Genomic DNA, 121,896 nt, shown 5'->3' on the forward strand with positions numbered 1-121,896 from the left:
GGCAGAGCTTCCAACCGTTCACTGGCGTCTGACATGTCTTGACCATGTGCTGTATCTTCACACTATCTTTCTCAGGCGGCCACGCACAAAGTCCGTTTACGACCCAGGCGACAGGAACTACAGCAACGGCATCATTTTCTTCGGGAAACTTCACAATGAGGTAGCGGTCCTGTGCTGCAGGAAAAATGTCCAATGGGGATATTTACAATGTGGATGTTGACCATATGAGCCCTTCGTTAACGCGTATGGTCAAGCGGAAAAACTGCAAATTTCTCCTGCAGTGGGAATCTTACACATTTGTGTGCAAGCGTATCGAGTGGCCATGCCATAAGTGCAGACGGCTGCGAAGCAACATAGATTTTTAGAAGTGAAGAACTGCATGGATACTTGTACAAGTCCTCTAGTTCCAGAAACTTGCGTCCGATGAGGACTGGTGTCCGAGAGCTCCTCGAGTATGCAATGTTCTCACCATGACTATGCTTCCATCTTTCAAAGTGCAGGTTCCATCCCTGTAGTCAGCCACAAGAGAACATATGTATGGTATAATCACTTTCCTGTACTGCGGCCCTACACAGTCATTCGGAAGTGGGCCATTATGATGGCTCATGACGAATTTCACAGAGTCTTCCGGAGATGAAGCAGCAGCCTTCCAAAGGACAGAACGATTCTCTCCAAACCTTTTGCACATTTGTTCAAGGATCCTTTCAGGTTTTCGCTGGAGTTTTTTAAAGTACCGCATGTAGCCCTCAAAAGGGAACGCACTCCACTTCTGAACATGACCATGACGTCGAACATCATCTGCTAAGTGCAAAATACCATGAACGTTGTGGGACACCAAATGTTCTCCGAACAGCGACTTGAATACGCTTACAAAGTGCCGTAATAGCGAGCCCGCGTAGTCAACAGACTGAACTGACTGTGTTGGGGAGTCCAAGATTGTTATGGCACAATGAAGGGTGACAAAGTTGGCGTATAACTCAGGACGGACCTCTGATTGAAATATGACTGGGCCGGAGTACAGCAGCAGGAAGCGAAATTCGGTGGCCTTCCAGCGTTCCATCTCCCAGAAACTCCGTGGTCGACGATTAAAATCCAAAGGAACGAAGGGGGCCAGTGCTTCGTTTTGGGCTGATAAGTTGTTCTTGACACGTGAGGACATTCGACACTTTTTGGGTCCCTGAAACCATAACTTGATTACTTTATGGACAACACCAATGCACACGAGATGCATATATTCCAGTGGAACATCTTTGACGATATCTATGGGAAGTTCAGTCAGGATGGTAGTACCAGTATGGTGCTCGTCGTCGGAGTAGCTGCGGAAACTCTCATCGGTTCTTGGTGCTGCATTCATGCCTGGGTAACACATCCTTCCCTCCTTGTACTCCCCTTCCGCGCAACACTTACTGCAACCTGCCCTGGCATTATGACCTTTAATGTGAAGTATGTAGGCTCGAGCTGGAGCATCACATATAAATGCAGCTAACTTAACAGGGACTTGCACACCGTGAATTTGAACTCCTGAAGCGAGCACAGAGTTCATGTCGTCAACGAAGGGTCTTAAGTATTCATTTGAATCGTGCGACTTCGAGTGTCCGAAGAACAAACCAACAGGAAATGGTGCACTTTTGCAGTTGATTATGTGACACAAAATTGGCCACAGCTGTGCTTTCGTACTTTTTGTTAAAGGTAACCCATCGATATTAATGGCTACACTGATGATGTCAGGTGTTTCACTGTTCTTCAACACATGCTGAAGGCCAGAAGCAACCCCAAAATGGCAGTATTTCCCGCTGCCGATTTCTGCAATACCAGTGCAGCGTCGTGGGGTCTTGAGAATTGTTTTTGCACAGCGTGGGAGATACGACAAGCTAGGTTGGTTACGCAGTTTATGTAGCAGGCCAGTCAAGCATTTATAGGTAACAAAGAATTCCTGAGCCCACTCAGCGAGGTCACTTGTTAAGTTTTGTTCGTCATTGTGCGCACTTTGTTGTTCAAGAGAAGAGTACTGTTCCGGTATACCACTGTCACCAACACTCGATGTACCAGGACAAACAGCGAACGTTTCCTCGCCTTCAAAAGAGTTATCTGTGTCACTCCAGCACGAACTGTCATTGTCTTCTCCCGCGTTCGCCGTGTCACTACAACACGAACTCTCACCGACTTCTCACGCGCTCACCCTGTCACTCCAGCACGAACTGTTATTGCCTGTCCCCGTGCCCTCCGTGGCCGACGGTACAAAACTGGTACTACTGTTCTCGCTCACTTCATCATGTGAGTTTCTATCCCCCGGGTCATCACTACATCCCACAAGCTCATTGTTCTGACTTTCACTTTCGATCACAACGTGCTGCGATACTTCTCGAATTTGCTGCCAGCTAGCTAACATACGTTGCCTCACGTGTCGTCGAAAGCTTCTGTCAGATATCTTCGGCATCGTTATAGTTCTCAAATTAAAACTCACCGACATTTACGTCTCCCATTTCACAAAACTGTAGTGGCGACGGAGCCACGCCGAAGCACACGCCAAACACAGCCGCTTGCAGCCGCTCACAAACAAAGAGGAATTTAATGAAGTGAGTTGACTGTTGTGATGTGAACTTTATGTTGCTATGCGCGGTGTTCAGTAGATCTACGAACTTTTGAAATTCATGTTCACCGTGTTCCCATATTATCAGTATATCATCGATGTATCGAAGGTACACAGTGGGTTTTAATGAGAGGGCGCTGAGAACTTTGTTTTCTAAGAACCCCATGAAGATATTTGCGTATGTGGGTGCAACAGGTGTGTCCATACTTGTACCGTGTACTTGTAGGTAGTATTCGCCATTGAACTCGAAGTAGTTCAGTTTAAGGACTAAGTCCATTAGAACGAGTATGGTTTCCGTGTCTTTTCTGGTGTTTGATGTAGAAAGGGTATTGCAGAGGGCTGTGATTCCGTCGTTGTGTGGGATGTTAGTATATAGTGATGTCACATCCAGCGTGGCTAGTATTGTGTCCCTACCAAATGTACGAGTGTTGTTTATATCTTTGATTATTCTGAGGAGGTGGGGTGTGTCTTGTACATGCGATGGCAGTGTTGTCGGAATATGGTTTAAATAGTGGTCCAGGAATTTCGAGAGTCTTTCTGTTGGTGTGTTGTTGTTGGATACAATTGGCCTGCCGGGGATGTCAGCCGTATAGAGCTCGTTGGCGTGTACCTTGTGGATTTTGGGCAGTAAATAGAAACGACCTGCGCCTGTGTTTGATGGGGTGAGATATCTGAGGTCAGCACGTGTGATGAGCTTTCGTTCGTGGAGGTTCTGTATGGTATGGGTTATTAGCGCCGTGTACTCCTTTGTAGGGTCATGGTCCAGTTTGAGGTAGTGTTGCGTATTCTTGAGCTGCCTATGAGCTTCAGAAATATATTTATCTGTGGGCCAGATGACGATACTCCCACCCTTATCTGCGGGTTTGATAATCATATCATCTCTGTCAGCTAGCGCTTTGATGATGTCACGCTGTGTTTTAGAGAGGTTGTGACCATGCGAGCTTTGGGAAATACGGCGAAGGATGTCATTGCTTACTTGTTTAATGTACAGGTCTAATGCGGGTTCTCGGCCGTGATTTGGTGTCCAGGTTGATGGTAGTCGGAGGTCGTTGTTGTTTTCTTGTGTTGTATCAGCGAATAATTCTCTAAGGCGTAGCCGTCTCGCAAAGTCTGATATGTCTTTGTGGATTTCGTGTTCGTTAACAGAATTGAGTGTATGGCAGAATGTTAACCCCCTAGAGAGGACTTGTAGTTCGTCGCTGGTTAGTGAGCGTGATATCTCTATTACGGTGCTTGCGTCAGCGTTTTCTCGGGGTGGCTCAGCGATGTTGCGGGGAGTGGTTATGCTGCTGGAAATGATTTGTTCGGCTGCTGCGTGTGTTGTGTTAGTGGGTCCGGTATCCGTGCCGTTATTGGAATTAGGTTTTTCGAGTTTTGAGTGTTCCTTGTTAGCTAGCTCGCGGTTGAGTTGTTGAATGTGTAGTTCGAGAGTGTTTGCCTCCGCGTCGGTGAGACTGATATTGTTTACATGGGCCTGGATCGTAGCGAGTTGCGCGTGGCACTGTTTCTTTAATATTTCTAGAAACGTACGGGCTGTGTTGCTAAGGGCTGGTTCCCAATCTAGCTCTAGTTCAGGTGTCAGTTTTCCTAATGCAGGAACTGTTTTAGGGGTGAGGCCTATAGGTACTGTGTTGTGAGCCAGGTGGTGGGTGTAAGTCCGTAGATGATGTAGGTATCAGCTGCGTTTCTCCATGAGTTTTCGCATTCGTAGAAAGTTCGTTGACTGCATGGTAGGCTGGTGATTAGATAGTTAACGGTGTTTTCTGCGTGATGTGCGCGTGCGTCGTGTCTGTGGGGTCGGTGTCTGTGGGGTCAGTGGCTGTGGAGACTCGCTGTGTTCCTCGATGTCATCTGTCTGTGTTTGCGTGCTTGTGGTCTTCCGTGTCACAGTTTGCGTGAACTTTGTGTGTGTGCGGGTTGTGTTTGGAGTGTTGTCGTTTGCCGTGTGTGTATGCGTGGGTGCAGTGGTCGTTGTGGTCCCCTTTGATGCCATCGTGTGTTCTGGCGTGTTTGCGGTGCTGGCACTTAAAGTGTAAGCTGCTTGAGGATGTTGTGTTTGAGCGTTTGTCAGTGCAGGATGGCATCTATGGACCATTAGGTGTTTGATGTTGTGTGCCATAGCTCCTACGCCTGCGTGGTTTGGGTGGATGCCGTCCCGAGCGAGATGTGCTTCAGCGTGGTATTCGAAAGCTGCGTGTGTGATAACCATAACGTTGGTGTGTGCCTGACGCATGTGGATGAGGTGGTTGTCGACAGCGTGCGCGTTCCTGTTGAACTGGTGTAGCCATGTGTCCTGGTGTATGTATGATCGCTGTTTGTTCTGTCTTCGGGGAAGTATCGTTGTCAGTACTATTTCAGCGTCTGGTCTGTTGTTTGTGATGAAGGAAACTAGTGCTTCGAATTCCTGGATGACCTGTTGTGCTGTCGGCCGTGCGATGTCGTTGGTCCCTACGTGCAGTATGAAGTGCGTGATGTTCGGTGGGACGGCGGTTACATGTGGCATGATGTCTCGTATTCTTGCGCCGCTTGAGAAGTGTATGTGAGGTCCGTGCTCCCCGTGCGGGATGTGTTCGTGTATGTACTTGTAACAGCTATCCCCTAGGAGTGCGACATGTGAGAAAGGGAGGACGGGTTGCTTACCTCCTGAGGCCATCGGATCGTCAGTAGCGAACGTAGATGGGTAGAAATCCAGCGAACCGGTAGAGATGTAGGAAGGGAGTTGCCTCAGGACAGAAGCCGCCGATATTTCCAACAGAGACTGTTCTTCTTCTGGGCACCATCCTCATCATTGGCATGGTATTTAAAGGGTTAGGTGTGACGTGTTTAAAGGTTCATGCGAATTTTGTGTCAACAGCCCGGAGGGAAGAAAGGGTCCGTACGGGTTTTTACGGCCGGAATGAATGGCCGCTTTGTTAGAGTGTGCAGGGGAATATGTGAACGAAGTCATCTAGGCTCCTGATCGGTTACAGAAAAATGGGGGTTCACGAACACGAGGACGAAATGGGACAATAGGCAAGAATTGGCAAGCATAGCGAAAGATAAGGAGGTTAGTGGTTACGTGGGGAAAATTCCAGACTAACACAACTAACACAACACACTAACTCAACACAACACACACTAACACAACACACGCAGCAGCCGAACAAATCATTTCCAGCAGCACAACCACTCCCCGCAACATCGCTGAGCCACCCCGAGAAAACGCTGACGCAAGCACCGTAATAGATATATCACGCTCACTAACCAGCGACGAACTACAAGTCCTCTCTAGGGGGTTAACATTCCGCCCTACACTCAATTCTGTTAACGAATACGAAATCCACAAAGACATATCAGACTTTGCGAGACGGCTACGCCTTAGAGAATTCTTCGCTGATACAACACAAGAAAACAACAACGACCTCCGACTACCATCAACCTGGACACCAAATCACGGCCGAGAACCCGCATTAGACCTGTACATTAAACAAGTAAGCAACGACATCCTTCGCGGTATTTCCCAAAGCTCGCGTGGTTACAACCTCACTAAAACACAGCGTGACATCATCAAAGCGCTAGCTCACAGAGATGATATCATTATCAAACCCGCAGATAAGGGTGGGAGTATCCTCATCTGGCCCACAGATAAATATATTTCTGAAGCTCATAGGCAGCTCAAGAATACGCAACACTACCTCAAACTGGACCATGACCCTACAAAGGAGTACACGGCGCTAATAACCCATACCATACAGACCCTCCACGAACGAAAGCTCATCACACGTGATGACCTCAGATATCTCACCCCATCAAACACAGGCGCAGGTCATTTCTATTTACTGCCCAAAATCCACAAGGTACACGCCAACGAGCTCTATACGGCTGACATCCCCGGCAGGCCAATTGTATCTAACAACAACACACCAACAGAAAGACTCTCGAAATTCCTGGACCACTATTTAAACCATATTCCGACAACACTGCCATCGCATGTACAAGACACACCCCACCTCCTCAGAATAATCAAAGATATAAACAACACTCGTACATTTGGTAGGGACACAATACTAGCCACGCTGGATGTGACATCACTATATACTAACATCCCACACAACGACGGAATCACAGCCCTCTGCAATACCCTTTCTACAACAAACACCAGAAAAGACACGGAAACCATACTCGTTCTAATGGACTTAGTCCTTAAACTGAACTACTTCGAGTTCAATGGCGAATACTACCTACAAGTACACGGTACAAGTATGGGCACACCTGTTGCACCCACATACGCAAATATCTTCATGGGGTTCTTAGAAAACAAAGTTCTCAGCGCCCTCTCATTAAAACCCACTGTGTACCTTCGATACATCGATGATATACTGATAATATGGGAACACGGTGAACATGAATTTCAAAAGTTCGTAGATCTACTGAACACCGCGCATAGCAACATAAAGTTCACATCACAACAGTCAACTCACTTCATTAACTTCCTCGACACCACAATATCACTGGACAACGGCAACCTCACCACAACACTATACAAAAAGCGAACTGACAAACAACAATACCTTCACTTCAAGAGTCACCACCCGCGTCACTGTAAGGTTGGAATTCCTAATGGGCAGAGTGTAAGACTACGCAGAATTTGTTCAAACGACACAGATTACGCTGAGAAGCTTGACGAACTCTGCAGTACACTTTCCCAAAGGGACTATCCAGACTCCCTCCTAACCGAATTCCGTCGCAAGGCACTCACACTCGATCGAAACGAGGTTCTGGAAAACCGAAAAAATCCTGACGCGTGCCAAATAAGCTTCATCACAAGATATTCCAACGCACTTCCAAACATCAAAGCCATTCTACAGAAGCACCAGCCCCTCCTCCAAAGCAGTGACCGACTTAGCAATATATTCACCCATCCCATACAGGTGACATGCGCAAAAAACCTAGCAGACTCCTTGGTGAATGCCAAAATCAGCGAAACGAGCGCCCCGTACACGGGAACACGACCCTGCAACCTCCCGCGCTGCAAAACATGCAAGCACGTTCAACACGCTAACTCCATCAAAAGCACTGCGAGCAATTACTCCCACGCCGTTAACCACGCATTCACATGCACAAGCTCCAATGTCATATACTGCATTGAATGCGGCGACTGCTCTATGCAATACATTGGTGAAACCGGCCAACAAATGAACAACCGCCTTACCGGACACAGAACCGACACGTCCAACAAACTCCCCAAAGCAGTCGCCGAACATTTTAACGTTCCTGGTCACAATTTTGACAACATTAAACTATATATTTTAGAAACCGGGTTTAGATCCACACGTGACAGACGTGATAGGGAGTCGTATCTCATATACAGGTTCAACGCTCTTCACCCGTCCGGTATCAACAAATCACAAGGCACCCTGGAAACACTTCACAAATAAAATATGCTTTTCCCTTCTATCTCCATCATCATCAGTTATGTTCTGCGTGCCCACTGCCTTCTGCTTTCTTTATTGCATGCCACAACTTTGTATGACAAATATATAAAAAAAAGCCTTTGCTTGTTCTGGAATTTTCCCAACGTAACCACTAACCTCCTTATCTTTCGCTATGCTTGCCAATTCTTGCCTATTGTCCCATTTCGTCCACGTGTTCGTGAACCCCCATTTTTCTGTAACCGATCAGGAGCCTAGATGACTTCGTTCACATAATCCCCTGCACACTCTAACAAAGCGGCCATTCACTGCGGCCGTAAAAACCCGTACGGACCCTTTCTTCCCTCCGGGCTGTTGACACACAATTCACATGAACCTTTAAACACGTCACGCCATTGCAGGGAGACACTTCAAAGACTACACAAAACTAAGACCACTTTATTTTCCAACTTTAGTCACTCCTCCAACTCTCCAATCATCATCATTAAAATAAAGTTGTTGCTCAATAGGATGTTTGTTTTGTACCGGGGTTGTTGTGAAGGTACACCGCTAATTTTTCACCCTTGCTGTCTACTGGTCACAGAAAATAATGCTACCTGATCAATACTTCGCCATGAAGAAAGTAATACCATCGTTCCCTGTAGTCCTTGAAACCCTTGAATACACTGAAAATAACTTTTTGAACGCTTTGAAAACTGGAATTTCCCATCGATCTACAATTTACACGTCAAAGACAACTCGTCACCAGTTACGCTACCGTGTGAAAAGCGTAACCAAGTAACGAAGTTCTTCAGCACGAAATGTAACTGACAGTTACGGAGTTACTTAAAAAAGAACGAGTTACTTCCAAGTAACTTCGGAAACAAAATAGCACTACACAGGTGCAGCGCGCGTGATCAGTTGAGTTAGACCTTGAGTTGCCTGCGGAGGAGTGCAACACGCTTAGATCGTTTTCGTTTATGTCCAACAATTGGAACGCTTTGCATCTTACTCACTGTGGGCGCACAATCGTTCAGGTTCATTGCAATGGCAGCGGTTCTCAGTTCCTGAATAGATTACTGATGCCATTGATTGAATATCACGTTTTCTGGCATAAAATACCATGGAAGAACCAAAGAGAAACCAAGCAAATATGTGGACATGAGCGAAAAGCAAATTAAAAGTAACTTGGAACTTAGGCTACCTGAAGAAGAAACGAGTTCCTCTGAAAGTTGCCACGGTGCAAAAGTACAGAGTTAAGTTAGAAGTTACAAAAAAAAAAAGAACTTAGTTACAGTAACGAATTACCTCGAAGTCTGCAATTTTCCCACAGTCCTTGAAAACCCTTGAATTTGCATCTTTTCCTGATTCTCACGGATCCGCAGTGCAAACTCTGCGCCTCCGATGTCGGAACGATAGCTCGAAACCACAAGAATTAGCGCTCATTGTAATAACAACAATTTTATTTTGAGATGATGACTGGGGAGTTTCATCGCCAGCGGCGATACTCTACCCCATTTCTGGTGGTGATGCGGGGAATGAAATAATGAGGCCCTTCACAATAAGGATCCATGTCCTATGGTATACAACAGGTCAAGAGAGCTTTGAGGGCGGAGCCTTGGTGGGCTGCATGTGCACCAAGCAATTTTGTGAGAAAGAGGGGGCGAGAGTCTAGCTCGTTAAGGGATCTGGAGAGAACGGTTCGGAAAGGTTGGTAGTTTGGGCAATGGGGAAGAATGTGCTCTAGATCTTCTGCAGTACCGCAGTGACTGCATTGGGGAGAGTTAACTTGTCTCAAGCGGTAACGCCACTGCGCTGTAAAACCCACATCGAGGCGCATTCGATGCGGCATCTTGACGAGAAGTATGTCGAGGCATGCGGAAAGCGAACGCTGGATCGACTCTCGTCAGCATGGCCGAGGTGAGGATGTGAGCGGTACATTGGCGGGAAACCACAGGAGTCACGAGGCGTCGAAGTACGGACCTACGATCTCCTCTCAGCAGCGCAATACGCCTCCGTCTCCGAGACGAGAGAGCTGCTCCTGCGGCGCTGTCGGCCTGTTCATTCCCTTCGACACTGCTCCTGGAACCCATTGGAGAACCAGCCGGTGCCCTACTTCGTAGACAAGGTGTAAGCCATTAACAGATCCATCACCAACGGTGCTGATGAGCCTAGGATGCCAAAATTTTCAACTGATTGCAGCACAGATGCACAGTCGGTGAACACGACCCATTCCCGCGGGGTAAAATCAACGATGTGCTGCAGAAAGAAATGGATGGCATAGAGTTCGCCAGCTGTGGACGACCTCATTCTAATAGGAATGAGTAGTCGAAACAAGAAGTGTAATGGCACCTTCCTTCTATTAGTTTGCTTCCTTTCTTTCCTATGATCTTTAACATTAAGCGGTCCTCAATGATGTTTGTGATCACTATTTATGCTAAGGACCCTTGCCAAGGGGTACTAAATAACAAAGAGGACTGAAAAGGTGCGGTACCAGCTTTTTAATTGAATGCAACACTCCTCATGCACCCATTCTGTCGTGTGATGACTCTAGCTTATAAATACTTTAGTGAAATACGGATGGCCATAACACTGGACCCCTGGCAGAAGGACGGTTGAGCCCTGAAGGGTGCTTGAAACACCCTTGAATTGCTTATCAAAAATTGGGAACTGCATTTTCCTCTGAGTAATACATATCTCACTTGCGGAAAAACATGTGGAAAATAGGTCTGTACTTTTGTGCACTGTGCACAGCCCTTGTATGTTACAAAAGCTTCGTCTGCAAAATAGAAAGCCTCAGTATTCAGCTATAAAACTCCTCAACTAAATGTAGATGGGTAGAAATCCAGCGAACCGGTAGAGATGTAGGAAGGGAGTTGCCTCAGGACAGAAGCCGCCGGCTTCTGTCCTGAGGCAACTCCCTTCCTCAACTAAATGGTTTCTTCAGGGGCGTAAACAGTACAACGTGACATGTAGATGGCTGATTCTTAAATCACTAAATTAGGTCAAATCCTCCACCCTCTACAGTGTACATGCACGAGTTTTTTAAAGCAGTGTTTGTCAAGGTATATGAAATTTGAGACGATTTGTGAGGTGTTTGGAGAGTCCCTTTGTAATTGTTCTCAACTCTATTTTATAATCAAACTTTTCTGCACTAGTTATTACTGCCGTACCCTTCACAGTGTATTGGTCTGTTGTTGCTATCAACAACAGGTCTGGAACTCTTGTAGGACCTTGTGCCATATAGAAGTAATGCATAAGTAGAATACATGATCTGAATGAATTTGTAGGAGTGTGTATGAGTTTGTGGGATGCCATCTCGACTATATTCCACATACCTAGAATTCAGACATATGATATACATAGTTTTCTACTCACATAACTTCAATAAATAAATTACCCGCAGTGGTAACCTCGGCTGTCATCCCGGCGACAGACATTGCTCTTACACGGATTACAAGTCATATGAAATCAACGTAATTTCCTGGAGATGCGAAGATATGCAGTAACGGTAAAAAATGTTGCGACGCGACGTAAACCAAGCTGTACACCACTGCTAGAATGAACTCCCGGCACTGCTTTGACAGCGACAAAGCAATACCCCAATATATATTATATATATAAATTGTGCGCAATATACGTCGTGCAATATATTTTAACTCAAGAGCAGCAAAATAAAATACGTGCAGTACTAATCAACACAAGCAGTCAAGCGCAGTACATCGAAATATCATAGCCGTCGAAAAGGCTATGCAACAACAGGTTTTATCTTGTCTGGTTAATCCTGTCCATTCCCCTTCCACCAAGCACAGCAGAACAGCTCACTCACACAGATCCATTGATCGATATTTTCATCAAAGAACAAGAGACGGCAGAAGGGCATGAGCGAGCCGGTACCTGGTACTTCCGGCAGATATTCTCGTTCCCAGGCGAACACACACATCCTTAGACAGGACACTATATGAGATGCTGATGCAGGGAGCCTTGGCTGCTCATCTTGTTGAACAATCACAGAGGATTTATTTCGAGGGTTTCATTTCGCTGGATTTCTTGTACAATGTTGATGTTTACGACTTTATTTTTCCGTCGTGGATATGTACACGATTGATTTTCACGTGTTTATTTCGAGGGTTTTATTGTTAAAGGATTGATTTTTCAGGGCTAGATGGCGTACCATTGCGATAGAAGACATCGCGTTTTTCTCCGCTACAGAGAAGAATATGTCCTTGGTCTTCGCAGCATTCAAAATCTGTTTGGTCAGAGAACAGTGAAGTAGTCATCCCTGGTCACTAGATGCTGTGTCAACGAAATACGTAAAGCTTCCGTTTGAAGAGAAGTGGGCAGTCTTCCCACTTCTCCACTTGCAGAAAGACCTACAGAACATTTTATGTAATGATGAACTTCATTGTGTCGCTAAGTGTGACGTCATAGGCGGTACCATCATTACCAAGACCACATTCTTCAAGTCCGATTTACGTACCTTCAGCTGCTGCACTTCTCTCTTGTTTCCCTTTTGCACTCTTACTCTTCCAGAGGTGTGGTTTGTCTAACACTCTGAAGCAGTACACTTTCTCATACATTAACGTCAGGTGGAAGTAAAGGAGACTTCGTAACCGTGAAGTTCCCCAGCGAGAACAATGACGTAGCAGTTGTGCACGCCAGCTGGTGGCCTACGCAAGAAAAAGAAAGAAAGAAAAACTCTAAGAAGCCACGCAGTATGGTAACTAAAGGTCAAGCCCCAACTCCGAACTGGACGAGAGTGGAGTGTGGAGTGATACAGGGATTCCGTAAGTGTTTGCCAGCTATTTGTCCCCACTTCAAAACAATGTTCTCTTGTTGTTATTATTTTTTGCTTGTAGACATGAAAAAAAAAGGGGTGGGAACTGATCAGAGGGGTGCCGCAGCTCTCATTCGCCTCGCACTAACCACATCAATATCATTCTTCATTTTTCTCTGCTGCAGTGTCCTTCCTCAAGGGGTTGTGACACTTTGGTATATGTGGTTCATTACATCACATATTCATTGAGCTCCACTCTGGAATGCTTCGCAAGATATAGGCCCTTGAATACATGCACGAGAAAAGCACTGACGTCGGAGGGATCGTTCAGAACGCAGGCTACTCCCATTGGTACACGTAAGTATGTGACCTCTCTCGCGCTGCCTCATTGGCGGCGATGGGTGCTGGGATGTCGGAACTGGGTGAGTTTTGGTATTCGAGGTGCAAAATTTTCTACATTTCTATTACCCTCCTTGCTGCGCAAATTGGAATGAAGGTTCATAATATAGTTAAACTATTCTCTTTTACGTTTATTTGGGATAACATAGAATGACCTGTCGCAGCCCCCTTAAGTGTGCATGCTACTCCAGACAATATTTTTTTTTAATTACTCCATGACTAGGATCTTACGAGGATGCACGAAAAAAAAAATACCTGCAGACGAAGAGACGTCCGATTTACAATCTGATGCTGATTCACGACGTATACGAAGAAAACGATGCAGGTTGATTAGCAATGATTCCGACAGCGACACTGCCGCAGAATCATTGCCACCACCTCCAGGTACTTACTGGAGTAGTCACCAAGTTACTCCTATTCTCTGTGTTGAAGATACACTAAAATGAAAAACAATTTGCTCTCGAATGAAGGTCAGTGTTTCAATCAGTGTGATGCAAGCGAAATTAGTTCACACGGCCCTACCGTTTAGAGGGAACAACGCAATGAAAACAGAGTCGTCTTTGCCGGCAACGAATGGGATCCCCAAGAGGCAAAAGTTGGCGGCACCTAATCAGACAACAGGAGAAGCACGCGCATACCAACCGTTGCCGTGTGGATTCGGAACGGGTTCGATCGTAGTGTTCCGTATATACGCGGCATGATGCGCACTGTTGCATTTTTCAATACCAATTCATTGAATTGTAGCCCACAACAGTTCTCGCGAATCTTCCACTGACAACATTTATCTTCACGTCCTTCGAACAGCCACGCCAGCTCGCTTCGCAACGCGCACTATGGAATTCACTTGGACCGCTCCATGACGTGGCACACGCGTGCATGCGCAGCATGGAGTAAAAACACCAACGCACGAGCTGAAACGACGTTCACTGCTTAGCGCTGAAGCAACAAAGATTCCGATATAATTGCGATTGTAGCTCCGTAACGGGATCAATGTTTTGAATTACGATATCAAGTATGTAATTAACGTAGCGCGTAACGTAATTTGAAGTTAACTTGTTTTTGCATTTTAGTGGCCCTTTAAGTTTCCAGCTTTGCTATTGAACATGAAGTACATTCACTGGGAGGCATTCTTGTGCACCTCATTCTTCAGTGCATATTTTACTATACATAACTATATCCAATGTGTGTATGTTCTATGCAGGTGTACCTGCAAGTGTTTGGCACCGTATTCCTTCATAACCTTTTCTCCATTTTCTTACTTTCTGTTTCGTTCTTTACATTGCTTGTCAACAAAAAAGTATCATGCATAGTGACCCTATACTTTGTCCTCTTTTGGTAGTCATTGGGGACACTGCCAGGCGCACGCAGCACAGAAGCCTTACCAGCCTTACCAGGCAATATTACTCGGGCCTTGCAACTTCTACTCATGGTAAGTGTTCATATGTTACGTAAATACATACATATCTTAAAGGGGCCGTAAACAGGCCACCAAACATTTCTGAAATAATGATACCCCATGAAAGAACGCAGATCATAATACCCGAATGTACATTTCGTTCGGCTCGTGCCAGCTCATTGACCCATATAACTGCTTTCAAAGATGAGTAACCAGCGAGCCTCTCTCCACCACGCATACGTCACATGGCTACGTAGCGTTTTGCCGTCCAATCGGGGGGCCGAGCTGCGCACATGACGTTTCAAATTACCAGCCAATAAACATACTTCGTTATCAGCTGTGAGTCAGAGCGCTCAGTTTGTTTGTGTGAAACGACGTTTTGCGCTCCGTGGTTCCGAAATTCAACGTCATGACATCTTCAACATCTCCGGCTGGCGCAAACGTCAACAGTTGGGCTGCTATCACATGACGCGATTCGAACCCGGGTTCCTCCCAGTCACGACGTGACATGGCCAGCACGCTAACCACTGTACCACGCGAGCTGGTGACGCGATGCCGCGTGGCTCAAACCAAAGTACGGCAGCCTAGTCGTCGGAACCATTCAAAGATGACGAAGATGTTCCATCGCGCACCAGCGCACCTACCTAAGATTCCGGAACTGTATTCCCGGATATTCATTCGCGCTCGTGGTGTGCTGCGTGCTACTGCCCAGAAAACGTAGTGCGCGTATGATACCTGGATTAAACGCATTTTTTTTTTTTTAGTTTGAGGCTGTAACTGTTTAGATTTTGAACAGAAGAGAATTCACGTTCATCTAGTCCAATTCCGCATTTGAAATAAAATTATACGTGGAACACTCGATCGTAATTGGTGAGGAAAGCGCTACGTCAAAATGACGTAAAGTTAGAGCGCGGGGCGGAGCTAAAATGCAAAAGAGTGCAGTGAATATTTCATCCGTATGCAAACGCCTGTTGTTTTTGAGCGTTAGTAATTGCAAGGAGTTTTCACTGCCTAAGTTTCAATAATATGACACAAAGAAATGTGCACCTTTTGTGCCTGTTTACGGCCCCTTTAAGTAAAAGCTAAATCAAGATCAAATGTTCTCTATGTGAACTATTTCAGAGCTGCTACCCGCTGCCAACACTAACGATACTGCCTCATATGCAGAGCAGAGATCAGTCTCTGTACATCCAACTTCACGTGCAGTTCCTTCGATACACAGTTCTTCCTTTAACCCTATTCATCATGCGCCATACACAGGTAGGTAAGCGTTACGATTATAGCGGGATATTTCTGTGTGACAGCATGGAAACCCAAGCAGCACAAAGCACCGGGGCGAAGCCGGTCCAGCATCGGGAAAGAATCCTACAAAGTCGGGGGCATGCCACCAGCCGATACCGGTCCTTCCTCCAGTTTGCAACACCGGGATGATTAAGGACCGACATCGGCAGCAAGTATTCGGTCCCAGCAGGTCCCCGACGGATCCCCGATAATGCTGGCAAGGGCTCCCCCCATGCATATTTACCCCCCCCATGCATATTTTAGCATTAATATGCTTATTTTTAATAATGACAATAATTTCGAGTGTAAACAGTGTGTGTAGAGCCCAACATTTTATTTTCGGAGAGGAAATAGACTGACACAACACTTGTAGCACCTCAATAGACTAAACGACGAGTGGTGCATACTAAGCAGTCTGCCTGCATCACCCAATGCATGCCAATTGTGTCTGAAATGAAAAACAAAAAAAGAGGGGTATACAGAAATATGCAGCCTGTCCGCATAGCTACTGTCATTGGCAATGTAGCCTGAAAAGAAAAGGGTGGAAATGGTCTACCGTAATATCCAGCCTGCCTGCGTAACCACTGGCCCTTCAATGGTGGCTCAAAAGGGGGGGGGACGTACACAGTAAGAGGTGGTCTCTGAAAGGAAACAAAAAAGGTATACAGTAGTAGGCAGTCTGCCTAACCACTTGCACTTCGGTAGTGGCCCAGGAAGAAATGAACGGCTTGTAGCATTAATATTAGACGTAACGGTAAAATTGCTGCATGGGGGGAAATGGTATACAGTAATATGCAGCCTGCCTGCGTAACCACTGGCACGTCAACGGTGTCTCAAAAGAAAGAAAAAGTATACAGCAAGAGGCGGTGTGCCTGCACAAGTGGTGGTGTCTCAAAGAAAACGAAGTTATGCAGTAATAGGCAGTCTGCCTATCTGCTCACGCTTCAGTACATCCCAGACACAAAAATGAATGGCATGTAACATTAGACGTAACGGAACAATTGCTGCACGTCAGCACAAAATAGTCTGTGCACGGTATGTGGAATGAGCTTTATCAAAAATGGTAAAATGCACAGCGTAGGGATTACGAAACTCAAGAGTTACCAAGAGAAAATTTAAATTATGAAAAAATGACAAAGCCAACGACTGGGAGAAATGCAAGTCCAGGAAAGAGAAAATAGTTCACATCCAGCCCCTTTGGTGCAAATGACTAGCAATTACTACAACGAAAACTGTAAAAAATGATAGCTGACCGGGACTAGAGCTGACAGTCAATGGTGTGCACATATCCAGCGTTCCTTCACAAAAACGTCCATAAGTAAAAAAAAAAAAAAAAGAAATGGTCAAGGAGAAGCATCCCTATTGAAAAAAAAAGCGACATCAGGTCTGATGTGATTTGGGACACTGTCTTGATGCTAACATCAGAGCTGCTCTGATGCTCATGTTAACACCAGCTGATGTTAGCATCAAGTGTCCCAAATCACATCACAGCTGCTCTGATGATGATGTTAAGATCAGAGCTGCCCTGGCTGAGATCAGAGCTGTCTTGATGCTGATGTTGACATGAGAGCTGCATTGATGCTGGTTATGGCAATCTTGAAAATGCTGCAGTCTTGGTTTACTGAAATGTTCTGCAAAGAAAGCCCCTCATGCCTGCGGTATATGAGTACCGACAAGAACCCTCACGAAACAGGAGATAGCAGCAACAAATCACTTCACCACAACAATTCACCACTTCGGAGTACGTACCTTTTAACGCATATCCATTTATCATCGACATACCTGAGCGTTGAACTCACGGGGGCACAAAAATTGGTAATGATCGAACGGTGACCAACAATGCAAAACAGCACACCTAGGTCCTCATTTCCGGTCCAACTTGTCCTTCTTCCGAAAAAGCACTTCTAAGCGTTGTCATGTCGAGCAAGAGTCTCCACCGCATTTGAACACTTGAGTTTCTCTTGCTGGAGGCCGCTGCGTCATACACGCTGAACCTGCAAGAAATATCGTTCCAGAAAATACGATGGCAGGACACCTATATGTAGAGCAGTGTAGAGACATATGACATACCGTCTGCACAAAGCATACAGTCGACTTCACTTGGCGTTCTATCTCTCTGTCGTTGTGCAGATCCCTGCAAATAGAGTAAACGGACAATGAGAATGCATGGCGCAGTCGAACATATTACTTCACAGTTATATTAATTACACACCTGAAACGGCAAGAATCCTGAAGGCGAAGAATGATTTGGCTTCACATGCAAGGTAGCGTCTTCACTCTTTGACATGTCAAACGAGACCGACTGGTCTGCTCGCGGTTAGAAGAAACGCTTCCACTTACAGACAGTTGCAATATCAGACGGGTTGCAAGAACGACAGCATCAGGTGAGAACAACAATACAAAGCTTCTAAAACGCTTTAGACTTGCTGGAACGCTCGCAATTACGCGAACTACACGCGGCGACGAGAAACGACCGTTACAGCAGCCAAAGCGAACCCAACAAGAACAGCGCATGCGCGACAGGCAGCGCCGGCTGGTGGCATGGAAGATCAGCCAGCCCCCCACAGCTCTCGCAAAATCTGTATCAAAATGCGTGTTACTGCGCACGGAGCAATCCGTGCCTCTCTATTGGTCGGACGCCACAAGCGTGTTCGGATTGGTTGCCAGAATTTGAAAACGGCACTTCGCGCTTCCTCGCCTGATTGCTGCGTTCTCCTTCGGCGGTTTCATTTGAAATCTGAACGGTGGGCGCCGCGTTGGCGGTGTCTTTCGTTGGGAGGCAAGTGCGTTCGCCGATCGCGGTTTTATCCGTGTATTATGGTGTCTTTGATCGTGTTGTACTGTTTCTCGCCACAAGCATCGGTCTACGAACAGCCAATCGGATTTCAAACTGAAGTGTTGTCGTGAATTCTGGCTCGATGAACATGCTCGAGCGCCGTCAGATCTGCACAGCGGTAACAAGAAAATACGATTCATGAAGCAGCATTTTATGTTTGACGTGTAGCAGGCAAGGACATGATGATCAAGCAATTGTGCGCAAGTATGTGACAGTTGTTCGTTGCTGGGAATAAGCTGTGTCGATATGCGTGTTTTGCAAGTTTGAACTTTGTTCCAGTGTGCTAGGAAGCGCTACGCAATGGACTCAGTAGGCTCAGTGCATGTATATGTGTCAACCTGCCGATTGTGTCAGTATAAATAAATTTCTGTTCATTACGACACTTTTCACAGTTGTTTGGGAATCACGGAATAACTTTACGACGTGCATGAAAGCTAGTAGACTTAGAGGTGAGGGTAGCCGGTACAGGCCAGTATGGAGCCACAGCCAGAACCGGTCGGGCTGCGAGCCAGACGGAAAGACTTCTGATTGAAGGATTGAGGGAGCAATCGCTGCACTCTTATTGGTCGTGTGCCCAATGTTGTGTGAATTTTGCTATAGGCTCTATGGGGAGTTGGTGAGAGCTGGATCAGCGACGACGCGCGGGCGAGTGCGGGTGAGCCTGTGTTGAAATGGGCATGGAGCCAACATCTCCGCGCAATGGCTTGGCGGACGAAATATGACGACGGGTAGAATCGTATTACCTCTTGAGATTGTGGCCGTTCCAGGATCTTTCGAGAAATGCTGCTGTTTTCATAAGAATCACTGGATGTTGTGTTTGAAGCAAAATTGCAACATGAGATTGGCCAAAGCTAAGGTATTAGTTAGTTATGATTGTGAACAGATCGGCAGTGCAATCTGACAGTGAGAGATCGATACAATAAAAAAACAACAACAACAAAACACTCACTGTTTTGCCGACCCTTTCTCTAGTGTTCTTTCTTTCTTTCTTTTTCTTTTTTGTTATAATGAAGGAAAGAAAGGTTAAATGCTACATTGGGTGTAGTTCCGTATTGGGACCACTCGTTTTTAAAAATTACTGAAACGGTTAGGAAAGTAAATATTGCATAGAAGTGGAAGAAGATCATATACTGAATCTAAAAATGTAAGAATTATAAAATTCTGTGGACTAGAAGTTTTTTTATATGCATTTAAACAACCCCATCTGATTCACTTTTAGCGCAGGAGAAACACGGGAACGCTAAGCCTAACGGATTCGAAACTTGCCGTCTTGCTAAAGGTAGGGTCGTCGAAATGGGCTCAATCACCTCACTTTAGTGAGGTTGGGTTAAGTTAGGTTCTACAGATTGGGGGCGGGGGGTCTGGGGGGGGGGGGCGCCGCCCCCCCCCCCCCCCCCCAGGCACGCACTAGGCGGTGCGGGCGTCGAGACTGTGCCTCGGGTTAGGTCAGTAAGGTCCTCAGCCAAGATGGCGGATCGCCATCAAGAAACTGGCGATAAAATTTAATTGTTATACGTTTTACGCAATATACGAGGGACATTCCTGTTGAATTTCGTTACTAATTACTTCCTCTTTCATGTAAAAGCGTTAGATTTTTGTTCTGATTCGTTTTTCTTTAAAAAAAAGCCAGTGGTCCCGATACGGAACTACATCCGCTACATTTTTCTTGACTGTGTGCGATGGTGTACATCACAGGTTCCTCATGTGCCGTGAATCTACTTAAAAGCTGCTGATGGTGTCAGGGCATCACACTTATAACAGTGACCAGAATGCGGCAGGAGTACTTTTGAGGCACTCTGGCCACGTTGACCACAAAACGGCGTTCCGTACTCCCTCCGAACCAAACTTTGCAAAACTTGTAGCACAGAAACATTAACAACACACACGTCGGCCATTTGCCCCCAGCAATGACAACCAAAACAAAGATGATGGCGATGGCAGTCGCGGTAGCCCAAATGCAGGGAGCTCCAGCGTAGTCTTTGCGGGTTTCGGTGCAGCGGTTTTCGTCAGATCAGTTCGACTTGCTAAAGCTCTCTTCGTTTAGTTTCACGTGAGTTTTTCGTTTCGGGGGATTCGGTCGTTTCGTTCGGGCGTGGCCGACTCTTCCCGAGTATCTTGTACTTGCCTGCTTTGCAGTGAGGCTCCATTAATACTTCTGTTCAGGGTGCTGCGTGTGCATGTTTTCTGTCATACAACACATACAACACAACACAATACATGAAGTGAACTGCAGCCCAATGTTTGAAAGAGTTACCTCATACCAGACAGCCAAATTCCTTCCTGAAGGGATGCTTCACTGTCTCGTACAGCTCGGGACAAAACTTTCTGAAACACGGGTGTTTTGTATTTCACTTCTCCACACCTCCCCTGCGGCCTAGGGGGAACACTTGTTGAACAGAATCCTTGAGCAGATTTTTCCCAAGGATTCTGTTCAACAAGCATTCCCCAAAGGTGGCTGGGAGAAGTCCAATACAGAATACCCGTGTTCCAGAAACTTTGTCTCAGGCTGTACCATCCGATCACGTGTTACCGAATCTGCATAAACATCGGGAGACGAGCGGGAAGAAATACTTAGCCAGTACACCACAGCAGATCGGGACGTTAACAGGGATCCATCGGGAAAGAATCCTGGCCGGGACGCAAACGGGAATCTATCGAGAAATAATTTTATGTAGTTTCCTTCTCCCTCAATTCTTCCCCCTCACATAGTCGGGAAGCAGTCGGGCTCGTGACGGCGATATCGGCCACCTCGAACCCATCATCCCCGTTACGTTCCCAGGCGAATCCCAGTCCTTTGTGCTGCTTGGATAGCCATGGAGGCATCGAATAGCGATTAAACTCTATACATACAAAGCACTAGCGTCTTCAGCATATACCAATGTACTTGCAAATAAATCACAGATAGCTGATAGTTGCCCAAATATTTTTGTAGGATCACGCAGCGAATGCTTCGAAGAAATTGACCCCATGTCACAGGCAATGTCGTACTGACCGAAGCAGTTTAAGTGGAGCAGCAGGCCACATCATTGTTGGCTAAGCGACCACAGTGAATGCAGATGAGACCAGCAAGGGCTAATGTGTCGTGTGTCATCTTGCAGATGCCCCAAACACTGTTAGGTCTACTGCGTATTCAGCGTACGTTCCTGCATTAGACTCTTTCGTCGATTCATGCCACGCAGGATATGCTGCATACTTGTCTGATTGTAATATTCAACAGCTGAGCTCAGGTATGAAAACTGCTACGAGCACAAGGGCCTGCATGACTACACATTGATTGGCTTTCATGTGCAGGAGGGTGCAAGCAGTTTTCCTTGGAGCATGTATGTACCACAGCATTGGTGTGTTCTTTCAGAAAGCGCTGGGCAGCCAACTGTAACAGTGCAGCAGCGACATTCCACTCAGGGAAAGGACAGAGGGAGCACTTCAAACTTTCACAGTGAGGAAGCATCAGGTGTGCAAAATGTTTCTATTGTGGTAGTGGGTCACGCCAGAAATTGTGCTATACCTTATGCACCATACCCACCCTAGCCAGCGGTAGCAATGTGGGGTGTACAAAGCGCTTCCCACGGTCCGAGTCGTCTGGCAACTGTAGTATGAGACCCCGGTTTGGTACTCCAGGACCTCACGTTAAGCCTACAGCATCAAGAGGTTTGACACTGATGTTCCTTTGATGTCAAATCAAAACGCTTTGTAATGTTCCACAAATCAGCGCAAGTCCGATGCCAAGCTCACAACACAGGAGTGTTCGCACGCAAGGCTCTATATTTTCTGCTCCCACATGCAGCGTACTAGTAATTGTCAGTTGTCAGGTATCCATGGTCGTATTAGAGCCCTGAATGAGCACACATTGGTTGAAAAAGGCCGCACACAAAATTAAAGGCAGTATTTCTTGATGTTTAGTAAAATTTAATAGTCGGCCAGTTAATCTGATGATAACGAAACGATGCCGAAGAAGAAAATGGGCTGGCGAAGCTGATGTATAATGTAAAACCCCGAGACTAGGGGACACGAAGGGACAGACGCAACACGACCTGAGACAAGAGACTTCGTGTTGTGTCTGTCCCTTCGTGTTCCCTAGTCTCGGGTGTTTTGCATTATGAATGTGCTTGAGTTTTGGTGTACGCGACATGTCCTCATTACAGTTGGCCAGTCGACCAACCACCACCTAGTTGAACAAGGCTGTGTTACCTCATCTCAACAGTTTTAGGTGCCGGGTGTACTTGTGTACCTTCTTACAACATATGTTGGTGCTTGTGTTCACATGTCTGACGTTGGAAGGTGCTAATGTAAGACTGCAGCCGCTAAAACAGTGGTGCTTTTGATTGTACTGTCATGTTACCAACCATCTGTGCAACTTTCTCGTGGTTTAGTTTTTTCACTTTCATATCTTTCCCTAAACGTTTACATGAATTAAGATGTGGCAGATTTGGCCTAATTATGTACCCTGTTATCGTGCAGCATTTCAAAATGAGGTCTTGAGGATTCTTCACACCATGAAAATCGCACTGGACGATCACTCGTCGCAGCTAAATTGTCTCTTCTCTATCCCTGAGCAACACTTCAGTGACATGAACGCAGTGATTTCGAGCCATTCGCTGATCTGGAGCAGTTCTTGGAATTTGACCAATCGCTAAGTGATGAAAATGAGATGATAAAGCTGGTGAGTATTTGCTCTGCGTGTAGGCTTGCTGTGCCTTACGATATCTAACATTTACATAAAGCATTTCTAATTTTATCGTGTACACATACAAGTCTCACAATATACCCACATACAACCCCACAATCACACTTTCTGATTTACAATAAAGTACTTGGTATTGGAGTCGATGCTGCCGGATGGATGCGTGGAGGGTACTCGCAGGAGCGCATTATGATATTCATCTACCACTTTGACTGATTACATTAAGTATTGTAGTTTCTTTCTTAGGTCCAGTTGCGTCAACGCTAGTTGACACATCAAGTCAAATTACGTTTACCTCTCAACCTTGTTCCTCCAGTGATGTACTCGTATATCACGACCTCCTGTCAAACAGTGTCTTATGGAGATCTAATATTAATTCAGATGTTGGCTGGTATTGATAAAACTGGCTATTAGAATCTGGCCTGCTTTACGCAACACAAAATAGTCATGAAGGTATTGGAAAACGTGCAATGTATAGCTGCGATGTTCTTTTTTTTTTAGATCTTTCAATTATTGAGCAAATTGCAGCCCAAACTCCTGCTGACATTTTCTTCCATTCGCCGGCATACTCCTTTTCATTGCGCACTGTATGGCATAGTGACATGGACACCGGCAGTTCGAACCAACACTTCACATGTGTCGTGTGTGTTTCCAACTGAACATGATTGATCTTGCAACCCTATCTGAGGATCTGGTCTGCATTGCCTTTTCCTAGCTCGTGGTTCCTAAACTGGTGCATATTCATTCCAGATGACAACATTGCAGAAGCATGATGGAACAAACACAAGAGATGCTACACAAAGGGTTTCGCGTGCAACAATGACTGACAGAGTAGCCACTTCGTTCAGCTGCCAAAGTGGCAAGAGGAAAATGAAGTTTTGTGACATCTTATGCTGCGATGCCATATTTCGTGAGTTTGTTTTTGGGGAAATCCTGTTATGTCAGTTAAAACTACTCCCTAATGGTCACCCTGCCATATCAAACGTTGAAACCGCATAGAAAACTGAAATGTGATGTGCTCACTTTGGTTAATGAGCTGCTTATTGGCGCTTGAACAGATGAACACTGCTTTTCAACAAGGCACGCTTTTCTGTATAAGAATCGATAGCATGTCATTAAATGCTGTCTATCCCTGCAGTGTTGGGTTAATTGTTTTCTTTGTAATGAGCCTGTTTTAATAGACATCTTTTTCCTTTAGCATGGTGCAGTAAATATATAAGTATATGCTTGCTTGTTCAGTGTGTGATCTTGGAGCCTGTGTAGCTCACACTGTTGTGAAAACCCTGTTTCTATTGGCACAATCCTGTCAAACCGGCTGCTCAAGCATCTTACTCACAGTGCGTTAGAACATCACATCAAATTGTGGCTCAGACATGGTAAGGAATGCCATGAGAGGACGTCCGCACGAGCACTAGGAGCAACAGTGGCAGCCCTCTCTTTTTTGCTCATGAGTGTGAACTATCAGTTACCTGACAACACATAACGAGTTGTTTGACAGCTTCTACAATTTTTGTGATGTTTAGAGGTTTACGTTCCATCATAAGAGTGTTTGGTGCTCATTTCATTCTATTGTGCTACCTTTTTTCACAAGGATGTGTAGAGTTGAAACGTCGTGCCTGCTACACGCTACCAGTAATATCACATAATTTGTTGTGGCTATTTTAAGTTTCAAATCAAAGTGCTGTGCTGTGGTTTCTTGTGTCGTGCTAAGCTTCTGTTTAATATGCCTTTTGAAGCTGATTATGATGATTAGTATTTTAATGGCGCAGCAGCAACACTTCTTGAAGCTGTCCACCAACTTTTTTTTCCAAGGAATCTGTGTAGTGTTCCTTCTCAAGTGGCCCAGTGAGTTTCAAGAGCTCTCTTAAAAGCCAATGCACAACTCGCCACGAGAGGACGTTCACATCAAATACGTACGACGAGCAACAGTGGCAGCTGTCTCCTTTTCGCTCATGAGTGTGAACTATGACTTCCAGTACATAGTGAGTTCCTTGACTGCTTCCACAATTTTTGTGATGTTCAGAGGTTTATGTCCGTCACAAATGTGTTTGGTGCTCATTTCATTCTATTGTGTAACCTTTTTTCGCAAGATTGTTTGCAGTTGAAACATCGTACCTGTTATATATTACAGGTAGTATCACATAATTTTGTCGCAGCTATTTTAAGTTGCAAATGAAACCGCTGTGCAGTGGTTTCCTGTGTTGTGTTAAACTTCTGTTTAATATGTTACTTGAAGCTGTCCACCAACTTTTCTTCTTTCAAGGATTCCGTGTTGCGTTCCTCCTCAAGTGACTCAGTGAGTTATGAGGGTTCTCTTGAAAACGGATGCACAACTTAAAATCTCAGCATGTATGGTAGGGTTGGGAACGCTGGCTGGCAGTCAATGGTCAGGGCAGTTAAAGTGCTGTATCCTTGATTATTAAAGTGCATTCTTGTGCGATGGCTTCACTGAATGTGGCACCTCAAGTATGGTTTGAAGTACTAGCATACAATACCACCTGGGATTGGGAGGTGTCGGGTGTTGTTTATCCTAATTTGTGCATTATTTATGTATATTATTTTAGGTGCACACCACTTTTAAGCATCAAGGGGGGGGGGTGCTATTTTAGATTCTCGTGTTACTCGGGGGTTACTGGGTAGGGTGTTACTGTGTGGTACTGCAAGTGAGCACATGTCATTGACTTCATCTATACACTTTCATAATATTTCCATAGCGGTTGCTAAATAGGAACTCATCGAAAATATGGCAAAACATTTATATATGACTCTGTGGGTGAGGAAGACCAATGCTTATTTCACCAGTCCAAAGCGTTTAGTTGTCAAAAAACACAAAAGACACTCTGCTCATGTATGACTCAGCTATTTGTGGTAGCACAAGGACATCTTAAACAGCCAGAGGCAAGAAATCTTGCCGCCATTGCTTGAGATGATCCTGTCACCCAATGTTTCAAGAAAGCATATACGTACACTGTTCAAAGAAACACTAGAAGCATACACTACATGCTACAACAAAGAGCTGAGTCATACTTGAGCGCAACGTCTATAGCCTTACCGAAGCAGGAAGCTAAATTCCTTGGACTGGTAGGTTATAAAACTGATAAACGGATAAAAACTCATCATTAATTAATAGGCTCCTCACCCACCTAGACATGTATAAATGTTTTGCCATAGTTTGGTAGGTAAACTGTTGAAGTGCAGCGCTCCTGTTGCATTTTCCTTGCACTGTTGTTGCTTTTGTCTTACGTTTTCAGCGCAATTCCACTTTCCTCACGCATTAACAGGAAGCCCAAATCAGAGCCTTGCAGCGCTGTTCGCAAGGTTCAGTCAACAATACATTCTGATGCAGCTACTGTGTGCCCACTAATTGAGAACCACTTTCTTGCTCATTGCTCGGTAGTGTAGTCTAAACAGTGTGTGAGCATAAAATAAGGTGCAAAACTATATTTTGTTACGTTTTTAAAATCTGGTTCCGGGTTGAATCGGTGCGAAGATTGATGGCATGCTAAGCGAGCATTATATAGTTTGACAGATTGTCGAAATTAACATATGGCGGGCCCCTTTCTGCGTTTCTCGCTGTTGCCCGTTGCTATATCCTGTAGGACATTCACCAGTCTCCGAACCCTCGAAAGACCCCGAGTGTGCAATATGTACGGCCTCCGAACACATAATTTTCTGCCGTACGTAAATTCTGAAGTGTTCAGTTTTTACCAAGGTCCATATTGTCGTTTGTTGCTTGTCATTTGTAATAGTTTGAGATTTTTCGAAGCTGTTTGAAATAAACTAGTCATAGGATTGTGACCCAGGATACTGTTTTGCACTCAGCCGCCCCAGAGCAGTACCAGGAAGAATTTAGATCATGCAACACAAGTTAAACATGCTGCAGATAATATCCCACTAGTTCCCTGTCATATCCCTATCTTGTCCCATTGGGATATCACCCGCATCTTGAGAAAGGGTAACAGGATATCACTTGGATGGACAGCGGGATATCCCATAGACATCCGCGGGATATGTCTGGACATCCTCGGGAAATCCCACATCTCCTGATGACATATCAATGGGACGTCCTATGGACGTTAGTGTGCTGTCTGGGTTGTACCATATGCGCGAGAGTATTTTCGTTGTTATCACCGAGAGTGTTCGACGACACCGCCTGAAATAAACAGGGGTATCATGTTACGGCACTGCACTGATGGCACACCGACAAGGAGAGCCCGCTTTGGATAGGAAGAATAACGATGGCGCGTCTCTGAGTTTGTCGAAGCAGTCAAAGTTTTCCCAAGTTTTGCACGAACGTCTACGGCTCTCTCAACTGACACCACGCAGTTATTTTAAGAAACATTTCACGAACAGTACGCGATAATGTCGTGACATGTTTCTTAGCTGAGCAAACCATGCTTCCAATTCTCAAACCATAACAATGTTTTTAATACTTCTGTGGCCTTATCTCTTTCTTTATTTCATTACCAAACAGAGTCTGGGCATGTGCGGACGAGAAGCAAGCAGCAAACAAGTATGCATTCTGCTGTGAATCCAAAGTTCCTCAAATAAACCTTTACGACTATCAAAGGCACTTCCACATACATTCATCTCTATATAACATGTCTTTGCCATGTACCGAAGGAGACCGGAATGGAACCCGCAGACAAGAAAGTTGCTGCAGCCAATACAGGCCACCCGTGATGAAAATGCCACCAGCAAAAGAAGACATATTTGGCTTAAAGCGTGTATGCGCATATATTAATGAAGATTATGAGGTCCGCATCTCGTTCCACCGTGTAAGTTCTCATCCACCATCTTGATTCTGAAAGCTCTTCTGTGATAATGTGGTCTTTGACATACCACACATATAAAAAAATTGCCGCACTATGATTGACATGTGAATGTTGTGTTAATGCAGAGTGTGCCAGACAAGGAATGAAAGAACTGATGTTCTGAGGCTGGAACAACATAGAAGGGACAAATACATACAAAGCCTCAACATACAAAGCGCTTTGTATGTATTTGTCCCTTCTATGTTGTTCCAGCCTCAGAACATCAGTTCTTTCATTGTTCAACAGTTGCCGCCTGCGTCGATCCCGTCCAATGAATGTGTGTATGAGTGAGCGAAAATGTAAGAGTGAAAGGAGAATGAGTGAGGGAGAGTGACTGGTTTGTCCCTTCAGATGACGCACCCTGGAAGTCGCTGAGAAGGCGTGTTAGCTTAGGTCAATTGGTAGAGCCCTGGACCGGCAATCCAGAAGATGTGGGTTCGATCCCTACAGCTGGCTAACCTTTTCAGTGACTTTCATCTTTCATCGTGCCAGACAAGCAATTCTAAAGGCAGCCACTTGGTAATCACAAGCTATGTTCACCATTGTCTCCGTTTCCTGTCTGTCAGTACTATAGCAAAGTGCAGACAAAACTTTTACAAGAAGTAACGAGTGCACAACACCCGTTTATGTTTATGCTTTGGATGATATCTTCAGTTTCTGTTCAGTGTTGCATATTTTCTTGTGTCTGATGACTATTATATGACTGTTCAGTTGTTTGCATTACGGACTGAGGTATACAACATTTCTTTAGCACAGAGCAAGGCCAACAGCTGTGTATTGTATGCCATCAACAGCACACCTCTGCTATTGGTATGAGTGCTTCCTTCTTGTGTAAGTCTGCTTTGCCGGCTATTAGTGCCTCACAGTAGCCAATTCTTCAGTTGTTTAAGTGGTTTATGTAAAACATAATTTTGTTTTGTGAATATAAAAGAAAGTATGCTTCCACAAAACACAAGTCAGTGCTGCAGCTGCAACATGGGTTGACAAAACATTTGCAACCACTGCAAAACATTTATAATATATACCGCTCTCAGAGGGTCATCACTGCTAGACTTCTAAGGCATTGCTCTTCCCTTGAACAACGACAAAATCCTAAGTGCGAGGAGCGTGGGGAAGCGTTGGTGCATCTGTTCGGAGTGTATTTCATCTACAATGTGCAGTACCTGCCACCGACGTGTCTTCCGCTATAATTATGCAACGGTATGCGTCCTCATATATTACACTCATCGTAACATAAATCATTATCACGTAGTCGTACTACACTGTGTTCATGCTTATATTGTTCATAGTTACCGAGGGACGGCATTCAATTTGACGGCCGTGTGTTTAAAACTTCTCTTTTTTTTCTCTCTCTCTTTATATTCCTTGGTTTTACAAATACTGAGATAACCTGCTGCTGTTCTGGGCATCGCAGCGATATTATTTTACTAAACACTGGACTAGTGAAGCCATACCTATCTGTGTGCTACATTGTACATGCCCTCATGCAAAAGGACAGGCACTGCGCTGCAGTGGAAATAGAGGAAGGCTGTTGTATTTTTATGTTAGTGTCTTTTGCTGAAAACACACAGACCTTGTGTGTTTGTGTTCCTGTATCCATGGCCACACATACTGTAACACATTAGACTGCGGCGTGATATACGAGGGTGGTTCCATAACCATCTTTCCATAACCAACTTTTAATAGTCATAGAGACGAAACAAGTGTATCACTTTTCGACATAGTCACCCTTAACATCGATGCACTTTTGACGCCTTTCAACCAGCATTCTTATACCCTTGAAAAAATAGCCCGTAGTTTTGTCCGCAAAATGCTGGAAAACTGCCTCTTGCACCTCACTATCGTTTTGAAATCTCCGTCCTCTGAGATCCCTCTTCAAGTTAGAAAAGAGGAAGTAGTCACTCGGTGCCAAGTCTGGACTGTAGGGTGGGTGGTGGATTTCTTCGAAGCCGCACTACTTCAGTGCAGCCTTGGCAACAGAAGCCGTGTGGACAGGGGCATTGTCCTGGAGCAACCGGACACCTCGACTCAACCTGCCGCGCCGCTTTTCCTTGATGGCGTCTCGCAGTCGGTGCAGGAGTGAAGCATAATAAGTCGCATTCACTGTGGTGTTCACTGTGTGGTGTTCCTCTCTTTGAAGTCGATGAGGAGGATCCCGGGACAATAACAAAATATTGTTGCCATGATCTTCTTTGTGGATTGTTTGACCTTGGCTTTTCTTGGGGGTGTTTCTCCTGGTCTGCGCCATTCCATCGACACCTTTTTCGAAAGGGGATCATAGTAGAGCACGATAGTCTCATCCCCTGTGACAATTGACTTCAATATTTCTTCTTCGTTCTCTTGACAGAGCTCCAAAAACTGTTTGGCACAGACGACGCGCTGTTGCTTTTGAACTGACGAGAGAAGTCGTGGCACCCATCTCGCACTGACCCTTTCTATGTGAAGGCCCTCGCCGATTATGCGAAAAACGGTTGTTTTGAAAAGCCCCAGCCTTTCTGAGATTTCTTTCACCTTCAGACGCCTGTCGCTCAGCACTTCCTCCTCGAGAAGAGACAAATTTTCTTGTGTCGCCACATCCACTGGACGACCATCGCGTGGATCATCTTCAATGGACTCTCGCCCCAGTCGAAACTGCTTAGCAAAGTCTTTTACCGTTGTGTACGACGGAGAGGCTTCCCTGTACACGTTGTTCAGTCGCGTTTTAATTTCTTTAGGCGAAAGTCCCTCTTTTGTCAAGAATTTGATCACAGCGCGGTACTCGATTTTTTCCATTTTAACTGAAGAGTGCACCCTGGCTGTTTGAAATGCCGCTCTCCAACCGACAAAAGCATGGAGAGGGTTGAGGGTGGTGCTCCGGCCCTCCAACAGATGGCGCCACGCGTCTTTAATCGCATTTTCAAATTCGCGCGCATTTTCTACCTCGGGCCGGAAACTTATGGAACCACCCTCGTATGTGTACAGGAAAATATGCACTGTCCTTGCTCCATCGATTAGCATACATTCACTTGTGGACAGCTGGATTTGTAAATTTGATTGTGCCACTTCGCGTAGAAGGATAAGGTTAGCAACCTTACCTAGTTCATGAACGGATGTCCGACCTTCCATGAAGCAGGGAAGGCAGTCCAACACCTGGCATAGTACAGCGCGAAAAACTAGGATTGTTGAAAAATACCCCCTTTTTATTTCTCAGCTATTTTGTACACATCAACCCTGAAAGAGGAACAAAGCACCCCCAACGGCAAACAAAACTAAGTGGCGTGCCTGTTTGAGCTCTGTCACTCCTCTGCAGTGTGTCAGTGTCTAGCAATGTCAGTGTAGGCAAACTGGGGTAAAGTTGAGAGGTAGGTAAATTGCCTTTTCTGCAGTTTGGTACTGATTATTTCAATTCGGTCCACATTTCCGGAAATTTTATACTCTTATCCACTTACCATTGTGCTTTGGGGTCCCTATTTCCTAGTATTGATACTGTATTTTGTAAGTTCTCTCACAAGCGTTAGTTAGGTTAAGGTGAATACTTCAGGATGGGTACAACAGGCATACTTCTCTGCTTTCACAAAAGTACACTGATTCAAACTGTGTGTTGAGCACTTCAGTTTATACATACTGTCGTCTCTTCTTACGCCTTTTACTCAATGTTCCTGATTTCATGTTTTGTTTCGATTTCAGGAGCCTTTGCGAGCTGCCGTTCTGCAGAAAAGCACTGCACTGTACGCTTATATGAATATATTGTTTTATAAACACAAAACACGTGGTGTATTCATGCAGGTCGAGCACGATTCCACAAAATAATAGACAGTAACTTTTACAGGCTCGCGCGTTTCTTAATAATATAGTATTCCGTCATAATGACAGTGACCATTAAACAGTAAGAACATGGTCTCATCCTTTAGATGGGGTGAACACATAATGTGGGAATACGGCGACACGTGAATTTCACGAGCTTGTGTTGTATGCCTCGAAAATACTTTCCCGTCTATTTTACGTCGTTGACAATTGATACAGCTGGCAAGACGTTTACCGTTTTTTCACGGAATATTTTTTTGCAGGCTGGGGCTGCTCAACTGCATAGTTTGCTGACGAAGATCTTTGACTCTGTGGGTGTCGCTGTCATGCAGGTGTTTGTACTTTGTGGTCACGAGAGTTATTTGCACGACACCCACGTTCGATGTGTCCCATTTTGTGACAGTAACGGCAAATTGCGTCTCGGAACGGGCACTGGCCACAGCATGTGACGCTCCACATCCTTGGCATGAAGTCTTAGGGATGTCCTTGGAAAGTTGGGACTCCGATGAGGATCATTTGCGGTTACGATCCCGGCGATCATTACTGATATGGTGAGCTGCGGACGCTGAACCCTGAGTGTATATTTCCTTTACTTCACCGGCAGCTGCTTCGGCAGCAAGGGCTTTTGCTTTAGCACTCTCGAAGGTTAGGTGCGTTTCGGCGAACTGACGCCGTTATAACCTGTCATCACGAATGCCGCACACAGATTGATCACGTAGCCTTTCACTCAGTGTGAATCCGTAGTTGCAGTCTCCTGCTAGCCGGCGTAACTTTGTCAGTTATGCAGTTATCCCTCCGTCGGAACGTTGACGCGTTTGTATAACTGGAAGTGGCTGTATATTTGTGGTATCTAACCCTTTATTCCAGAGCCTATACAAAATAATCCTTCTTCGTCGTTGCCCGAACTAGAATGTTCTTGCCACGTCGCGCTCGAGCCGAGCCAGCAAATCGTCTTCTTTCACTTCACTCATACAACACAACACAACATGTGTCCCCCCCTTTGAAAATATTTACAATGGGTAACGCTCGGGTGGACGACGATTTCGTTGAGAGCGCCGAGGTGGAGGACTGGCAGCGTGACTGTCTTCGTTCCTGGGATACACCGCGGGTGTGAGCTGACCTGATGAATCGGCTGGATCCGTTGAACCAGACGGAGTCGGCCGGGAGGCGGACAACCGTGCAGCATTCCACGTTCGTCCATCGCTCGTCCTGTACGTCGCCGGGCCCACTTTCTCCTGAATGCGCAGTGGAGAACTAAATGACGATGAACCTTTGGGCTGGCTTCCCGGGAGTCTAACCCTGACGAAATCGCCACCTTCGAACGCCGGTTGCTTAACCCTGTTTCGTGAGTCGAAGTTCTGCTTCATACGCTTTTGATAGTCTTTGACCCTCGTCCGCAGCTTGGTCATTTCTGGTCATGATGTTACCCTCAAGGCAAGGAAATCCCACGACGTCCAGCCGCGTCCTCATACGCCTCCCATGTAACAATTCTGCAGGCGAAAGCTGTGTAGCAGCATGCGGTGTGCTCCTATAAATGCCGAGAAACTCCGGCAAGTCACGAAGTATGGTGCCTTGTTCTGAAGCGCTAAGAAGTATGAAGTCCTTCAGCACCCTGTTGAATCGTTCTATTTGTCCATTGGAGTGAGGGTAGTAAACCGAAGACTGGCGATGCTGGATGCCTCTGTCTTGTAGAAAAGACTTAAATGCATGTGATTGGAATTGACTGCCGTGATCAGAGACGATGATGTTTGGATACCCTTCCCTTGCGAAAAGTTGGCGGAGAAATGCGATTACTGTATCCGTCGTGACTTTTGGCGTCATTTTGACCTCAGGCCATTTGCTGTAATAGTCTACGGCAGTGATGGCGAGACGGCATCCTGACGGTAAGTTGCTGAAGGGTCCAACCAGGTCGATTCCAACTTGTTTCCAGGGTCCGGAAGGAAACGGTACGGGTTGCAGCGGCGCATGTCTTGTAACGGCTGTTTTATCCGCCGCGCTGTAAATATGGCAAGCTCGAACGTATTCTTCTATCTCCAAGTCCATCTTTGGCCACCAGTAGCGCATGCGAATCCGTTGCTTCGTACGTACTATTCCTGGGTGTGATTCATGACCCAGACTGATGATTCGCTTCCGGAGTGCTGCAGGAGGTACTACTTTTTCTCCTCTGGTGACGATACCCTGGATAGTAGAAAGCTCTTCCCGGACGCAATAGTAAGGTGCAAGGTTTTTGTCCTCCCTTGCCGCCGACGGCCAAGAAGTAGTGCAGAGTTTCAGGAGGTTAGTCATTACGGGGTCGTTACCCGTGCTATCCTGTAGCTCAGATAGTGTCAGTGGAGACAGTTGGAGTTGCTGAACGTAACAAACCAACTCTGATTCGTCAGGTGAGGCGCAGGGTGCTTTCTCGGTGTTGCTCAGTAGCATGCGCGATAGTGCGTCGGCCACCGTGTTGTCCTGCCCCTTCTTGTACTGAATTTCGTAATTGTATTGCAACAACCGTGCAGCCCATCTGGCAATCCTCATTGTTTGACGTCCGTAGCCCTGAGTCGACAGCAATGTAACAAGCGCTTGATGTTCGGTCCGCAGAAGGAACCGCCTTCCAAATAAGTAGATGTGCCATTTCTCGCAGGCCCAGAGGCATGCGAGAGCTTCTTTTTCGCCTGTAGAGTAGGCCTCTTCCGTAGAAGACAAGGATCTTGATGCGAAGCATACTGTTCTGAGCCCTTCAGGATGTTGCTGTTGAAGAACGGCGCCAAGCCCGCAATTGGAGGCGTCAGTCGTAACGACCGTGGGCAAGGACGAATCAAAAAGCGCTAACGGGATGCAGTCCCTCATAAGTAACTTGACACTTTTGAAAGCATCTTGCTGCTCAGAAGTCCAAGTGAACGGGACACCGTTCCGAAGGAGTCGTCGTAGTGGCTCTGTCACAGAAGAAAAATGCGGAATAAACTTCAAGTAATAACTTGCAAGACCCAGAAACGAACGAAGTGCTGATATGGTCTGTGGACTTGGTGCCTCAATAATGGCTTCCAACGTATCCTGCGATGGCTTCAACGTGCCGTTAACTATCCTGTGGCCCAAGAACTGTACTTCCTGAACGCCAAATATGCATTTCTTCTTGTTGAGACGTAACAGTGAGCTTTCTAGCCGTTGGAGAACCATGCGGAGATTGTTGTCGTGATCCCTGCGGTTTTTCCCAAAGACAAGAATGTCGTCCAGGTAGTGAATTGTTCCTTCACAACCTTGACAGTAGATAACATTTTCTGGAAAGCTGCTGCCGCCGAGGCCAGGCCAAAGCAAACCCTATTGTAGCGGAAAAGACCCTCGTGAGTGATGAAAGCGGTAAGGTTCCTGCTTTCTTCGGCCAACTGCAGTTGATGATACGCAGACGAAAGGTCCAATTTCGAGCAGAAATGAGCACCAGCTAACTTGTGAAACAGATCGTCTACGTGCGGAAGTGGATGGCTGTCCACAATGATTGCTTCGTTTGGTTTCCGTAGATCGACGCATAAGCGCAGTTCTCCGGTCCTTTTCCAGAGGACGACGATGGGAGACACCCATTCGGACGCGTCAACCCGCTCGATGATGTCCGCTTGCTCTAACTTTTGCAGTTCCTCGGATACTTTCTGTCGGACTTCTAATGGCAGCCGTCGCAGTTTCTGCTGCACAGGAATCACTGAAGTCTTGACAGTAACTTTATGAGAGAACCCTCTTGCAAGTCCTAACTCGTCGGAAATTGACGTGGAAACTGATCCGGGACAGTACATTCCATGCTGTCGTCTGACTCAGCTTGTACGCGAGAGCATCTCAGCTGTGCGACATCCAACTTGATATCCAGTGCATGAAGGGCGTCAATACCCAAGATTGGAGTTCCAGACTTTACGACGTAGAAAGTGCAGGCTTTCGAACGTTTGGCGAAGCTCACCAAAGCTGTGAACGTTCCGTGGACAGGAATAACTTCATGCGAATAGGACTTGAGCTTAACTGCAGAATGTTCGAGCGGCAGGTGCTTGAAATACTGCTTGTATAAAGTAATGGGCAGCAAGGAGACTGACGATCCTGTGTCGACTAACATCCTCAGCAGAATATGGTCGACCTCAACTTGACAGAAGATTGCTGAAGGTGTTGCAGATGTGACGGCAAATACTGAGGCGTCGAGCTCGCGCACCATCTTCCGTTGCTTTGTACTTGACCGGCAGACGGATTCGAAGTGGCCCTTCTTGCGGCACTTGCGGCATATTTTGTCCTTGGCAGGGCAAGAGGGATTGTTTGCCTTGTGTTTCGCCGATCCACATCTGAAGCACTTGGTCTTCACTGGAGTGGAATCATTCTTTCGTATTGCTGCTACTTGCGAAGAATGAACTCGACTCGACAGCAATGCCGATTCTCGTATGGCCTCTTCGACTTGCCTTCCAATTACCAAGGCAGAGTCCAAGGTCAGGGAAGGCTCCAAGAGGAGACGATCCCGTATCTCCCTTCGATCAGTTTTCTCAACAAATTGATCGCAGATCATTTCTTCGGTGAGGCTTCCAAAGCTACAGGTGGAAGCGAGTTCCGTGAGAGCAGAGACATATTCGTCCACAGTTTCTTCAGCAAACTGAGCCCGCGAACGAAATTTGTAGCGTTCGGCAGTTCTGTTGACGCTCGTCGTGAAACGAGTCCTTAGCTTTATGACCGCAACGACGTAAGGATCGTGAGGAGGAGCAGTATCTCCAGCAGACGCGGCACCAGGCTGAGGCGAAGTTGTAGCCGATCCCGTGCTCCTCTGAGTAGAAATATCCGGCAAGTGACGATACTGCTTTTGGCCTTCCGCGCCAAGACAGTTTAGCAGGATAGAAACTTTGCGTTCACTGGGGAACGAGTCACCGCCGCAAGCCGTAAGGTAAGTTTCGAAGAGTAAGTACCATTCCTCCCATGGTACTGACGGCTTACCAGGAACTGGTAGAAACTGTGGTGGAGGATGCAAATTCATCGCAGCGGTTCAGCGTTGAGCTTCGACTGCGCCAATATGTGGTATCGTAACCCTTTATTCCAGAGCCTATACAAAATAATCCTTCTTCGTCGTTGCCCGAACTAGAATGTTCTTGCCACGTCGCGCTCGAGCCGAGCCAGCAAATCGTCTTCTTTCACTTCACTCATACAACACAACACAACAATATTACCGATGGCTTCTGAGTGAAGTGATTTTTGAACAGTGATATCAGTTCATCGTACGGCGTGTCGAATCAATTGGCTGTCGAAACAAGGGACCGAACTATTCCGAATGTCTTAACACCACAAACGGCCAGCACCATCAGCTGCGCTGGTGCTGGTAGCACCATTCCGTAGAAAGTTGTATGCCGCAAAGGCTCCCTTTGCCTCAAAGGTGTTAATCACACTGTTGGGAGGATAGATAATTCGTTATAGCCACCTATGGCAGTCATTTTGGTATAATTACGCACTTATTTTAAACTTGGCGACTTTTAGCGACTTTCCCCCCAAGTTTGGTGAGACTTGCGACTTTTTTCAACCAAATTTAGCGACAAGCGGAGAAAAATTGCAATTGGAATTGGAAGAGGGGGATTGTAGGTTAAATATTGTGAGAGAAAAAGAAAGGGAGATTATGAATTCAACAAATGTTAAATAGAGGATTGTAAACGAGAAAGAGTCGTATGACAGCAAGGACTGGAAGCTCATTCCCACAGGTTCCTCCACTATGGATACGTAACTCAAATGAATTTGAAACTTGAAAAGGACTGCAATCTTGTAGCACGTGGAATTTGATGCAGAACCGGGTATTAAAGGAGAACGGAGGAGGCATGGATTTCAAGCTCTCTAAAAACTGCTCGTATTCCGTGAAATGGCCGACCAAAAGCATACACGACAAATATTGTGGCTCAAAAAGGTTCCACTGCAACACAATTTAAGTGTAAAAAGCGCAGCCGCGGCGGTAGGTTTCCGGAATCCATCTCCAGGCCACCAGTGTTGCCACACCTACAGATTTACCATGAGATCTACACAGTAAATCTTTTTGCACCCTTTAGGGTGTAAAAGGGGTGTAATTTGCGGATAACACCCCACTTTTTTCAGTTACACCCTTCGCTACACCCTTGTCAAGCTACAAGGGTGTTTCATGGGTGTAAAATGGGTGTACATTAGAAACACACCCTTGTAACACCCTAAAAACACCTTATGACTGTGTTACTGTCTGCGGATGTCCGAATTCCCATGTTTGTTGCAACCCGCATTTCGATACCGGGAATGGGATTGAGGGGGGAAATATAAGTTTATTCTCAACAAAAGGAAAAACAAAAGAGGAGGGAAAGGATTGAAGCTTTTGAACATATTCATAGCTAAGGCTGCCGTCATGTAGTATATGTGGACTCTGAGGGTTCTGTGACGTGATGCGTACCTCCAAAATCAGGGTTCCGTTATCGATGCCAGTTTATCTGCGCTGACTGTCTTATATGCTTGTTCCATGAAAATTTCGTACTAATTCACCCGTAGAATGAGTATCCTATAATCAGGACCGCCCGCACGAGCGTCGGTAGCTCAGTCGGTAACGTGTTGGCTTGCCGTTCTCAGGGTCGCTGGTTCGATCCGGGTATATGACACGAGGTGAAATTTCTTCCAGCATCGGTGTCGGATATGGGCTATGCATGTCGGTGCATCAGGTGGTCGAAATGCAGCATAATGCACTAGGCTGTCATCTATTATTATTATTCCATACTGAAAGGGTGTTTTTCCGAAATAACACCCTTTCGAAGGGTGTTCAGGAACACCCTTAAAGGTGTTCGCCATGGGAAAGCTCAAAAAACACCCTTAAGGGTGTAAAAAGTTTTACTGTGTACCTACGTTTTGAAAAATCTACAGAGGTTTCTGCAAATTTCGTGATCTTTTGCTCCAACGAATGCGGCACTCGAGCCAGTGTTTTGCATCAGTGCACAACGATGACAAAACATCAGCAGAGCGCGGGAAAGAGTGTTTCGCCGATTATTCTTGCGAATATTTTCAGCAGGTAATTTGGAATTTGGTGAAAACGAAGCAAAGAAACAGCCTCTCAACGACCACGATAACTGGCCTCCTGCACACAATAAAGGAGTCAGCGGTTCCAAAACTGTTGCGTCAAGCTGCTTGACTTTCGCCGCTGAAGAGGATTTGATCTGTCGATCACGAAATTTGTGGGGCCCGCCGCAGGAGAAGGACGTCTACAGCGACTGTACCATTGGCGAGCCTCAACGCTAAAACAGTTTTCTTTAGTGTTTGTGTGCGCGTTACCAGTTTGCCTCAGACACTTGAAATGAAACCACAGCGTTTATAATTTGCGTCACGCATGTACGCTTTCATTATATCTGTGGAAATAATATATCAAGCTTTATTGTTTTTGTTTTGTTATTGTATTTGGTTTGTTGCCATAGCGATTCTCGCTCAGCACTGTGATGATGGAACCAGCGAGAGAAATGTTCAAACTACACGCGATGCGTTATTCTTGCATTGAAGCGCGACAGCTGATGTGAATACACATGTCTATCTATTAAAATCTTCGTGCAGTGACACTTTTTTTGTGATTGTAGCAGACTTCAGTATGCGACATCGCAAACCGAAAGCGAAAGGTCCAGAGCGTTCGATTCACTAAAAAGAGTCACTTTGCCCATCACTAAACTACGCAACAGACGACGCTCAGACCTCCGCCGTGTCGATGACCAACCCCGCCTGACTCAAATGAGTGCTCCGCGATCCCTCCTCTGAGTGGATACAGGCGATCCGTCATATCGTGACGCGCGTTCTATAGGCTTGTCAGGTGGCCTCCGCAGAAGGGCGGAGAGCTTCACGCGAGCAGGGGAATTAAACAATTAAACGTCAGCTGCTGGCGCAATATCTTCGCTAGAACAGCATTTATTGTCTAAACACATAATACATTAGTGACACATTTGAACGCGGTCAATGAGTTAACTTATTTCTCTCCATATTCCGTGTTTCTTTAAGGAGCAGTAAAGTGATATCCAACATCGCGAAAAACAGTTGTCATCTTGTAAAGCAGTATGTGAAAATCGTTCCCACAAAATATTTCTGCCTAAAGTTTTTTAACCGCGGCGCGGTTCATTTCCCAAATCGCTGCCGCGGCGACATGTCGGAGCGTTCCAACTAAAACCACACCCACTCTAGTATGACGTTTGTGGTACAGAGCCCCCTCATTTGTTGGTAGAAAAAAACGTTGGCTAGGCACATCGCGAGCTGTTTCTTCTTGACTACTATTCGCTATATGATTCATACCACAATTTTGTGAAAAACAAAGCATATATGTAGCCCGGCAAAATAAGATTACGATCACAAGATTGACTTCTGTGCAATCTTTCGTTGCACGTATACAACTGGGGAGCTACGTACGTGCATGTGCGCCATTCACAGCGAGATTACTTCCGAGGCGTTTGCTGTAGGGCGTCTCGCCGACGGATTCGCTAATTCCCAGCCATGGTAAAGTCTGTTTAATCTGTGGTGTACCTGCCTACACCAGCGAACTGTGTGGCCGTATAGCTCACCAGCGCGGAGTCCAGGGTTGTGTGACTAAGAAAGACAACGCCTGACTATCGCTTGCACAAGGTTCCACCGAATGAGCCAGGAAGCAAGATGCTCGTTTTAATTCAACGTCACCATAAAAAGCCGAATACAAACCTTCGAATATGCAGTCTATACTTCAGCGAGAGCGATTATCAATCACCGCCGAGCGTTTCTTTTCTTCTCTTTTTTTTTTTTTTTTTTTTTTGTCGTACGTCAACGATGGAACCAGCAGATATTTCGCCGCTCGGTCGGCATAGTGGTGCATCTGCCGCACGTACAGACATGTCCACGTACACGCACGCCCACACCAGTTATCACGTCACGGTGGCGTCGCTGAAGATCCTTCTGGAGCGACAGCACGGTACACAGTACCAGTACTGCACCGGGAAAAGGCCCAAGACACACTCGCTGTTCATAAAACTTACAGTAGCAGAAAGCAAGCAATTGCGGCGTTAGTGTGGCGCACCTGTTAGACATTGAACCAACTGTGCGGTGTAAACGGTCAGCCAGGCTGCACACTGTCGGGAAGCACTGGGGTACTGCTGTATGACGCACAGTCAGATACCACTCGTTCTTCCCGTGGAGTCAGCGGTTCCAAAACGTCGAGGTCGTGTCGTTGACAGCCTTTGAATCATCCGTTTCTGACATCACGCAGCCGGAGAACGCCTAGCGTCTCCCAAGCGGTAGAAGACGCTCCGGCGTAAGCGGTGTTGCTCACCTCGATCATGTGATCCCAGGTCCAATGAGGAGCGTCCCTACCATACATGAAACATGATGGCGCGTGTGGCAGCGCTGATCACGCGTCTCTCGTGAAGGCGAAGGAGGGTGTCTCCCTCACGGGAGATTCAGGGGCTATTGCAGGCGTCCCAATTTCACTACGGTTGTACTAATTATGGGCAAACTGTTTTCGGACGCCAACACACCATACCGGCCGAAGACATAAACGAAGTTGTGTTATATAGACTGGTCCTCTAACGTAAAATTCCAAGTACATCCGATCATTCGTACTTGAAGTAAAGTACAAAGTATTAGCGAAGTCGAGTACATGTAGTTTGTATCTTTCAGTTCAGTGGTGAAAGAGATAGAAATCAATTCTATTTTGAATAGCATCCTTGGCTAGAGCTTCTTAACGAAGCATGGTCAGTTCCCTTCTTACTGATGAATATGAAACGAAACAGAATAATCTGCATTAGCACTCGCACAGCAATCAGCTGTGCTTGTACAAAATGTTATCATTTCCTGAAATATGTATCTGCGTATATACAGACCAAGAGGGCATAATTTCAGACAAAAGGGAGACGAGCCAGTAGGTCGGGACTGTGCATCCTCCAGCCTTTCGCATAGTCTCCTGACAAATCACAGGAGTTCTAAGAAAAATAAGAAACGAGCAGGAAGATGCAACCAAAACGTCCTGCTTAAGTTTCTGTTTTTCAGGATAAAGTTATCTATGTTACAACATAAAGAGCGTAGAAGGTGAAAGGAAAGCACGTGTGCTTTCCGGTCTATCCTCTTTTGCATTCGTAAAAAACAATCACCAATTGCAAAATAGTATGATAATTACACTGACAACCGATTGGAACGGTCGGAAGAGACCAATAAAATCATGGATTGTGAACAAAAAAAATAATCAAGGGTAAGCCCGTGAACATTGTGTTTTCATCCTCTAAATTCGCCCTACCTGACATAAAACACCAGGTTCCGCTGTGCTCCTTTTGTGTGTGTGTGTGTGCATTAGCAGTTGATTTGAATACTTTGTGGGAATGCACCAGAAAGATTACTTAAAGAAGCTGTAAAGTGAAATTTGACCCCCCTGTTTCTGTGTGCGGCCTGGTAGTGTTTGCCTGTGTGATGCCTCACGTAGAGCCTAAGCACTCAAAGCGCGTTAATTATTACACAGCATAAATTAGAAAAATTAAATCGGACGGTAGGTTGCGCCCCGCAACAGGTAGAAAAGTCATAATGGGAGTACTCCCGTCACGTGATACCTAAGTAATACACAATGAACTTATGACCGGCTACTAATCCCCAATAAACACTACTTTTAGAATCACAAGAATTACTGCGACAATTCTTCGAAGTATCGAAGAAACAGTATCCCAAAATACTGTCAGCACGGTCAGCGCCCTCTATTTGCTCTCCTCCCAACCATATAACCCGGTGACAGCGTGTATTGCGGCCGTGCGAGGTTTGTGTACGCAAAAAAGTTCATTTCCTGCCGAAATTGAACAAAGCTTCCCCTGACAGCGATGCCAGGTATCTACTGTAATGTTCGGGGATACACCAAGTGTGCTCTTTCGAAAATAGACGTTATGTACCACAAGATTCAAACGGAAAATGCACGGAAACGAAAGTTGTCGTAAGCGCTTGGTCAAGACATTCGTAAGCCACGCCGTATTTGCTCAACCCATTTCTCTGACGAGTCGAACGGAATGGTAGCAGCGGACGGTCGAAAACTTCTCAAACGGACCACAGTCCCGACACCAGTGTTTCACCTTGTGACGTCTGTCGATGCGAACACCAGTGCACACGAGGTATGTATTTACCGATACACTGTAATGATACATATATGTGGTTCACTTCAAATTCGAATTGATTTTTGTGATGCCTACGCTGCGCAATGTACCAAACGCACTATCCCCCTCCCCCGGGGAGCCCTGAGCTCTCGCAGGAGAATATAAGTGTTAAATAAATTATGCGCTATAGATACTGATCGTATTCTTCATTCATATCATCGACACAGGCTTCCATCGTGACTGACAAGAATGTGAAACTCGGAAGTAAAAGCGTGCAAACGCATGATTTACCGTCAACACCTCTCAATCTTTATCCAGTGATGAATTCAACACCTATTGTCCATACACACCCATGCTCACAGGTGGATCAAGCTCTTGTTTTGTTTAACATTTTAACTTCTGCACTCCTTGTAGGTGCATGATATGACAATATCTGCACCACTGGTGGAACGAGCTGTTGAGTCATTCTGGAAATCTGAAGACAACAGTTTTGAGTGGCCTGCTGATGCAAGTTTGCGGATACTAAAAACTCTTCTACTTTGCAGTGTTGTGCCCTCTGCTTCACCAGACCAGAAGTAGTACATCAAATGCGCATCATATTCAGAACTTCTGGTGCATCTCACAAAGTGTGCACAGATGTTCGCGTTACGCTTCCCACCACAAAAGGCGAGTGCCCAAGTGAACACAATTTATCTTGGAAACGTCAGCCAGAAGTGAACAAGATGGCTGCGGGGAACATCTTGCTGTCCTGCACAATCCTTTTCAATGGGACCAGTGCAGCCAAGGTGTGAATTCATAGCGCCTTATGTTTTCACAGATTCAAATGACACCTTGTAGTATTTGCTGTTGACCAGGTTCCTTGGTTACTCGAGCTGATTATTATTAATGTCACCTCCACAGACCTCATCTACAACACCTATCAGAAAGGTCGCAGGCTCCCTTTCGCGACACATGTAGGATTATCAGAACGCACGGCCATAAGAGACTGAAACATTCAAATAACCTTACTGAAACACAAGCTTTCGAATAGAGTCCGTCTTTCATTAGGTATGATACAGACAAACATGGTACAGATATGTATACTGATGTACATTAGAGAAAGGGAACAAAGGAGGTAGAGGGGAGGAAATCCAAATTCTTGTTAGAAAGTACTGAGGGCACGAAAAAATAATACAAAACAAGGCACACAGGCTTTGCGTAGTTGAATTTTCTGTTACACTAATTTTATCTGCAACAATGACATAAAAGGTACAAGTAGTGACAGGTAAAAACAAGAATCTTGTACAATTGCAATATGCAATTGCCATGCTCGGGAATGCTTAGTGACCGTGTAGTCCACAAGGGGAAACGACATGGTAGAAAGCGCACGAAGACACGGACTAGCAGAAGACGACAAGACCAGCGCGACTCACAACTCAATTTTAATGTCAGCAAAATACACAATCGCGTACATGGCGACGCCACCTACGGAAGCGACAGCCTCAATCAGGGTCATCCCAAACAGAGATACGTGGCCTCCATGTGCTGCTATCAAGGAAGAAAATCTCCCTCTCCGATAATGTTACCAACGCCTGACTGTCCCACTTCACACCCATCTTACTGATAGCATAGGCCTCTACCCAAGCAGCACAATGTACTGACAGTCGATTGCAATAGGGGTGGACGGTATGTATCTTATCAATGTTCTTCAGCTTCACGAGCCTGTTCAAGGCCTTCCACCTACCCGTCCACCCCTATTGCACTCGACTTTCAGTACATTGTGCTGCTTGGGTACTATTTCTCTAGTCAAGGCATTAGATGACACAGCAACAACTACATTGTCTTGAAAAATCGGGTTGCACCCACATCTACTACAATGCAGCGCAAGATGACCAGAGGGTGTGCCACCCAAGGATGAAGCATGCTCTCTGAGCCTTATATTGACGCACCGACCCGTCTGGCCTATATAACTGAGGGTCCGAAGTTGGGGAAGTCCCCAACTTCGTATTAACCCCAATACGTTCCCCCACCTTCTTTAGGTTATGAGACACAGAGTGAACATACTTGTCGTCCCGTATGTTCACTCTGTGTCTCAAACCTAAAGCAGGTGGGGGAATGTTTTGGGGTTAATGCGCTGTTGTCAGCTCCCTTTAAGCTGAGCAGGTTATCGGCGATTGTCAAGTCTCCTGCACGGAAGCCTATATGAAGACACGTTATGCAATGCACACACGATGTGCGCGATTGTGTCTTTTGGTCATATTAAAATTGAGGTGTGAGTTGCGCTGGTGTTGTCGTCTTCTGCTAGTCCGTGTCGTTGTGCGCTTTCTACCATGTCGTTTGCTTACCAACTAGCCCAACGTTGTTTGTTATTGCAGTCCACAAGAGGATCTTCTAGTTCCAATTCTGAGGAAAATGCAGAGCTTCTCTTAGCATGTAGAGAAGTACGAGCTTACGTATACAAATGAGCTGTCATTCAGGAAACAGTGTATACAAGCTTCGATATAATGTGTTAGGTTTGACCTGGCATACTTTCAACATCCATGACAGCCATGTTTCGATATAAAGAGCATAGGGAAGACACCTAGCCATGACCATATCTTTTCTTTACAGAGGATGTAGATCTGAGTAAAACACCGACAATTTGCAAAGATGTAAGCTACAGTGAAATAGTAGTAATCTGCATAAAGCCTGAGCCCGCACCAATGACTGCAACTGGACTGCTATGAGGGAGAACATGGAAAATTTATATTAAGAAATTGAGAATGTGTTGCAAAGATGGATGTGCACAGAAAAGGACTAAATGTTTTTGTCAACGATAGGGATGCCTCTGAAGAGAAGTATCTGTTGATGCCATTGGGCATGACCCCACCTGAGGTCTTCTTATACTGATAAAGTCATGAACTCGAGATGTTTTATAGGCAAGGTGATAGCCTATGTTCTCTTTGAACTTATGAACTGGAACGTGTTTGTGGCAAACACCTGTGTACTGAACAGAACAAAAAAAGCATTCATACATTGCGTTACTAGTTGGTGCGAGGTAGCACTTGCAAATTGACATGAACACAGTATGGGGATGTTCTCCTCCATTGTTTGCTTGTTTACTGCTATCACTTGTATGCTCATTCATAAACACAGTGATCGATAAAGCAACATTACAAGCTTTGATGTCTGTAGAATGTATTTTACTGTGCAGTGTCTGTCTGGTTATTCCAGAAGGGTATATGGCAGACCTCTATTGTGCATGAAAGGGATACTGTTGTGATCAAGCAGTGTTCACGACCAAACCATCAAGTGAACTACTGTCAAGATTGGAGGCATTCAATGCTGCCTACAAGCAACTGAAAGAAAAGTGAGAGCTTCACCTCAGTGAAAGCGAATAAACATACAAATGGCCAGGCAGCACCTACTGCATCACACGTCAAAAAGGCAAAAACCTTTCTATGCTTCAGAGGGAAAGTTTTCCCTTATGGCGTGTACAGCACATGCTCCGAGGACTTTTCTCCAGTGCTTTCCTAATGGTCCCCAGAGCCACGTGGTAAACTGTTTGTAGGTAACGTACCGAGACTTCCTGCATGTACCATGGACAGCATAAAATTATGATATGTAACTTTACTAATAACAAACCGAAGGTACACTTGAGTGAACTCACTTGTTCACTTTGCTGTTCCTGATAACAGCATGCGCGTCGCTTCCTCTCACGTACAGCGGGATACCTGGAGCAACTCTGTCTTCAGCCAGAGTATTTCAAAGTACAGATTTCATGAAATGTAACCACTGCGCTGCTTCAGTAACGTCTCATTTCGCGACAAGAAAGGCATTCTTCTGCCGTCGGCATCGGCACGCATTTGCCGCAAGAACACCTGAACCGAAAGAGCAATGCCATATTTCCGCTGCGAGGTTCTCAACATTTTCATTACACATGAAGAGTGTTTCCCACGACGGCCAGGTGATTGCGGTAATTCATCCTCCGTCGGCGACTCTGCGGATGATGTCGTGTCATGCTGCGTCTGCCGCGTGCACTTGTAAGAAGAAAAGTTTCGTGGGCGTGACTGGTGGTCTATCGCAAGCTCGAGGGCATTCAAGTTAGGAAAAATCGACATCACACGACGTAGACCACAAAGCAACATTACGTCTTCGCCACAGATCGGGAGGCGGATCAGAAAGGCGAGACTAGCCGTATCCGACACGAGCCAACCCAGTGTTGTTTCTGAGGGAGTACTGAGCTTTGCGCTCGAATGCAATCTTTGAAATTCGATTACTCAAAGAAGGAAGCCGAAGAAGAAAGGGATTCAAAAAGAAATATTTCGTAACTGAGATGTACTCTTCCTAGGCTTTCATAAAATCATAAGATAACCCCGGGCTGAAATTCACTTTACAGTTCCTTTAAGTAAAGTACGATCTACATACTTACTTGAAATATACTGAACATGGCCGACAACGGCATGCAGTCTCGCCACCACCACCACCGTCTAAAACTATCACCACTATGGGGAGCTGCCGAGACCTTGTAGCTGCCTTACCCGCGACATCAGCTCTCGCGCCAATACCCCCAGGCTACTCCGCAGAGCAAGATCGCAACTTTCACTAATGCGGCAACGCCGGCACCCCGTCAAAGCCGATTTTCTGCCGGCGACGACCTATGTCTGCTGAAGCACATTAGAGATTGAAATTTGAAAGCATATAATCGCTTGCTTACCATATAAATAACGGTTCCGGTCTTATTCAGAGCCATTCACAAAAACACCAGCAATTCTGAAGGTCAGCACTCTTTACAGCAATAGCCTCAAATCAGAATTCCTGTCTTGTAATTTTTTGGCCCAAATCGACTTGAAATTGCTCTGTGACGTAATTGTCCCATCCTACAGTTGGCAATACAAGGCTGTAAGGCTACAAATATTACATCCTGAGCTGATCCGCTGCACTTCGTGTTTTGAATGCTTTGAATAGTTTTGAATACCGCTCGTTGTGCTTGTAGCGTTTGAGCCCTAGGCTATCTTATGGCCGTGTAGGAGAATTTAGATGTGAACAAACACTGAATATAAAATTAAGCACAATTCCTCTATCTACGCCCTTTATCAAGCACTGGAAAAACTGAAAGAAAACTTTCAACCTTCCCTGTACACCAATTATCTCTAGCGTGGCTATTGTTTAACAGCAAAATCAATTTGTACGCAAGGCTTTACAGACTACCAGTGCGAGTCATGCTTTTAGTACGTCTGTGCCTATGAGAAAGTGTCGAAGCACACCAGATACAGCCAGCTTCTTCGCCTGAAACCAGTATTTGCTGAAGTGTTGCAACTTCTCTAATGCAAAGTGCACGCTGGACTGAGGCTATCCTACGTCTATCATAATCCCTGGATGCAGTAACCCTCGGCGCGAGCGGTATCTTCTTTGGACGTACTGCTATTAATGCTTCAGCGTCACTTTTGGACAGCCGCAAAAGTTCGTGGGAAGCGAAATTCAGTCAGCTATCGAAAACTGCTTTCGTGCGATGAAAGTCCATGTGCCAAGCTGTGAATGATGTTTGACACTTGCTTGCAAGTACATGCGACGGTTGCTATGCGAGGAGGATAAGACTTCCCGGTTCTGCTACAGCACTCGTACTCGCTATTAAATTATAGGCGCGACCGCTACAGGGCGCTTCAGTACCAGGAACCACCGGCAAGATCAGTGAGGACATAGCAGTATACTCAAACTCTACTAGTCGAGACTAAGTGATCCTCGAGGTCCTCAATCTTCGTCAACACATTGTTCGTCACCGACACTATAGAAAACCACCGAAGAACGTCTCAACAATAGCATAAAAAAAGAAATTGAAGCCTGCAGTGGAATATGCGAGATGCCTCCTCAGACAGACGAAGAAAAAAAGTATTTTCGTTTGTGATGCCCAATAGCTTTCTTTATTGAATATTGCAACAATTTAAAATACATAGACGAGTTTTACCGAGTGCGGTCGAAGTACATATTTTGCATTATTTGAAACCGTGTGAAGTATTCATTTTCCTTCACTGTTGCCGGCATGCGGTCAAGAATCAGCGCCAGTACGTACATCATCCGGACATCATAAGCCACGCTGCTCCAGTTGGCATGAAACCAGCTGATTTGATGTTCACGTCATGTGGAATCCGTCGCGGTGTTACTTCCTTACTTCGATGTATCTTCGAAAAACATATAGTCCTGCATGAAAGCAGAGGAAGTGCACGGTTAGCAGGGTACGCAAATAAATCTATCCCAAGTGCATTGAATGCTGGAACAAGGGAATACATTATAGAAGAACAGCTGAACTGGTCTATTCGGCATGTGCGTAGCGCAGCCATCATCAGTGCCGCAGAATAGGCTATCTTACACGCAACAGCACCGCGAGTGGCCGGGGCAAAGTATTGGGGATATTTAACAGTGTGCCCGGCCAGTCGGTCAACCGATAGTTTCAGTATGATGGACTAGTTTGAGCGGCTAACGCTTGTTTGCCGCGTGTTTTATTACAGCTGCCAAAGACGAAGTCGAATAAAGCAGCTGGCGGCCGTGTTGGGTGCCGAAATACACAAACACGTCGTTTTAAATGTGCACTTCGCACGTGCAATCCAACACGGAGAAGCAGACGAGGCTGCTTTGGCCATCAAGTTACCCACAGTGCCTTGCGCGGCTCACTTGAGGGTGCGCGCAACTTCGTGAAATCGTCTTCTCAGGAAATGTCTTCGAGAGGAAACACAGCCACCCTTCCCTTGTGTCCACACGTGCTGCATTAATTATTTATCGAATCATTGTTTCACTTTTCGCCGTGTTGGATATAATTTATTATCAGCACAGTAAATTACACGTAAATTCGCGCGGTTCGAAACTGACGCGCGGAAATGCTTATGATCGTCATCTCCGTATAAGAGAATTAAGACGACATTCGGCCGTTACTTTGTACAAGTCTCGCTTCCACGGTGTTGATTTGCTTTGGTCGCTAGTGCGGGGATGCATCTCTCCGAATAAAGCAGTGTCGTAATAGTGACGAACATCACGCTGTCTCATAACATGGTGCAGACACACCAAGTACGTATGGTAGAACATTTTTCTACCGCCTCGCAACGGAATACTGAGGCGCACCGACGAAAGGTGATCGCCGCGTCCGCCAGAAAAAGAAAGTCCGTGGTGCATACAGGGCAGACTTGGAGGTATCTTGAGTACCGTACCATAAATACTGTATCTTAAATACGTTTGTTGGCACCTTAGTATCTTACTGAGTAATTTTCGTGAAAATCATTTTGTACTGTAATTGTAATCATTGTAATCATTTACTGTACTGTAATCATTTTGTACTTTTTTTCAATATTTAGTACTCAGTACTCTAGTTACTCTCATTTTTGTCGAATATTCAGATGGGCATACTTTTTTCTTTGCCGCACCTGACAACAGTTGACCTTTCCAGGCGGTTTGAAAGGAAGTCCACGCTGTTATCATTTGGCTTGAAACAAAACTGTGTTCTGACCTTAGACTGGGCTCTCAGGAAACGTTTTTCAAAGGAAGATAGGACGGTTGTCGGTTGAGCACTTTGAAATGCAAATACTACTGCGTGCAAATAAAGCATATGTTTAATTTGCAGGCATATTTTGATACTTTTGTGGCTGTTTATTTTTTGAGTACCTTATAAATATAATACTTTTCAGTATTTACCACTCTACTCTAAATAGTTTAATTTCTAAATATATCTACTGTATGTTAATACATTTGGCGCTCAGTATTTAGTAACCAGTAAAGTAACAGTAAAGTAGTAAGTATTTAGTAGTTGTATTTTTTGTAGTATCTTTTACATCTCTGATAGGGTAAGGTGGGGCAAGATGCGATATTTTTTACTCGACGCAGCCTGTCTCAGGGACGCGTTGCTCCATGCGCTTGAAACTTTACTCATAGTTGCCTCTCTACATGTCCGCTTTGTTGCACGTGAGAATTGTCCGGATTGATGTTTGCGTTGAAGAGAAAAAAAAAATCGGCTACTTCTGCCTCGAATGTAAAGACCCTAGAAAAATGTGCGATTTTCTGTATTCCTTTTTCTTCTCAGCTGTTCAGCAGCGTGTCGCAGGTTTATTCTGTCGGTCCAAGTGCACACCCTATTTCTTTATTCATTGATCTACATATACGAGTGATTCCATCTCAACTCAGGCAGGGTGGTCTGGACACCGTCACCGCTTTCCTTCGAAAAAATATATGCTGTACCGCAACACGCGTACACATAGGAGCAATAAATATTTTGGCTCAATGTGTTGCGGTCGGCAGGAAAAAAAAAAATCAGAAATAAATTGACAAGTGGCATGACAATGACAAAAGTGGCTGACAATGGCAAAATGACGTGTGGCAAGACTGGATTCCGACCCCCGCTCGCACTGCCTTCCATTCTTCCTTCTCTAAGGCCCGGTATGTTTCTAGGGAACTTGCTTCTGATAACAAAAGCTCTCTTGATTTGTTGACTTAAGATGGCTACCATAGCACCGCATAGTCGGCACAGTACACACGATCCATACTGCACTTGCGTGTTCAAGTCGGCAACACAAGCCACGGACTCAGAATGTCGCTGAACTTCACGTGAACGGCATTGAGATTCGACTGTGGGAAAAACAAGTCGGAAAGACTCAAAATATATTGCTAGGACGGGATTTGCGGTAGGTCTGCGTCCTGAGCTCTGCCATTCAAGGCCGGAGACGTCTGCAATAGCAGACTCCACTAATCCTGTTAAAGGTTGGTCCTCACGGGTACGTTTTGGCGCACAGGCATCCGTCCTGTTGGCACGCATCCTCACGCAGCGCAATGCGTTGTCATGTTCTCACTGCCACGTACCTACGTCCGTCGGTTGACGGTGGTTGACACATGTGGTGAACGAAGCGCACCAGCGTGCGTTCAGTGCATGCCCATACAACACAGACGATGGCACAGCGAAGAGCGAGGGCACTACGGTTGAACATCGTGTTTTAAAAGCGTTTGCGTGCTCTGGTGCCTCGATAATGAAGATCCGGAAACGGATTCGCTGGATTTCTTGTGGCCCACTATAACTCGGCTACGCTACTCTTGCAGCAGAAATTGAAGGAGACAACAACACACGTTTTCACGCTGCACTGGTATTTATAAAATCTAGCATCGTCTTGTCACCTCTATTTCGCTGGAAAGCACTTACTGCACTGCAACGCCCATGGCTGCACCAGATACACCATACAACACCGTAACCATACAACACTGCCTCGTTGGCCGCCATTGCTGTTTACCTACCAAGTACAAACTGCGCATGCGTTAGGTTCGCCGCAGTGATTCCGTGTCTTGTGTGATTGGTCTCCTTGCTGCGTCGAACGCAGTGCTGTGCGGAAAAGTTGAGCCGTTGCGAACTCTTGTGCGTCCGTGCGTGGGAGCTCTCCGTTAGCTCGCTGTCATGGTAACTGACGGATACAGGCCAACGGAACGGATCTCTGTGCGTCAAAACGCATCAGTGAAGACAAACCTTAACTCTCTGGCGTGGTTCTCAAGGTCGAGATGTACATCGTGTGCTCCGCACTCCGCGTTCGTTGCGCGCTATCACGAGTTGTGCTGAAAACGACCCTTCCGTTTCGCGAATACATGTAGGTCGTAGCCTGGGCTATATAACTACAAAATATGAAGAAAAATCGGAGGTGGGGTTTTTTGAGAAAGGAGAGTTCAAAAAAACCAAATTTTTGATAGCATAGCTGTACTCTACGCCGCCTCGCCGAATGGGGGCAAGGTACAGACATGCAAATTTGAAATAAATTTAAAGAGCACGCTTCGACCTACACGCCGGTATATCATATATCTGGATGGCGTGTATAGGAGACGTACAGCGCAAAGACAAATATGAGCAAAATGTGAATTTCGTAGCAACTTTGGCGATTTTACTTGAAGAGCAAAACAGAATTGACCCGTGCTGTTTACCCACGCTGAAAGCCATTGTCCCTGATATATCGCAAAAAAAAAAAAGATCTGTAGTTGGGGACAGTCCGATGGCGAGGAATAAAATGTCAAAGTCGCTCTGTCAGAAAGCTCCTCCGCCGAGTCAATCTCTTTGTTTTATTTTTTGTTTCTTTTTTCTTTTTCTTTATCTTTTTTCTGGCTGACCACAACACATACAGAAAAAATATTTATTGTTGCTGTGTGTATGCGTGTTGCGGTACAACATATATTTTTCCAAAGAAAATGGGTGCTGGTGTCCGGCCTACCTTGCCTGAGTTGAGATGGAATCACCCATAAGCAAAATACGGGCACTCTTGATTATCCGGTGTTTAACTGGAAAATTATTGCATCCGATTATATGCACAGGGCAAGACGCGACAGCTTAATTTAATTTAAATGTAATGAAATTTAAACTTATTGTAATTTAGAAACTGATAAGTCAATTATTAGGTGGCTTTAAAATGCCTGTTCCTCAGACATTCTTCTTTTTTTTCTTTTGCATATTGCCTAGGATTTTGAAGCAAATTTTCCTGTGTGCTAAGATATTTCCAACAAAGCAGAAACGCACTCCAAAGTGAGCGGCCCATCAGATTAGCGGTGCCTTGCTTGAAAAAGATGGTGGAGGGAAATAGCACCGGGCTTTGTGTGGTTTTATTGCACATCATGTAGGCGGTGCGCTGAAGGGGGCTGTGTAGGTGCTCCAATTGCAAAAACAAATTTTTATAGTTCATTACCACGGCATGTCTCATCTTGCCACACGCGATGTCTCGTCTGGCCGCGAGGGTTGGGGCAAGATGAGACAATCTGAATTTTGAATTTCTTGTTCTGCGTTTATTTTAGAACCGGCTACGTCCGTCCTGATTTACAGATCAGTAGCTCTAGACCATTGAGAATGTGCCTATGGATTGTTATTTAAACACTGAAAATTCCATATGTCACGAAATAACACACGTGTATATTTGCAGTCAGACGCCTCTGCCAGACCTTCATTTCAACTACGCTGGAAGGCGAACCTCCCTTCCAGCGCTAAGGCAGCGTTGTGTAACGTCCAACGGATGCTAGATGTACGTCGTCTCAAGGGCTTCTGTTGGATGAACATTGCTTGAAGTTTCGGGTTTTAGTTTGCGCAGGATTTGATGGACGTGATGGTTACCCAGTTTAACCCCGTTAAACTGTACAACCGTGTACCTGTGTGTGGTACCTTGTAAATCCTAATAGAATATCAAGGTCGCAGAAACTCTACTGCAAATCCTTCACACGCCATGGAAGCATATTTTCTTGGCACTATACGCCCCCTACGTCAGTGTTTCCCAAACAGTGGGCAGCGACGGATTCAGCGGGGGGTCGCGAAACTAAAAAAAAAAGACAGAAAATTACATCCTTCAAGAGGGCTCTAAGGAGTTGGTGTTTGTGGGTCTCACAGGATACTGGAAGCAGGTATATTCTGTACAAAATGCTCATTATGTCAAATGCGCTCGCAATCCAATGCAGGAAGAATAACAAGCGCGCTGACTGTGATTAGTGCTTATAATGAGGAGTGTCACGTCAAAATGACGAAAGGATACGCCGTAATGACGAAATGTCCCATCTGCCAATGAAGATACCGCATGTTTTTTTGTTTTTTTTTTTCAAGAATTGTCACTAATATTTCTTGTCTGTAATAGCATTATGGAACGTACAATACAAAAGATCGACTTTATAATCACATAACGGCGCTATTACAACTATTCCAACACTGCTCTAGTTTGTGTTGCGCACGCTTCTGCAATATGATCCATATTGCTCCGCTCGCAGTTGCTAGAGCTTCTCGCGGTGACGATGTAGCCTCAGTTTCGTAAAGTTTCTTTTCCCGAGCGTTGACTATAAATGTTGCAATTAAATTTGTGTGCTTGATCACGTTGATGCACTGATCCTGTCATATCGCGAAGATAATTTTTTTGCAATGTGCTGCCCCTTTAAACCAGTGGTTATTAACTGATATCATTCAAGAGAACCCGTTGATCGTGCCAGCAGGATATGAAGAATCCTACTACACTGGAGCAACTGTATCGAAGGGGTGATGGGAACACTATTTATTCTGTTTAACTGATTATTTAATGACTCGATTATAAATTGTTGTGTTTTATTTTATTTTATTGTCTGGTCGCAGGATGTCACTCGAGCTATGCCGGATTCATTCAAGTGTTCCACAGTACCTCCCCGCAGACAACGCATTGTAGGTTGCCACTGATACTTGTAAATCCCAAGATCATGTAGGCAGGAACGCAGCTCCGAAGTTTCTCCGAAGTAGCCTCGACATTCCAAGTGCTTGTAGTGCTTACGAAACACAGAAGGAAACTATGGTGCGGAGCAATTGTGGGCTTGAGCAACCGATGAAGAAGACAGGCGGCTCTACTATTTGCAACGAGCGTCAGGCGCGGCAAACAAGTCCGGTGATCCCGATGTCCAATGCCCAATGCCAAACGATCAAATGTCAAGCACGGTCGGATACCAAGGTAGTCCGAGAGCGAGCCTTGGTAGGCAGTAAAGTTTCTCTCTAAAGTATCCTGTTCGCGGAACATACCCACAAGATTCGTGGGACACCGGTTGAGAAATACTGCCTTAGGCTATGCTCTGCCCACAGTTATGCGTCACAGAAAAAGGTCGTGGTAGCGGTTCCCAACGTCTAGAAAGCCAGCTCACTGATCGGGAAGGGCTCGCGAAGCGATATCGTATATTTTTGATGGCACGGTGGCACAAAATCAAGCGTCATTGACGTCGCTTGAACTCGAAACGCCTGGCATTTTATGGGCGGTGGCCCTCACCACAATACGACTGGTCGAATATAGTTTCGGTAAGAGATCATGGTCTATTCGGAAACGGTTGGCTTCACTTGGGCACCAGGAAATCACAGCCACAGAGGAACGAATACGTACGATTAGGATGGCGCATGCAAGGATGCTTGCTTTGGCGCAAACATCCAGGTCAATGGGAAATGTGACACTGAATGTGTCAGCGTCTGTGAACATCTCCTTCACCATCCCGGACCACTGCTTCGTGATGATACCGATGTCTGTTCCAGCCATCGTCCGAACCTGGAAAAAAGAAAGAGATACATATTAGGCTCAAATATAGCCAGGAGATATGGTCATATCTTGCTTGTCTCGCCCCTGGCGATAACACTCCACATTCATAATCTTAAAATAAAGTTGTTGTTGTTCTTGCTTGTTTAAAATTAAGTTAGCTCGATCGTTATCGGAAGGCTCCATTGCAATTAAGAGATCTCTAAGTTATACGGCATTCAGTTTCCACACACAGACGTAGAACACCGGATGTCTTCTCTCTCTCTTGACCTCGTTATCCGTATCACCTCGTCCCATCCAAGGATTAGCCCGATCGAAAGACGCATGTGACAAAAAGACAGAATTCTGGTGGCGACAGTCAAGCCCGTGCCTGTCTGATTGGCGATCAGATTACCGTTACACAACGCCGAGATCGCGCCAATACATCAAGGTATTGTTCGTGGTGGTCATCGTTGGTGAGACATAATGTTGTATTTGTCCCTAAACTTAACGGACAATAAAATGCGAACATTATCGTGGAACGAAAAAACCCGCTACCTCGGGGTAGCGCGATCTTTCCGTTCCTTTTGTGTTTGCCGATCGGCATCACCACAAAAGGAACGGAACTCGTTCTTGATTTGTGAGCGAAATAACCCGCAATTTAGGCTTTCTTCTCGAACTTCTCAAAAAGGCCGAAGATGGAACCTGCATTTCCGCATAGAAAAATGCTTACGCTTTAGTGCCCCTTTGATGCTGACTGAACCTCTTCAGTTTACATTACCGTTCGCTTGACCCTGTGGCGGCCCGTGGACAACGACGACGACGTGTCTCTGCTGCCGCGCGCCACTGCGCCTGGCAGCCAGTTCTACCGGCACCGTTCTAGCGTAAGGCCACGTCCATCTGCCCACTGGGACATTCAATCATCGCCGGTCAGGACTCGTGTAGAGGAACACCAACTCCTCTATACAACCCCACCAACTTCGGTCTTGTGAGGATTCCTGCAGAGTGCTCACACCCGGGGATTGAGCGAATGCAGCGACAGCCGTTGTGCGTATAGGGCTGTTGATGGAAAGTTTGCACAGCGCCATTTCGAACCCAAGCGGCCACGAATCCAACAGTAGGTAGTTTCATCAGCGGATTCTGCGTGGTGTTTCAAGCGATGGTGCCAAGGTATGTATATGACGCAGTTCGAACCCAGGTGCCTCCAGTCACAACATGACATGGCCAGCATCCTATAACTACTGCGCCACGCGAGCTGGTGGCGCGAAGCCGCAGGGCTCAAACCAAAGTACTGCGGCCCAGTCGTCGGAACCATTCGAAGATGATGTAGGTGACTCATGGCACACTACCTAAGATTCCGGAACTGTAGCGCAGGATATCCATCCGCGCTCGCGGTGTGCTGCATGCAACTGCGCGGAAAACATATTCCGCGTGTGATACCTAAATCGAGCGAATTTATTTTCCGGTTTAAGGTTGTAACTGTTTAGATTTTGAATAGAAGCAAGCGCCTTTTGGTTTTCAGTGTTAGCAATTGCAAGGAGCTTCCACTGCCAAAGTTGCAATAATATAACTCAGAGAATGTCGCGCCTTGTAGGGTAACGTGGGGCAACTTGAAGACGGGGGCAAGTTGAGGACAGTTTGAGTTTTCCGCGTGGCATTTTAACAATATTTTTTTTCTCGTCTGTGACACCAGGGTGAGCACAGTCCTTGTCTGGGCTTCGAAGAACGTGTTGACGTTCTGCACGTGGTTTTTTAGAAAGACGTGAGACGCTGTTTTGCAGATGTGGTCGAGGTAAGAGGGGCCTTTTTTTGTCCCATCTGTAACTCTCGCGAGCATTGACTTCGAGTTTGCTCATTTCTGCTCCTCGGAGAGACTCAGGCTAATAAAATATGACCTCACCGTTATGATGCTGTGTCACTGCCCTGTGTTTCCATGTACAGTACTCATGGCTGACCGTTTCGTCTGGCCCAAACAAAAGACAAAATTTAAACCCGGCATTTATTTTTTTATGTCCTCAACTTACCCATAGGATGGGGTAAGTTGATCAAAATATGTAGCCTGTCATTTTTGGCTCGTACGAAATAAATATCTGGTTTAGCACCACAGTAATTTGTGTATCATTTCTCAAATGTTTAGGGACTCAGTTACCGAATTATGGTACAATTTAGGAGATTATTCTGACTGCTATTAACGAAATAGCTCAACTGTCTTCAACAGACCACCTTACCCTATACCTGTTCACAGTCCCTTTAAACTTCGTGAATCCCTAGAATAGCGAAGGTAGAAATGCACGCAGGCGAATTTACTATGTGTTGTTGTTTAGTCTTAACTGATGATTTCATGTTAAAATTACCGCAAATTTGACGTCACATGCACACGGGAGGCTTCGCGTGATGCATGGACCTTGCACTCTGGCCACAGGCTTCCCAGTCTTGTCGTTGATGGTAAACGACGGCCGGCAGAACGAACATTCTTCATATACGAAGCCTATCGCCTCGTCGGGAGGCGCTTCTACTGCCACTTCCTAAAACCAGAGGAAAGGCTTTCTTAGTAATGCTGTCGGGACAATATATATGTGCACAAGGGCGCGCGTCCATGCTTTGCACTCTCGAGCACTGGCGTAGCCAGGGGGGGGGGGGGGGGGGGGGAGCCCCTCCTACCTGTCACGGCATTTTTTTTTTCATCCGCATCTTGCGGTGTGCACAAGTATGTATATATTGTTTCACCCGGGATCAGCCGCGGGGGAAGGGGAAGTGGGGCCAGTTTTTGCATCGAGCACCCCATACCTTGGAGGTCTGGCTACGCCACTGCTTGCGAGTGCCCTCTGTCGCCTTGCGGTTGATGAGTCGCGCCTCAGAATCGCGCCGTTACTTAATGGAGCACTGAAATGTATCAGATTGCTGGAATTCACTCTTGATTAGCCGCAAGTATTGTGTGAGGAGCGAACACGCCAAATAGTTTCTCTGAAAGGTGTATGGTCATTGCGCAAAGTAATTTAGAAAGACCCTTTGAAAAATGGGTCGTGTGCGGAGCACCGTGACATTGAAGGCGAGTTCTGATCTCCTACCGTGACAGGACATGCTGTCCGGTATTCTCTCCCATAATTTAGTTTTTCACACGATTTACATGTTCATCGGCATGAATTTTGATTACTGCATTAATACTGCCTGTAACGTTAGTCAAAGTAAGGATAATATCTTACTGTGCCTAAGCATGTTCACTTCGTGGTGTCCCTACACTTCCGATACCAAATTCATTCCAAAACTATTATAGTCTGATCTGATAATGATAAAGAAAGCCAAGACACCGTCATCGAGTGCGCAATGTGCCAGCCTCCGTAACGACGGGTTCTGGAAGTTTCGGGGGCGTTTGAGTGCGCGGACATTTTTGACACATCACACAAGACACACACATGACACATTTTTGACACATCACGGAAAGGCGGGATGATGCAGCTGGAAAAACGCTGGTCTAAGTGTGTAGCCCTTAAAGTTGACTATGTTGAAAAATAAAATTGAATTTGCTAGAATAATGCATTTTACCTTTATTTTACAAAACTTTTCAAACAACCCGTATTGCCGGCGAGTTTGTGCACGAGGGTTAAGGGAGCTCGGAAAACCATCTAAAAAATGTTCAGTTCGAAACGCGTTTTGAAAGCCGGAATTTTCTCTGTACGGGATATTTTGGATAGAAAAGTACACACTCGATCGAACATCGCCGCGCGCGTTCCCGTTCGACTCGCTGTGGGTCAAACGAGGAGGAGGAGAAGGAGGAGGGGGAGGAGGAAAATTCATCGGTGATTTTTTTTTTCTCCCTGTCACGTGGTCAATAATGCAAGACTTCGAAATGCTCGTGGAATGTAGGCACGTGTTGCCACTAACAGAGTGGGACATTCGGATTCTGCTGTCATGCAGAATGATTAGCTGTACGCCGTACGCTGATGTATGGCTTAAAATGTCCGCGGGCACAAACTTAACTGGCGTTGTCGGTCACCATGCGGTGATCAAACAACAGGCGCCGGGACTGCTCGGATGAAGTCAAACACCTGGCGTGTTTGTGTTGTCCATGATTGTAGCCTGCCTCGGCTAATTCTCCTTGTTTAGCTCGATGATTGGTAAGTTGACGATAAATTGTGGTTGTTTTGTGACATTTCTGGGCTCTGTTGGTCTTTGCAACAGTCAATGGATTGCCAACAGTTGATCTTTGGTCAGCGTCTGCTGCCGCGACGTGCAAGCTTCGGCATTGCGATAGATTTCACTAGATAGTGTCTGACAACGTATCGGCAAGAACACACCTCCAGCTGAATGAGACGTTAACTGAATCACTAACAAAGTTTATAATGGGCGAAATAATGATCACAGCGATGCGGCGATATTTTAGAAGCGTGAACTGAAGCAATGCTTACTGTTGCGCTGTGTCATTGCCGCAACACGATAACGAACGCTGCACAAAACACAGACAGCACAGCGTTCATCTGGCAACTGAAGTTTATTTTTACAGTCCACCTACTCCGGAAGGTCGCGCGAGAAAAAAGCGAGCTCGAGTGGGAAGAGATTGACCGATTTTTAGCTAATGTTGTTCGGGTACTTCTGAATGAGGGTGGCCTCCACAATCTCACTGGACACGGTCGAGGATTGAACCATGCCTTGAACGGTGTCTGTAGACCAATGTTCGTTTACTGTATCTGATAAATCAAAGAAAAAGCGAAAAGAAACGCTGTTGCAACCATTGTGGCTCACAGCGCCGTTCCAAGCGAAAAATAGCAGATGACGTTTCTCTAAACCAACCAGCGGGCTGTATCATGTCAAAATGACGTGGGCGGCTGGTCTGCGCATTCCGGGCATCGCCACCGGTGCGCACGATCGCGATTTTTAAAATCGAATTCTGAGATATTTATACATCTGTTGAATGAATTACTTCGCCTGGTGCATTTTCGTATGTAATTTTTAGTATGTATTTTAGTAGTTAGTAGCGCATTTTAGTTCATGGATTGCCTCGAAAAATGGTAGTGATTGAGGTGCTATCTCGTCTCCTTTATAACCTGTGCAGAAAAAAATGGGCTTACTGAAGATTTTTTGCAACAAACACAAAGGTTTGATGGGACGAAAACATCGGGGTCTCATTTTTGCTTACGACCTACCAAATGCTACGGAGATGAGGGAGCAAAGGAAACAAATGGGCAATCAGTTATGTAACTCAATTCGATCAATTGTTGGCACAATCGTATTAAGGAACTAACACGGCTAACTTTTCGTACTCTGTGCATTTATATATGTGAATGTGTCTGCTTTTTCCCTCTTTACTCTAGTGAGTCAAAACATAATAAAAAAACAATGCTGAACCACATTAGGCAACCGGGTTAACGAGGTTGGTTAACTCACTGTCTTTCGTGCGCCTAACGCAGGTCGTAGAACATTATTTATTTGCTATAATAAACCTTGCGGGAACCTCAGCGGTGCCCAGACAAGGCTTCTTTCTGGACCCGCATGCCTAATTCTCGAATTTACACTGTCGCAAAAAGATTCCGATTCATATAATCCTCTTCGCAGGCTGGGCATGTATCTTAATTTATCATGCAGAGTGGAACTTCTAAGAGCGACGAACTGACATGGGAAACTTTACCTGGCGACAATTCTTGTAGTGAAATGCCGGTGTACCGAGATATCCGCGTACAGAGATATTGGTACATCGAAACATCTGTGCACAGGGATGTCCGTGTACCGAAATGGCCGTAGGAGAATGTATTTTACGGAAATGTCCTAGACCGTCCAAGGATGATTGGATCGGCCCGTCCGGTGGGCCAGGATCATCCTTTGTTGCTTCTATTCCACAGTCAAAGAAACAAACAAAAAACGAGCTTCCACGATGATTGCACGCGGCTATTGGAGACTAAAGTGCCTCAATGCAAGACACCGCTACCTCGAAACAACACGCACAAAAAAGGGATGCACGCGTTGTGTCGTCCGCATTGTGCCGCATTGTGTCGTCATTTTTGAGCGAAATAATGCACGATTTCCCTCTCCTTCTGAAAAACGCCGACAATGCGCTCTCATTGGTCTCCGCAAACGATTTGTCCAATGAGAAGCGTACTCGTGGGAACCTCACCTCTGGAACTTCACCCCATGAGGAGAATCTTTCGGCCGTTTAACGACCACCAACGCAGACCTCATCGTTGTCTTCTGTTTGATGGTGGACACACGTTGTACTATGGCGATAGTTCCGAGTAGTTTGCCCAATGCAGTATCAAAACTCGTAAATTATTGTGCCAATCACTTCACATCAACCAATCCGCAACAAGTTCCCACCCAATCCATGTTCTCATCGCCTTTCGGATCTTTCGTTTACGCGTCATAATTGATTTATCACCTTTAGAGGTGCTCTACCTTGTTGACAACCGCAAGAACATAGCTCACGAAAGGATGATGATGATTTGGGTTTGATGGTTTGGGGACAGGGTCACGAAAGGACCTGCACTTCCTGTCTTGAACATGAAACACGGTTCATTCGACGAAGCTTCGAGGGAATAGTTACTATCAGTACAGTTTCGTCGAGTAATATAGCAGGTGTAAGATGCGTTGTTCCAGACATTTACTGGTTAATAATTAATCGGTTAATATTTCCGAGGGCGAATTGGCGCCAAGCGGAATACATTCAAATTGAAATTTTCAGTTACGCGAGATATATTACTCGCTGGGATAAAATATAATGCACACACTCTGCCAATAGTTGGCCGTATGCCCTAGTTAACCGTTAAGACCTCTGACGTCTCTTACGTTTCCTTTATGTATGCTCATTTGTCATAAAAATGTCTCCGGCTGACGGAGTGATGACCAGCATCAATAACATTTTTAAGGACAATGGCGCAGGTCACTGTATACAGTGATCTGCGCCATTGTCCTCCAAAATTGATGCAACCTGCAGCAATGACACAGATGCAAATTTGGCAACATTGGTAAGCGCCACACTTCTATTTGCCACACTGTTTCGCGAGGCACTCACCAAATGAAATAAAGGAAAACATCCACTTTTGTTTCAGTGAACACATGCGGGACGCCTATTTTGTTTGTCTCGTTGTTGCGTTATGTTTGTTGTTGTTAACGTTTCGGTGGCGTTCGGCGGTGGATAAGGCTGGCAGAGAATTAATAGCAGCAATATATACGCCTTTTATCCGTTCCTTATCCGCCACCGGCTTTATAGTGCAAGGTAACATGAGGCATAGTGATAGGCATGGGGCACAGTGTTAGATTGCGGATAAGAGGCCTCATTCGGGAATCATGGAAAAGCGAAACTGTAACTGCGTCCGTAAAGCAGTGAGACATTGTCATCACTTCACGCAAATCGCCAAGCAATCGGGAATGGGTAGGCAAATCATACTGGCGGCAAATCGTATGTAGAGGAGGAACAAATATTTTGTTGGCATTTGTTTGTGGTATTCAACAATAGTGACTTGAATCCTACGCGTTGTGACCAGGAGATGAAAGCGGAATCACTCAGAATTAGAATCAAAGATGGCATGCTGTTTTCTCGTGCTCAGCCACGTGTTGATAGGCGTATCTCAATAGGTGTGTGATGAGGCACGGTATTACGGGGAACACATGGGGCACCCTGATGCAGTGCACTCCAGGGTCCATCAGCCCATTAATTAATTCGTTGCATGATGTTTGTATCATACTGCCCCACTCGTTCTAACACTCTGTCCCATCCTGGGGTGCACAGTTACTAGAGTTGACAATCTATATTTTCGCAATCTCTCACAGCATCTCTTCGAAAATAACGTTTATTTTGTATGACCGGTAGAAAACAAGATTTGCTCAAGCCAGTGGAGGTAAAAATGCAAAGTTTTCTTTCCTATAAACAAATACAAAAAAAAATGACAAACTTTTCCGTCTTACTGTGCCTCACGTTCCCCTACATATTTTTTGAGCAAGTGCACATCAGGACACAGAAGCGCAAGCAAACCTGCAGACCACAGCAGCAACAACCGCGATAGTTGCTTTGCAATCGAAGTGGTCGGACGAACCTCATCACCGCTTGGTGCTGTGAGTCCCAGGCGTGCATCTCAAAGCATCGGCTTTGATTACAGCAGCATCGCGTACAGAGGCCACTCGCTGCAAAATATCACACATTGGGTTGAAAGGCAAATCATCAAGGAAAGTTTGACACGGAAAATAGCACAGCACTTTCTCAATTATTTTTATTTTCGTATGAGACGGGCCAGTCGGCGGAAATAACATCTTGTAATCACACGTATGGGGCAGAAATTTTTTGCTGCCACGTAAAAAATCGCACTTAGCCACTGAACCAGTAAAGATGAGACTAAGACTCGGTACCCTCGCGATGCTCAATGCTTTGCAACGATTCCTTTAGTTTTTTGTGTGACTTAGCAAGGTCTCCATTTGTTTTTTTCTTTGCATATGGCTCTAGCAAAAATGATTACAAGATGCTATTCCTGCAACATGGTACAAGAGGGACGAGGACCAGGTGGAGCATGAAAACTAATCACAAGCAAAGTAACGTGCTTTTGCAGTTTCTCTGGTCTGCTTGTGAAGACCGATAGCCCTGGTCACAACGGAAAATATACTGTTCTCTGTACGCGTGGAACGCTCACTTATCTTATGGTGGAACAAGTTACTCGTACGCCTTGTGTGCACAGTTATTCCTATGTGATATTTAACACCCACTCCGGAATCAACACAGAAAAGACAATGTGGGTACTTCACACATCATACAGCTGCTTGGAGTGGCCACAGAGAATGACAAAGCCAGGCTTGTAACCAGAAGTTTCAGTTTCAGTTTCGGTTTCGTACAGCTGAATTTTTTTCGACCTTCAGATTTTGCACTTCACCGGCACGGGTAATTGGAGTAGCGAGCAATAAAGACATGGCGGGCTGGTTCTACTCGCTGCACTTCTAACAGTACTTTGTGGTTTGGCTCACGAGTCAATGTTTGTGTTGTCCCTCAATGTGCCCGCACTCAGGCTTTTACATTATGCCGTCCATCCACCTGATGGCCCGTATCTAGGCCACTTTATACATCCATTAAGGCTCGTTTAAAGCTGGTCTATGGATGTTTCAGCAGTCGACGCCGCGTTCCGCGCCGCCCGCCAGAGTTCGCCAAGCCATGCCATCGACAGTTGATCATAGTTCGACGACACAGAGCGGAGCGAAGCGACGACACGATGTTTTCTTTTGTTGTTGTTGTTGTTGTTGCTTCTATGCCACTTTATTTGTCAATGCATCCCTCGCCTGCAAATCTAACCAAACCTGTACCAGTACTTCTCGGATACGTAGTTCGTGAGACGAAACATCGTAACTTCAACACTGACGAAGGACACTGACCGTATTTACGACGCAATTGACGGTGGAGTCAGAGAGCACGGCTCTGAAGTTCGCATTTCTCCTGAGCTTGCTTCATTTTTCTTTTTTTTTTCTGTCATCCAGTCGACTCGACCACTGGCGTCGCGCAGCTGCAAGCCACGCGCCGTTCCACCCAGTTCCGTCGGACTGTAAATCAACGTTTACAGTTCGACGAGACGGGCAGCGGCTGTCGCTCAGTTTATAGTTCGGCGGTATGAAGCGAAACGTTGTGGGACGGGAGCGGGCGACTGCGCCAGCCGTCGTCTAATGAGTAGAGCAAGTCTCTACTTCTGGCGTCGGCCAGCAGTAGCCCTCAAGTACAGTGCACTGCGCTTGTCGTTCGCTGCTTCAAATGATCATCAGAGTCTGCACGAAACGCTTCGAGTGGATGACAAAAAATGAAACAAGTGCAGAAAAAATGCGAACTTCAGAGCCGCGCCTTCAATAGCCCTGCCTTCAATTGCATTGTAAATGCGGTCATTATCCTATGTCGCTGCTTAAGCAAACGAGGTTTCGTCTCCTCGGTCGACGAATGCAAGCGGTTTTGAATGCTAGTAAAAGACGTGAAGGCGCGGGGCGAGTAGGCAAATAAAGCGGTACGGATGCATGAAATGATATCGTGCCGTCACTTCGTTACGCTACGCTCTATCCTGTCGGAACGTGATCAACTGACGACCGCGAACGTGGCGTGAGGAACCCTGGCGGACGGCGTGGAACATGGCAGCTACTGAGGAGTCTTTGCGTCGGACTGTAAACCAGCGCTCATGGATTTCCTCAGTTAATGGCGGTAAAGCAAGGAAGACTTACATTCGGCGAGATAGTACACGTTCTGGCCCTGGGTGTTGCAGGCAACGTATTTGTTCTGAGTCTCGAAGCCCACCACAGCTGGAATGTGTAGAGCAAAGAATTACCCGCAGAAGCAGCCATTTCGAAGCACTTGGCGCAGATGTCTAGCTATCTTCATTGTAACCCACGTGCACTGAGCTGAATTTTTTAGGCAGCCATGTGATAGTGCAGCTGTACCTTCAGCGATGGTTAGCGGTGTGTGCCGCCACGGAGAGGAACCGCCGCAACCACTTCTATGGGAACCGCCGCCACGGGTCAAAACCGGCATCTGTGCGTTCGTGTTTTTGTGCATGTGTGTCCGTGACTGGGTGTGTTAGTCGTGTTAGCACTGCGTCGTATGGGCGTTCCCAAGAATTCTTCCCAGGAGGGAGGGGCAAAGTGTTTCGTGTGTGTGTGTGTGTACACTCTAAACCCGGTACCTTCTAGTAAAGGGTAAAAATTTCAAAATTTTCACCCTCTATTTAAGAAGTTACCTTGTAACCTATGGACAATACCCTCTATAAACGTTACACAAATCACCTATAAATAGAAGTTACTGTCTTGTAACCGCCACACCGACGTAAAAGTTAGTTTCGCCAGGCATGACTGTCTCTAAGACACTAGCCTCTTCACAGACGCTAGAGAATAAATGGTGCTCAGAATGAGCTCTCATATATCAGTGCAGAACGCATACTGTCATTCACAACATATAGCTATAATATACGTAATTCATCTAAAGGCATACAGTGGCGAAGAGTGAGTGGACACTACATGTACAGATTCACACGCACAATAAATGAAACAAAGAAACAATTGCAACTGAAGCGTACGTATTATTTAATTGGCAAACCTGGAACTAATGCTGAGGCAAGAGCACGAGGACGTCACAATGCCAACACTTCAGATGTGGTGAACGGCATTCAATTTCAAGAAGGTATACTCTTTGCAGTTCTCACGTTGTTGCAACTTCCTCTCCAGCAGGCCGAAAACATTTATATTCCTTTGACATTTCAGAATGGCACATCAGCGACACGGATATGGTTAATCAGAAGCACACTGAGAAGTAAAACACAAGGATCACACGGACGTAACACACACGTACACACTGTGTTGAACCGTTGGCACGTGTTGAAGAGACAGACTGTGCTGTGATTAGTGTTCCTAGACTATCCAGCAAAAACGTAACCACGTAAACTTTGTAGTGAACATACCGTATAAATACCCTGATAAAGTTCCGTCACTTCAACCTTGTGCTTTCTTCACAATTCTGAACACGATCCGCAGTTCGTACAGACCCAGACACACTATAACGTAACGCATACTGATCCGAAACTCTCGTACTGAATGATTGAATGTGCGGCTTGAACGAGAACATAGTGACTTTTGAGCAGTACCTTCTATACAGTGAGCATTATGTAGTGAGCAGTACCTTCTATAGTTATGAGCAGTACCTATACAGGTTACCTTGGAAAGAAACAAGAAAAACAAACGAAGGAAATTCAAACGCGGAATTCGTTTAGAAGTTACAACGTTCCTATAAAGGGTACATTTATAAGTTACGACGATTGGATTTCCGTTGAACTCTGAAGTAACCTCTATTGTTCCTCCAGTGTCACGTTACATGTTGTATTTAACCTCTAAATAGAGGTATCGTACGTGTAACCTCTACGATATTTAGTAATCTACGTCTATATAAAGGTTACACATTGCTACAAGTTACAATAAAGGGTACCGAGTTAAGAGTGTAAGGGGGGGAGCAAAGCATGCAACTATCTCACCTCTTTTCCTGGAGACGGACGTTGCGGACAGTGGGGTTGTTCATGTTATTATCATATTTGAGAAAACTCGTGAGGGCCTATGAATAAAGAGTGCACACTTTTCACAAGTGACCTTGTAGCTCTAGGGTGCACGACTCGCCTTGCACCTATGATACGCACACACGGTTTCGGACGCTTTTGGAAGCCAGAGGACGAGTCCGCTGTTACTGGTAAGTTTTCGAAAATGCTGTGAGAAAATTTCGAGTAACGCTTTATTCCAAAAGCAAGAGTTAGGTGACGGGATTATGAAACTTTGAAAGGTGCGTCGACGGAAAACGGAGACACATTAGGGGCGAGTACTTTTGTAATGAATACTTGTGTCTCTGCAATGACGCTGGCAGTTCAAAGCCGTTCAAAGCGTTTTCTCTGTCGTTCTTCACCTCTTCAATCAAGCGCTATGCTCCCTGTACCGTAGCGTGTAACATGCAGAGGCACCTGTTTGGCGCGTTTATTTCTATAAGCTGAACCCACACGGGCACACTACACTGCGTTACACGAAAATGACCAGCTGAATTCTGTATTACTCGATTCACTGGCACCATCTAAAACACAACATTTCCAAAGGTGTCACACTTTAAAGGGTGAAGAACATCAGAAAAAGGGACACAGAGTGCCCACTGCGAGGGAAAGCGCCGTTAGCATTTCGTCGCGCATCAAATATATTAATGAAAGTTCGCCGAGGAGATGCTTTGCGGTTGACAGTTTGAATTTCATAATTTGGAACAGCGGTTAAGCAGCCTGAACGGGGAAAGCGATCACGGCAGAGGTTCCAGCGTTGTACAGCTAGAAGACAGATACCGGCAATTAACTTTCAGCGGGCCGTTCGAGACCACTGGCTTTTCATCCAAGCGCCGGTAATAATTATTCGAGTATCACGTAGAGCTAACATAAGAAACGATTCATCTGCTAAATTTTCGCTAAAATTTCGCTGACCGTTGCTGCGGGAGACGGGACAATCAACTCACTCTGAAAACGCTATAGCCGCTGCTTTGCTGTTTACCTTGGGGACCATGGTGGAAGGAAACACAGGAGCGGCCGTTACCGCCATTACTTCCGGTTCACCACGTGACCAGCCTATCTAAAGTTGCGTTGTTTCTTTGTTTTTTTAGGCTTTGCTGCTCGTGCTACTCTCGGTGCTACTATATCGTCACTGGGGTGGGTTATGCTCCGTAGGGGCAACGTTTTGTCACTAATGAACGCTGAATCCATGCAGTTTTATGCTCTTTTTCGAAATGTTATGTACGTCACAAAATTTTATGAGGGTGTTATCCAAATTTGAGGGGATGTTAGGAGGGTGCAGGGGGTCTGGATAAATCACTGATTTACTATTAAAATCTGAGCACCTTAGCGGAATCAACGTTATGGCAACGTCTTCTCGTTCAACGGAAAGCACCACAGAGGCTCTCGTTCAACGAAAAGCACCTCAGTCACGAGTTGCATTTGTAAGTAGTCGATCACTGGGTTGTTTCGATCCCTTGTGTGTGCTTGGCTCAGCCTCAGTCATTCTTTTGCGGGCTGGTGCACTGACGCACATCTATTGGATTTCCTCCATGATTGTACAAGTTTGGTTAATGCTATTCTTCACCACGTGAGCAACAACCACAAACATGTCACCGCTGCCACGCGTGATGTTTCTGGTCCTGCTTGCTCATCCTGGAGACAATGTGTGGTCTTGTAATAGAACAGTAACCCCCGAACACAGAGAAATTAAACTCGCTCATGCGTTCAACACAATGCTGATATCTGAACCGTAAGACAACCGCAGCTCGCGTTTTCTGATTTGGGTGTCACGTACCATGCTCTTGGGGTCACGTGAAGCGGTCACGTTGTAGACAGGAGCATTCCAGAATGGAAAGCGAAGGCCGGCACGCCCGTCCTAATGGGATACGGTCGGCAGGGCCACTCCTGCCTTTCCTTCATCTATGTCGTGAACACAGGTGGGTAACATCCTTTTGCTTGTTTCTACTGGAAGTTACCGAAGGCAACGGAAGTTGTCATCAGTGTCAGAGGTGTAGGGAAATATACCGTCCTATCACTTTCTGCCGTAACTTAGCAAGAGCTTTAACTGCATGTCGCAATGTGCTGTGTTCCACGCAACAGTGATACGCAGACAACTGCGGTGCGTAGCGTAGTCAGAACAATAGTTTCGGGAGGGGTTGCATGGGAACTTTGAATGGAGGAGAGGATTTCACCCTTGTATTCACTCTCCCAAAATGCACTGTCAAAGGTCAGGGGAGCCTGAACAACGCTCTGGCTACTAGAGGCATTGCCTTGTGGAGGGAGCACACTCTCAGGTGAAATAGCGTATACTCAACTCATTTACAGTTGTAAAATCTTTGCCGCCGATATCGCTCTTGTGTAGCGTAACGTATCGCTTCGTTGCGGAAGCGTAAATGTTACACTGCGTGTAGAAGTCTCGTTAAGAGAGTGAGTGTTACTCTGTGGGAAGGGGCTAAATTGATCTACTGTGTGGCCGAGCAAAAAACGACATAAGCAAATCCTGATGTTAGCTGTTAACACCAGGCTGTAATTTGGGATGTTGGTGCCCTGATGTCACATGAGACCTTGAGTTCCTGGTGTCATACCAGGCTCTGTTTCTTCTCACATGTTTCCCCTTCCCGCAGGCAGGACCCTGATATCCTGATGCCGCGTTAGAACGTGTCCCGGCATGCTGATGTGCATGCAAATAGGGCAGCTGTTCGCATGCGAACAGGTATTCACGGGGACACACCGCAGGAAATAACGCGCCAGGCCACAGAAGCGTGTTTGGTGCAACATATTTATTACTACAAGCTCCATTAAGATAAATTTTATAGTATACATACTATCACAAACGCCAATACTGCTATTGTAGTGCAACTGCTTCCAGATATTACTGTGACAGTTCCGCTCTTGTGAGTATTTGCGATGTTTCAGGAGACCTCGAAATTATGAAGGTCTGATAGAATAAGACAGCAAATATTATTAAAGAATTGTCTTATAGCAGTAATAATATAGCTCAATACATATAGGTAAATTATCTTAAAATGAGCTATATTTGGCATGCTCTAGACGTTCGCTAATGATAATGCACTGAACGACCTCCTTAAACAAACACAACCAGATCTCTCAGATCTCATCGGAATGTCACTTCAAATCAATTCAATACAACAACAACAACTTTATTTTCGGCCTTGGAGAGTGGGGAGTTTCATCGCAACAGGCGATACTCTACCCCAGTGGTTGGTGGAATGGGGGGAATAAAATAACGTGCCCCTTTACAATAACGATCGAAGTCCGATGGTGTCCAGAAATGTCAGAAGACCTTTGAACGCAGAGCGTTGCTGGGCTGGATTGGGCCAGGGACCAAGCAATTTCGGTAGGGAGAAAGGGCGAGAGTCCAGCTGACGAAGAGACTCGGAGAGTGTGGTTCGGGAAGGTTCGTAGTGAGGGCAATGAAGAAGAATGTGCTCCAGATCCTCAAGAGCACCACAGTGGCAGCAGGTGGGAGAATCAATTTGTCTCAAGCGGTAACGCCACTGAGCTGTAAAGGCCACATCGAGGCGCATGCGGTGGATTAATGCAGCATCCTGACGAGATGTGTTTCGTGGCATGCGGAAAGCGAACGTGGGATCAACTCTGTTCAACATAGAGGGGGGAAGAATGTCGGTTGTCCGTTGGCGGGAAGCCAGGGGTGTCACTAGACGTCGCAGAATTGAACGGCGGTCTCCTCTAAGCAGAACAATACGGGTCCGGTTCCGAGACGAGAGTGCTGCTTCTGCGGCGCTGTCAGCCTGCTCGTTCCCCACGACACCACAATGGGCTGGAACCCACTGGAGAACTAGCCTGTGGCCTGCTGCGTAGATAGTGTGGTAAGCCATTAACACGTCTGTGACTAGGGGTGCGGATGGGCCTCGTATGCCGGAAGTTTCAATTGCTTGAAGTGCAGATTTTGAGTCTGTAAAGACTGCCCATTCCCGGGGTGGAAAATCAGCGATGTGTTGTAGAAAGAAAAGGATGGCATAGAGTTCCGCAGCTGTGGAGGAGGTTGGATGTGAAAGGCGTCTTCCGTGCACGACGCCTTCGGATGGAATGACGAAGGCTGAGGCGGACTTGTTGTTTCGGGATGCGCCATCAGTATATGCTGCCGTAAACGTAGAAAACTTCTCGTCTACCAGAGCATGAAAATGGGCTCGGAGGACTTGAGGGGGGACCTGATCTCTTCTTTGCAGAAGGTTTGGGAGGCGTACAAAAGTGGGCGGTACCGGTAGAGACCAGGGGGCTTCCGGCGGTATAGTGTCCTTAGTTATGAAGCCAGTGAGAGTCTGGCGTGTCCTCTGCGCTACTCGATAGAAGTCGCTTCCAGGGCGGTATCGAATTTTCCTGAGTAGCGGGTGGCGGGGAATGCGAGCACGCAAACGGAGGTACTGCCGAGCCGTTTCCCGTTCACGGAGAACTTCAATCGGGAGCTCACCAGCTTCAGCCAGTACTTGTCGTGTTTCAGCCATTCTTGGAACTCCGAGGCATCGACGAAGGCTTCGAGCAAACAGGGACCGAAGCGTATTTAATGAAGTTGTTGATATCCTGTGCAGAATAGGAAGGCTGTAAAGCACAGTTGCCCTTACCAATGCCGCGTGAACCGCGAGCAGGGAACGCTGATCACAGCCCCATCCTGGGCCAGAAAGATGTTGGATTGCGGGGAGCCATCGCTGCACTTTAGTTTCAAGGTGTTTAATGTGCCGAGCCCAGCGCAAGTCCGAGTCGATTACCACGCCAAGGAAGCGGTGAAAGCGTACTGGTTCTAGCTTCTTTAAACCAAGCCAAAGTGGGAAATTGGCCATAGCTTTACGCGTGAAAGGGAGCTCGACACACTTTTCGGGTGAAAGGTCCATCCCGAGGTGCGTCAGGTACGTATGGATGTTGTTTAAAGCGAGCTGCAGGCGGCGCTGGAGAGCCGGGCGTGATTTTCCTACTGTCCAAAGGGCGACGTCATCTGCATACACGGAGAACGACACTTTGCGAGGAATTACTGAGGAATCAATTCTGAGGAATCAATCAATACTGAGGAATTGCGAGGAATCAATTCAATATGTTGCGACATATTAGTAAAAAAAAAGAGAAGAAGAAACAACGTGGGGGGGGGGGGGGTATGAGCAATGCTCTTCGCCCATAAGCTACAAAACTACTTCAACACTAGCAAAACTACTTCGCCCATAACCAGAGTTGTACGTAACGCGTTACTAGTAATTGCGTTACTCGTAATCAATTACTTTTTTCAATAATTTTTTTACGTAATCAATTAATTTTGTGAGCAAGTAATTTTCCAAGTAATCTAGTTACAATTTTCGGTAATCAATTACTGAGTAATCGATTACTTTTTTAACCTTCTGTCAACAATGGCAACCCCTTTTCAGCAAGCCAATCTGTTCTTCTGTTCCACCACGAGTTCGACTGAAGCAATAACGCAGAGGTCACTGTGACGGCCGTCTCTAGTCTACACGTGTTCCATGCACACCAGAGTAATATGATAATCCCTTACAACCGCGACCTACTGGAGAAACAGTAAAATAGTTGACTGTATTGATAAATTGTGCGGGCTGAACATAATAATAACAAAACGAATCGGATATAACACGGCGCTTCCTTCGAGCGGGGCCGTGGAAAGGGTCTCTACATCGCCGCGGAAATTTGACACGTAAGCGCGCTAAAGTGACGGACGAAAACTTTGAGCGGCAACTAATGCTGAAACTCAATGGCTGCAATACGTACGAGTGATTAGATAAATTTAGATATTAGATACTTGGAAGACATGCAACGGTATAAATTGCTTAGAGCATGTAATTGTGTAAATATGTGATGTGAGTCCTAGACTAGTGAGCACGTATTGGTCCACGTATTAGTCGTTCGTAGATAACGCTGCTGTGTACATACAAATGTGTATATAAATCTGTAAATATAAGTCTAATAAATGTGTAAATGTGTATATAAACCCGTAATAAACGCGTGTATGCGTTTTGTATTTAGCTTTCAAATGTATTTGTGAATTTCACTTATGTACGAGGGGTGTTCAAGTCAAACCGGGATTTTCGCAAAAGTAAAATGAACTTACAGGCGTGAAATTAGTTTTATTTTTCAACGCAATCTCCAGCTGCACTAATCCCCTTTTCCCAGCGTTTCACGAGGGCTTCGATACCAGCAGCGTGGAAATCCTTACCGGCGCGTAGCAGCCATGATCGGACCGTATTCTTGACGTCATCAGCTGAAGTGGCGGCCCCCAAGGAACGCCTTTAGTGGCCCGAAGAGATGGAAATCGCTGGGGGCGAGGTCTGGACTGTAAGGGGGATGTGACAGAAACTCCCAGCCAAGTTCCTGTAAGGTGCGTGTCGTGAGATGCGCGGTATGCAGGCGTGCATTGTCCTGTAGGAGGAGGACTCCTTTGGTGATGAGGCCCGGCCGCTTTTGCTTCCTTCAGAGCCTTATGCACATCCCTGAGAACCTGGCAGTAATATGCACTATTGATCGTACTATATGCACTATTGATATCGAGACATGTTATCCGTCGATCCTTGAGGATCAGGCGCTTCACAAGTTGGATGTCCTCAAGAACTCTGACACTGGGCTCTGAGCCGCCCCGGCCGGGATCGTCCTGCCCCGATGTACGGCCGTCTCGGAACCATTTGCACCACTCAAACGCTTTGCTGCGGCTAAGTGTATAGTGGCCATACTGAGCCTGAAGTCTTCTGTGAATTTCAGATGACTCCACGCCTTCATTCACGAGAAACTTCGTGCCAATTCATGACAATATTTTTCGAACGAAATTTACTTAAAACTCGAAGAAATGGTCACCTGCGTCGACGAACCGGTTTCCGGAAGAAAGCAACACGCTCGCGTGGAGTGCCGCGTTAACGCGTTGGGCGCCGAATCGCGTTCGGTTTCGGAAGGGTGTCCGGGAAACGCTGCCCGACGTGTTGCCGAAACGCATTCGACGACGCGGGTGACCATTTCTTCGGGTTTTAAGTAAATTTCGTCCGAAAAATATTTGTAACTTTTACTATCCGCAACATGGAGAATTCACATTACGTTATAGAGTATATAGAAAACACCAATATATTCAATTAAATTCTCTGTCATCGTGAAAGAGTTCTTAAACCCTTCGCGTATCAAAGTGAGCCAGCTGAAGCTGTGAAATTACACTTTCTGCAACTCAGTTGGTAAATTGCGGCACCAGTTCAAGTTTTAATTAAACACTTACTGATGTGTGATAGTGTCCACTGCTCCGGAATGTGATCTGATAAATTTTAGCAATTAATGTAGAAACTCCTGTATACAATGTGTGACTATATAGACAGCTTTGTAATCTATATCTTAAAAAATTGTAAGAAAGTGTGTACAGTTTTGCCTTTGAAAATTTTAACATGAAATTTTTGTGCTAGTTCGCGTTTTGTTTCATTATGAGCTAAAAACTTCTAAAATTAAAGTATGCCCTTTCCATTTGTAGTGCCTCATATGCCATGACATAATGAATATACTCATAGTTTTTCAGTATGGCTAATGAACACCTCGGGTACATTCTGTGAATTGGATGTACGTTTATGTGTGCTGCTTTGGTAAAGTTTGCAAAAGGAATGTTTACTTACTATAATTACTATAATCTTCCATTGTGTTTATGCATAGTGCTCATCTTCATTGTATAGTGGTTAAACATTTTTGATGACAGTTGTGTGATTCGGTTCTCCCAAAATCTTATTGGAACAGTGTGCCGCATGTTATGATTAGAATTGTAGACTCCGCCTGCGCATCATGCTTGTCCATCACTTGCATCGCGTCATTTGATAATAGATTCCTTTCAATATATATTGTCAACTGTCCAACCGTTTAAGAGATATATACACTGCGCAATTTAATTCATCAAATAAGCCTTCTCAAAATATTAGTGATCCTCTTTTGTAAACAAAGATTGATGTAACGTGCCTCTAAATTTCAATTAGCGATTCTTTTACAATTCTATCCTTCGGATGTCGGTGTTGTATAGAGTGTGGTCGTGTAAAATCTATTTGATTGCCAGCGCTGATTCCACACGAGGATCCTTGTACATAGTGTGGAATAAACGTCTCCTTAGCAATCTTCAATCTAATCATAAGCTGTTTTCGTTGCGATGTGTAGAATACATTACATTGATGACGAATATTACAATTATTATTTCAATTATACACTTGTTTATTTCCATAAATTACTATTCTATTCTAAACACTGAAGTTTTCGTTTGTTGTCTTGATTGATAAATTCCGAAGACATCAAATAATTTCTGATTATTGGGCGCTTGAATCCAGCGTTGATTAACGCGGGCGGTATGTTGTCGCCGTGTTTGTATTGCTTCAACAACTTGCACTTTGTCGCGATGAACTTGCACAGTCTCTTATTGATGTTTCCTTTCTTTGTACGAATATTCTTGAATGGCGTACAAGAGAGCATTAGATGAAAATCATCCGATGGTCCACCGCAATTGATATGTTTGTTGAGTCTCAATAAGTGATGATACATCAGACCTTGCACGACAATATTGAACTTCTATTCATTCGACATCATTCAAGAACTGATAAAAGAAAATAAATGTGTAGAGGCTCTAGTGGAATATATCACGTGATAAGATTTTTTATGTACTTTCCATTTTAACCGTTAGGTGTAATTTTAACAAATCCGTAATGAATCGCGCGATATACACTGCTTGTATATGATAATTTGATCTGATTGGTTTCTTGATTAATCCAACGCCCATTGCAATGATTACAATTACATTTGGTCTAGTGTATTTCAATTCTTCGTTAGCAAACCTCAAAAACTCCACCATCAATGTCAGTGGTCCTTCCGATGTTGACGTGCAAATATTTTTATAACTATTGTAGATTTGGCATACAAGTTCTTGCACCTTGAATTCCATAATTTGCACCATATCTCCCTATACGACCATGTCTAGGACGTATTGAAATGCTGTGATAATAGAATCATTTCGCAACTCTTCTTCTTCGAAGCATCTTTTTATCACGTCCTCCCATGACCTATGGTAACGAGTACAAAATCCGTCTATCTCTTCAATGTATAGCAAATGTCTGTTCTGTTTTGTAGTGTGCCTCGACACCTAATTAAATCATATCGGTGCTCATTTTATTTATTAAAAATTTATTATGTTATCGTGTTTAGAATGTTATTAATATCCACCTGCCGCGAGAACTACGAAAGTCAATTTACCAAATGATGTCATGAGTAAGAAAAACGCGTGCTTTAGACGCGCTAGAACTCTCAATTCCCAGCTTGAGTTGTTGGAATCAGTTTATTGTTGAATTCGAATGGCAGATTCGGAGCAATTGGCCGACTCCGCAATGGGGCGGCGTGTTCTGGCCTAGAGCAAGTGATCCGAATCTGCAAGTGGAACAATTTCGCCCAACTTGGAGCGGAGTGCGGTTGGCTGCGCGTGACCGGATAAAGAAGTAGAAGTGCCAAGCACGAGCTTTATGGCGCGCATGTCTTGGCGCGGTTTTGGACGCTGCCTGCACGCCGTGCACATGAGGCATATTTATATATGTATTTAGCATGGATGTCACACCTGGTGTGAGTCTACTGTTCTCATCGTTGATGGGATCGACGACTGCAGCTGCCGCAGCCACGAAAGACTACGAGCCAGCGACATCAACGCGAAATGGCGTGGTACCCCCAAGTATGTGCATTCTCCTATAAATTTAAAAAAAATATGCGCACTATACACACGCCCTTGCATTACCGCTAGCATGAAGTATAATATAAGCCAATGCTATACTTTGTTTCTAAATGGCAATTGCATGTTTCTTCTATGCGTGGTACAATGTGTCACTGTGGTAACTTAACCTCAACTTCTTGATTATGTCCTGCGAAAACAGTAAACCAGGTCTAAAAGAGCACCAACCGGAGTAAGATCATTTTTCATCGCTACCACAAGAGACCTTGAGTTTGAGTAGGCCCTCTTTTGCGGCCTCTTAATATATTTCACATCTGTGTATACTTTCATTGCACAGCAGTACTCCTCATTTCGAGGCCCAGCTTGCGATGCTGGGCCTGGATGCCTGGGCGATGCAGCCACCTTGATGCTGGACTACTATGAACAATATTTCCCGCAAGTTGGACCCATGAAAAAAATGAAGAATAAAAAACACATGTTTGCACGAATTGCAGCCAACATCTGTGAGGCACTTGGAGTCCAACGAACAGGAGACCAATGTTGCAGCCGCTATAAGACCATAATGAAACGCACTTGTACACAAGAGAACTGCACTTGTACACAATAGTACTTCGGGGAACTCCCCATCAGAGGTTCCTTACGAGGACGAGTTGTCAAAGATCCGATGAGCCGACGACAGCATTGAACCCGAACAGTTAAGAGACAGCTATGGAATAGTGTCTCAAAAAACCTGTCCCGGGGCTGCATCACCTCAAGCATCATCCGTGCCCGACGAAGTGGCGTCTACTGAGGGGGGACGCACCACTCCAAATGACAGTGGGGTTTCCTCAGATGCATCATCAACTTCTCGGCAAGGTGCAATAGCCACAAAAGGGGTGGCAGCCACACCAAAGGTCACTCGGAGCAGCAGCACAAGGATGCAGCACATGAAATTATTTTTCCAAGAAATGGAACGCCTGCAGCATGAAAAAGAAGAAAGACACTCTGCAAGGCACGAGGAAAGAAGGCTTCATCATCTAGAGAAGGCAGCTTACAGGGAGGCAGTGCGAAAAGAGAGAGCCAGGCGTCATCAAGAAAAGATGGCATTACTGTCCCGAATTCTTGGAAGTCCTGACGAGAAAGTGGAATTAATGTACATGCATCAATAAATTCTAGTCACTGTGCAACTGCGTCCATATGCATGTAAGCTTTATTCTTTTAAATAAAGACAACTAGAAACGTGTCATTTTAACATGTGGCAATTATTCTTGCTGAGCAAAATACAAAACATAATGGCCATGACTAGAGGTGAGCGTGAATAACATTGACAGTACCCGCATCCACACTGTTCTCGTGCATGTAGGATCCGCGACTCCATTCGCAACCGTGCTAGTTCACATCCGCAAATCTGCAGTCATATTTGTAGGAAAAAGTCAATATGACGAAAAATGTTATCTTACAAACGTTTTCACTTTGCAGCATGCAAGCTACTTGGGAACATGTCATCCAGAATTGTTCATTTTCACATTATTGAGAATTTACATGGAAAGGGAATGGTTACAAAGCAACATGGTACTAGAGCGAGGATGTCAAATTAATGAGAGTTATATTGACGATTTATATTTATGTTCATTGTGCATCCACGGGGGAACGCCGACATAGCCACAACTGCTCGCAACAATTACCCGGAGCGGGCTAAAAACATAGATGACTGAAGGTGCCAGGGCTCGAACTAGCACTTTAGCCATGCGGATTTCTAAATTTTATATTTCTATCTGCAAACCACGATGCAGCACAGTATAACCACACCCGCGCACACTTGACTGCCTACACACGCATTTGTCCGAAAGTTCTTGGTGGGTCGACATGCCTCTACTGTTTCTCAATGCATTTATATCCTGGAGTGAAATGACGCACCCACACTCGGACACAGAGGGCCTTCCCCGTTCGTTCCCTATGTTGCCTCACGTTGCCTCATCTGTGCTGAAACTCTCTCTCTCTCTCTTGATTTCTCCCAGTCTGCGCAGTGCAGCTTCTTCAGTGCCCAGTGCAAAGATTGTGCAAAACACAGCATACAAGAATAAATTTGTTGAGCCAATCAACCGTGTGCAGCTCCAAGTACATGAGTTGACGGAAGGCATTCTCTATCAGCACACGGGTTGCTGAGAACTTCTTGTTGAACTCCCTTTGGGCTTTTGAGAGGTTCCTGTAGTCTCTGTAGGGTGTCAGGAGATATTGTCTCAAAGGATAGGCTGCGTCACCCAAGAGATGGTACTTGTCACCCTGACACAGGCCTGGAAGCTTAGTGGCCAAGGCTGACTGGCGGAAAACAGGTGCGTCGTGGGTTCTGCTTGAGCTCCCTACAAGTACATCAACAAAACGTCTTCTGTTGTCACAGACTGCTTGTAGAGTGATGGAGAGGTAGTGATGCCTGTTGCAGTATGTAGCTGCAGCCTTCTTCTTTGGGCACTGGATTTTGATGTAGGATCCATCTATGCAGCCAACCACACCAGGTATCCCAGACACCTGTAAATGTAATGAATTGTCGTTCCATTTCGTATTGTGTAACATGCTACAAAGTACAAGGAAACAGTTACTATATATGCCTTCTCAAAATCCCTAGACAGCTTGCCCATGTCATCAGGAAACGTAAGGACAGTTGGTCCCATTTCAGTGATGAAATCTGCAACCCTGTGCAGCGTACCATGCACAGAGCTCTCTGCCAGGTCGAACCTGCTTGCCACGTTCCTCATGCTAGACTTGTTAGCCGCATTCCTATATAATGGAGAGCGCACATAATGCAATTTCAGTTCGTTGGTCCAATATATCTACACAAAACACAATAAATAAACACATGCTGTTTATCAAGCTTACTACTCCATTTTAGCTCGAAGCACAGTTCTCAGATAAGTGCACACTGGTAACAGAATTTCAAAAACTACCTAAACGACATCGCAATAGCAAGAAATAAGGAAGACAACATGAGAGTTGGCCAAGTTGGAAGAGCAAGCACCATCTCATGACATTATACGCGCAAGTCGTTGCTCAGAAAGAACACAAATTTTGCGAATGTGGTTGTTATTGTAACTGGATTTAAATACCTGTGTGGGCGCGGTGCTGTAACTAATTAAAGCAATAACAAGAAACAATACAATCAAGTAACAGCCTCGCCACTTTAACATACCAGATGAATGACAAGACATGGGACTCCGCCGACTTCGCTGGTACACCACCGTGATCGCTCGATGGGCACATCGGCGAAGCAGAAAAGCCTGCTGTCAGCGTGTTGGCGACTTCTCGTGGCAGCCTGAAATGCCTGCGAAACTATAGTTGCAGAGACACCTCTTAACAGTAAAACGTCCGCAAGTATGCACCTTAAATGATAGTGAAAATCGTCGTGTACCTCTTCGTCGTTGTATTCGTGGGCCACGCTTTCGATGAACCCAAAAACTTTTGGCCTCTTGGCTGGAAGTCGAAACATGTCATCAAAGGCACGTTTCCCAGTCATCGTCTTCGCTCTCACTGCTTGATTCGCTTTCTTCACCGCTTTCTTCAAGAAGCAAAATCGCCAACGTACGACGCGAAATACCGGTCACAGCGGAGACTAATTGCGAAGCGGCCATGTTACCGAAGAAGAAGAGTCAGGAAATGGGAAGCGCGAGCGTCAAGTGATACGTCACGGAGAGTTCCGGTTGAACCTCCCTATTTTGGCGGAGTAGTCTCGGTTGCTCCATGGAGCGACCTTGGCTCGGAGGCCGCTCCAAAGCTTCCATTGGAAGACTCCAGAACTGTTCCCAAACTGCCAATAGAACACACTTGCTCCCGGCGGAGCAGCAAAACTTGCTCCGCAAGCGCTCCGAATCTGCCATTGGAATTCAACATATGACTTTCACCACGACCATTGTAGGATTCCCCAACTCACTGCGCGCGTAACCTTGACGAAAGTGCATGGGAGCTCAGGTTCCCTCTCTCACTCGTATATTTTCCTTTTTTTTTCTTTTTTGTTAGTAGGTTCTGAATGAAAAGATGTGTTCCTGTGATATATCGCCCTGCTTGTTCAGAAACTGTTTACCTAACTTAATTACTGCTTTGAGTTTGCTTCAGATGATCGCTCGGTTGATATAAGTTGTGTGCGCTGATTTTCGCTGTAGCAAACTTTTACATTAATTTGCATTTCAGATGATTTGTTTGTTTGTGGATTCTGCGTGTAGCAATTACTGTAGCAAAGTTATTATAAAATGATGTAATTAAATTTGATTCTCGTTTTCAAATGAGTATTGTTTCTATCATTGAATAAATTTGGCTTTCTCTCTTTGCTTTATATTCACCCGATTGATATTTTGCGAGTTGAGAATAATGTATGAATAATAGTTGTGTCAGATCTGAAATACATTAAATGCAACGTTTCTCGTTTTGGTTGAGTATTGTTTGCGCCGATAATATTTCTCGTTTGCTTAGATAATATTTCTCTAAAACCAGTTTGCACTGAGATATAAGTCTATTCTTAGGTTTTTTGTGTGCTATTGTTTGTTTGTTGATAGAATTCTTATTGTGTTCTTGAGAATCGAATAATTCCAATGTCTATTTGCGATAGTTGATCAATAAAAAATTTCGCCTCTGGACACCGGTCCTAAGAATACTTCCTTTTGGAGGAAAGAACGTGAAAAAGAGAGAGGGTTTCCCCACCCCATAGATTGAAAAAGGATGTGCGGTTTCTTTGCTTTTGGGGTGTATAGAGAGAGAGAGAGATAGTGACCCCAACCGGGCTCAAGTAGCATAGATAGATTGCTTGCTTGGCTGTATGGATACCTCTATCAAGGTAATGTTTATAGTGCCTGAGTAGGACGAAAATTGTATATTATTCGGCAAGATCAGGTCGCAAGGATCATTTTATGATAGATTACTTCCATTTCAATTTATTAAATTTGTAATGTTTGTTGCTTGATCGTTTGTTTCAATATTATTTTCCTGCATATGTCTGTTGTTTACACGTTGGCAGATGCGCCGAGTGTTTCAATTATTTATCCTTTGTGTACCTCTCGTTTACGTGTTTGATCGTGCATTGTTTTGGCTCTCTATTAGCTGTTGATCGTGTTTCTCCTTGCATTTCCGTGAATTTCCGTGCATCTCCGTGAATTTCCTTGCATGTGTGCTATTGTGTACCTCTTGTTTATGTGTTGGATGGTGCATTGTTTTGGTTCTCTGTTAGCTGTTGATCGTGTTTCTCATTATTTCCTTGCGTGTGTGCTATTCACATCATAAGAAATTGATTAATTGTGTCTTGTTGGAATATTCAACTTAGCTTCCCATATTCTTTATTATGTGTACTGCGTTCCCTCTGCTTTCTTTTTTGGATTAATTTTTCTCTCAACTTAGCTTCCCATAATCTTTATTATATGTATTGTGTTTCTTCTGTTTCATGTTTTTTGGCTGTTTTTTTTTCGCCTTCATGCAGAGTTACAACATAATTTCTGCTACTATTTGGCTTTACTATCCTTTGCATGTAAACCGCCTACTGCACACCTGTTGTAGCGGGAAAGAACTAGCGATACAAGTCGGCACAGGCTGAAAAAATGACAAAGGAAGTCGACTCAGGTGTGACGGTATCATCGCCTGGCTGGGATGACAGTGTGCATGTCCCTACTTACATGTAAACCACTCACGCTCCGCCTGAAAAAAATGCGAACGAAGTCGGCCCAGGCGGGAAAATCGCCAAAGAAGTCGGCCCAGGTGAAAAATACAGAACCATAAAGACACGCGCAGCTCTCCGGCTCGCTGGTCGGACCCCCCACACCCGCCTAGTTGCATGTAAACCACTCACGCACCACCTGAAAAAAAAATTGCGAATGAAGTCGGCCGAGGCTGAAAAATAGCCAAAGAAGTCGGCCCAGGGTGTACAACCATAAGTACGCTCAGCACTTCGGCCTGCTGGTAAGCACGCGGACAGCACATCACCTGCGCGCCACCCACCGCGCGCTGGAAAAAAATAATAAAAAATTGCTAGAGAAGTCGGACCAGCTATTGTTCTTGAAGTTATATACATCTATCAGAACTCTAATTAAAACTCCACTATGGTGCTCACGTATAATAATGTGATACTTTTTATAATAAAACTTGTAATTTTGATTGTAATCATATTGATTAAAAATATCTTCTTTGATTAAAATGTGCTACCCCTTCTGCTTAATTGAAAACTTGCGTGATTATCACTAATAAAAAAATATTGTGTATGATGTGTGATACCCCTTCAATGCTATTGCATCATGCCTGTAATAAGTATAACTTTTATTATGTGTATTGTGTTTCTTCTGCATCAGATTTTTTGGCTAGGTTTTTCTCTTTAACACAGAGTCATAACATAATTTCTGACACCAATGACTTTAATATATATATTTTCACTTGTACTTTTGTGTATGGCTATCCTTTGCATGTAAACCGCCTACTGCACACCTGTTGTAGTGGGAAAAAATTTGCGAGCGAAGTCGGCCCAGGCTGGAAAATGGAGAAAGAAGTCGCCCCAGGCGAAAAACGCGCGAGGGTAAGCGCACACGCAGCCCTCCGGCCACGCCCACCGGTAAGAGCACGGACAACCCTCCACCCGAGCACCGCTCGCCGGGCGCATGAAAAAATGCACGAGTGAAGTCGACCCAGGTGTGAATAAACGCGCCGGAACTCGCCACGCTTTTACCTCGGCATGACTGAATACTACTAGCATGCATCCTGATCTCTCACGGCGCATCAAATATGTACCAGATTAAGAATTACTTACGGAAAGGAAGATGAAGGGAAGTGCCTCGGGATGAACATTTCGAACAGAGACTATTGCTATTCATGTGAATTATAGCAAATGTGATCCATGTCCACTGCGTGCGTTTTGGTCCCCTTGCAAAAAAGGTCAAACACTTGCTGACGGTCTAAATTATCTTCAAGTCGTCGGGTCCCTTGGTGTCAGTTATCGTGATGGTCACCGTTTTCTCTTCGTCGATCTCCATGCACGGAACCACCGAAAGACATTCCTATGAAATTGCCTAGTATTACATGAACCAACGCTGAAGGTACGTATCATGATGTAAACACGGATAAGAGATTGAAACGGATTGCAGAAGCGGACGTTGCCACACTCGTGCACGTCGGCCCAGTGAGATTCAAATCTGACAAATACGGTTGTGCATGCCTCGATGCGAAGGCAACCGGGATGCAATATTCGCGGAACACGACAGCACGGCACGGGCGTCCGTGCGTTCGGCTAGGCCCTACTGCCGTACTACTACGACGGCTGGCTATATTCGATAACAATACTTCATATGATTTCGTGAAATTACACGTATACCTTGACCCCCTTTCTGAGATTGGGGTTCGCGCCTTTGAACAGGACAGGAACATCAACACTTTCTTACAACACATTATTTACTTAAACAATACAGTGTTTCATCTTTTCTCTCCATCGCCATGAAACATTTCCGAAAAGCTGGAGTCATGACGATAAATCACGAGAGCTAGTCCACATGGCAGTGTCGAAGAGGTAGAACAATCACAATTACGAACACAGTCCTCAGCCGCGCTATATTCAAACTTGGAAATTCCACGTGGCTCACTACGTCCGAAGCTTGACCTACTGTATATACAGCAGACTGCGATCGGAAGAAATTAAGGTGTACCCAGACACTCAAAATTCTTTGTGCGGAATACAATTACAATGACCTCCACTGATGGTAGTGGAAATCAAAGCAGAGAGGAAATGCTGTGATGGAGCCTGTGGGTTGGTTTCGTATGTGAAGAAAGCTTGGTCGAAAAGTAATCGATTACTTATAATCGATTAACTATAAATCTATTACTATATCTACCCGTGTATACTACACGCTATACTATGTCTACCCGTATATATATATACCTTGTTTATATCTATTACTATCGATTACTTATAATCGATTACACAAAATGATTACCGATTCCTTGGAGAGTTATTTGCTCGGAAAACTAATCGATTATTCGCAAAATTACTCGAGATTGTAATTACTAGTAACGCAATTACTTGTAACACCACGATGTGAAACCGTTCCATTCCCTGTACCGTACTTTAATTAATCTGCGTCCCAACCGTTTAAGGCATGGACGCTGTATCATTTGGAAAAAGAACACTTGTGGTGCCAGTCCAAACAACAACAACCCGTTGCGTTTTTATTGGTCCCTTATACTACAACAAGCGTGGGGGCCTAACATGTAACGTTTACGTGCAGTCAAGGTCAAAAGATGTGATAGATACTAGGCAAGTTCTCGGCATACTGATACAAGTGCTGTTCAACACTTTAATGCATGCAGTTAATATACATGTGCGTAGGAGGACAAATGAGCAGCAGTTCTTGATCATGTGTGGTGCAGCTTCCCGCGCTACGCGCACACTGGTCGTGGTGCACTCATCGTTTCCTATCAGCGCCGCGAGGGCGCTAGAGACGCAACATCTCCATGTACAGTCAAGGAACGTCTCGGCTACATTAGTCTTCCTGAGCGTGTCACGTATCGATGGCGATGAAGATGGTGTTCCGGCTGTGCATCTTCTTGCATGGCACTTGGAGCCACCCTGGTGGTTGTTGGCAACTCCAGTGGAATGTGGATGGAAATTGTGTCTTTGGCTGGAGTGCCCTCATAGTTGGCAACGGGGAACTTCTTGTTGCACCGTAAAATTCGTTGCCCCGTTTTCAGTTAGTGCCCCATAACGTTTCAGGTCAGTGATCCATACGTTCTGCCCTAGGACTAACTAACTACATTGTGCAACAATTCTTTCACCGATCGTTCCCAAGTATCCCTTAAAATAAGAATTAAAGAAGTTTCGTGACTTTCAAGTTTCATAATTGTCTTGCTTGTTCGGACCGTGGGAGACGTATCATGAACAACAAAGTGAATAGAGAATCGTGGCTTGGCCAGTTCTGGCGAGCCATTCATGACGAGAGGCCTAATCGATACAGCGATCGCGGCTTCAATAACCAAAAAAGAAACGGTGACAGTAGATTAGATTAGGTGAGAGAAAAACGAGGTTGTGAACTCAACAATTCAAATAGGGGATTGTAAACACGTAAGAAAGAGTCACATGGCAGCAAGAACTGGAAGCTCATTCCCACTGGCTCCTTCACCTCTTTGTGTCTGCGTATGTATGGATACGTAACGTAATTGAATTTAAAATTTGAAAAAAGAAAAAGAACTGCAACACAAACAACCTTGTAGCATGTGGAATTTAGTGCAGATCCGGGAATTAAGGACCTGTCATGACTACAAGCGGGGATGCGCACCGAAAAACAGTCTCTTAGCCCCCTTTGACTAGTGCTTCCACTCCCATTCACTCGCTTGTTCAGTGCAATGAAGCTCATTCTCGATATGTACTTTGACACATGTTGATTACAAGCGCAGCACGCACCACATTTACTGTGTCTTGCAATGCGGATCGCGTTCCATGACCCATTTTCCTCTCCAATCGCCACAGCATGTGCACGAGCAGGGCCAGGTTGCGCTGGGCCCGCAGTTGAGTATGAGTCTCACACGCTTTCTCAATAGCATTGGCAGCAGTGCCGTGTATAAAAAGAGCGTCTAGCCATAATGGGACCTGCGTAAACCTGAAGCTCACTCACTATTTGAGTCTAGCCAGTCACAGGTCGAAATACAGTTCCCTATTATTGCAGGCCATCCAGTATTTATACCTCACCCTTATTTACTGGGTACCGCCATTTTGGACAATGTAGATTGATTTGGTTTCAACCGATAGCGCTGGTGACAGACGTACACTACGGATTTTGCGTCCACTTTTATCAACGCCATCTGCATGGAGAGAGGCGTGCTGGGAAGCCTCAAAACTGCACAAATAGTTGTTGGCAGAACTGATTGGCGGGCGGAACCGCTTCTTCGTAACAGACGACTGCCGGTGTGAATTTTTAACCACGTAACGTAAGTAGATGTAAAAAATGCGCAAAGATGTATGTATAAATCAAAGTTAATGATATAATGCAGGGGTGACTTTCTTGATATTTTCGTGGGATTGCGGTCTTAACTAGGCCTAAGGCTTGCGATGAAACAGCTCATTTTCGCGTAAATAATCGCGGAGCGAAAGCTAAAGCTGATTTTGCAGATACGTACAATAGGATATATAATCACAGTATGAAATGAAAATAGCTTGTGAAATCTCCACTTGGCCGCTCCAAGCACCATGCTCCATCTTGAGGAAGTTTTGATGTGATGGTGGCCCCATGGAAAACAGCAACCAATGAAGTTCGCCCATGTTTGATTGACATGTCGAGCCCCCTTTGTAGGGTGTCCTAATGACTAGACTCTCTTTTAGTACACGACACTGTTTTGTTTCCTGCCCAAGTGGCGACCACCTGCTCAATGCTCTGCCAAGGCTATTGAGATTGAGCACGAGACTCTACTTAACTTTTATGTAAACGTGCCCTGGTGCCTCCGTCCTATCTCTTAATGTCTCAATGGGTCACGCCGACGTGCAGTTATTCACAGCGAGAACTCGCTGACACCTTGCTTCCCGTAGAAGCGCACAGCAATTTTGCTAACTCCAGCAGTTTCAAGTAGCACAACCAGAAGCGTTCAATTTCAGTCGTTTTTTGTTTCGATGTTCTCTTTAGATCGACGCCATGGAGTCTTCAGTACTACACACACCATTTTTTTACTGATGTTTTCACATTTCTGGAAGAAGTCACTAAAACAAGTCGCTAAATCCAGTATACGAAAACAAAAAGTCGCTATACACAGCGAAAAGAGTCTTTAGCTTTACTTTAGCTTTAAACTTTAGCGACAAAATCGGTAAAACAGCAACACTGAGCGTAACTGCAATGAGCTGTGATGTAATACTATATAGTATAACGCGTCGTGGCGTTTGGCGTGAGGAAAACGATAATGCGGAAATAAGTTTAAACAGCGCCGTAATAGTTTGCAGATACAGGTCAAACTTAGACAGGTGTGGTGGACACGGCACAATGCTTGGTACAACGCTTAACCCACTGCTGTTTGTTATCCCGCAGCTGTGCCTGTTTATCAGCGATCGTCTCCACGTTTGCACTGCTGCCTTTGATCCTTCAACTCGTTTCGCTTCGCCTGTCGGCGCTGATATCGGCATCGGTACACGTGCCTTTGATGACTTCGACTACCGATCATTCTGGAGATACAGCGGTACACATTGGGAACCAGGCTACCCAGATCCTATAAGAACAGCATCTTCCTGTCTCGGCGCCAGTGGTGGACACGGCACAATGCTTGGTACAACGCTTAACCCACTGCTGTTTGTTATCCCGCAGCTGTGCCTGTTTATCAGCGATCGTCTCCACGTTTGCACTGCTGCCTTTGATCCTTCAACTCGTTTCGCTTCGCCTGTCGGCGCTGATATCGGCATCGGTACACGTGCCTTTGATGACTTCGACTACCGATCATTCTGGAGATACAGCGGTACACACTGGGAACCAGGCTACCCAGATCCTATAAGAACAGCATCTTCCTGTCTCGGCGCCAGTGGTGGACACGGCACAATGCTTGGTACAACGCTTAACCCACTGCTGTTTGTTATCCCGCAGGTGAGGTCTAGCTCAGTTCATACAATCCGCAGCAACAATTTGTTTTTTGTAATTGTGCCGTGTCCACACACGCTTGTCTCCATTTTGTTCGATTGTTCCCTTATGTGCCGTATGTTGCTCATGCGATGTGGTGACGTCGAAATGAACCCTGGCCCTTCTGACACATTTGAAAAGAAGCTAAATGAAATTCTGAAAGGACAGTCAGACACTGCTAAAACGTTGAACGACATTCGGCGTGATCAGCGTTCTCTCCAGAAAGCTGTTGAAGAAAATAGCGAGGAGGTTAAACAGCTATCGGCAAGAATATGTAATATGGAAACGCTATTATCCGATTTCGCTGAGTTAAAGAGTACTGTTACATCCCTTCAGAACTCAGTTTCACAACTACTGTCAAGGGTCGACGACCTCGAGAACCGTTCTAGGCGGAACAATTTGATTATTCACGGTCTTCAAGAAGAACCTGACGAAACTAATGAAAAGCTGCTTGAACTGGTGAACACTTCTGTCTTCCAGAAAATCGGCGTAGAAGTTCATACGGTAGAACGTATCCATCGTCTGGGGCGTAAGCGGCCCAGTTGTAGGCCTGTTATCTTTAGGGTGTATGATTTTAAAGAAAAGTCTCAAATACTACGTAACTGTAACAAATTGAAGGGTACAAGCATTTCTGTGAGTGAGGATTTTTCAAAGAAAATTCAGGAAGCGCGGAGACTGTTGTGGAATAGCTGCTCAGATGATAGGAGTTCTGGTATTAAAGCTCGACTTGCCTACGACAAACTGTATCTGCGTGACAAGGTGTACTGCTGGGATTTTGTAGCTAACTCTAGTAAGGAGCTTGTCACGGCAACCGCGACCACGGTTCTGAGTAGCGATATTCTTACTAGTAGACATACTGATTATCTAAATAAAAATTCCTGATGTACTGGGTCTGCCCCTGACGCTCTTTTATACAAATACTCGCAGCATCTGCTCCAATGATAAGCGTGACTGCCTTCTGTCCCACATTGATGATTGTGACGCTGATATTGTGGCCCTCACAGAGACTTGGTTGACACCCCATATAAATAATGACGAAATATTCGCCAACTCATCACTGGTGTACGAGATCTTTCGATGTGATAGGGCACAACGTATAGGTGGTGGTGTACTCTTGGCAGTCAGGCCATGTTTGAAACCTGTTGTCATTAACCTTTCAGTTGTTGATCTTGAAATGGTGTGGATTTCCTTTCGTTGTAAGAATAATAATTTTGTAGTGTGTGTGTGTTACCGCCCGCCTGATTCATCGCCATCTTTCGTTTCATCGTTTCATGATGCACTCAACGAAATAGCTATCAGATTCCCTTCATCAATAGTATACATCGTCGGCGACTTCAATTTCCCTGATATTGTTTGGGATCCGCTACCCGTCTCCCGCAATAAGACTAGTGACGACTTTATTCGAGTTGCATCTATTTTTAACTTGTCCCAATTAATTTTGCAGCCCACTAGAATTGGCTCTACTCGTTCGAGTACTTGGACCTTTTGTTCACAACTCACCCGAATACTGTCCATTCTATACAGTTGTTAGCTGGCATAAGTGATCACGCTATCGTAGTTTCCTCTATTGACATACCCTACATTCGTGAACGTGTTACTACCAAGACCATCACTTGTTACTCGAGAGCGAATTTCGATGCCATCAACCATGCCCTTTCTGCTTTTTCCGAAGACTTCCTTTCTTGTTTTTCATCGCGGTCATTAAACGAGAATTGGCTGTTTCTCAAGCGTGAAATCAATCGTCTTGTTGACCTTCATATACCTCGGATTACTGTTCCAGCGTGTAGTCGGTCCCCGTGGTTTAACAATGAACTCAAGAGGCTTAGAAACAAGAAAAAGCGGCTGTTCCGCAGGGCACGTAGCAGTAACGATTCCGATCTGTGGGCTAGATATCACCATAGCGCGAATGAGTTTAAACAGTCTGTACGGTCTACAAAAACTAGGTACTTTGAAACAACATTGCCATTACTTCTTCGTACTAACCCTAAGCTGTTTTGGAATTCCGTTCGGCCTCATAATAGTCATACTGTAAACCTCACGGTCAATGATACTACTATATCCCCTGATTTGTGCGCATGTGTTCTTAACAACGAGTTCCCCAAGTCGTACACTGTAACAGATCCTCAGGCTCTATTACCATCCATAAATGATTCATTCACTACAGCTTTTCCTATGGACCCTGTTATCATTGACCCTGTTGGTGTATTTTCACTCATTGACAATCTAAGGCTATCTTCCAGCTGTGGACCCGACAACATCACGTCTAAGTTTCTCAAGAGTACCAAGGAGACCATTGGCATTTTATTGTACCAAATATTTTCGCAATCTATTGAGTGCTGTAGGATTCCGGACGACTGGAGGACGGCGAAAGTGGTTCCTGTCTACAAGTCTGGTAGCAAGCAAGATCCGGGTAATTACAGACCGATTTTGTAACTTCCATCCCCTGCAAACTTCTCGAGCATATCATTTATTCCAACCTTATCCGTTTCCTCGAAGCTAACTCCTTCTTCTCTAACTTACAACATGGTTTCCGGCAAGGGCTATCATGTGAAACTCAGCTGGCATGTTTTACGAGCGATCTATTCTCCGCCATGCATTCTAAGTCACTTACTGATGCCATATTCATACATTTTCGCAAAGCTTTTGACACTGTTCCTCATCATCTCCTTCTTCTGAAGTTGTCAGCCCTGAAAATCTATCCTAAAATTGTAGCTTGGATCGGGGACTTCCTTCATAACAGAATTCAGTTTGTGTACGCCAACAATTCATTTTCTCCTTCTACGCTTGTTACTTCAGGAGTTCCCCAGGGTTCCGTCCTCGGGCCTCTCCTATTCCTAATATACATTAACGATTTACCTTCCTCTATATCATCACATATAAGACTCTTTGCCGACGATTGCGTAATATACCGTATTATTAACTCCTCCAGCGACGTATCTGCATTACAAAATGATCTTGACAGCTTATCTTCTTGGTGTGAAACTTGGCTCATGTCCTTGAACGTTAACAAATGCAAGCACGTGGCAATCAGTCACACTAAACACTTCTTTAATTCCTACCTCCTTGGCAACGTTAAGCTGGATAGCGTATTTAGTTACAAATATTTAGGTGTTCACATTTCGAGTGATCTTAGATGGGACATCCACATTAATTCTGTGCTCTCCAAAGCCAGCCAAACACTTGGCTTCATTATACGCAATTATTCAAAGGCACCCTGCGACTTAAAACGGCAGCTTTATGTTACATTAGTCCGCCCAAAATTGGAATACGCATCATCTATTTGGGACCCGCACCAGGATTCTCTCATTAACAAATTAGAAGGCTTACAAAATCGAGCAGTTCGCTTTATATTTTCCGACTACTCCCGACACTCTAGCGTAACGCTACTCAAGAAACAAGCCTCCCTTCCCCTTCTTTCTGTTCGTCGCAAAATAGCTCGCCTCACATTGCTTCACAAGTTTTACTACCACAACATTCTGCCCAGGTACCTCCTGCTCTCACCACCCCATCATATTTCCAACTACCTCGACCACTCAGAGAAACTACTTGTTCCATTTAGTCGCACAAATCACTTCGCCAATTCATTTGTTCCCAGAACAGCGAACGACTGGAACCATCTTCCCGCCTCCACCGTCATCGTCCGGGACCCTAACAGCTTCCGCAAGCTGCTGGACCAATTACTTTGTATGTAAATTCGTTGTATGTTCCTTTATTTTGCCACTCCCCTCTGTAATTCTCTGACCTGAGGGTAAATAAAGAAAGAAAGAAAGAAAGGTCAAACTTAGATGTAATGCTAGAGAGGATAACGGCGCTATTGGGTTTGGCATGAAGGTAAGCTCTGTTGGTCGCACTATGAGTACCTTAAGTAGCTCACATAACCATCTCGCAACGTAGTTGCCTGATGTGAAAGTGAAGGAACGGCGAGCCCGCAGTTTGTCCCTCAATGAGTTTGGACGTGGCATAACACCGCAACCGTACACTTTCCGCCTGCATATCCTTTAAGGGGCCGTAAGCGAGCTTCCTGCGGGGTCTCCTGGATGTCATGTGACTACTGAAGCTTTTTTCCTTCCTGACGACGGCCAGGACGACTTGTGCTCGGACTAGAGTAATACTATTGCATACCATTTCCTGTATGCGATACAGAATCAGTACGTTCCAGCGTGTATAGTTTACAATCAACGTCAAAGTAAAGATTTCTCGACACCTGTGCGTAATATCAGCAGTCATTTGTAGCTTCACGCCGCCGTAAACGGGCACGCCATTGATAGGATTCCCTTGAATTCTCACAACGCATCGCTTTTCGCATGAACAACGGATTTTTGTTCGAAGCAATCAAAACAAACGTGGAAAGAAAGCTAGATCTGTTTCTGTCACCTTGAAAAATACGGTGACACTGCTAATGAATCCAGCAGGGCTAGACGAGCGTCACATTTGCATGAGCTGAGATCTCCGCTGACACATGCTGAATTGACGTGATGTCAGTTTACCATGAACTTCAATAACAAATACAGGGAACGCACCTTCAAACAGTTCGACGCGTTGCTTGATGATCATCTGGTCCAGGTAACACAAGTACTCCAAGCCTGGTGGACACGCCGAGCTGAAATTTGGTGCGGGAGCGGCCATTTGTTGTTGCTGCTGGGGAAGCTGAGCAGCATGGGGAGGCTGAGCAGCATGGGGAGGCTGATGAGCATGAGGAGACTGATGAGCATGCCCGTGCGGTTCTGGAGACCGTGTGTTCGGCGAGTGGTGTGACGCCATCTAGGGTCTCAAGACCTTCTCCTTAGGGACTTTGGGAGAAGAGAAAACGTAATAAATTATTATAACCATGAAGGATTTAGCAGAAAACTGCTTGTGCATTACCTGATCAATTTTACTTCAAAACGTGTGGCAACCTAAAGGAAACCCTATTTGTACACGTCTTAGGTGATTAGGATTTGCTCCCGTGTGAGTATTCTTATGTCTAGTTTCTTATTTTTCGGAATAATTATATAGACCGAAAATTGTGCTATGTGATGCTCCCACAATTAATTAGAATTAGAGCTAATTCTACTAATATCTCTATAGGCCACAGAGCGTGGGGCATACATAATTTCGAGTGAATAATACATAGTCGTGGGGCACACATAATTTCGATCTTTTTTTTTTCCTTTTTTTCCGAGGGAGCGCCAGGGCGTGTATATTGAGCACGCACTGACATTCAAATCAACCTTACCAACCTAAGCAGTGGAAGCATTGGTACATGCAATTGATGTAGTTCCGCATCGTGACAACTGGCTTTTTTTAAACGAAAACCAAAAATAACAAAAACAAATGATTTTACCGGAAAGAACAAAAAGTCAGAAGCAAAATACGACAAAAACCTTGTATAATGTCCTGTGAAACATATGAAAATTAATTTTTATCGATGATTTCCTTAAGACGGTCCGCCATAATTGACAAGGAGGCAGAAGAACCCGAAATGCCCATCCGGTAGCGGGACACCGCCCTCTTTAGTGCAGAGAGCACCATATGACGTTACACGCAAGAATAGCGCTCACACGCGAAATAACGCAGACGACAGAGACACGCTTCTCTACATTCGCACCATGACTAACTTCATGAAGTTAGGTGTTTTGATGCAGGCCAAGGAGAGCTCCCCGCAGTGGCTCCACAAGCACGGAATGGTCCCGAGGACGAGGAAATACCCCTTTTGCCGCACCGTCCTCACCACACAGGTAACCGAAAATGAAATCGGCAGATTCAGGTATCGCAAAAATCAGGGCATTTTGAACAATCAGCGACAGCGAACACCTGGCCTGAGGGCACTCGTCTGTCAGCAAGACAGGCTATCGAATTAACTTACGCGTTCAGTAGAGACTGCCCCAATACGACACAGCTATCATCGAGACTTCGTTCGAGAAGCAGACATCAAGCGAGAGTGTGGCGGATTGTCATAATTACTGCAGTGTGGTGTGCGAGAAAAGTTAAAATAAAAGTATTCGGACATGGGCAAAATTGGTGGGATGGCCATGTCGTAGAAGTAGATGAGTGCAAAATTGGGAGGCAAAAATACAATAAGGGGCGGGATGTAGAAGTGACATGGGGGATTGGAATGATTGATATCCACACAGATGAGCTACGATTGGAAGCTTGCAGTGATAATAAGCGCGACCCGATAACACTACTAACGCAAATCTAAAACACTATAGAAGACAAAACTGCGATCATCACTGATTGCTGGAAAGGCTTTGTAGGGGCTATGCTACAAGTGACCGCACAGGAAACCAGCCGCGCGCAGAAGCGAAGATTTACTGAACGAGAACCAAAAAGGGTGAGCGCGAGCGGGTGAGTCACAGATGATGCTCGTTGTTGTCGCCGGGCCGCTACACTACTATCCCTCCCCTGTAGACAAGAGGTGTTGTCCACGGACCATGCGGGGGGGAGGGGGGGAGCCGCGGAGGGTGAGTGGGGGCGATGAGGGAAGCCGGCGGAAGGATTATATGGTGCGGGTCGAGATAGGCGGGCTTGAGCCGCTCCACAGAAACAGTGTCCTGACGACCGTTCAAGTCCAGGGTGAAGTGGCGGTCCGTTCGGTTGAAGATCTTGTATGGGCCCTGGTATGGTGGATGGAGAGGAGTGCGGGTGGCGTGGGTCCGTACGAAGACGTGTGACGAGTCAGCGAGATCCCTAAAGATGAAAGGGGATGAAAGGGTGGAGCAGGGTAGGCGTGCTGGTGTGGGCTGAATGTGCCGGAATATCTCCCGGACGTTGCCGAGGGAGGATTGTACGGGAGGATGGTGGGTCGGGAAAAGGAAGAATTTGCCAGGAAGACGAAGGGCAGTGCCGTAGACTAACTCCGCCGGTGAGCATTGCAAGTCAGTTTTCACGGCTGTGCGGAGCCCAAGCAGGGTGTGGGCCCATGCGGTGGGGTCGGGGCGGCAACGCAGAGCGGTCTTAATCTGCCGGTGGAGTCGTTCCACGAGGCCGTTGCTCGAAGGGTGGTATGCCGTTGTACGAATTCGTTTGCAGCCGAGGAAGCACAGAAGGTCTTTAAAGGTCTGCGACTCGAATTGCCGTCCTCTGTCGGTTGTGATGACAGCCAGGGCGCCGAAACGGGCGACCCAGGTTGAGAGGAAGGCGCGGGCGACAGTGTTTGCGGTGATATCGGGTATAGGTTGAGCCTCTGGCCAGCGGATGTAGCGGTCGATGCACTTCAACAAATACCGGAAACCTCGTGACGGGGACAATGGACCGACAATGTCCACATGCACGAGCTCGAAACGACTGCCGGGCGATGAGAAGGTCTTGGGCGGTAGAGTGACGTGACGGGTGATCTTCGCTCGCTGACATTGCAGGCATGAGCGCGCCCACTGTCGGATGTCGGGGTTAATTCTGGGCCAGAGGAAACGGGCAGTGACTAGCTGCTGGGTGGCGCCAATGCCTGGATGCGACGGGAAATGGAGGGCCCTAAAAACGAGGAAACGGAAGGCCTTTGGCACGAACGGGCGGGGGTGCCAGTAAAAACGTCGCAGGAAAGTGGTATAGTCAAGTTGGGGAGTACGACGTCGTTCCAAGAGAGGGGACCAGGGGAGGAGCGGAGAGACGCGAGCTCGGCGTCGTTGCCTTGCGCTTGACCCATGGTGTCGAAGTCTATCCGTTCACCGACTGAGAGCGCCGCGGAAACATGAATGCGTGACAAAGCGTCTGTGGCAGCGTTGAGGGTTCCGCTAATGTGCCGGAGGTCGGTGGTGAATTCGGTGACGAAGGCGAGCTGACGGATTTCACGTGGACTGAGCGTTGGGTGACTTGAGTGGATGGAATGCGTGAGAGGCCTGTGATCGGTGACCACGTGAAAGATGCGGCCTTCAAGGAAATACCGGAAATGTCCTATGGCAAGGTAAATAGCCAGCAGCTCGCGGCCGAAAGTGCTGGAGTTGCGCTCCAGTGGCCGCAAGGCTTCGAAAAGAATGCAAGTGGTGTCCACACGCCATCGATCTCCTGCTGCAACACGGCACCAACAGCGTCGGTGGAACAACTTTGTCCACGACGAGATTCGTTGGTGCATCGGGGAGAGGATGCGTGAGAAGAGCAGTTGCGGCGAGAGAGGACTTCAGATTGTGAACGCCTCTCGAGCCGATTCTGTCCAAACGAGATTGACTGAGCGAGACTGCTTCTGTTGCAATAAGGCGTGAAGATGCTGCATGACGTGCGCGGAATGGGGAATGAAACGACGATAAAAGTTGATCATGCCGATGAATTCACGTAGCTTCTTCGGCGAGTCTGGTAGCGGAAAATCTTGCAAGGCCTGGACACGATGTGGCACAGGTTGGATACCACTCTTGTTGATGAGGTGGCCTAGAAATTCCAGCTCTTCAACGTCAAACAAGCATTTACTGGGATTGATGATCAGTCCGTATTCTTGCAGGCGAGTGATAAGTTGGTGGAGGTGCTGGCGATGTTCTTCAGGGGAAGTGCTCGCAACTAGTATGTCGTCGATGTAAACAAAACAGAAATGTAGTCATGGGGTGACTTCGTCGAAAAACGGTTGAAATGACTGAGCAGCATTGCGAAGACCGAATGGCATCCGTTGGCATTCAAACATGCCGCAGGGTGTTGTATGGCGGTCTTCGCAACGCTGTCGGGGTGCATGGGGATCTGATGATACGCTTTTACAAAGTCGATCTTGGAAAATAGCGAGCAGCCGTGGAGTGAGGCGAAATCGTGGATATGAGGTATGGGATAACGATCCGGGAGGATGACGCGATTGAGCGCACGATAGTCCCCACAGGGCCTCCAGTCTCCCCTCTTCTTGGGCACCATGTGGAGAGGAGACGCCAGTGAGCTGGAAGACGGGCGGGCGATCCCAAGCTCCAACATGTGTTTAAACTCGGCTCGGGCATTTTTTTGCTTCTCCGGTGCCAGGCGTCTGGGCCGAGCGAAAACAGGAGGTCCTGTGGTTTCGATGTGGTGATAAATGCCGTGCTTGACGGGGCGAAGATCATTAGATGGTGACGTGAGCTCTGGGAAGTCGGTTAAAATGCTTGCATAAGGGGAGTTGGAGTCGGGCACCAGCACACTCAAGCGGTACGATGGCACCCGGGTGGCTATTCCCGACACGCTGAATGTAGTGGTGCCATCTGTGAGGCGACGGTGACGCATATCGACGAGGAGGTTGTAGTGGCGCAAGAAGTCTGCGCCAATGATGGGGTGGGATACATCGGCGATGAGAAAGACCCAGCGAAAAACGCGACGGAGCCCATGGTCGAGGGTTAGTGAACGCTCGCCGTAGGTGGCGATTAGGGTCTTGTTAGCGGCCTGAAGGGCGGGGCCGTCAAAATGCCGATGACGACGATCAGATTGAGATGCGGGGATGATGCTGACAGCGGCGCCGGTGTCGGAATTGTGATTTGGAGGTGCGGTCCGAAATGAAAAACAGGTGACCTGGGGCTTGGCCAGCAACGGCGGTCGCCTCTAGTTGCCGGTGCCTGCGTTTGCCTGGAAAACGCAGGGCTCTTCGCACTTGGTTGCAGCTTTGCCAAAACGTGCGTGATACCAGCACAGTTGGAACTGGGGACGGCGCCGAGATGGGAAGCGACAGCGTGGTGATGGGGAACGCGAGCGCCTATAGGGTGGAACAGGCGGTGGCCGGTAGATGGAGGATCTCCCGATCTTCTGTTGTCAGCAGCTGACGTCAGCGCTGTTGCTGTGACTCAGACAGCCATTTTATAAGCTGCTCCTTAAGCTTGTCATAAGGGCTCGAAGATTGCGGGTTGATGACGATTTCTCGAACTTCCGCCATTACGGTTGGTGAGAGCGCAGTAAGGACATGGTGGTATTTGGAGTCTTGGCTGGTTATGCGTCGTTTGCCGAACGTTTCAAACTCTAACGAAGCTAGTAGGCAAACATTGACGAAGCTCCTAGCCGAACATTGACGTAGCCTCTTTGCAAACATTGGCGGAGCCCCTAGGCAAACACTTACCGATACATCATGTACATGAAATGACTGATTCTCCAACATGTGAAATTCGTGAAAGGCTCTCCTGACCAAAACTTGGTCAGTCTCGACATTTGCATGTTCTACATGAACTAACTCCCTCGCCACCGTGTGAAATACGTAAAACCCAACCTGACCTAACCTTGGTCAGTCTCGACGGATGCACATTCTACATGAACCGACTCACACGTTAACGTCTGAAATACGTGAAAGGCTCTGCTGGCCTAACGCTGGTCAGCCTCGACGGTGCATGTTCTACATGAACTGACTCACTCCCCAGCGTGTGAAATACGTAAAATTCAACCTGACTTAAATTTGGTCAATCTCGACGGATGCATATTTTTCATGAACCGACTCAGTGGCCAACGTGTGAAATACGTAAGAGGCCCTGCTGATCTAATATCCACCAGATTCAGTATTTCCATTCACAGTGCTCCACTGATTTGGAGATGATCTCATATTTTATCCTCCAGGTGGTCCACAGTGTCGTCACACTCCTCGCCCTCTCACAAGATGGCGTCCTCCATATCCGTTAGGCTTGGCAACGCCGTCGAAGTGTCAATGAAGTGCCGAATCGAGCGCACCACAAACCGATGTAAAAACTGCTCTAGTGCACAGAATTTTATAAATATTTTATTGTTCGATTCGAAATGTGACGCCTTTCGCTTACATGCAACATTTAATGGGTGTAGTCCCGTATCGGGACCACTTGTTTTTAAAAATTAGTGAATGGGTTAGGAAGGTAAATATTGCATTATCAGTGGAAGAATGTCATATACTGAATCTGAAAATGCAAGAATTATGAAATTCTGTGGACTAGAAGTTTTTTCATATGCATTGCAACAACCCCACCTGAATCACTTTTAGCGCAGGAGAAACACGGGAATGCTAAGCCAAACGGATTTAAAAGTTGCCATCTTGCAAGAGGTAGGATAGTAGAATTAGGTTCGGTTCTAGGTCTAGGTTAGGGGGTCTGGGGGGGGGGGCAGGCACGCACTAGGCGGTGCGGGCGTCGAGACTGTGCCTCGGGTTAGATCAGAAGGTCCTCAGTAAAGATGGCGGATCGCCTTCAAGAAAACGGCGATAAAATTTAATGTTTATACGTTTCACGCAATATACGAGGGTCGGATGTAGTTCGTTACCGGGACCACTGCGTTTTTGTATCGAAAGAAAATAGCTAGGTAAATGATATGTTTTTACGTGAAGCAGGAGCAAATTAGGAACGAAATTAAACAAGAATGACCCTCGTATATTGCGTGAAACGTATGAAAATTAAATTTTATCGCCCGTTTCTTGATGGCGATCCGCCATCTTGGCTGAGGACTTTCTGATCTAACCCGAGGGACAGTCTCGACGCCCGCACCGCGTAGTGCGTGCCTGGTGGGGGCACCCTCCCAGACCCCCCCCCCTCAATCTGTAGAACCTAACTTAACCTAACCTCACTAAAGTGAGGTGATTTAGCCCATTTCAACGACCCTACCTTTCGCAAAACAGCAAGTTTCGAATCCGTTAGGCTTAGCGTTCCTGCGTTTCTCCTGCGCTAAAAGTAAATCAGATAGAGTTGTTGATATGCATATAAAAAACTTCCAGTGCACAGAATTTTATAATTCTTACATTTTTAGATTCAGTATATGAACTTCTTCCACTTCTATGCAATATTTACCTTTCAAACGCTTTCACAAATTTTTAAAAACGAGTGGTCCCGGTAACGAACTACAGCCTGACGGTCATTCCTGTTTAATTGCGTTACTAATTAGCTCCTCTTTCACGTAAAAGCGTTTGCTTTTTGTTTTTATTATTTTTTCTTTCTAAAAGCCAGTGGTCCCGATACGGAACTACATCCCATTTAAAGGGACTCTGACCAGAAGTTCGACAAATATTTCGTTTGCATCTATTACGAAGGTATAATATGCCTCCAAGCCACACGCGAAATATTTTGGCTGTGCGCGGAGGCAAAGTTTGCCAAACAGGGAGCTCAAAACCGGCTTCGCTTTTCCCCCTCAACTCGCGCAATCGGGGCCGAAATCTAGCCTCTTTGCAGTGGACATCCGCCAATTTCCGTGTGTGTGACGAAGTCACGAGGGCCACGTTTCATTGGGCGCCCGGACCGGAAGTTCTGTTGTTAGTGAGTTTGTGAGAGCGCCGGCATCCGTCCGGAAAGCGATCTTCAATATGGACGTCGAAGGCAGAAATGCGGAGACTTCGAGCCCGGAACTTCTTTCTGACCTTTCTGCGATCGAGACATCGAGAAGAAAATTCTGCGTGCTGAACAGCTCGGTAGGCTTTCGAAACGTCGCCGATGCCGCGAATGCGAGACGAAGTTAGAGCTCTACGAACATCAGTTACAGATGAAGCAAACAGCATGAGTCGACTGTCTTCAGGTAAGCGATGAGCTTTTTAACGCACACTGTGATCGAACATGTAAACGTTCTCAGAAATTTCGTGTTCTGATATCTAATGCGCACTTGCTGTACATGGTGCCGGTGTGGCTGGTGTGTCATAATGCCGAAGGAGATCGAATGCTTGTGCTGCAAGGAGCTCGAAAGCACTGCCGAATGACTGCAGTATCAGTGCATTACAACCCACAAAGATTTCCAACTTCTATTCTTCAATATGACTGTCCTGAAGGTCGCATATTGAACTCCGTGGGCAGCGCGAACCTATGAGCGACTGTATTCACAAGTAAGTCACATGTGTCCTTGTCGAACGATGTTAAAATTTGGGCGCCCGAAACTGGTTTGGTCCTGCAATAGAGTCGTTAAAAGCTCCAGTACAGGGCGCAGCACATAAAAAGGCTATACAGTACACGACTCTGAACTGGAGAAAACCAATATAGGCAGTTTTGTAATTGTCAGTGTGCTGTGTCCTGAGTCACGTTTTTATGTATTGCCCTGTGCATAAGGTTTTAGCGTAGGTTTTTAGCGATATTGAGTGTTCTTGATTGTCGATTCAGTGAAAAGCAAAACAATTTTGGGTTCTAAAAGAACACAGCATGTGTAGTAATGTACAAGGTGTGGGCAGGTAAACTGCAGTTACTCTCAGGTACATGTAGAAATGACAATGCACACACACTGTACTGTAACCGGTTACCTATTTGCCTAAACTATATTTTATGTACATCTGTGTAGACGATGCAGATACACTGCGTATCGCCAGTTTGCAAGGTGAGTATGGCACAAGCTTGGAAAAAACAAGATCATGGTCATCCCAGCCTGTGCAGTGAAGAGGGTCTGGCAAGCCTTTCCCACAGAAAATGCCACAGGCTTCAAGTACCCAAGATCCTAACTGGGGGTACCTCTTCGCACAGCTCGTCTATCACATTTAAAATAATTCAGCATCTGTATTTAGGATGATCTATAGCTCTCAGGATGATGCATGGTTCATGAGTTCAACATGTTGTGTTGAAACACAACACTAGTCCTTTTTAATGAGTCTTGCGGAACGATAGATGAGCACTCCTTTCATGACATTGTGTACCATTGCTACAGTGAACAATTTCTTGAGCAAGACTGATGAACGAACAAAAAATAGAGTCTTGTCTTCCAAATATGTATGTTCCTTGTAACTTCCGTATTTGTTAAGTGACCCATGTTGATGTCCCCCCTCATGTAATGCCTGCAATGGCCTTTGAGACATATTCATAAATAAATAAATATCAAAACCGGAAAAAGATGTAACACGTATCCTCTCTTTGTGTGAATGATACATAGACATTCTCAGAAGATTTGTACATAGTCACACTTTGCCTCATTTTGCATAAAGCCTAGTTCCACCTCTTACATCATCTCCACAATCTCCAAAGCAGTACAAGGCTAAAGTAATCAGCTACTACATAAAAAGAAGGAGGGGAGGAGAACAAATGCTGGCACATTTAAAATTCGAAGAAGCCTTGGTACTTTCACGGGGCTACTCACGGCTCAGTGCTGGATCAGATCCCGATGGAAAACAGCTTTTCTGAGCCTCAGTGATTGATTCCCTTGATTGCACTGACTGTGAGGCACATCTCATTGGCTTGGTGGCAAGTGGGCTTGCGTCTGATAGTAAGATTTGGAAGAAAGGGAGCAAGGAACATCTCTCTACGGTCTTAAGAAGGATATCAACGTTACCTGTCAAGGTACAGCATTTCATGTTGCTTTCAGTAAGTACAACACTCCTCATAGCAGTTACCATTCGTGTTGGGAAAGCATGCTGAAGTTAGCTCAGGCAGTGCATCCAGAACTGTGAATCGGGTTCATAGGGAGCACCTGGTGAGAGGGACGGCAACAGTGTCCAGTAAAGACTCTCCAGGAATTTTGTGCAGGTTTGGGGGTCACACCTTTTAATAGTGTTGATGGAAAGCAGGGTGTGTGAAACACTGACTTCTGGTAGATGAATTCTTGTTATTTATAACCAGGTACCCATGTTCTAGTAATCTAGAAAAAGCCTTGGCTCTCTTAGAGAAAATTGCTAATGAATCTGAGTGTCTTTTGTGGAAACAGGTTGTAACTGCCTTTCTATCCACCCTTCTTAGTTGCCCTAGCAAAAGCAAATATGTAATGCTGTACACCATATCTGATGCTAGCACACTAATTGCTTTGAGTGTTCTCAGGCTTCTGAAATGGAGCTACCTCGTACATACGCTGTGCCATGTCGGCAAGAACATAAATCAGACTGCCTTTACTTTTTAAATTGGCCCTTCAGTGCTTCATGTGACTGCTAGAATGGCACCCCCAAAACAATAGGCAACAAGAATGATTTCTGCAATGTATTGAGCTTTGTAAAACAAGAACTTTATTTGAAAATATATTCCAAAAGCCGGGTGACAACCTCATAATGTAGCGTCCTTTACTGCAAACACCGCTCAACACAACGAATAAAAACAGAGCGTAAACGTTTTGTCGCCTATCCGGGTGGCATCATCAGTACAACAGAGGCCAAAGATGAGCACATCAGCCTATCTAAGAGGGAATCTTACACATCCGATAGGGGGCCACGGTATGTATTACAGGCTGAAGCATCACGCCTGATAAAGCAGGATTCTAAGAACTTTCTAGGGTCCCATCGCTAGTCATGAGCAAAGGTTACTGCACCATCAAAATATATGTCCCTTAGGACAGCAGTGGTAGACTGATTCGGTCCTGTTTAGTTAAGCTAAGCATTAGTAGCCCTGGCAACTGGCTCTTTTAGTCTTGTCCCACGTCTTTTGTCTATCTCGCCAATGTAGGTTGCATCAGATTCTATGCACTCAACTTGATATGCACAGTCAAAATGCCTGAAGGGCACAGTGCCCTCCAAACAGCGTATGAAATACATTGCATGAAAGGAATGCGGACCACCGATTTGACTCCTTTGATGTTGTTTTTGATTGTTCTCTGTTGGAGGGATGATGCCACCTGGATAGGCAATGAAACGTTTACTCTCTTTATTCTTAATTGTTGTGTTAAGCCAGTGTTCTGAGTAAAGCATTTTACATTATGAACTTTGTTTGAATGATGATTAGTGGCGAGCTTCATACCTTGGGCCACTACTCTAACAATTGCTTGTGGTAGTGTGGCGAAATGGAATAACGAGCCTTGTAGACAATTTACTTGGCAATATATTTATTTCTCTCTCATAGGTTGAAGAACCCAGTGTGGTGTTACATAACGGATGGGCACGTAATTATACAAGACCGATCACCAAAAGGCCTTGCCTTTGACTAGATTACAATGTGAAGCGATTGTAATATAACAAATGCTGCATGGTGGCGATATGATAGGTTCTCCTCACGAGTTGTCGCCACAGTTACGGTTAGTTGAGAAACTGCATATCCAGGTAGCAGGATCAAATTTTAATTAGGCTACTTTGGCCAACACGCGAGCGTAGAGCACAGTGTCAAAAGCCCTTACAAAATAAAAAGAATACTACATCTACATGGACCCAGAAATCAAGACAGTTTGAAATGCTGTGAATGAATTCCACTACGTTAGTTTTGCCTGAATACCCTTTTCTAAAGCCATGCTGGAATTTAAAAAAAGAAATTGACAGAGTCAACTTAGTTGACAACGTGGTAGTACATGATGTGCTCCATTAGTTTACAGGGAACCCTAAAAAGTGGAGCTGGTTAATAGATAGAAGGAGCATAGTTGTCACCTCTTCTGAAGACAGGAATAAGCTTGAGACCTATGTCCTCGACTCGCACACATACCAAGAACCTTTGACACAGATTAACGTATCTTCATTCCAGCTCTTTCACTTTCAGATGTTCATCTCTGTTGAGTGGTCTGTCATTCTTGTAATACAGATTGGAATTGAAATGCAGGTGCATAAGGGATGCTCTGAAAGAAAAGTGTTTGGTTTTAGTCCTCTTAATGTTTCTGAAAACGAAAACAAACTTCACGGTGACTATTCTTCTGAAATGAGCAATTCCAGGATGACAGCAAAAAAATATATCTCGCCATATCATTATACCCACCTGGCACTTCAATTGAATAATGGCAGTTGAAGATGACGATGATTCAATTTAATGACGCATAAGCAACTCGGGCTATAGTGTGCCAAAACCATGGTAAAACTGTGACTTGTTAAATATCAGACGATTATACTAAAATAATATACTTTGTTGGTTGGTAAATTGAGATATAGACAAAAACATGATATGATAAAAATAAGCAATTGAAGAAAAGGCAATTGTTGGCTTTGTGTGACTGATGTCGAGTTTGCCACACTACGTGTTGAATAATAATGTACGCTGATACGCTGTAGCATATAAAGTACAATCATACACACGCTCAATATGTGGTGGATATGTGAAACCAATATGCACATACTTACATTTCAAACTTTCTTGAAAAAGGCAGTCCAAGTCTGTCGGATTTGCCAGACTCTACACAAAGCCAGTAAGCACAGTGTGGAATGACTGATTCATCTTTCGAAGGCAGAGGTGCAGCTACCACGACGCTTCGTCATCTCAATGCTTCGGAGCGGCATAGCCTAGTAAGAAGCCATCAGAAGGATCTCATAACGATAACTTGGTCGAAAAAGTGGAGGGTTCTGTGGGATATGTAAGAAAGCATACGCGTTACACAACAGCTACGAGAATGATCGACTGCACCTGCATGGTTTTCAGTACGTAGACTTGGAACTGAAAAATAAATGTGCTAACCTTGTTGATACTACTTTTCCGTCAGGACCACACGAGAGCACATTTGGTTTCTTTAGTTGAAGGTATCACCAGGTCCCCATGCACCTTTGAGATGCAGTAGACAGAAGTTCGCTGAGGCGAGTGACTGCCGTTGCGGTTCGTCGCTTCGCAGCAGATCAAGAACAGTACACCGCAACGATAGGTGAAACGTTCAGAATATGGTGACCAACTCCAACACCAACCCAATGACCCGAACAAAGAGGATGAACCGGGAGTCACACAAGTTCGCAGTTCGCAAGCTCGGCATACGGCATCCATTACAGCTGACCGGATACGGAAGCATATATCGAACGCCGTGTACAGATTGAAAAGAAAATCGTAGAAACTGTTGCAGGTGATAAATGCAGGGTATATTTTTCTTTTTGAGGCTCTGTAACAAAAACATATTAACGTAGAAATGCCATTTCACGAAGGAAATTGACAGATATTGCGTGACCACGTGACGCGTTTGAGCCAATTGTGGGTGTTGCGAGTGGCCCCCGTGTTGACGTCATCTTGATGGTGGACCGGGGTGGATATTCTATATAAACGTATGTTTTCTCGGTTTGACGCTAGGCGTGCTGCACTCGGATGAAGTCGAATGTTTAAAATTCGAGTTTAGAGAAACCGTGGGGTTTTAATGCGTGAATTTTCGCATGGAGAGTCCTTGTTGGGTGCTTTATCGACTACAGGTACGAAAGAGCTCCCACAGTTTCTGGTCAGAGTCCCTTTAACTTCTAAACGCTCGTGCAAATTTAAAAAAAAAACAGTGGTCCTGAACTACACCCCTTGCAATATTCGTCCAAAATCTGTGCTAGGTTCATGAATTCTAGGTTCTATTTCATGAATTATGTTTGCCGAACCTTCACGTCCTTCATACACTGTGCCTGTTACACCCCGCACCTTTCCATGGTGAATTTAAGACGATTTTAGTGAGCCGCTCATTTCATGAAATGGACATGGGATAAACGATACCGATCCTTTACTACGTGCGTCACAGTTCGTAATACAACGACCTTACTTCCGCACGACAGAAGACACTGCACTCGAAGTGTGTGGTAACTTACTTTGATTATGCGGTTCTTAACTCCGTGGGTGGGGATATATCACAACCAGTGTAAATATTCAACTGGCTGTTCCTTCGCACGCGGATCTGATCTTCACATCTTCTTCGGTACCTTTGTACCGTGTTCATGCACGAACGAGTCTGACAATTGTAATTGTGAATTTTAATCTCACATATAATTAAAATACACATGGACATTAATATACAGGTCGAGAACCCAGGGGGAAACAACTCCCTGATAAAGGGCCCTTCGTAATGCATACATAAGATCACAAACTGTACTCCTGTAGACTAATAAATCCATATCACATACATGAGCATTATGTCAGAACTGAATTATAAGTTCGTAATTCTAAGAACTGAATTATCACTTAAGTATGATGAAGACACACACAGATTATTTTTATAAAGTGACGTATGTAGTGGTTGCTAGGTATCCAACAGAACGGTTTTATGGTCGAGGTTTGAAGGCCCTAGAGTTTACAATCCTTCTTATTTGAAAGAACAATGGATTCCATTCGCTCACGCTGCGGGAAAGAGATGAATGTTTACCGTAATTGGTTCTTAGTGTTGGAATATTGAATAGACCGACCGCTCCTGCCCTGCTATGACGTTTTACTTTAAGTTGATTGTAATCCAGCATTTCTGACACTAGAGAACCTGTAATGTATGAGCGAGCAATAGTTAGTACATTATGTGAGATTACTTGGTGAACATTTAGCGTTATAAAACTATTGAACACGGAAGTTACAGAAAACAGATGTGGTAGCCTAAATGTGGTTTTTATGGCACGATTTTGCAACACCTGTAAGGCACAAATATGTAAGCACCCCGACAGGAGCACATTACGTGAAGTGTGAATGAACAAAAGCATAATATAAATTGAGAAGTACTGATCGGGGAAAATATTGTCGTGCTCTAGTCAGTACGCTAATACTACAATAATTTTGTTTAGATCAGCCTTACATGTGGCTGAAAGCGTAGGTGCTTATCAAGCACAGCACCAAGGAGTTTGGCCTCGTTAGTATAGCTAAGTGCGTCAAAAGAGCTACCTTACGTTGAGGAGAATGAAATGAGATACAAGCAGTTTTGTCGTAATTTAGTTGTTAGTTGTAAGCAATTATTAAGACATTATATAGTTAGGATGTCCAGATCGATCTGCAACTTTCCAATTAACTCTTAGGTATTTTGTCCTGTGGTAAGCAGGACAATATCGTCCGCTTATAGGGAAACATTGGAATATAGTATATGATTTGGGAGGTCATTTATATACTTTAAGAAAAGAAGCAGGCCCAGGATGGAACCCTGTGGTACGCCCACATTAAGGACGGAAGAAGATGAGAACACACCATTAAATTTAATCACCTGTATACGGTCATTCAAATAGCCACATACGAGATTCTATGCAGGTCCACATATTTCATAACTAGCTAATTTAGACAAGATAATTTTATGGTTTACGCAATCAAAAGCTTTAGATAGGTCGACAAAACAGATAAAGCCACACCGCCAAAGTCAATGGATTGCTTAATACGTTCTACAAAATTTATAAGTGCAGTCACAGTCGATAAACCGCTTCGAAATCCATATTGCTGCGGACAGAATATGTTGAATAATTGTAGATAAATCATTAAGCAATCATGAATTAACCTTTCAAAGACTTTACTAACCGCAGGTAAGAGAGGGACTGGCCTATAGTTATTAATAGAGGAGACGTTCCCTTTTTTTCTAAATAGGTACCACAACAGCCTGTTTCAGCACTGAGAGAAATGTACCTTGTTGAAAAACAATATTAGCAATGTATGCCAAGACAGGGCAGATAAATATTTTGAGAAGTTTAAGATCCGACACAGTTATGTCCTCTATCCTGCAGACGTGTTGCGCAGCGATGAGATGATACCGCAAACTTCGGAAGAGCAAGAAAGGCGTAAATGAAAAGATTGAGATGACCTTGACAATGCGAAAGTAGACGTTACATCTTCCTCGCTGTTAGCAACTTCCGAGAAATATATATTAAAAACAGTGGCAATGCTGTCCGGTCTGCGATACTGCAAACAGGAGTTATGCGATACTTTCTGCTCCTATTAACTTCCCACAGGTTGACGACGCCATTACAATGAAATGTTCTGAAAGAATCTACAAACGATGCAATATGTGGTTTGCGGGAAACATGCAACATCGGTGTCAGTATTACAGCCACACTAACAGTTTCCGCTCGAGCGAAGCGTCCCCCTTTCCCCCTTTTTCCTTGGTTCGAAAGGGGCCGTACAACAACCTCCCGCTTTTGTGGTTCCTGGAATCGCCTCCCCTCTGTCGCATTTAGTAAGTCATTGGGATAAGAATGCTTGCTATGATCAGGTTTCATGCATGGTGCTCTTCTGCTGTAGGTTTTCTGTTTTTTTAGGCAGTCATTATAGTTGTATGAAGGAAATAATCTTGCGATAGTGATTCGATAAATCATACCCGGCGTCGGGAAAGTGGCGCCCCCATCGCCCGGCAGCAGCGGCAGTAGCCTCCTCCCGCAATTACGGTTGGGTCGCCGCGGGAGGGAGACCCCCACGTCTAGCTGTGCGTGGCTCTCCCGTGTCTGGGGAAAAGGGGATCCTGGCGGTTGAGTGGCCCCGGAGGATCATTAGGACCCTTAGAGGCCCCTCCGGGAAAGCAACACACCGCTTTGGCCCCAGCTTCCCATAGTCGGGTGGTCCTGGAAGGCCCGGCCAGGATTATTCAACTAGTCGTCATCTCCCTTTTCATTACTTTCTCTTCCTTGGTCTCCTTCTTTCTCTCCTTTTCCCCTTTCACCTTCTTTGGCGGCAAGGGTCAACCTTGGGCAGTACTTCTTCCTTTAGAAAACTGCACTCGGGTATAGTGCAGAGGCAGTGTTAACGTGTGGGACACGTTCCCTCGTTGGGCTCCATGGTGGGTGATACACTTCTGCACCGAATAACTTCCCTCCTTTATGGATAACTCAAACCCTAAAAAACATGATCGGCGCCACAAAAGGCACCGCACCGATGTGCAAACATTGCAGTTTTTTAATTCCTCTCCAGAACCGTATTTCCCGAAGATACTGATCATTCATGCTGAAGATGAGACAAAACCACTAGCTACTATCTCTCCCTTTCTCGTCGCTAAAACTCTAGAACAAGTAGTTGGTAAAGTGTACAGTGCAAAGAAATTGAGAACTGGTGACATCTACATTGAGGTCCAGAGCAGGCAGCAGAGCTCAGCACTATTGCCAGTAAAACAGATTGGTAGTATTCCAGTTTCAGTAACTGCACACCGCACCCTCAACACAGTCAGAGGTGTTATCTCTAGCGAGGAGTTACTGCAGTGCTCCGAAACAGAGATCGAGGACGGCTTAAAAGACCAAGGCGTGATCAGTGCCAAACGGATATCCATCCGCAGGGACAACAAAGAAATACCAACCAGGCACATCATCTTATCCTTTCAGTTGCACACGCTGCCTACAGAAATAAAGGCTGGGTATGTAAACTGCCATGTCCGACCCTATATACCTAACCCGCGTCGATCTTTCAAATGCCAGAGATTTGGCCACCATTCCCAAGTATGCCGTGGGCACCTGATCTGCCCCAAGTGCGCGGGGGATGGCAATGACCATACTCCAGAGTCGTGTAAAAACACTTTACGTTGTGTCAACTGTGAAGGCAATCATCCATCCTATTCAAGAAGTTGCCCACGCTTTAGCGACGAGAAAGAAATCTTGAGAATTAAAACTGTACAGCAGCTGACATACAAAGCAGCGAAGACACAAATGGAGTTTCAGAAAAGAGGATCTTTCTCTGAAGCGGTGCGCCGGGAAGTGGCATCGCTCAGAGTATCCGTGGAGACCCAAACCTGTGGGCCTCCACTCCACACTCCCCAAACACAAGAAAAGTCTGCGGAGAGTTCGCCTCCGCAGGCTCCCTCCACAATCTCCACGGAGGTTGATGGCGGGCTTTCAGTTTGGGATGGGCTCACTGGGAGCTCATCGCAGACTGCCACACACTCAATGGAGCTTGACGATGATGACTGCATGTCGCAGAAATCATCGTCAAGTCTTCCATGTACACTGGACCAGAGAGCTCCTTCGCAAGGGAAGGAGCAAAGAGAAAAACATGGAGGTCGAGGTAGAGGCAAGTCAAGGAAGAAACAGAGGCTTCCCCCGCCAAGGGTCACACCCCCTTAACGCCCAATGTGCAGACTCCCTTTGCTCTTCCTTATTTCCATCCTAATTATGGGACAGGTATTCCTTCAGTGGAATTGTCGAGGCCTCTACTGTAACATTGATGATGTACACGATCTGTTTGAAAAGTACCGAGCTGTCTGCTTCTGCCTGCAAGAAACATACCTACACAAAGAAAACTTAAACCCTTTCCGTCGCCATAATGTTTTCAGGAAGGACCGCACAGACAGCGCACGTGCATCTTGTGGTGTGGCTGTAGTCCTTCCGCAGTGCATACCCGTAAAACACCTTCCACTCGTTACAGACTTGGAGGCAGTAGCAGTCGAAGTGTGCCTCGACAGGACTTTGACAGTATGTTCACTCTACCTGCCCCCATCAGTGGTAATAGAGCAAAGAAATTTTGAAAATCTATGCAATCAACTCCCCCAGCCGTTTGTGATTTTAGGCGACCTGAATGCCCACAATCCTTTGTGGGGAAGTGCAAAACTAGATGCACGGGGGAAAATGTTGGAGAGGGTCCTCCTTTCGGGGTCACTCTGTCTTCTGAATACTGGGCTACCTACCTATGTGAACTCTTCGACACAAAATTTTTCTTGCATAGACATCTCACTATGCAGTCCATCCATTTTTCAGCTTCTTGACTGGACAGTCGAACAGAATCCCCGGGGTAGCGACCATTTTCCGCTCATTATTAAATTTCACGGTCACACTAACAACATAAGAACACGTCCACCACGGTGGAAATTACAAGAGGCAAATTGGGACATATTTGAAAGACAAGCCAATTTCCCATCTTGTGCTTTTGAGGGTTTGAATGTTGAGCAGGCAAATAAGTTGTTCACTCATACCATTATAAATGCCGCTCAACAGTCCATTCCGCAAACATCCGGCCGACTCCCCATGCGCTCCAAGCCTTGGTGGACGAGCAATTGTGAAAGCACACGCAAAGAACAAAACCGAGCGTGGGGTGTCTTTCGAAGACACCCCACTATAACAAACCTAATTGCTTTCAGGAGAGCTAGAGCGAAAGCACGTTGGACGCGAAAGCAAGCAAAGAAAGAATCTCAGAGAAATTTCGTATCATCTTTAAATGCTACAACTCCATCAAAAATAATATGGGACAGACTAAAGAAAATAAAGGGCGACTATACAAGTTTCTGTGTACCACTGTTACAAATAAATGGTACCGTGTGTCAAAGTATGGAGGAGCAGGCCAATGCCCTCGGGGAACATTTCCAACGAGTGTCAAGTTCATCCCATTACAGCAGAGATTTCTTAAAGATTAAATCATCTGCTGAAAGGCAAACACTTGATAGTGGGTTAGATGAGAGGTGTGGTTACAACTCACCTTTTTCAATGGCGGAGCTACAAAGGGCTCTGTCATCCCCTAAAAACTCAGCACCTGGACCTGATCGCATAGTGTACTCCATGCTTAAACATCTGTCTTTAACTTCATTAAATTCTCTCCTGGATTTCTTTAATTTTGTCTGGCTAGAAGGTGTTCTCCCTTCTGGCTGGAAGGAGGCAATCATAGTTCCACTGCTGAAGCCAGGAAAAGATCCCTCGCATCCGTGCAGTTACCGACCCATAGCGCTGACAAGTTGTCTGGGGAAGACCTTTGAGCGCATTGTCAACAACCGTCTTATGTATTTTCTGGAAGAAAATAATTGTTTAGATCAATATCAGTGTGGCTTTAGAGCTGCGTGCTCAACAGTCGACCAACTTTTGCGTTTGGAGACTACCATTAGAGAAGCCTTCGTCAGGAAACAGCACTGTATGTCTGTTTTCTTCGATCTAGAGAAGGCATACGATACAGCATGGCGATATGGTATCCTTCGAGACTTGCATGCACTTGGTATACGTGGCAGAATGTTCCAATGTATTACCAATTTCCTACAGGGGAGATCTTTCAGGGTACAAGTTGGGACAACACTATCTCGTCCATTCATCCAGGAAAATGGTGTCCCGCAGGGGTCCGTACTTAGCGTGATCCTTTTCATCGTAAAAATGAACTCTATAGCAAGTGTTATCCCTACATCAATCAAGTATTCATTGTACGTCGACGATATTCAGATTTCTTATTGCTCCTCTAACCTATCGGTGTGCGAACGTCAGCTACAGCTAACAATAAATAAGCTGGTTAGATGGTCTCAGGAAAATGGCTTCAAATTCTCTCCCGACAAGACAGTTTGTGTTCGTTTCTCGAAGGTTCGGGGAATGTTCCCAGAGCCCACCCTTTCTATGTGCAACCAAAGTATAAGCGTGAAACCTGAACACAAATTCCTCGGTCTCATTTTCGACAAAAAACTGTCTTTCTCAGCCCACCTGAAAACTCTCAAGAAAAAATGCATTAAGTCTTTGAACATTTTAAAGGTACTCTCACACCAATCATGGGGCGCAGATGGCGATACATTACACCGGATCTATGTCTCCACTGTCCTTTCAAAACTTGATTACGGTTGTGTGGTGTATGGGTCAGCACGACCTTCTACTCTGAAAATGTTGGACCCTGTACATCACCTGGGACTGCGCCTGGTCCTTGGAGCGTTCCGGACCTCGCCAGTCGAGAGTCTTTACGTAGAAGCCAATGAGTGGTCTCTCGAAAGACGGCGGTTCTACCTGAGTACGTCATATGCATTAAGGATTCGAGGCTACCCACAAAACCCGGCGATCCCTGCTATAACAGACACGCAATATAAACAACTCTTTTTGAACAGACCTTCAGCGGTATTGCCATTTAGTATGCGCATGTCGCAGGAAAGTGAGCACTATGGCTTTTCAGAATATAACTCAATGATCCTTGAGTGCAGCAAAAAAATCTCACCATGGCAACCTTATCCAAAATGTGATAAATCACTGACCAGATTTGACAAACGTGATACGCCAAGCATTGTATTGAAACAGGAATTTGAGCACCTAAAGGAAACCTTTGGCAGCCATATTGAATTCTACACTGATGGATCAAAAACAAATACCAGGGTTTCATGTGCTATGGTTACTGGAATAGTTACACGTTCACACCGTCTAAAGAGCACCATGTCTATTTTTACTGCTGAAGTGTATGGAATAATTTTAGCCCTCAACTGCATCCTACAAAATCACATAAGATCATCAGTAATATACACAGATTCTCTCAGTTCTCTGCAGGCTATTTGTAACATACACCCCACTAAAAACCTGGTAGTTGCTCGTGCAAGGAGCCTGGAAAGCACTATAGCTAATAGGGCCTATCAGCTACTCTTCTGCTGGGTACCCAGTCATGTTGCGATACCTGGCAATGAGCGAGCTGATCATGCTGCTACGGCTGCGCTAACAAGTGACATAACCCCTTTCGAAATTCCATATCAAGACCTCAAACTATGTCTAAAAAGATGCATCAATAACGACTGGCAGACATCTTGGGACCGGCAAACCAATAATAAATTACACAGTATCAAGCCCTATGTAGGCTCTAGTTCACCTGGTATGTCCAGTCGACTATATGAAGTGCTATCCTCTCGTCTTCGTTTGGGACACACATACTTGACGCATGGGTATCTTTTACGAGGAGAAGACCCACCGGAATGCAACCACTGTGGGGAACAGCTTTCGATTATTCACATCCTGATCACGTGTCCAGCGTACCAACATCTTCATCAACATCATTTTGCTCCCTTTTATAGAACCTTCTTGCCCCTCCACCCAATGCTTCTGCTGGGTGATGAGAGCTTTGTTCCTTTTCAGAACGTGTATAGGTTTTTTAAAGATACTGGGTTTTTAACGCATCTGTGATTTTAAATACTAATGCACAGTTACTCATTTTCGTCCTACACATGTACCTTTTAACTAACTAGTCTTCAGTGGTAATTGGCGCATTATGGCCCTTGTAGCTGATGCGCCAATAAAACCCGAATCAAATCAAATCAAAAAAGATAAATCATAGGTCTCCTGTATAGAGCGTAGCCGTACGCGCCCTTAAATCATGCAGAAGCGTGCCTGAGCGATGACGTCATGCCATGGCTTCATTGCAGGTGGACCCAAGTTAGTGAAAAAAAGACTGTAGGCTTCGAACAATGGGATGACGTCACAACCAATGAGCAACGCCTGCAGGGGCGCAGGGGTTCATTTCTACCTTAGCCTCTCGAAGGTACGGCCGTGTTACTTCTCACTGGTGGTCGCCACAGGTGGCGCTAGGAGCGCGAGTCGGCGGAGAGGGCGCTATGAGCGCGCGCGCTTGCGTCAGTCCAGCGCTGGCTCTCGTGGGGAGAAAACGTGCGGTCGGTCACTCCGCCGTCGGCGTGCCGCGTCAGTTGAGCCCTGGCTGTCGACGGAAGCGGGCGCTCCGTCGCCGCGGGGGAAAGGTGAGTGATTTGCTGTAGTGGTTATGCCTTTTCCCTGATGTGTCTGGCCTTGACGCACTTCTACCTAGCTCTTTGCTCGTCTTAAGAGGTTATATCACCGAGGAGCCATCTCCGATTCACGACTTCGTCGCATGCAGATGGCGCCACACAAACATCTGGGTCTCAGCAAGGTGAAGGCTCTAACCAATACCCCTGTTACAGGTTACTCCTCCGTGGGATTGTGTAGTTCCATAAACAGGTGTGACCTCCTTGACTATTGAGGTGCAGGGATCTCTAGTCATCTGTGGATTGCCAAGGTCAACTGAGCAAAAGGAAAAAAGGCAGGTCCGACAAAGGCGAATTCTTCTTCATTGTCTCTTTGTGGACTGCATCTATTGACTTTTGGGGTTGAAAAATCGATCAAACGGCGCTCGACCAAATGGCTTTCGACCAAATGTCCCGGAACCTTGAATTGCATGTTTGGTTCGGAATTCGAATAGAATATACGACTACTCGCTTCGGTTGACCTTTCCTCTTCTTTTTTTCTTTAGTACATCTTCATATCCCACCCCCTCCCGTGTTTATTCGCACTGTAGTAAAAGATCGACGTCCAAGGTGAACAAGCCCACGCGTATCAAAAGTGGATGTTCCTCAGGGGACATTTTTGTTTTCTGTGGACATTTCTTCCAATTGATAATTTTTCCAGTTGCATTTTCTTTTCGGGAGCATTTTTCCTAAACCCCTTACCGGACGATCTAAAAACAAAAGTAGTGCAGATTTTCATATCGAGTGCAGTTAAAAACTTGTATGCTTACAAAGACAGCACCATATAAACGTAGGATCCATGGTCCCTTCACCGAAAAATTAGCGGCCACTTTGCACAGAAAACAAACAAGGATGATACGACATAGCTGCAGGTCTGCCTGTCGGAAAACGTGCATTGTCATACCGATCAGGTCGGAAAAACCCAAGGCAGAGAACAGACTGGGAGAATGCTACACACACACTATCTCCAACTATCCCAAACAGCAGACGCTTTTGTTGTTCCGTTACCTAATGTCTCCAAAAGAGCAGTTTCAAGGACTTCAACAGTGGGACGAGAACCTGTCAGGAAAGGGAATTTAGGATAGAGGGTGTTGGATTTACGATGCTGCGTGGCGGAGGGATTCTTTTTACCCCTTTAGCCCGCGACGTGGCGCCACAGGGGGACGCAAAACAGAGCCGTTTATAGAGAGAGTTTGGCCATCGGGAGGAGCCTAACTGAAAGCGCGTCATGCGACGTCACGGCTGAACGACCTCCCACGTCGTTCTCTATTGTTATCCAGCCGTCAACAGATCGCAGACGCCATATTGATGCTGATCGTTGATTACAATACAAGGAGAGAAGACACGTGGGTACTTCTTGCTTCGAAAGCCTTTCGAACCTTGAACTCTTTGTTTGGTAACAAAGCCCCACTTATCAATGGCGCCAGTGGGTCATAAGCCGATTATTCCTGTAGACTGCATTGAACAAGGCCACGAAAGAGTCGACCAGCTGGCGGACAGCATCAATATGGCGCGGACTAGATGGCTGATAAGCGGATTCCGCTCGGATTCAGGCTTTTTGGGCGGTGCAACGACGACTCTGACGTTGAAAATAAGCTCCCCCCATGAGGCGGCAAGAGATCAAAGAATGGCCAAACTCTCCCTATAAATGGCTGTGACGCAAAATACATCAATAATCAGCAATAATCAATACGTCAGCAGCGCGTTAACTGTCTTCATGTTTTATCATATATCGGGAGAAGAGATAATCGGTTACGGATGATCCTGATGTTAAAATGTTCGAAAACATTTTTGCTTTGCCGCTCCAGGAAAATTTCGGCATAAGTCTTCTAGTTTTTTTAGAAGAGTGTGTCAAAGCTTGAGTATTCAATTTTGGTATTTTTTTTGTACTCCAGTAACGTGTTTAGAAAAATGGCTTGAGAAAACCAATAGTTTTTTCTGAAGCGACAAAGCGCATTTTCGAGCGCTATACAAGAAGACCTAGTCTCGTGAAAATCGGTTCATTATTTACCGAAAGGGACTGCAAAGTTTGTCCCATAGAAAATACATGGGGCCGTCGGATGTGGTATCCCCTCTTAAGTCTTTCCCCACACGACCCAGTGTATACACTGCCACATGTTTATAGTTGATTAGCGGTGTCCTGTTGCATATTTACCCGCGGCTGGTACTTTTTGTGTGTTCCACGCGTACCGGTATTAGCCCAAACACTGCGGACAGGTATAAGCGTCCCTTAAAGCGACAGTCCAGACTTCGGGAGGGTATTCGGATTGCGACTGCATTCGATTGTGCTCCGCACGTATATTACCCACGTGAAATAGAAAGGGTGAAAGCTTCCCTGTTTTAGAGAAAACCAATTAAATCCTACGGTTAATCGATATCCGGTTTCGGTTTCTCCGTGACGTCACTGTTGTTCCCGACGTCACAATTGTTCAAGACGAAGCAACAACTATCAGCGCTTGGTTGAGGCGCAAAGTAAGATTTTCAGGTGAGATTTGACACAGTTAGGATTGCCAATTTGGTTTAATAACTTGTTATTTCGAACTATGTAGTGTGTGGCATTTGTTATGCAGGTGTTGGTGCTGTAACTCAGAGAGAGGCGCCTGACAAGTGTTTGTGCTGCGTAGGCTAAATATGTCACGATAACGATGTCGACACTTAATAACACTTACTTGTCTCTTCAAAAGGCATTGGTACTGCATCGAGCTTTTATTCAGGACGGTGAATACTGACTATCCGCAACTATTTTAAGGGTTCGGCCTCCGCAAAAAAAAAAAAAAAAGAATACGACACTCACGTTGTGTTTTCCTTCTTGTTCTCACGATGCACTAAGCAACAGTTATGCTTCATCGCTCAACAACACCGTCACGTATGCAGTAATCAATCACTGTTAATAAAAAGCAGGAATGCCATGCGTATTGAAAGTACAGGAACAATGACGCATAAAGCACGACACACAGGCACAGACCGCCGAGAGGAGCCGAGCAGACGCCGCAAAGGCCGGAAGAGAACGCTCCTGACGCCACGACTGCTCGAAGTGCGGCTTTCAGTCGGAGGGAAAAGGTGCAACATTAAAATTGCATTAAACATTATCGGAGCCGAATATAAACGAAATGCTTTGCATGGCGGACAGAAAGATATAAGGAATCATCTGATAAGGCCTAATTACTTCACATCTGGGGTCCAGACTGTCCCTTTAAGCCTTTAAGCTTTAAGTCCTTTCCTCCTGATCAGCAGTGTTTTCTACGGTCGCGCGCACCGGAATATGTTTTTCAAGATGGCGTCGCTGATTTTCAAATAAATTATTTCTCTCTGTCTGCTCCCGTTCTATTTAGTTATTTTTTTCTGCAACCCGAGTTTTACATCGAAAATCCACCACAAGTATTTGCATTGAAGAAAACTGGAAGCCGGTCCTGCCCTACTCAAGCGCATATTCTAAACTTGTTAAGTTCGGTGTTTGTACATCCCTCTTGAATGCTGCAACGAAGAAAAGCTGTTTTCATTTTGTTTGGAGTAGTTTGCGGAAGCAATGTGAAAGACTCACACAGGCCGAGTATGACAACCAACTGATTGCGAAGAGGGCCATGAAATTGCTTGAAAGTTCACAGTGTAGACCATGGAATGATGGAAAGTCTCGTAACGTAGTTGTAATTCCCTATTTTCATGCAGTTGCTCACAACATTGTTGCTGTCGCTAAATACTACAATATCAAAGTTGTTTTTTCCAATGCCTTTAAATTAAGTCGTCTGACCCCCTTCAGCTCTAAATCTGAATCTTGTGGCGTGAGGCACAGGAAGCCTTTTGTTCCTTGCAAGCAGAACGTTGTGTATTCTATTTCCCTGCAGTGCGGCTTTGTTTACGTTGGCCAGAGCGCCGGTGCCTCAATGATCGGATTAGGGAACATGCAGCAAATATTGAAAGAATGGCCGGGTCTTCGGAACTGGTAGATCATTTACGGGATTGTAAAGGTTGCCAGCCTTGCTTCAAGGACACTACAGTGCTTGCGGGGGAACCCTACGCACACTGAAGGTTGTTTCGGGAACCCTTGGAGATTGCCACCAGGGGAAACGTAGTTAGCAATGCGTCTTTTATCCCTCTCGCACCCCTTCGAAGATTTTTAGCTTTTAAGTTGAGATGAACCAATAAATTTATTGCTGTGTCTCAGAACCTACGTGTGTCGTCTTCTGTGTCCGTGTCTCTCGGTCTTCTTCATGGAGAAGTAGTTGGTACTATATCAAATTAAATGCTTTTTGGTCTACAGGCGGAAATCTGCCTTTTCGTAAAAGACCTGTCTAATTCGCCACCTGGATGGAGCATCAACAGCTGTGCAGGCTCCACCGAGGATGTCGGCCCACTTGCATACGTGTCAAGGACGAGGCCCCATGCTCAAACAGCTGAATGGTCATTTAGCTTAAATAGTGTAATAACCAAAATACAAAAAAGCTAATAACTGAAACTGCTAAGCACTGTCATTTATAACACTAAAACCTGGCATACAACCTTATGCATGTGGAACCAGGACCAAAGGGAACTAAAAACAAATACAACCATCGGTGGCGATCCACACTATGCAGTGCTAACTGTGCAGTGTTTCATGAAAGTACTAGATATGTTCAACGATGGCAGACACATGCAGGATATGATTTTTAGCACTACCACTAGCTGTACACCTACATACAGGGTGTTTGACCTAAAGTGATAAAAAATTCTAACTGGCGACGTACTCGCCGGAGGATTGTGAGGCTATCGACAATTACCTTCTGGAAACTTTTGCCATCATTGAGGAAGACTTCTGACAATTTTCAATTGCGAAAAATTTATTTTTGCAATTATACTTTGAAAATTGCCAAGCGCACGTCACTTTTTTATAGAAATATGAAGTCCTGCACGGACAACCGCAGAACCAACAAAAACTATGCACAGTATCGCAACAGATATAGTCAAAACAATCACTGAAAATTCCGCTTTGGTTCCGCCTGCTTGATTGTCGCAAAGAAGCACACGGGAAATGTTCGTCTGAAAGAAAAAGTGTCCCCTTCTTCATTTGTTTTGCGTTCGTTGTGATAAGACTGTTGTCACCAGCATCTAGCTCAAAGTGGGGAAATAAATGTAAAACAGGAGGCATGAACACTTCCTCCTCTCCCCACACCTTTCTTGCGCTCTCTTTGCGACAATCAAGCAGGCGGGGCTAAAGCGGAATTTTTACTAATTTATTCCGACTATTTCTGTTGCGATACTGTGCATAGTTTCAGTTGTGACTGTGGTTATCCATGGATGACTTCATATCTCTGTAAAAAAAAGTGACGTTCGCTTAGCTATTTCCAAAGTTGAATTGAAAAAAATTCCCTCAATTAAAAATTGCCCAGAGTTTTCCTAAATGGCGGCAAAAGTTCCCAGAAGGTAATTGTGGAAAGTCCCACAATCCTCCGGCGAGTACGTCGGTAGTTAGAATTGTTTATCACTTAAGGTGGAACACCCTGTATACACATTATATGACACACATGCATAATTTTTATGCATATGCAAGCACAGGATGCATTATATTTTACACTGCTACATTGCTCATCCAACAACTGTATTGGCACCAATGTTATCAGCAAATAAGGGCTGAAGTCCACCAGTTATATGCAACGTGAAGTCGCTGCACAGGCTTTCCAGGATGCCCAGGGCAAGTTGAACTGGTTGAACGCAGCAGGAAACCACTGATATAGTAACGGTTGGTAGGGTTATTTCTGGTAATGTAAAAGAATGCCAAGGAGTTGTAGTAGGAACAAAGTCTCTTGAAGACGTGTGGTGCATCTCCCAGTAAACTATCTACATCCCAGCGACATCCATGTAACATCCTGAGCGTGACATTTCAATATCCCAGGGAGGTTCGCAGAGAGCCTATAGACGTCTTTTGTACGTCCAGTTGATGGCCATTTGTCCCACTTTTTCCACATCAACGGGACGTCC

The 121,896-nt window shown here is 45.5% G+C and overlaps 5 protein-coding genes and 2 long non-coding RNA genes across 8 annotated transcripts in view; 2 read left to right on the top strand and 5 right to left on the bottom strand.

Moving 5' to 3' along the window:
* The window catches only part of LOC135386407 (uncharacterized), a 4,377-nt gene extending 4,053 nt beyond the window's left edge, over positions 1-324 (bottom strand). Inside the window, exons 1-2 of the mRNA XM_064616322.1 lie at positions 294-324; positions 1-174 (exon numbers count right to left, since the gene is read on the bottom strand). The exon at positions 1-174 is cut by the window's left edge and continues 24 nt beyond it. Coding sequence (XP_064472392.1) covers positions 1-174; positions 294-324 — 205 coding nt within the window. The remainder of the gene's footprint in view (positions 175-293) is intronic.
* A 21,347-nt stretch (positions 325-21,671) lies between these two features.
* On the top strand, positions 21,672-24,309 carry LOC135383231 (uncharacterized). The gene is made up of 4 exons (XR_010419763.1): positions 21,672-21,896; positions 22,022-22,120; positions 23,128-23,329; positions 24,101-24,309. It is a non-coding gene; the product is annotated as an uncharacterized LOC135383231 (long non-coding RNA).
* An 864-nt stretch (positions 24,310-25,173) lies between these two features.
* LOC135383232 (uncharacterized) lies at positions 25,174-28,122 on the top strand. The gene is made up of 3 exons (XR_010419764.1): positions 25,174-25,332; positions 27,825-27,863; positions 27,974-28,122. It is a non-coding gene; the product is annotated as an uncharacterized LOC135383232 (long non-coding RNA).
* A 5,157-nt stretch (positions 28,123-33,279) lies between these two features.
* LOC135384417 (uncharacterized) lies at positions 33,280-36,916 on the bottom strand. The gene is made up of 3 exons (XM_064613619.1): positions 35,710-36,916; positions 35,394-35,638; positions 33,280-35,247 (listed from the first exon to the last, which is right to left on the bottom strand). Exons 1-3 carry the CDS (start codon positions 36,914-36,916, stop codon positions 33,280-33,282), a joined length of 3,420 nt encoding a protein of 1,139 aa, XP_064469689.1.
* Positions 36,917-48,851: 11,935 nt separating this feature from the next.
* LOC135383233 (phospholipid scramblase 2-like) lies at positions 48,852-107,507 on the bottom strand. 2 transcript variants are annotated; one of them, XM_064612778.1, is made up of 7 exons: positions 107,396-107,507; positions 93,732-94,001; positions 66,113-66,190; positions 63,909-64,057; positions 58,303-58,473; positions 55,823-55,981; positions 48,852-49,151 (listed from the first exon to the last, which is right to left on the bottom strand). In XM_064612778.1, exons 2-7 carry the CDS (start codon positions 93,970-93,972, stop codon positions 49,119-49,121), a joined length of 831 nt encoding a protein of 276 aa, XP_064468848.1. In that variant the 5' UTR covers positions 93,973-94,001; positions 107,396-107,507; the 3' UTR covers positions 48,852-49,118. The 2 variants fall into 2 exon arrangements, with proteins under 2 accessions (XP_064468848.1, XP_064468849.1); XM_064612779.1 differs by lacking the exon at positions 58,303-58,473.
* Positions 79,652-80,884, bottom strand: LOC135386408 (uncharacterized). The gene is made up of 3 exons (XM_064616323.1): positions 80,799-80,884; positions 80,221-80,389; positions 79,652-80,140 (listed from the first exon to the last, which is right to left on the bottom strand). The coding sequence occupies exons 1-3, from the start codon at positions 80,867-80,869 to the stop codon at positions 79,652-79,654; spliced, it is 729 nt and encodes a 242-aa protein (XP_064472393.1). The 5' UTR covers positions 80,870-80,884.
* LOC135384418 (uncharacterized) lies at positions 95,577-98,352 on the bottom strand. The gene is made up of 4 exons (XM_064613620.1): positions 97,794-98,352; positions 97,528-97,674; positions 96,697-97,194; positions 95,577-96,634 (listed from the first exon to the last, which is right to left on the bottom strand). The coding sequence occupies exons 1-4, from the start codon at positions 98,350-98,352 to the stop codon at positions 95,577-95,579; spliced, it is 2,262 nt and encodes a 753-aa protein (XP_064469690.1).
* Positions 107,508-121,896: the final 14,389 nt, after the last annotated feature.

This window comes from Ornithodoros turicata, chromosome 2 (genome assembly GCF_037126465.1).
Source record: "Ornithodoros turicata isolate Travis chromosome 2, ASM3712646v1, whole genome shotgun sequence".
Classification (NCBI taxonomy): Eukaryota; Metazoa; Arthropoda; class Arachnida; order Ixodida; family Argasidae; genus Ornithodoros; species Ornithodoros turicata.

Bases quoted from the DNA above. Each gene is read 5' to 3' on its own strand.
- LOC135384418 (XM_064613620.1), bottom strand. From the start codon at position 98,352: ATGCGTCACCGTCGCCTCACAGATGGCACCACTACATTCAGCGTGTCG. The intron at 97,675-97,793 runs GTTTGAATGCCA...ACGACATACTAG, and splicing joins CATACAACACCCTGCGGCAT to TTGCGAGCACTTCCCCTGAA. The intron at 97,195-97,527 runs GTATCCAACCTG...GCCGTGTTGCAG, and splicing joins CCACCTCATCAACAAGAGTG to CAGGAGATCGATGGCGTGTG.
- LOC135384417 (XM_064613619.1), bottom strand. From the start codon at position 36,916: ATGAATTTGCATCCTCCACCACAGTTTCTACCAGTTCCTGGTAAGCCG. The intron at 35,639-35,709 runs GTACTGTCCCGG...TCTCTCATAAAG, and splicing joins GTCAGACGACAGCATGGAAT to TTACTGTCAAGACTTCAGTG. The intron at 35,248-35,393 runs GTAGACGATCTG...CCGCTACAATAG, and splicing joins ACAGCCATCCACTTCCGCAC to GGTTTGCTTTGGCCTGGCCT.
- LOC135386408 (XM_064616323.1), bottom strand. From the start codon at position 80,869: ATGTGCCCATCGAGCGATCACGGTGGTGTACCAGCGAAGTCGGCGGAG. The intron at 80,390-80,798 runs GTATGTTAAAGT...TCCATTATATAG, and splicing joins CATGTCTTGTCATTCATCTG to GAATGCGGCTAACAAGTCTA. The intron at 80,141-80,220 runs GCATATATAGTA...TTACATTTACAG, and splicing joins TGTCTAGGGATTTTGAGAAG to GTGTCTGGGATACCTGGTGT.
- LOC135383233 (XM_064612778.1), bottom strand. From the start codon at position 93,972: ATGGCGTCACACCACTCGCCGAACACACGGTCTCCAGAACCGCACGGG. The intron at 66,191-93,731 runs GTGCGTTCCCTG...TACACATTCCAG, and splicing joins ACGCGTCGAACTGTTTGAAG to CTGTGGTGGGCTTCGAGACT. The intron at 64,058-66,112 runs GTAAGTCTTCCT...GATATTTTGCAG, and splicing joins CGTGTACTATCTCGCCGAAT to CGAGTGGCCTCTGTACGCGA.